General features: G+C 47.3%; 1 protein-coding gene across 1 annotated transcript; it reads right to left on the reverse strand.

The window, feature by feature from the left end:
* Positions 1 to 16,123: 16,123 nt before the first annotated feature.
* LOC141264645 (patched domain-containing protein 3-like) lies at positions 16,124 to 66,587 on the reverse strand. The gene is made up of 6 exons (XM_073676916.1): positions 65,693 to 66,587; positions 48,819 to 48,940; positions 47,676 to 47,821; positions 45,925 to 46,395; positions 44,355 to 44,569; positions 16,124 to 17,104 (listed from the first exon to the last, which is right to left on the reverse strand). Exons 1-6 carry the CDS (start codon positions 66,431 to 66,433, stop codon positions 16,124 to 16,126), a joined length of 2,676 nt encoding a protein of 891 aa, XP_073533017.1. The 5' UTR covers positions 66,434 to 66,587.
* Positions 66,588 to 144,179: the final 77,592 nt, after the last annotated feature.

Below are 144,179 nucleotides of genomic sequence, written 5' to 3' on the forward strand. Positions count from 1 at the left end.
CTCCGGGATGTGCCTGAATTTCCACCAGTAAAAGGTACTGAAGTGACTACCGTGTCAGTTCCTGTTCTTGCTGTGACCCAGCTGGGTCTCGCCTGTCCTGCATTCCCCCTGCATACGCTGCCCTGAGGCCTAGCTCCACCTGTGGGGAGCTATACCATCGAGCTGCCTTATCACCGGCCTCAGTGGACTGCTGCAGCGCTGGTGCTTCTCACCAGATACCACAGGTGGCGTCACAAACTCTTATAAAATTACCAATTATCCACCCTTTTAAAGAGTGACCCCAGGGTACGGGCCCGTGAGCCGACCACCGCGACATCCCAAAGGCCAGGCAAATGCCCGGGTACCGAGTCATCCCCATCCCCTGGGCTAGTCACATCCTCCTCCACCTCCTCTGCTGACCTCATCGACTGGCTGACTGTGGGTTGACAGTAAGTGGGATCTCCAACCTCGTCATCATCACCCTGTGTGTTCTCACACCCGTCGTCCTCAGAGCCAACCTCTTCCTGTCCTGACCGAAAAGTCAAGTTGTCGCTCCAATCAGGTATTTGAGTCTCATCATCGTCTTCATCATTGTCTCCACCAACAGGAGTTACAGTTTGGTAACGAGGGTCTACATTATGCTCAGAACCTTCTTCATCTGGTCCTGGATCCGACTCATAAAGATTCTGGGCATCAGTGCAGATCATTTCCTCGTCTGGATTAACAGAAGCTCTGGAGCAGACCTCCGTTTCCCAGGCTATAGTATGAGTAAACAGCTGTGCAGACTCAACCATCTGTGTTACCCCATACTCAGACGGGCAGCTGGAGATTTGGGAGCTGTGAGAAAGCAAGTGCGATTGGGGAGACACCTCTGAGGACTGGAGTATTTGTGATGTTGAAGTTGAAGTGGAGGAGAGCCCACTTGAAGGAGCACTTGATATCCGTTGAAGCACCTGCTGTTTTTGTGCCTCATCTAGAATTTGTAGCGATGGGCGTGTCCGTAAGAAAGGGATCGTATCACATTGTCCACGAAAAGAAGTAGACATCTTAGTTTGGCTGGGCTGGAAGATGGTCTTTCTTCTGCAGATGTTACTCCCCCCCACCGCGGGGGGGCTCGACCCACCAGCGGACAGGCACCAGTATTGGGAGAGGGGGGCTGGCCGTCAGGATCCACCGCGGCTCTGGCACAAACCCGGCGACACGGAGGTCACACGGGCAGGAACGGACTGGTGTGTCGGCTTCGCACTCCAGCGTAGTCCCTCTGCCCGCTCGCACCCGTAACCTCAAAGGGATGCGCAAGTGGCTTTTCTTCACAGGGCTGTTCCCCGCCCTGCCGGAACGTGGGGGAGCTCAGGTCGGCCTTCCACTGTACTCCCTTACCTCCCTCGCCCTCTTTCCTTCTTCTGTTCTCCATCTAACCCCTCGGCTCTGTGGTGTCCGCTCTCCCTCCAGCTCTCTGGTGGACTACCGCGTGTATTCACACTGTGGCGAATCTTTTGGGCCCAGGCATAAGACGTTGTTGAGGTAATGGATAATATGTGCCCACTTAGAAACGTTCATTACAACCCATTCGAGGAAGCAACTAAACGCCTCAAATAGTGAGCAGGATCTGGACCACCCCATGGGCAAACAGCGATCTATATAGTATGCTTCTTCCCAGAAGCAGCCCAATAGGTGGAAACTATTCGGAGGCACAGGTAGTAAGTAACCGGAACGCCGCATCAATGTCTGATTTGGCCATTACGGTGACCCTTCCCAACTTCTTGATCCACCTGATTGCCTTGTCAAAGGATGTACAGTATATACTATTGTACTTGGTTCCGCGTCGATGTTGTCGTTTACTGACCTGCCCCTTGGATATGACAAATGGTGGATTAGGTCGAATGTATTGGGTTCCGTTTTTGGCACAACTCACAACGGGGATACCACTACGTCTTGTAAGGAAAGTGTTCTGAATGGAACCGCCATTCTACCTAAAGATATTTCTTTTTTAATTTTCTTGTCACGACGTCTGGGTGTTGGTAGGCTGATTTTAGATTTTTACTCCAGCCTTTCTTGATTTTAGAAGGGCATGACATGCCTATATCTGTGTCTCCCCCTCCTTTTACTCCTCCACCTCTTTTCTTTTCGCATGACTATATGTACTTGTCACTTTTCCATGAGTTAGTTGTGTCTTCTGAGCAGTTTGTCAGCTTTTGGACACCTTTGAAGTGTTTTCTATGTGTTTTCTATGTGTTTTTATGTGTTTTTGTTTGCCTGCCATTGGTTTTAACGGTGATCGAAGGTGTTCGACGAACAGGTCGACGAACAGTTCGACGAACATACGGGTGTTCGACGAACCGAACTCGAACACTACGGGGATGGCTCAACACTAGTGGACACCTAAAAAGAATCTGCACCGCAGAATAATAGGCCAGACAGCTTCCACATTGCCTCCATCTGCCTTATTATAGGGAGGCTTCCGCCGGGGGTTCAGTCTGAATCACGTATTTCAGAGATTTACACTGAACCTTACTGCGATCTTTGGGAATGAAAAAGAACACAAGAGAATAACATAAGAGTATGACTTGTATGTAGAATATAACAATACAGAGGTGAATATGATAAAATAATTAGTTGTATCATACTGCAAACTATGTGGCATAGTAATAGCAAAACGCAGACAGTGGAAGAATCGACCATAAAGTCCAGAACATAAACTATTAGTACAAAGTATATGTTTATTTAATAAATCAGGTAAGTAACAAAAATATGCAACAATGCAGGGGCGCACATACAAGATATATAAAAAAATTATAAAATTATTTACAACATTGAATGCAAGAAGGAATAAGTTAATGCGAAACGCGAGTCAGGGGATCCTATGTGCATCTGGCCAATTATATTGACAGTTGGTAATTATTAAATGCTGACCTTACTACATTACATTTTATACAGTTAGGTCCATAAATATTTGGACAGAGACAACGTTTTTCTAATTTTGGTTCTAGACATTACCACAATGAATTTTAAGCAAAACAATTCAGATGCAGTTGAAGTTCAGACTTTCAGCTTTCATTTGAGGGCATCCACATTAAAATTGGATGAAGGTTTTAGGAGTTTCAGCTCCTTAACATGTGTCACCCTGTTTTTAAAGGGACCAAAAGTAATTGGACAGATTAAATAATTGTAAATAAAATGTTTATTTCTAGTACTCGGTTGAAAATCCTTTGTTGGCAATGACTGCCTGAAGTCTTGAACTCATGGACATCACCAGACGCTGTGTTTCCTCCTTTTTGATGCTCCGCCAGGCCTTCACTGTGGTGGTTTTCAGTTGCTGTTTGTTTGTGGGCCTTTCTGTCTGAAGTTTAGTCTTTAACAAGTGAAATGCATGCTCAATTGGGTTGAGATCAGGTGACTGACTTGGCCATTCAAGAATATTCCACTTCTTTGCTTTAATAAACTCCTGGGTTGCTCTGGCTTTATGTTTTGGGTCATTGTCCATCTGTAGTATGAAACGACGACCATCAGTTTGGCTGCATTTGGCTGGATCTGAGCACACAGTATGGCTCTGAATACATCAGAATTCATTCGGCTGCTTCTGGCCTGTGTCACATCATCAATAAACACTAGTGACCCAGTGCCACTGGCAGCCATACATGCCCAAGCCATCACACTGCCTCCGCCATGTTTTACAGATGATGTGGTATGCTTTGGATCATGAGCTGTACCACGCCTTCGCCATACTTTTCTCTTTCCATCATCCTGATAGAGGTTGATCTTGGTTTCATCTGTCCAAAGGATGTTCTTCCAGAACTGTGCTGGCTTTTTTAGATGTTTTTTAGCAAAGTCCAGTCTAGCCTTTTTATTCTTGATGCTTATGAGTGGCTTGCACCGTGCCGTGAACCCTCTGTATTTACTTTCATGCAGTCTTCTCTTTATGGTAGATTTGGATATTGATACGCCTACCTCCTGGAGAGTGTTGTTCCCTTGGTTGGCTGTTGTGAAGGGGTTTCTCTTCACCATGGAGATTATTCTGCGATCATCCACCACTGTTGTCTTCCGTGGGCGCCCAGGTCTTTTTGCATTGATGAGTTCACCAGTGCTTTCTTTCTTTCTCAGGATGTACCAAACTTTAGATTTTGCCACTCCTAATATTGTAGCAATTTCTCAGATGGTTTTTTTTCTGTTTTTGCAGCTTAAGGATGGCTTGTTTCACCTGCATGGAGAGCTCCTTTGACCTCATGTTTACTTCACATAAAAACCTTCTAAATGCAAGCACCACACCTCAAATCAACTCCAGGCCTTTTATCTGCTTAATTGAGAATGACATAATGAAGGGATTGCCCACATCTGTCCATGAAATAGCCTTGGAGTCAATTGTCCAATTACTTTTGGTCCCTTTAAAAACAGGGTGGCACATGTTAAGGAGCTGAAACTCCTAAACCCTTCATCCAATTTTAATGTGGATACCCTCAAATGAAAGTTGAAAGTCTGAACTTCAACTGCATCTGAATTGTTTTGTTTAAAATTCATTGTGGTAATGTCTAGAACCAAAATTAGAAAAACGTTGTCTCTGTCCAAGTATATATGGACCTAACTGTATATGCAGCATGCTCTGCAGTATATGGGATTATTGAAGTGTAATGGTTTTCACTCTGTATTTGTATTATTTAATGTAAGTGATTTGTTGATAAATATATTTATGTATGCTTACAAAAAATGTTGCACTTTATATGTAATTAGATGGTGGCCTGATTCTAACGCATCTGGTATTCTAGAATCCCCCCCATGTATCCCCCCGGGGCCCCTAATGAATTTCGTAAATACCTCATGTTGCCAATACTGCCTGTGTGCAGCGCTATCGCTGTCCGCACACAGGCAGCACGTGACCCCCAGCTGCAGCCGGCTCTTGCTTCCGCTTACCTCACGACTATATATATATATACACTGCTCAAAAAAATAAGGGAACACTCAAATAACACATCCTAAATCTGAATGAATGAAATATTCTCATTGAATACTTTGTTCTGTACAAAGTTGAATGTGCTGACAACAAAATCACACAAAAATCATCTATGGAAATCAAATTTATTAACCAATGGAGGCCTGGATTTGGAGTCACCCCCAAAATTAAAGTGGAAAAACACACTACAGGCTGATCCAACTTTGATGTAATGTCCTTAAAACAAGTCAAAATGAGGCTCAGTATTGTGTGTGGCCTCCACGTGCCTGTATGACCTCCCTACTGTAACGGGTCTGGGAGGCGGAACCTCTGGGCTACTATACAAGGGGGTGGTCCTTGTAAGGGAGCGGGTGGCGACCAGGCAGGCAGTCACAGCAGGTGACCGGGACAGTCTCTGGGTGTACGGGCAGGAGGTCACGGCAAGTGATCAGGGCAGTCTCTGGAAGAACGGGCTGGAGGTCACGGCAAGTGACCGGGGCAGTCTCTGGAAGAACGGGCTGGAGGTCACGGCAAGTGACCGGGGCAGTCTCTAGGTAAAGGGTAGGTACGACCTGTGATGGCTGAACCTCCAGGTAGGCTAGCAAGGCAGATGGAGGATGTGTGCTCCCAGGTGAGCAAGCGAGAGTCTCTGGAATAGCAGGTGGTCACAGCACGTGACGGCGGAGCCTCCAGGTAGGCAAGCAGGCAGGTAGCGGAGAAGCGCTCCCAGGTGAGCGGGCAAGAGTCTGGAATAGCTGGTGGTCACAGCACGTGACAGCGGAGCCTCCGGGCAGGCAAGCAGGCAGGTAGCGGAGAAGCGCTCCCAGGTGAGCGGGCAAGCTGGTCCATAGACAGACTGACCGGAGTTGTAAGGCAGACCGTCGGACCTCAGGCAAGCAGGCAGGTAGCTGATGTGCGCTCCCAGGTGAGCGGGCAAGTTGGTCCTTAGACAGACTGACCGGAGTTGTAAGGCAGACCGTCGGACCTCAGGCAGGCAGGCAGGTAACAGGAAATCAGGCAGGATTAGGACAGCAAGCTGGCAGGAATCTGGCAGGTAACTGGCAAGGGACCTGAGGGCTGAAGCAGAGTAGAACGGTGCAACAACATTGCTCGGGCACCTCCATTTTGGAGGAGGTGCCTTATATATGGTAAAGTCCTCCGGCTATTGGCCAGGGACTCCTTAGGACGGCGCGCGCGGCCCCTTTAAGAGGGAGGGAGGGCGCGCGCGCGCGCCCTAAGCACAGTGGCCGGGAAGGAGCGCGCGCTGCCAGCAGAGCGGGAGAGGGACGCCGGGCACGGAGCAGAGCGGTGAGGGGAACAGCGTCCCTGCCTAGCAGAGGGCAGGGACGCCGGCACTACAGTACCCCCCCCTTTAGGCCCCCCCTTTTTTAGGCCAGATAGAAATTTAGCTAGGATGAGAGGGGCATGGATGTTGTCCCGGGGCTCCCACGTTCTCTCCTCAGGACCAAACCCCTTCCAATCTACCAGAAAAAAGGTCTTTCCTCTTACCCTTTTGGTGGCAAGAATGTTCTCTACCTCAAACTCGTCCTCAGCAGAAACCGGAGCAGGAGGCGTACCTGTAGACTTGGAAAAAGAGTTAAGCACCACGGGTTTGAGGAGAGATACATGGAAGGAGTTAGGGATCCGTAAGTTGGCCGGGAGTTTCAATTTATAGGCCACCGGGTTGATCTGACTGATGACCTCCAGAGGACCGATGAACCGAGGTCCTAACTTGTAAGAAGGTATCTTGAGTCGAACATATTTAGATGAGAGACAGACTTTATCTCCTGGACGAAATTGTGGAGGATCCAGGCGTTTTTTGTCAGCGTGTCTTTTCATACGCTCGGATGACAGAAGGAGTGCGGACCGGGTACTCTCCCATATGGAGGAAAATTTGCTAACGAGAGATTCCGCAGCCGGGTTGTCCACAGAGGTGGAGACAGGAAAAGGAATCCGAGGATGCTGACCAAAGACTACAAAAAACGGGGATTTGGAGGAGGATTCGCTCTCGTGATTATTATAAGAGAACTCGGCCCATGGTAGGAGATCCACCCAGTCAGAATGGTGGGCATTAACGAAGTGCCGGAGGTAACTGGTCAGGTTCTGATTGATCCGCTACACTTGACCATTGGACTGTGGGTGGTAAGCGGAAGAGAAGTCCAGGGTGACGTCTAGTAGTTTACAAGTGGCTCTCCAGAAACGTGAGGTGAACTGTACCCCACGATCCTACACGATGTGGAGGGGCAGGCCATGAAGACGGAAGATGTGGCGGATAAAGTCTTTAGCCAGCTCGGGTGCAGACGGAAGGCCTGGCAGGGGAATAAAGTGAGCCATCTTGGAAAAGCGGTCAGCGACCACCCAAATGACCGTACAACCGGCAGAGACGGGGAGATCAGTTATAAAGTCCATTGCTATATGCTGCCAGGGGGCAGCAGGTACAGGAAGCGGAAGGAGGCGTCCGGCTGGCAGATGTCTCGGGACTTTGTTGCGGGCGCAGGAAACACAGGCAGAAACAAAGTCTATTATGTCCTTGTGCAGGGTAGGCCACCAATAGTGCCGGGCAATAAGCTGGAGGGTCTTTTTCTGACCGGCGTGGCCAGCTAGTTTAGACGAATGGCCCCAGTGTAGGATCTTCTCCCGATCAGGTACTGAAACAAACGTCTTACCGGGAGGGAGACGATTTAGACTCACGGGAGCCACCTGCATTACTCTGGCGGGATCGATGATATGTTTAGGTTCTTCCTCGAGATCGGACACCAGAAAGGATCGGGACAAGGCGTCTGCTTTGACGTTTTTGTCAGCCGGGCGAAAATGAAGAACAAAATCAAAGCGAGCAAAAAACAAGGACCACCGGGCTTGGCGCGGGTTAAGTCTCTGGGCATGCTGGAGGTAAGCCAAGTTCTTGTGGTCAGTGTAAATTATTACCGGATGAAGAGCCCCCTCGAGTAGGTAACGCCACTCCTCCAACGCCAGCTTGATGGCCAATAACTCTCGGTCTCCTATGGAATAGTTGCGCTCAGAAGAGGAGAAGAGTTTGGAGAAGAAGCCACAAGTTACCATTCTCCCGGAAGATGATTTTTGAGTAAGTACCGCTCCGGCTCCAGAGGAGGAGGCGTCAACTTCCAGGAAGAACTGCTTGTTGCCGTCCGGGCGATGCAGCACCGGGGCGGAAGAGAAGGCCTGTTTTAGGGAAAGAAAGGCCTCCTCTGCTTCGGGCGGCCACTCTTTGGGATTAGTACCCTTACGGGTGAGCGCGGAAATTGGGGCAGTCCGGGAAGAGAAGTGCGGGATGAAGAGGCGGTAATAGTTGGCGAAGCCCAGGAACCGTTGAATAGCCTTCAACCCCTCTGGTCGGGGCCATTTCTCGATGGCAGACAGTTTCTCAGGATCCATTTGTAGGCCGGTCTGAGAGATAATGTAGCCCAGAAACGGAAGCGAGGTCTGCTCAAAGAGGCACTTCTCATATTTAGCGTAGAGATGGTTCTGCCTGAGCCTGAGCAGGACCTGACGAACATCCCTCCGGTGAGTCTGGAGATCCGGAGAGAAGACCAAGATGTCGTCCAGGTACACCACTACGCAGGAGTAGAGAAGGTCCCGGAAGATGTCATTGACCAACTCTTGAAAGACGGCAGGAGCGTTACAGAGGCCAAAGGGCATTACCAGATATTCATAGTGGCCGTCCCGGGTGTTGAATGCCGTCTTCCATTCATCCCCCTGACGGATACGAACCAGGTTGTACGCCCCACGGAGGTCCAGTTTGGTGAAGATTCTAGCCCCCCTCAGACGATCAAATAACTCCGGAATGAGCGGAAGGGGGTACTTATTCTTCACCGTGATCTGGTTAAGGCCTCTATAGTCTATACAGGGACGGAGAGAGCCGTCCTTCTTTTTGACGAAAAAGAAGCCTGCTCCCGCCGGGGAGGTAGATTTCCGGATGAATCCCCTGGCCAGATTCTCCTCAATATATTCGGACATCGACCGGGTCTCAGCAGCGGATAATGGATAAATACGCCCACGGGGAGGAGAAGTACCAGGTAACAGGTCAATAGGGCAGTCGTATGGTGTATGAGGGGGTAGTGTCTCTGCCTCCTTTTTATTAAAGACATCAGCATAAGACCAATAAGGAATCGGAAGTCCAGGTAGATTAGCTGGGGTAGGAGAAGGACGGACGGGATGAACGGGAACCAGACAGGTCTTATGGCAGCCCTGTCCCCAGCGAAGGACTTCTCCGGTCTGCCAGTCAAGAACAGGTGCATGTTTCTGGAGCCAAGGTAGGCCTAGCAAGAGGGCGTGAGAGAGTCCAGGCAGAACATGGAAGGAGATACTTTCAGAATGCAGCATTCCCACCTGCAGAGTAATGGATTCGGTGATGAGTTGGATGGGGCGTGGTAAGAGCCCCCCATCCACGGCAGCAACAGACAAGAGTACAGCCAGAGGTTTGGTGGGGATGCGGTATTTCTCTACCAGGGACTGTGAAATAAGATTCCCGGCTGCTCCAGAGTCCAGTTGGGCTAGTTCGAAATAACGGTTCTCCCCGTAGACGATTGAAACTGACAACAGCAGGGATGGAGAGGATTTATTCTTGTCTAGGTGGACCTCTCTGAGCGAACCTAGACACAGGCGTTTCCCGACCTCTCCGGGCAGGCACGGATCCGGTGCTCCTTACTGCCACAGTAGAAGCAGGTCCCCTCGGCACGGCGTAAGTCCTGACGGGTCTTGACCATCTTGGTCTGGTCGACCTGCATAGGCTCAAGAGGGTGTACCTGGTTAGAGACAGAAGGAGTGACGGGTTTCTGAAAAGTAGGAGCTAGACGTGGTAACCTCCTCTCACGGGTGACCTCTCTGGCACGCTCCTGGAACCGTAGGTCAATCCGGGTGGCAAGAGTTATTAAGTCATCGAGAGTGGTAGGAATGTCCCGACCGGCAAGTTCATCTTTTATACGGCCGGACAGACCCTCCCAGAAGACGGAAACCAGAGCGTCGTTATCCCAGGCCAGCTCCGAGGCAAGGGTACGGAACCGTATGGCATATTGGCCAACGGTGAGACTTTCCTGACGGAGGCGTAGCAACGATGATGCGGATGAGGTCTTCCTTCCGGGTTCATCGAAGACTTTCCGGAAAGCCGTGAGAAAAGCAGGCAAGTTGGACACCAGGGGGTCTCCTCTCTCCCATAGAGGATTTAGCCAGGCCAGGGCCTCCCCGGTGAGATGGGACATGATGAATGCAATTTTGGCTCGGTCGGAGTTAAACTGGTGGGACAATAGTTCAAAGTGCAGGGTGCACTGATTTATGAAGCCCCGAGCCTGGGCTGAGTCGCCTCCGAAGCGAGGAGGTGCAGAAAGCCGAGGTCCGGGGTAGGATATCATGGTGTTAGTGGACAGCGGAGCTGCCGGATTGCGAGACATGGCACTGGCGGAGGTTGTTGGTGGAGCAGTCAGAGTGTCCAGGCGAGTATTGACATTCCGCAGGTGACCCAGGATGGACTCCTGTTGGGACCTCTGACGGGACAGTTCATGACACAGGTCCGAGAGCGAGGGAGCTTGGGTGCCACCGGGTTCCATGGCCCGAGCAAACTGTAACGGGTCTGGGAGGCGGAACCTCTGGGCTACTATACAAGGGAGCGGTCCTTGTAAGGGATCGGGTGGCGACCAGGCAGGCAGTCACAGCAGGTGACTGGGACAGTCTCTGGGTGTACGGGCAGGAGGTCACGGCAAGTGATCAGGGCAGTCTCTGGAAGAACGGGCTGGAGGTCACGGCAAGTGACCGGGGCAGTCTCTAGGTAAAGGGTAGGTACGACCTGTGATGGCTGAACCTCCAGGTAGGCTAGCAAGGCAGATGGAGGATGTGTGCTCCCAGGTGAGCAAGCGAGAGTCTCTGGAATAGCAGGTGGTCACAGCACGTGACGGCGGAGCCTCCAGGTAGGCAAGCAGGCAGGTAGCGGAGAAGCGCTCCCAGGTGAGCGGGCAAGAGTCTGGAATAGCTGGTGGTCACAGCACGTGACAGCGGAGCCTCCGGGCAGGCAAGCAGGCAGGTAGCGGAGAAGCGCTCCCAGGTGAGCGGGCAAGCTGGTCCATAGATAGACTGACCGGAGTTGTAAGGCAGACCGTCGGACCTCAGGCAAGCAGGCAGGTAGCTGATGTGCGCTCCCAGGTGAGCGGGCAAGTTGGTCCTTAGACAGACTGACCGGAGTTGTAAGGCAGACCGTCGGACCTCAGGCAAGCAGGCAGGTAGCTGATGTGCGCTCCCAGGTGAGCGGGCAAGTTGGTCCTTAGACAGACTGACCGGAGTTGTAAGGCAGACCGTCGGACCTCAGGCAGGCAGGCAGGTAACAGGAAATCAGGCAGGATTAGGACAGCAAGCTGGCAGGAATCTGGCAGGTAAATGGCAGGTAACTGGCAAGGGACCTGAGGGCTGAAGCAGAGTAGAACGGTGCAACAACATTGCTCGGGCACCTCCATTTTGGAGGAGGTGCCTTATATATGGTAAAGTCCTCCGGCCATTGGCCGGGGACTCCTTAGGACGGCGCGCGCGGCCCCTTTAAGAGGGAGGGAGGGCGCGCGCGCGCGCCCTAAGCACAGTGGCCGGGAAGGAGCGCGCGCTGCCAGCAGAGCGGGAGAGGGACGCCGGGCACGGAGCAGAGCGGTGAGGGGAACAGCGTCCCTGCCTAGCAGAGGGCAGGGACGCCGGCACTACACCTACAATGCCTGGGCATGCTCCTGATGAGGTTGCAGATGGTCTCCTCCCAGACCTGGACTAAAGTATCTGTAGCGCCCCGAGGGTTCGGCCGCTACAGGGGTATTGCACCTCAGACCGGAGGTGTGATATTCCACTCCCGGGTAAGGATGGAGTATGGACCAGGGCTCAGTTAGCTGCATACAGCACACACACCCCATTTCCGAGGGACAGCTCAATGGTGCTCCCACTAGACATAAGTGCAGGTACGACCGACCATGTCCCTGCTGGAGTGGGGAGGGAGGGGTGGAACACCCAGTGCTGTAGGGGCAGATAGGGGGCGGTTCCTGAGCGTAGGAAGGAGCCCATTGGTTGCTGGTCACCTGGGCTCATGGCTAGAGGGAGGTATAAAAGGTGGGCACCATCTTAGATCTAGGTTCAGTTCGTTCTGTGGAGAGGAGAAGACAGGGAGCAGCAGCTCAGGCTGAGTGCTGCTCCAGAGGCAGGCCTAGGGAAGAGGACGGGGCCTGAGAGGAGAAGGAGAAGTGGGCCTGGAGAAGAGGCCGAGAAGGAGGTGAAGGGGAGCTGAGATTCTGGCTCATCTCAGCTCCAAGAGAAAGGAACAGAAACAGAAAGGAACTGCAAAGAAGGAGAGACAGAGAAACAGAAGGGCTCAGGAACAAGAAGGTGGAAGGGACCCTAAGAACCCACGAGAATCCAGGGTGCAGGGTCAGGCAGATTAAGGGTACCGGATCCCAAGTTGGTGGAGGAGAAACAACCCTCAGCCAAAGACCGGTCGTCGTGATCATATATTGGTGCGACACCTCATCAAACCTGCTAGGAAGGCACCATATAGGACAGCGGAGGACGGGGCCCACGTTTAACCGCACAGGTCCGCGGCAGCTGGACAAAAGTGGGTCACTGGTGAGGCAGGCCAGAGAAAGGATAAAAGGGGGTCCTGTGCCATGCTCCTGAACTGCCTGGGAGTTGACCGAGCCCCTCATCTGGTGGACGCAACACGGCTCGGGCGGTCACTGCTGGCCGAAGTGACCTGGAACAAACGAACTGTGAGTAAAGACCCTGGACTGTAACTTGTTGTCTGTGTGCTCCTTCGCGCCTCCAGCACTATCAGCACCGGGACTCGCACTACCATCACTCCCAACATCCACTACACTGCCCTGGGGCTGCACTCTTCCCGTGGGGAGTCACATCACCTCAGCTGCACCCATCATCAGCCCCAGCAGACTGCCTTGCAGCGGCGGTTCCTAATAACCGCAATCCACGGGTGGCGTTGTCGGACATTATTTGGAGCGCATAGCAGACTACTATTGGCCTGACCACCCTGAGCCGCGGGACCGGGCCGCCACTACTACTACCCCCATCGTTCCCCTATCGCCCGGATCCGCGTGCCCCACGGCCCAGGGGGCGAGTCATATCCACAAACTCCTGGACAGTCTGTGGTGCAACGTGACGTTGGTGGATGGAGCGAGACATGATGTCCCAGATGTGCTCAATCTGATTCAGGTCTGGGGAACGGGCGGGCCAGTCTATAGTTTCAATGCCTTCAACTTGCAGGAACTGCTGACACACTCCAGCCACATTAGGTCTGGCATTGTCCTGCATTAGGAGGAACCCAGGGCCAACCACACCAGCATATGGTCTCACAAGGGGTCTGAGGATCTTATCTCGGTACATAATGGTAGTCAGGCTACCTCTGGCGAGCACATGGAGGGCTGTGCGGCCCTCTAAAGAAATGCCACCCCACATCATTACTGACCCACTGCCAAACCGTTCATGCTGAAAGATGTTGCTGGCAGCAGATCGCTCTCCACGGCATCTCCAGACTCTGTCACGTCTGTCACGTGCTCAGTGTGAACCTGCTTTCATCTGTGAAGAGCACAGGGCGCCAGTGGCGACTTTGCCAATCCTGGTGTTCTGTGGCAAATGCAAAGCATCCTGCACGGTGTTGGGCTGTGAGCACAACCCCCATCTGTGGACGTCGGGCCCTCATACCACACTCATGGAGTCGGTTTCTAACCGTTTGAGCAGACACATGCACATTTGTGACCGGCTGGAGGTCATTTTGCAGGCCTCTGGCAGTGCTCCTCCAGTTCCTCCTTGCACAAAGGCGGAGGTAGCGGTCCTGCTGCTGGGTTGTTGCCCTCCTACGGCCCCCTTCACGTCTCCTGGTGTACTGGCCTATCTCCTGATAGCGCCTCCAGGCTCTGGACACTACCCTGACAGACACAGCAAACCTTCTTGCCACAGCTCGCATTGATGTGCCATCCTGGATGAGCTGCACTACCTGAGCAATTTCTGTGAGTTGTAGAGTCCGTCTCATGCTGCCACAAGTGTGAAAGCACAACCAGCATTCAAAAGTAACCAAAACATCAGCCAGAAAGCATTGGTACTGAGATGTGGTCTGTGGTCCCCACCTCAGAACCACTCCTTTATTGAGTGTGTCTTGATAATTGCCAATAATTTCCATCTATTGTCTATTCCATTTGCACAACAGCATGTGAAATTGATTGTCAATCAGTGTTGCTTCCTAAGTGGACAGTTTGATTTCACAGAAGTTTGATGTACTTGGAGTTATATTCTGTTGTTTAAATGTTCCCTTTATTTTTTTGAGCAGTGTATATTATTTTTGTGATTTTAAATAAATATATATATTTTTAATTGTTTTTAAACTTTTTTACTCTATGGGACTTAAACTGTTAGCACTCTGATCGCTGGTATAATGCATTGCAATCCACTAGCATTGCAATGTTTTACACCTGTCAGTGCTACACTGACAGAAGCCTCTTAGACCATGATCTGAGCATGGTCTAACAGGCTTTCTGTAGCCTGGGGACTCGGATGTTGTCATGACGACCTAGAGTCACCATGGCAACGATCAGGCCCTTGCGATGACGTCATGGGGGCGCCTATCGGGTGGGAAATGGAGCCCCTTCCTTTCCCCAGCCTCCTAAATGTTGTGATCGAAATCAATTTAATCATTTAGGGGGCTAAACAGTCGGGGACGGTGCGGCACCTCTTCTGGCTTTGAGAACCTGGTGTCAGCTCTCATGTTAGCTGAGCACTTGGTGTCGATCACGAATCCACAGCTCCTATGCCTGCGCAATTGCCAGTACGTATCCGTATGTCCAAAATGGGGAACTCCTTCCCAGCCAGGACATAAGGATACATCCAAGGTCATGAAGGGGTTAAATCTTTAGCCTGCCTTGCAAAATTTATATTGGATGAACAGATCCACCCAATTCTGAGGAACTGACCAACCGGGACAGCCTTTATGGTAGAAATATTGTGAGCAGATGTAGCTTCCAACAAATAATTAACTGATGTCATTTTTCTATAAACATCAGTTTGTAAGAAATGTGCTTAATCAACCTCTAAACTAATGTCTAAAAATTTAATCTTCTTCACATCAAACCTGTATGTCAGTCTGATGTTTAGAGAATTATTGTTGAGTTTGTTCATGAACAGCTCCAGCCATACTGTTGTCCCTTGCCAAAATATCAAAATATCATCAATATATCTCAGCCAGCACTAGACATGGTCAACCACCTGCGCACCCCTGCTGCCAAAAACGTTCCTTTCCTAGTATCCCAGAAGAAGGTTGGCATACAAAGGTGTACAGGCAGCCCCCATCGCAGTGCCAAACTTCTGTAAATAAAAGCTATCTTTAAAAACTCAAAAATTATGTTTTAGGACAAACTGAAAACCAAATAGAGAACTCTACGGCACACCAATGATGATACTTTTATAATGCTTTATTGAAGAACCCCATATAGAGAAGCAGGGTATATACCAATGTTTCGACCTACTCGTCTTTTTCAAGGTAATTCACTTCTAGTATGCTGGAAAAAGGGCTTAGTGGAAATCAGGACGAGGGGACTAGTGGTCAGAAAGGGTCCTGTAATGCCCTCCTATGTGGGGTGCCTATGGGGTGGCTATGGAAACGAGCACCCAACCACATATTTAGAGAGCGATCCCTCATCTATACACATTAGTACAAACTGTAACAGCTCCAGAACCATCTCACACAATTGGCTGTCCCGGTTGCTGGTCGCCAGGAAGAAGTGGACCTCCACCAGTTTATCATCATGTTTAATAGAGATGTATATAGCAACTGAACATCAGCTGTCTATAATACCATATTAGATTCCACAAAGATCCCGTCGACCCTAGAGAGGACATCCATTGTGTCCTTGACATATGAGGGCAATGTTTCTACCAAAGGTTTTAAATAGTAGTTGATAATTTACATACAGGGTCAAACAATCCATAAATGCCTGACACAATCGGACAGCCTGGGGGGTCGATGAGATCTTTGTGGATTTTAAGAAGAAGGCAGAGCATAGGTAGTTTAGGGTATTTCACCAGTAGTTCATCAAACAACCTATTTGTTAAAGATACCTAAATCACATGCCTCACTGAGTATGGAATGGAGTTGAGCTGAAAAGAATGTTAGAGGGCTAGAATCCAACTTATGGTGAGTTTATTTTATTTCTTATTTCTATGTAAATACATTTTGTAAGAATAAAGCTAGAGGCAATCAGGATTATCATATGATGATTTCTTTGGAAACGTGGTTACTATGGTGTCATAAACAAATGTTGTCTCTTTTTGACCACTGTCTAACCTTTGCTCATCTGTATTAGCTTTAATCTTTGAAGCTTCATCATTCTTGATACAGTTTCCAAACAATGTTAAAAACACCGAGAGGAAAACCAGTCCATGTATCAATCCAAATGCAATAACCAGAAATATGATTTTAAAAAATGTTCTGAAGATGTAACTCTGAGCTGCAGATAGGGCTACCACCCCCAGGATGGTGGACACAGCACCCTGTACTATAGGATATCCAAGAGAATGTAAGGCATCAGTCACCTTGTCATTTATGTTGGCTTTTTGATTAGAGACGTAAGCATATGTAATGTGAGCAGAGAAGTCTACAGAGAATCCAATGCAGATGACGAGATTGATCATGGAGATGGAATCTAAGTTAACATCCCAGTGCGCCATGAAACCCGTAACACCTACTATAATTGACGCTATGGTGAATGTCACCCACAATGAGCAAAGAGGATTCGGAATTAGCAGAAGTGAGATCACAAACATGGCGGCGGCAGCAACAGCGACATTTTGGATGGTGTTATCTATGATTACGGCATATTGGTCAAAATATATAAATGCAGGATGATAGACAAGGACAGGAATCTCACAACTCTTTGCTGTATCTCGGACTTGGTTCAACATGTCTCTCTCATCCACTGCTGAAGTAACGTTTACAGTCTGGATGAAGAAACGAGATGCCATTATAGCCTCCGACTGAATGTCCACATCTTGTTTAAAGTCTGGAACTACATTGAATAATCTTGATAAATTACTGATAAAGTTGTTTTTATCACTGATGTTCAGGTTCATCTTTTTAGCCATGTCAATGTATACACTCATCCAAGACTCGGAGAGTGACCCACCAATAACATAGGAATTATTTATAAATGACTCCATACACCTGTCAATCTTACTCTGGACTAGAGATGAGCGTTGTTCTACTCGAACTGTTCGCCAATCTCAAATTCGAGCTGTTTTGGGCGGTGTTCGAGCCGTTCGGCGAACACGAACGATTTGAGAAAAATTCGGCTGTTCGAGGTTATGTTCGATAACTGTTCGTGCACCAAAATCATAACTGGATTTTTTCTCAGTAATGATGAAAATTAATGTTAATACGCAGTTTGAGTGTACAGCGGGGTGGGGGGAGGGGCAGGGGATGGATCTCTGCAGGAATAATGAAGATCTCCATTTTTTTTTCTCTTTCCCGCATTTACAGTGGGGAGGTGCAATCTGTCAGCCTATCAGCAGCGCACACACGGAGCGAAGTGCTTTTTTCACACAAGCAAGGGCATGTGTCATTGGCAGTGTATGTCACATGTCCTTGCCCTATAAGACCAAGCCATTTTCCCCGTCGCCACCATTTTCTCACTGCTGCAGCTGCGTGTTAAACGGCACCGCTGTTGCTGTGTGCGCTATACCTTGTTAATTTCAAGCCAATTTTTGCACAAATCTACAGATAGCTTGGGAGTAGGGAATAGTTGTGATTGCAGTCCTTTTAAGGACTAGGTTACAGCATTTCCTACGACTTTTATCAGGCAGGTCTGTGCTCTTAAATAGATAGATTGTGGGAGTAAAGACTAATTGTAATTGCAGTCCTTTTCAGGACTAGGTTACATCAGTTCCTATCAGTTTTTGCCAGGCAGGTCTGTGCCAGTGCTGTGCAAGTTTTTTTCACAGCATTTGGCTGAATCTAGCAAAGCTAATCCTTTTTGGCCTATTGCAGAGTGTGTTAGTCAGTGGAGTAGCCTATCTGTGTTGCAAGATATACCACCTGTGTATAGAATACCAATTTTTTTACTGCACCTAGTGAAGTAAAATCTTTTGGGCATAGCATCATTCTATTAGTCCATCTATACTGACCTCCATCAGGTTGCAAATTGAATATAATTTTTTTCTGCATCTAGCTCTGAAAAAATATTTGGGCTTCTAGCAGTGTGTGGGACTTGTTCTATTAGTCCATCTATACTGACCTCCATCAGGTTGCAAACTGAATATAATTTTTTTCTGCATCTAGCTCTGAAAAAATATTTGGCCTTCTAGCAGTGTGTGGGACTTGTTCTATTAGTCCATCTATACTGACCTCCATCAGGTTGCAAACTGAATATATTTTTTTTCTGCATCTACCTCTGAAAAAATATTGGGCTTCTAGATGTGTGTGGGACTTGTTCTATTAATCCATCTATACAGACCTCCATCAGGTTGCAAACTGAATATAATTTTTTTCTGCATGTACCTCTGAAAAAATATTTGGGCTTCTAGCAGTGTGTGGGACTTTCTCTATTAGTCTATCTATACTGACCTCCATCAGGTTGCAAATTAAAAATAATTTTTATCTGCATCTACCTCTGAAAAAATATTTGGGCTTCTAGCTGTGTGTGGGACTTGTTCTATTAGTCCATCTATACTGACCTCCATCAGGTTGCAAACTGAATATAATTTTTTTCTGCATCTAGCTCTGAAAAAATATTTGGCCTTCTAGCAGTGTGTGGGACTTTCTCTATTAGTCCATCAATACTGACCTCCATCAGGTTGCAAATTAAAAATAATTTTTATCTGCATCCAGCTCTGAAAAAATATTTGGCCTTCTAGCAGTGTGTGGGACTTTCTCTATTAGTCCATCTATACTGACCTCCATCAGGTTGCAAATTAAAAATAATTTTATCTGCATCCAGCTCTGAAAAAATATTTGGCCTTCTAGCAGTGTGTGGGACTTTCTCTATTAGTCCATCTATACTGACCTCCATCAGGTTGCAAATTAAAAATAATTTTTTGTCTGCATCTAGCTCTGAAAAAATATTTGGCCTTCTAGCAGTGTGTGGGACTTTCTCTATTAGTCCATCTATACTGACCTCTATCAGGTTGCAAACTGAATATATTTTTTTCTGCATCTACCTCTGAAAAAATATTGGGCTTCTAGCTGTGTGTGGGACTTGTTCTATTAATCCATCTATACAGACCTCCATCAGGTTGCAAACTGAATATAATTTTTTTCTGCATCTACCTCTGAAAAAATATTTGGGCTTCTAGCTGTGTGTGGGACTTGTTCTATTAGTCCATCTATACTGACCTCCATCAGGTTGCAAACTGAAAATAATTTTTTGTCTGCATCTAGCTCTGAAAAAATATTTGGCCTTCTAGCAGTGTGTGGGACTTTCTCTATTAGTCCATCTATACTGACCTCCATCAGGTTGCAAATTAAAAATAATTTTTATCTGCATCTACTTCTGAAAAAATATTTGGGCTTCTAGCTGGGTGTGGGACTTGTTCTATTAGTCCATCTATACTGACCTCCATCAGGTTGCAAACTGAATATAATTTTTTTCTGCATCTAGCTCCGAAAAAATATTTGGCCTTCTAGCAGTGTGTGGGACTTTCTCTATTAGTCCATCTATACTGACCTCCATCAGGTTGCAAATTAAAAATAATTTTTATCTGCATCCAGCTCTGAAAAAATATTTGGCCTTCTAGCAGTGTGTGGGACTTTCTCTATTAGTCCATCTATACTGACCTCCATCAGGTTGCAAATTAAAAATAATTTTTTGTCTGCATCTAGCTCTGAAAAAATATTTGGCCTTCTAGCTCCATCTATACTGACCTCCATCAGGTTGCAAACTGAATATATATTTTTTCTGCATCTACCTCTGAAAAAATATTTGGGCTTCTAGCTGTGTGTGGGACTTTCTCTATTAGTCCATCTATACTGACCTCCATCAGGTTGCAAATTGAATATAATTTTTTTCTGCATCTAACCCAGCCAATAGTTTTGGCCTAATACCACAGTTTGGCCACTCAGCTCTGCTCGGTTCCCATCCATTGTTTTTTTGTGCAAACAACTCCAGAGTTGTGAATTAGTTAACCACCAAAATGAGTGGAAAAAGGCCTGCTGCTGGTGGAAAGGGGAATAGGCGTGTTGGGAAGGGGAAAAATGGTTGTGTCCGTGGGGTAGGTGTTAAAGCAACAGTAACATCTGCAGAAGAAAGACCATCTTCCAGCCAAACTAAAATGTCTACTTCTTTTAGCGGACAATGTGATAAGATCCCTTTCTTACGGCCACGCCAATCGCTACAAATTCCAGATGAGGCACAAAAACAGCAGGTGCTTCAACGGATATCAAGTGCTCCTTTAAGTGGGCTCTCCTCCACATCAACTTCAACATCACAAATACTCCAGTCCTCAAAGGTGTCACCCCAATCGCACTTGCTTCCTCACAGCTCCCAAATCTCCAGCTGCCCGTCTGAGTATGAGGTAGAACAGATGGTTGAGTCTGCAGAGCTGTTTACTCATACTATAGCCTGGGAATCAGAGGTTGACTCCAGCGCTTCTGTGAATCCAGACGAGGAAATGATCTGCACTGATGCCCAGAATCTTTATGAATCGGATCCAGGACCAGACGCAGAAGGTTCTGACCATAATGTAGACCCTCATTCCCAAACTGTAATTCCTGTTGGTGGAGACAATGAGGAAGACGATGATGAGACTCAAATACCTGATTGGAGCGACAACTTTAGTTTTTTGTCAGGGCAGGAACAGTTTGGCTCTGAGGACGACGGGTGTGATAACGCACAGGGTGATGATGATGAGGTTGGAGATCCCACTTACTGTCAACCCACAGTCAGCCAAGAGATGAGGTCAGCAGAGGAGGTGGAGGAAGATGCTAGTGACGACGAGGTCAGGTTGCGCCTTCCTGGACAGAGACGTAGTACTGGAAGCATGTCAACAACTGCATCCTCAAACACAACTCTGCCTCTCACCACAAGTCGTGGTGGATCTTCAGGTCGCATGGGTGCTAAGCCTTGCATAGCCTGGGCATTTTTTCAGATCGATAAAGATGACCCAACTCGTGTTATCTGTAACATTTGTCAGCAAAAGCTAAGTAGAGGCCAAAAAATACATAGTTTGAGTACTTCATGCATGAACCGGCACATGGACATGAAGCATAAGTTGCAGTGGGAAGCTCAGTGTGCTACAATGCGGCCTAGCCGGCCGGGCCAACCACCGTCTGCCATATCTTGTGCATCCGCGGCCTCTTCATCCTCTGTGACTGGGGGGACAGCAGTCACACCTGTTTTGGGGCGCAGACCTGCCACCTCTTTACCCGCAACAGCCAGCGTGATTGGCAGGTCATCATTTTCTTTGGAGGTGGTAACACCAGCTGGTGTTGAGCGCTGTCCGACATCGATAGCACCACCTTTGGATCAAGGCAACCTAACATGTCCGCCTGCATCTTCCTCACAGACCGGCAGTTTGCCGGGGACACCCTTATCAACCCCGTCTAAGCACAATAGCCAGCCCTCGGTCCCTCACATGTGGACAAGTAAAAGACCATTTCCTCCTAGCCATGAGAAAGCTAAGAGGTTGAATTTCACCATCTGCAAGCTCTTGGCTACAGAAATGCTGCCTTTCCGCCTGGTGGACACAGAGGATTTTCGAGACCTTATGTCCGTCGCAGTGCCCCAGTACCAGATGCCCAGTCGGCACTACTTCTCAAAGAAAGGTGTGCCTGCACTCCACCAGCATGTCGCACACAACATCACCGCTTCTTTGAGAAACTCTGTGTGTGACAGGGTGCATTTCAACACAGACACTTGGACGAGTAGGCATGGACAGGGGCATTACATGTCGCTGACTGGGCACTGGGTAACTATGGTGACAGCAGGACAAGGGGCTGCTGTCCAAGTCTTGCCGTCCCCACGAGTTGTGCGTCAATCCTCTTTATGTCAAAGTTCCTCCACTGATTCTGCCTCCTCAACCTCCTCTCGGTCTTCCACCTGCACCCAAAGCCTGTCTGGTCATGCCACAAGCTTTCTAACTGCGCAGAAGGGATCCTGCACACCTCCTTACTATGCTGGCAGTAGGGCTCAACGTCATCAGGCGGTTTTTACTTTGAAATGTCTGGGAAATGTGAGTCACACAGCTGAGGAGTTGGGGTCAGCTCTGGAGAACCAATTTCATGAATGGTTGTCTCCACTGGACCTGAAACCAGGGAAGGCCGTGTGCGACAATGCTGCAAACCTGGGTGCGGCCCTTCGCCGGGGCAATGTCACACACGTGCCTTGTATGGCTCACGTGTTGAACCTGGTTGTCCAGCAATTTTTAGCCCACTATCCCAGACTAGATGGCCTTCTGCAGAGGGCACGGTCGCTGTGTGCTCACTTCCGCCGTTCGCATCCTGCAGCTCAGCGACTTACATCTCTACAGAAGTCGTTGGGCCTGCCACTTCACCGGCTAAAATGCGATGTGCCTACCCAGTGGAATTCAACTCTGCACATGTTGCAGCGACTGTGGCAGCACCGACAAGCCCTGGCGCAATACGTTCTGACGTATAGCCTGGGCCAACGAGATCCGGAGGTGGGGCAAATCACGCTGGAGGAGTGGTCTCAGATCAGGGACCTATGCACCCTTCTGCACAGTTTTGAAATGGCGACGAAGATGTTTAGTGCTGACGATGCCATTATCAGCATGACTATTCCGGTGATTTACATGCTGGAGCACATGTTAAACAGAATTCGGAGTCAGGTGGTGGCACAAGAGGAGGTGGAGGAAGTAGAGGAGGAGGAGTTGTATGCGGAAGGGCTAACATCTGCAAGGTCCAGACGGTCGGCAGCACCAAGGCGGCAGGCATGTGAGGGTGGAGGAGATGGTTTTACCAGGGCGCATGGTAGCAGCCAAACTAGTGAGGAAGGTGCAGGAGCCCAGGAAGAAGTGGAGGACGAACTGATGGAAGACTCATCAGATGAGGGAGACCTTGATCACATTTCTGTTGTGTGAGGTTGGGGGGAGAGGACAGAGGAAGGAAGCATGATTGTTACCTCGCCACCAACACAACAGGGACTTGGTGCTCCTGGATGCGCAACACACATGAGTGCCTTCTTGCTGCACTACCTGCGACATGACCCTCGAATTGTGAGAATTAGAAATAATCCTGACTACTGGGTTGCCACACTGTTAGATCCCCGGTACAAAAGTGTAGCACCCTGAGGATTCGGCTGCTACAGGGGTATTGCACCTCAACCCAGAGGTGTGATATTCCACTCCCGGGTAAGGATGGAGTGTGGAACTGAGCTCGGTAGGCTGCATGCACTACACACATCCCATTTCCGAGGAGCAGACCGACGGTACTCCCACTTAGAAATGTGCAGGTACGACCGAGTCTGTTCCTGGCTGGAGTGGGAGGGGGGTGGTACATCCCAAGTAGTGTAGGGGCAGATAGGGGGAGCAGCCTGGGTAAAGATAGGAGCTCTTTGGGTGCTGGTCACCTGAGCTCACACATAGAGGGTGTATATAAGGTGGGCACCAACTAAGAACAGGGTCAGTCTGTCAGTCTTTGCAGAGGAGTCAGTCAGTCTGCCACGGTCAGTCAGTCTGTCAGCCTTTGCAGAGAGGTAAGAAGCAGAGGAGCAGAGAAGCCCCAGAGAGTGAGAGAGGAGAAGCAAGAGAGACCCAGAGGGGGAAACAGAAGAAAGGACTCTAAGACCCCAAATCCAATCCACGGGTGAAGAGTCGGCATCAGGGTACCGGAACCCAAGCTGGTGGGGGCAAAAACACACCCCAGCCAGAGACCGGAGGCCGTGGGCAGCGTCTGCCACGGCCACCCACCACATCCACCCCGAAGGCATACCACGTGGAGGGTCAGGGAACCCAAGGCCAAGGGTGTCCCAACAGAAGGCCCGAGGGAGCTGGACCTGGGTGGATCACTAGTGGGGACGGCCAGAGAAAGGACAGAAGGAGAGCTCAGGGTCACGCTCCGGACTCGCTTGGGGGTTGGCTGGATCCAGGACCTGGTGGATGCAGCACGGCTCGGGAGGTCACTTGAAGCTGGAGTGACCGGAACATCAGCAGTGAGTAAACACCCTAAACTGCACAACCCGACTCTGTCTTCATTTAACACCTATGCTGCACCACCACAACCCCCATCCTCTGCACCTGACCCCCTGAGGCTATACCCCACCCGTTGGGGGTTATACCATCACAAGCTGCACCTACACCATCAGCCTCAGCGGACCCTGCTGCAGCGGCGGCCATAGTGACCGCAATACAACGGGTGGCGTAGTCGACATTAAGAACTTAATAACATCTGTAGGACTGCCACATACAACTGAGTTTGACACCCTGGGCACGGACCGGGTCACAGCCACTCGGAAGACTACAACTCCCATCTGATCCGGCTCCGGGTATTCCCCTAAAGAATATGGCCCAGGGGGCGCGTCAACTTTGGCGTAGTCGGCAGGATTACGTGCCCGCAACATCCGGGTACTGCGTGCCTGAAGAAAAGAACGAGTTTACCTCAAAAAGAAGTCTCCTGCCGGTTCCGGAGGGTCCCTGCCATCGGACTCCATCACAGGTCGATTCCCGCCGGTTGTCCGCCATTAACAGCGTTTTCCCGCCACTGGGAAGCGGTTCCCGCCATTTCCAAAGGTTTCCCGCCTTGGAAGAGCGGACGCCATTATGGGCGTGCCAGAGGGTGCCAGAGGGTGGCAAGAGGCCGACTCCCATCGTGGGCCAGGACCGAAAATGGCGCCAAAAGTGGAAACCGCCCCCACCAACAGAGACTGTGATGCTAGAGGTGTCTGTCAGCGTGAAAGAACTGCCCCTGGAGCTGACAGTCACCAAGTGGCCCCGGGACCGCCCTCGAAGGGGGAGGAGACGAAAGGAGAGAACAAAGATGGGTGTCGCTTGGAGCAGTCTGGAGCGAGCGCACCCGGAGACAAGACGTCTGGAGGGAGAGCCAGGCAGCACCGACCCAGTGGTCAGGAGCCTGATGCGGGCCGCCACTCCAGGCAGCACCGACCCAGTGGTCAGGAGCCTGTTGCCGGTCGCCACTCCAGAAGGCCTGCTGGAGACAACTGTAGGAGAGCAGAGCAGCACCGACCCGCTGGTCAGGAGCCTGCTGGAAACAACGACCCCACTAGGCCTAGTGGAGGTCCTAGCACAGCTCCCCCGAGACCGGGAGTGTGCACAGACCGCTCTGGAGGGCCTCGCAAGGAGGATGGCCCGGGTGCAGCGAGAGACGTTGGCGGAGTGGAGCCGTGAGATGGCCCAGCAGACCGAGACCTGTCAGCGGAGCACGCCACCCGAGACGAGGAGACAGACCGCCTCTGAGGATGGCGCGGGAGGACTGAAGGCCGGAGACGGCGCCGAGAAGGGAGCCGAACGAGTGGAGGCAGGTAAAGGGGACGTCTATACCCCAAACCGGGAAACCGCGTACCTGCCCCAGCTCCCCGTCGCAGAGCCCGAAGTCTATCCTGCCGTGCCCGTCGCTGCAACGTCACCGCCGCAGACTAGGCCTCAAACGGGAGCCGCGACCCCTGTGACGTCACACGCCTCGACCCCGAGCGTGACCAAGCAGGAAGTACCACCAGCCTGGTCGCAAGGCCTAGTACCCCCGGGCGCCGCAATACCAACAGCGCCCCCTACCTCCGCGGAGCCCCCGGCCTGGTCGCAGGGCCAAGTAGCCCAGGGCCCCGCTGTCCTTACGGTGCCCTTCACCTTCCAGATACCCCAGGCCTGGCCGCAAGGCCCGGGCAACCCGGGCGCTAACACCACTGCGCCCATAAAACCAAGAGTGCCGCATCTGGGAGAAGATCTGTTTGCCCAGCATACGTGCCCGAACGGGTCTGAAACTGAAACTGTCCACAAAGAAAGAGCAGGAGGACGCCGTCGTTAAGTACAGCAGAGTACAAGCTGTATATAGTTGCCCGTCAGGGCACTGTGAACTGAAATTGTTACTGTTGCTAATATAGTCCCCGTTGGGACCAGCAAGTGTGAACTGTTACCCGTTTTTCCCTTAATCCCACTGACCGAGGACTGAGAGCGGTCATTCCTCCCTTATACCTGGCCGAGGACTGAGAGCGGCCATAGTCCTTGTATATAGTTGCGCGTCCTAAAGCGCCCCCTACCGGTTTTATAGGAAAACCAGTTTTCCAGAGAGACTGTCGCACTTTACCCGGTCACACGTTGCACAGTGACCGGAGGAGGAGCCAGAGGCGACGAGAATGTTTTATATGAAAAGTTTTATGCTGATATATAATGTTTTATATGTTTTATATGTTTATGCAAAAATTTGTATGTTTTTGGTGTTATGTCTTACAGCCCGAGGACGTGCTGTGATTTACCAGGGGGGAATGTAGCACCCTGAGGATTCGGCTGCTACAGGGGTATTGCACCCCAACCCAGAGGTGTGATATTCCACTCCCGGGTAAGGATGAAGTGTGGAACTGAGCTCGGTAGGCTGCATGCACTACACACATCCCATTTCCGAGGAGCAGACCGACGGTACTCCCACTTAGAAATGTGCAGGTACGACCGAGTCTGTTCCTGGCTGGAGTGGGAGGGGGGTGGTACATCCCAAGTAGTGTAGGGGCAGATAGGGGGAGCAGCCTGGGTAAAGATAGGAGCTCATTGGGTGCTGGTCACCTGAGCTCACACATAGAGGGTGTATATAAGGTGGGCACCAACTAAGAACAGGGTCAGTCTGTCAGTCTTTGCAGAGGAGTCAGTCAGTCTGCCACGGTCAGTCAGTCTGTCAGCCTTTGCAGAGAGGTAAGAAGCAGAGGAGCAGAGAAGCCCCAGAGAGTGAGAGAGGAGAAGCAAGAGAGACCCAGAGGGGGAAACAGAAGAAAGGACTCTAAGACCCCAAATCCAATCCACGGGTGAAGAGTCGGCATCAGGGTACCGGAACCCAAGCTGGTGGGGGCAAAAACACACCCCAGCCAGAGACCGGAGGCCGTGGGCAGCGTCTGCCACGGCCACCCACCACATCCACCCCGAAGGCATACCACGTGGAGGGTCAGGGAACCCAAGGCCAAGGGTGTCCCAACAGAAGGCCCGAGGGAGCTGGACCTGGGTGGATCACTAGTGGGGACGGCCAGAGAAAGGACAGAAGGAGAGCTCAGGGTCACGCTCCGGACTCGCTTGGGGGTTGGCTGGATCCAGGACCTGGTGGATGCAGCACGGCTCGGGAGGTCACTTGAAGCTGGAGTGACCGGAACATCAGCAGTGAGTAAACACCCTAAACTGCACAACCCGACTCTGTCTTCATTTAACGCCTATGTTGCACCACCACAACCCCCATCCTCTGCACCTGACCCCCTGAGGCTATACCCCACCCGTTGGGGGTTATACCATCACAAGCTGCACCTACACCATCAGCCTCAGTGGACCCTGCTGCAGCGGCGGCCATAGTGACTGCAATACAACGGGTGGCGTAGTCGACATTAAGAACTTAATAACATCTGTAGGACTGCCACATACAACTGAGTTTGACACCCTGGGCACGGACCGGGTCACAGCCACTCGGAAGACTACAACTCCCATCTGATCCGGCTCCGGGTATTCCCCTAAAGAATATGGCCCAGGGGGCGCGTCAAAAGTAAATTTGCAGAAATTATTCCTGCCACAGAAAGGGATGCACGCATGCAGGAGTATCAGCAGAGACTGTTGCAGAATCTTACATGTGCTTTTCCACAAAACACCAGTGGTGCACGTAGTGAATCTCACAGTTCCAACTTGCCAACCGTGGGACCCTCAAGTGTTCAGCACTCAAACCGTAACAGAACCACAGTATCTGCTGGTAACATCAATTTTGCGGAATCATTTCACCACTTTTTTAGCCCATCCTTTGCAAGGCCACAGGAGACAAGAAGTCTGACACATAGTCAACGCCTAGAGACGATGGTACAGGAGTATCTCCAAGTAAACATTGAAGCCATGACTGTGTCACTGGACCCTTGCTCTTTTTGGGCTTCCAATCTGGATAAATGGCCGGAGCTAGCCACTTACGCCTTGGAGATCTTGTCATGCCCCGCAGCCAGCGTTCTGTCTGAACGTGTGTTCAGCGCTGCTGGTGGTGTGCTGACAGATAAGCGCACGCGGCTCTCCACTGATAATGTAGACAGACTCACGTTCATAAAGATGAACAAATCATGGATCCGAAACGACTTTTCTACCCCTGTGTCATCCTGGGGAGAGTAAAAGCTTGATGATTGGTTAAAATCACCCTACCAACCGTTTTAAGCTTTCAAATTACTAATCATGTTTATCTGTATCTTGACTGGAAAATAATTTGGGCTTTGTAGCAGTGTGCAGCACTGATCCTATTAGGCCATCTATACTAAGCTCCACCAGATTTAAAATTAATAATAATTTTTAGCTGCATCTAGCCCGGAAAATAATTTTGGGGCTCCGAGATGCGCAAGACACATAAGTGCCTTCTTGCTGCACTACCTGCAACATGACCCTCATATTGTCAGAATTCGAAGTAATCATGACTACTGGGTTGCCACACTCTTAGATCCCCCAAACTTTTCGATCAACCTTTTCATTTTAATAAAGACCAAAAAAATGGTCATTTTTGAAATGATAAGCATTAGCAGGTTATTAGAAACTGAAATCAAACAGTTTTCAACTCAAAACTTTATTCTAGGTGATGTTACATTTTCACATAGGACCCCTTGTTCGAAAGGAGCTTCTGAACTCTCTCGTCCATTGAATTTGTCAGGTTTTGGATGGTTTCTGCTTCAATTGTTTTGCATGAGGACAGAATACCCTCCCAGAGCTGTTGCTTAGATGTGAACTGCCTCCCGCCATCATAGACACTCCTTTTGATGATGCTCCAGAGGTTCTGAATGGGGTAGAGGTCAGGGGAGCATGGGGGTCACACCATAAGTTTGTCCCCTTTTATGCCCATATCAGCCAGAGATGCAGATGTTTTATGTGCAGCATGAGATGGTGCATTATCATGCAGAAAAATGATCTTGCTGTGAAATACATGGTTCTTCTTCTTGAACCATGGCAGGAAGTGCTGTTTGAGAAAATCCACATACATTATGGAGTTCATCTTTAGCGCCTTCAGGGATCCTAAAGGGGCCGACAATCTCTCTCCCCATGATTCCAGCCCAAAACATTACTCCACCTCCTCCTTGTTGGCGCTGTAGCCGTGTTTGCGTGGGGTGTCCATCAACCAGCCATCCACCACTCCATCCATCTGGACCATCGAGCGCTGCACGGCACTCATCCGTGAACAAAACAGTTTTGAAATCAGTCTTCATGTAATGTTTGGCCCACTGGAGCCCTTTCTGCTTGTGTGAAGTGGATAGAGGTGGTCGACAGGATGGCATATGCACAGCTGCAAACCTCTGAAGGACCCTGCATCTTGTTGTTCGGGGGACGTTGGAGGCACCAGCAGCTTCAAAAACTTGTCTGCTGCTATGACAAGGCTTTTTTGCCGCTGCTCTTTTAACCTGACGTAATTGCCTGTAGGAAAGAGTCCTCAATTTGCCCTTATCAGCACGCACACGTGTGTACTGTGAATCAGCTACATACTTCTTGATTGCCAAGACACTTCATCCTGATCATCGCACAATGTTGATTGCAGTCATGCCTTGACCTAAACACTCCACAATTTGTTGCTTCTCAGCAGCCGACACATCCTTTTTCTTTCCCATTTTGGCAGAAAATGTAGGCTGCTTAATAATGTGAGACAGCCTTCTTAAGTAGTCTTGCCTTTCATTGGACACACCTGCCAAACTAATTAGCACAGGTGTCTGCAATTGCTTACAGTGATATAAAGAGTAGAGATGAGCGTTGTTCTACTCGAACTGTTCGCCAATCTCAAATTCGAGCTGTTTTGGGCGGTGTTTGAGTCGTTCGGCGAACACGAACAATTTGAGAAAAATTCGGCTGTTCGAGGTTATGTTCGATAACTGTTCGTGCACCAAAATCATAACTGGATTTTTTCTCAGTAATGATGAAAATTAATGTTAATACGCAGTTTGAGTGTACAGCGGGGTGGGGGGAGGGGCAGGGGATGGATCTCTGCAGGAACAATGAAGATCTCCATTTTTTTTTCTCTTTCCCGCATTTACAGTGGGGAGGTGCAATCTGTCAGCCTATCAGCAGCGCACACACGGAGCGAAGTGCTTTTTTTCACACAAGCAAGGGCATGTGTCATTGGCAGTGTATGTCACATGTCCTTGCCCTATAAGACCAAGCCATTTTCCCCGTCGCCACCATTTTCTCACTGCTGCAGCTGCGTGTTAGACGGCACCGCTGTTGCTGTGTGCGCTATACCTTGTTAATTTCAAGCCAATTTTCGCACAAATATACAGATAGCTTGGGAGTAGGGAATAGTTGTGATTGCAGTCCTTGTAAGGACTAGGTTACAGCATTTCCTACGACTTTTATCAGGGAGGTCTGTGCTCTTAAATAGATAGGTTGTGGGAGTAAAGACTAATTGTAATTGGAGTCCTTTTCAGGACTAGGTTACATGAGTTCCTATCAGTTTTTGCCAGGCAGGTCTGTGCCAGTGCTGTGCAAGTTTTTTTCACAGCATTTGGCTGAATCTAGCAAAGCTAATCCTTTTTGGCCTATTGCAGAGTGTGTTAGTCAGTGGAGTAGCCTATCTGTGTTGCAAGATATACCACCTGTGTATAGAATACCAATTTTTTTACTGCACCTAGTGAAGTAAAATCTTTTGGGCATAGCATCATTCTATTAGTCCATCTATACTGACCTCCATCAGGTTGCAAACTGAATATATTTTTTTCTGCATCTACCTCTGAAAAAATATTTGGCCTTCTAGTAGTGTGTCGGACTTTCTCTATTAGTCCATCTATACTGACCTCCATCAGGTTGCAAACTGAATATAATTTTTTTCTGCATCTAGCTCTGAAAAAATATTTGGCCTTCTAGTAGTGTGTCGGACTTTCTCTATTAGTCCATCTATACTGACCTCCATCAGGTTGCAAATTAAAAATAATTTTTATCTGCATCTACAGTACCTCTGAAAAAATATTTGGGCTTCTAGCAGTGTGTGGGACTTGTTCTATTAGTCCATCTATACTGACCTCCATCAGGTTGCAAACTGAATATAGTTTTTTCTGCATCTACCTCTGAAAAAATATTGGGCTTCTAGCTGTGTGTGGGTCTTGTTCTATTAATCCATCTATACTGACCTCCATCAGGTTGCAAACTGAATATATTTTTTTCTGCATCTACCTCTGAAAAAATATTGGGCTTCTAGCTGTGTGTGGGTCTTGTTCTATTAATCCATCTATACTGACCTCCATCAGGTTGCAAACTGAATATATTTTTTTCTGCATCTACCTCTGAAAAAATATTTGGCCTTCTAGTAGTGTGTCGGACTTTCTCTATTAGTCCATCTATACTGACCTCCATCAGGTTGCAAATTAAAACTAATTTTTATCTGCATCTACAGTACCTCTGAAAAAATATTTGGGCTTCTAGCAGTGTGTGGGACTTGTTCTATTAGTCCATCTATACTGACCTCCATCAGGTTGCAAACTGAATATATTTTTTTCTGCATCTACCTCTGAAAAAATATTTGGCCTTCTAGTAGTGTGTCGGACTTTCTCTATTAGTCCATCTATACTGACCTCCATCAGGTTGCAAACTGAATATAATTTTTTTCTGCATCTAGCTCTGAAAAAATATTTGGCCTTCTAGTAGTGTGTCGGACTTTCTCTATTAGTCCATCTATACTGACCTCCATCAGGTTGCAAATTAAAACTAATTTTTATCTGCATCTACAGTACCTCTGAAAAAATATTTGGGCTTCTAGCAGTGTGTGGGACTTGTTCTATTAGTCCATCTATACTGACCTCCATCAGGTTGCAAACTGAATATAGTTTTTTCTGCATCTACCTCTGAAAAAATATTGGGCTTCTAGCTGTGTGTGGGTCTTGTTCTATTAATCCATCTATACTGACCTCCATCAGGTTGCAAACTGAATATATTTTTTTCTGCATCTACCTCTGAAAAAATATTTGGCCTTCTAGTAGTGTGTCGGACTTTCTCTATTAGTCCATCTATACTGACGTCCATCAGGTTGCAAACTGAATATATTTTTTTCTGCATCTACCTCTGAAAAAATATTGGGCTTCTAGCTGTGTGTGGGTCTTGTTCTATTAATCCATCTATACTGACCTCCATCAGGTTGCAAACTGAATATATTTTTTTCTGCATCTACCTCTGAAAAAATATTTGGCCTTCTAGTAGTGTGTCGGACTTTCTCTATTAGTCCATCTATACTGACCTCCATCAGGTTGCAAATTAAAACTAATTTTTATCTGCATCTACAGTACCTCTGAAAAAATATTTGGGCTTCTAGCAGTGTGTGGGACTTGTTCTATTAGTCCATCTATACTGACCTCCATCAGGTTGCAAACTGAATATATTTTTTTCTGCATCTACCTCTGAAAAAATATTTGGCCTTCTAGTAGTGTGTCGGACTTTCTCTATTAGTCCATCTATACTGACCTCCATCAGGTTGCAAACTGAATATAATTTTTTTCTGCATCTAGCTCTGAAAAAATATTTGGCCTTCTAGTAGTGTGTCGGACTTTCTCTATTAGTCCATCTATACTGACCTCCATCAGGTTGCAAATTAAAAATAATTTTTATCTGCATCTACAGTACCTCTGAAAAAATATTTGGGCTTCTAGCAGTGTGTGGGACTTGTTCTATTAGTCCATCTATACTGACCTCCATCAGGTTGCAAACTGAATATAGTTTTTTCTGCATCTACCTCTGAAAAAATATTGGGCTTCTAGCTGTGTGTGGGTCTTGTTCTATTAATCCATCTATACTGACCTCCATCAGGTTGCAAACTGAATATATTTTTTTCTGCATCTACCTCTGAAAAAATATTTGGCCTTCTAGTAGTGTGTCGGACTTTCTCTATTAGTCCATCTATACTGACCTCCATCAGGTTGCAAACTGAATATAATTTTTTTCTGCATCTAGCTCTGAAAAAATATTTGGCCTTCTAGTAGTGTGTCGGACTTTCTCTATTAGTCAATCTATACTGACCTCCATCAGGTTGCAAATTAAAACTAATTTTTATCTGCATCTACAGTACCTCTGAAAAAATATTTGGGCTTCTAGCTGTGTGTGGGACTTGTTGTATTAGTCCATCTATACTGACCTCCATCAGGTTGCAAATTCAAAATAATTTTTTTCTGCATCTAACCCAGCCAATAGTTTTGGCCTAATACCACAGTTTGGCCACTCAGCTCTGCTCGGTTACCATCCATTGTTTTTTTGTGCAAACAACTCCAGAGTTGTTAATTAGTTAACCACCAAAATGAGTGGAAAAAGGCCTGCTGCTGGTGGAAAGGGGAATAGGCGTGTTGGGAAGGGGAAAAAAGGTTGTGTCCGTGGGGTAGGTGTTAAAGCAACAGTAACATCTGCAGAAGAAAGACCATCTTCCAGCCAAACTAAAATGTCTACTTCTTTTAGCGGACAATGTGATAACATCCCTTTCTTACGGCCACGCCAATCGCTACAAATTCCAGATGAGGCACAAAAACAGCAGGTGCTTCAACGGATATCAAGTGCTCCTTTAAGTGGGCTCTCCTCCACATCAACTTCAACATCACAAATACTCCAGTCCTCAAAGGTGTCACCCAAATCGCACTTGCTTCCTCACAGCTCCCAAATCTCCAGCTGCCCGTCTGAGTATGAGGTAGAACAGATGGTTGAGTTTGCAGAGCTGTTTACTCATACTATAGCCTGGGAATCAGAGGTCGACTCCAGCGCTTCTGTGAATCCAGACGAGGAAATGATCTGCACTGATGCCCAGAATCTTTATGAGTCGGATCCAGGACCAGACGCAGAAGGTTCTGACCATAATGTAGACCCTCATTCCCAAACTGTAACTCCTGTTGGTGGAGACAATGAGGAAGACGATGATAAGACTCAAATACCTGATTGGAGCGACAACTTTAGTTTTTTGTCAGGGCAGGAACAGGTTGGCTTTGAGGACGACGGGTGTGATAACGCACAGGGTGATGATGATGAGGTCGGAGATCCCACTTACTGTCAACCCACAGTCAGCCAAGAGATGAGGTCAGCAGAGGAGGTGGAGGAAGATGCTAGTGACGACGAGGTCAGGTTGCGCCTTCCTGGACAGAGACGTAGTACTGGAAGCACGTCAACAACTGCATCCTCAAACACAACTCTGCCTCTCACCACAAGTCGTGGTGGCTCTTCAGGTCGCATGGGTGCTAAGCCTTGCATAGCCTGGGCATTTTTTCAGATCGATAAAGATGACCCAACTCGTGTTATCTGTAACATTTGTCAGCAAAAGCTAAGTAGAGGCCAAAAAATACATAGTTTGAGTACTTCATGCATGAACCGGCACATGGACATGAAGCATAAGTTGCAGTGGGAAGCTCAGTGTGCTACAATGCGGCCTAGCCGGCCGGGCCAACCACCGTCTGCCATATCTTGTGCATCCGCGGCCTCTTCATCCTCTGTGACTGGGGGGACAGCAGTCACACCTGTTTTGGGGCGCAGACCTGCCACCTCTTTACTCGCAACAGCCAGCGTGATTGGCAGGTCATCATTTTCTTTGGAGGTGGTAACACCAGCTGGTGTTGAGCGCTGTCCGACATCGATAGCACCACCTTTGGATGAAGGCAACCTAACATGTCCGCCTGCATCTTCCTCACAGACCTGCAGTTTGCCGGGGACACCCTTATCAACCCCGTCTAAGCACAATAGCCAGCCCTCGGTCCCTCAGATGTGGACAAGTAAAAGACCATTTCCTCCTAGCCATGAGAAAGCTAAGAGGTTGAATTTCACCATCTGCAAGCTCTTGGCTACAGAAATGCTGCCTTTCCGCCTGGTGGACACAGAGGATTTTCGAGACCTTATGTCCGTCGCAGTGCCCCAGTACCAGATGCCCAGTCGGCACTACTTCTCAAAGAAAGGTGTGCCTGCGCTCCACCAGCATGTCGCACACAACATCACCGCTTCTTTGAGAAACTCTGTGTGTGACAGGGTGCATTTCACCACAGACACTTGGACGAGTAGGCATGGACAGGGGCGTTACATGTCGCTGACTGGGCACTGGGTAACTATGGTGACAGCAGGACAAGGGGCTGCTGTCCAAGTCTTGCCGTCCCCACGAGTTGTGCGTCAATCCTCTTTATGTCAAAGTTCCTCCACTGCTTCTGCCTCCTCAACCTCCTCTCGGTCTTCCACCTGCACCCAAAGCCTGTCTGGTCATGCCACAAGCTTTCTAACTGCGCAGAAGGGATCCTGCACACCTCCTTACTATGCTGGCAGTAGGGCTCAACGTCATCAGGCGGTTTTTACACTGAAATGTCTGGGAAATGTGAGTCACACAGCTGAGGAGTTGTGGTCAGCTCTGGAGAACCAATTTCATGAATGGTTGTCTCCACTGGACCTGAAACCAGGGAAGGCCGTGTGCGACAATGCTGCAAACCTGGGTGCGGCCCTTCGCCGGGGCAATGTCACACACGTGCCTTGTATGGCTCACGTGTTGAACCTGGTTGTCCAGCAATTTTTAGCCCACTATCCCAGACTAGATGGCCTTCTGCAGAGGGCACGGTCGCTGTGTGCTCACTTCCGCCGTTCGCATCCCGCAGCTCAGCGACTTACATCTCTACAGAAGTCGTTGGGCCTGCCACTTCACCGGCTAAAATGCGATGTGCCTACCCGGTGGAATTCAACTCTGCACATGTTGCAGCGACTGTGGCAGCACCGACAAGCCCTGGTGCAATACGTTCTGACGTATAGCCTGGGCCAACGAGATTCAGAGGTGGGGCAAATCACGCTGGAGGAGTGGTCTCAGATCAGGGACCTATGCACCCTTCTGCACAGTTTTGAAATGGCGACGAAGATGTTTAGTGCTGACGATGCCATTATCAGCATAACTATTCCGGTGATTTACATGCTGGAGCACATGTTAAACAGAATTCGGAGTCAGGTGGTGGCACAAGAGGAGGTGGAGGAAGTAGAGGAGGAGGAGTTGTATGCGGAAGGGCTAACATCTGCAAGGTCCAGAAGGTCGGCAGCACCAAGGCGGCAGGCATGTGAGGGTGGGGGAGATGGTTTTACCAGGGCGCATGGTAGCAGCCAAACTAGTGAGGAAGGTGCAGGAGCCCAGGAAGAAGTGGAGGATGAACTGATGGAAGACTCATCAGATGAGGGAGACCTTGATCACATTTCTGTTGTGCGAGGTTGGGGGGAGAGGACAGAGGAAGGAAGCATGATTGTTACTTCGCCACCAACACAACAGGGACTTGGTGCTCCTGGATGCGCAACACACATGAGTGCCTTCTTGCTGCACTACCTGCAACATGACCCTCGAATTGTGAGAATTAGAAATAATCCTGACTACTGGGTTGCCACACTGTTAGATCCCCGGTACAAAAGTAAATTTGCAGAAATTATTCCTGCCATAGAAAGGGATGCACGCATGCAGGAGTATCAGCAGAGACTGTTGCAGAATCTTACATGTGCTTTTCCACAAAATACCAGTGGTGCACGTAGTGAATCTCACAGTTCCAACTTGCCAACCGTGGGACCGTCAAGTGTTCAGCACTCAAACCGTAACAGAACCACAGTATCTGCTGGTAACATCAATTTTGCGGAATCATTTCACCACTTTTTTAGCCCATCCTTTGCAAGGCCACAGGAGACAAGAAGTCTGACACATAGTCAACGCCTAGAGACGATGGTACAGGAGTATCTCCAAGTAAACATTGAAGCCACGACTGTGTCACTGGACCCTTGCTCTTTTTGGGCTTCCAATCTGGATAAATGGCCGGAGCTAGCCACTTACGCCTTGGAGATCTTGTCATGCCCCGCAGCCAGCGTTCTGTCTGAACGTGTGTTCAGCGCTGCTGGTGGTGTGCTGACAGATAAGCGCACGCGGCTCTCCACTGATAATGTAGACAGACTCACGTTCATAAAGATGAACAAATCATGGATCCGAAACGACTTTTCTACCCCTGTGTCATCCTGGGGAGAGTAAAAGCTTGATGATTGGTTAAAATCACCCTACCAAACGTTTTAAGCTTTCAAATTACTAATCATGTTTATCTGTATCTTGACTGGAAAATAATTTGGGCTTTGTAGCAGTGTGCAGCACTGATCCTATTAGGCCATCTATAATAAGCTCCACCAGATTTAAAATTAAAAATAATTTTTAGCTGCATCTAGCCCGGAAAATAATTTTGGGGCTCCGAGATGCGCAAGACACATAAGTGCCTTCTTGCTGCACTACCTGCAGCATGACCCTCATATTGTCAGAATTCGAAGTAATCATGACTACTGGGTTGCCACACTCTTAGATCCCCCAAACTTTTCGATCAACCTTTTCATTTTAATAAAGACCAAAAAAATGGTCATTTTTGAAATTATAAGCATTAGCAGGTTGTTAGAAACTGAAATCAAACAGTTTTCAACTCAAAACTTTATTCTAGGTGATGTTACATTTTCACATAGGACCCCTTGTTCGAAAGGAGCTTCTGAACTCTCTCGTCCATTGAATTTGTCAGGTTTTGGATGGTTTCTGCTTCAATTGTTTTGCATGAGGACAGAATACCCTCCCAGAGCTGTTGCTTAGATGTGAACTGCCTCCCGCCATCATAGACACTCCTTTTAATGATGCTCCAAAGGTTCTGAATGGGGTAGAGGTCAGGGGAGCATGGGGGTCACACCATAAGTTTGTCCCCTTTTATGCCCATATCAGCCAGAGATGCAGATGTTTTATGTGCAGCATGAGATGGTGCATTATCATGCAGAAAAATGATCTTGCTGTGAAATACACGGTTCTTCTTCTTGAACCATGGCAGGAAGTGCTGTTTGAGAAAATCCACATACATTATGGAGTTCATCTTTAGCGCCTTCAGGGATCCTAAAGTGGCCGACAATCTCTCTCCCCATGATTCCAGCCCAAAACATTACTCCACCTCCTCCTTGTTGGCGCTGTAGCCGTGTTTGCGTGGGGTGTCCATCAACCAGCCATCCTCCACTCCATCCATCTGGACCATCGAGCGCTGCACGGCACTCATCCGTGAACAAAACAGTTTTGAAATCAGTCTTCATGTAATGTTTGGCCCACTGGAGCCGTTTCTGCTTGTGTGAAGTGGATAGAGGAGGTCGACAGGATGGCGTATGCACAGCTGCAAACCTCTGAAGGACCCTGCATCTTGTTGTTCGGGGGACGTTGGAGGCACAAGCAGCTTCAAAAACTTGTCTGCTGCTGTGACAAGGCTTTTTTGACGCTGCTCTTTCAACCTGACGTAATTGACTGTAGGAAAGAGTCCTCAATTTGCCCTTATCAGCACGCACACGTGTGTACTGTGAATCAGCTACATACTTCTTGATTGCCAAGACACTTCATCCTGATCATCGCACAATGTTGATTGTAGTCATGCCTTCACCTAAACACTCCACAATTTGTTGCTTCTCAGCAGCCGACACATCCTTTTTCTTTCCCATTTTGGCAGAAAATGTAGGCTGCTTAATAATGTGAGAGAGCCTTCTTAAGTAGTCTTGCCTTTCATTGGACACACCTGCCAAACTAATTAGCACAGGTGTCTGCAATTGCTTACAGTGATATAAAGAGCCCTGACACACATCACCATCAATGAGTTTAACTGACAAACAAACAAATTCTTCCCTTATCACTCCTAAACACTTTTTGCATAATAATTTGGAACGCGGTGTACATGTGCTTTTCCACAAAACACCAGCGGTTCACGTAGTGAATCTTACAGTTCTAACTTGCCAACCGTGGTCTGTATGGAATTGTTCAATAAAGGGCCCAAAATTAAGATAACATAGATGGGAGAGGTCTCTATGAATAGGAATTCCTAAGTATTTGATACCCTGTGAGGGCCAGGCAAAGGGAAAGTTGGACTGGATGGAATCCTATATGGATTTGGGGAGGGAGACATCGAGGGCCTCAGACTTCGCTGCATTGATTTTAAAATTTTACCATGTAACAAAGTGATCTATTTCAGCCATAACAGCATGGATGGATATATGTGATTGAGTGATATATACTAGGACATCATCAGCAAATAGAGAGCACTTGTACTCGGTGCCTCCCACCTCAATCCACCTAATATTGGGGTTATGGCGAATTGATGAGAGCAGGTGCTCCGTCACTAGGATGTATAAGAGAGGGGACAGAGGACATCCCTGCCTTGTCCCATTGGTGATTGTGAAAGGTGATGAAAATGTTCTGACGCACCCCCTGGGCCTTGGGACACCCGGAGCCGGACCCTTTTTGGTGGATGCTGGTGGTTGTAGTCTTCGTGGCGGCGACCCGGTTCCGTGGCTCAGGGCGGTCAAACTAGTGGCGGAACTATTTATGTGGTTTTGATGTTTAAATGTCCGACTACGCCACCCGAGGATTGCGGTCAGAGTGAACCGCCGCTACAGGGCAGACCGCTGAGGCTGGTGTTGTGGGTGCAGCAGAGCGTAGCATAACTCCCCACGGGAGGAGTATAGCCTCAGGGCAGTGTATGCGGAGGATGGGGGTGATGGTGCAGGGCAGCAGCAGTAACGACACGGAGTCAGTGATGCAGTCCAGGGCCTTTACTCACAGTTCTTATTATCCAGACCACGTCTGCAGGTAACGGCTGCCCACGTTGTACTGTGCTCACCAGGTGAGGGGCTCAGACAACGCCCAGATAACTTTGGAGCACTTCACAGGACCCCCTTTGTGTGTCCTTTGTCTGGCCTTTCTTGCCAACACTTCTGTCCGGCTGCCTCGGGCCTCCTCTTGGTAAACTTGGCGCCAGTTTCCCTGACCCTATGTGGTGCCTTCCTAGCGGGTGTAGCGAGGGGCTGCGCCACATAAAATGTCAGAGCCTCCGGTTTCTAGCTGAGGGTCGTTTCCTGCCTCCACTAGTTCGGGGACCGGTCTCCCCCTTTGGCCTGACCCCTCCACGCAGGTGGATTCGGGCGTGCGGTGGCGACTCGCCCGTCCGCACCCCTGGGATCCCTTCATTCCTCGTTCCTGGAGCCTTCTCCGCTCCTCTTCCTTCCTTCTCCCTCTTCCAGGCCTGGGCCTCTGTTACTAGGCTCGCCTCCGGAGCAGAGCTCATGCAGAGCCCCTGCTCCCTGCCACTTCTGCTCAGACTTCTCTGCACTGAACTAAGATGGTGCCCACCTTTTATACTCCCTTCTCAATGCACCCAGGAACTGCTTCCTCCCTGCTCCTGCACTACAGGGTTCCCCTTCCTCAGTGTTCCCTCCCCCCACTCCAGCCAGGGACAGGGACTGTCGTGCCCATCTCAGGGGCATATTGGTCGCCCTGCCCCACGGCAATGTGGTGTAATGCATGCAGGTGTCGGGTCCTGATCCACACTCCATCCTTACCTGAGAGTGAGATATCACACCTCTGGGTGAGGTGCAATACGTCTGTAGCAACCGAGCCCTCAGGGTGCTACAGTTCCATTTATCTTCAGCCTAGGTGACGTATTGCGATACAGGGCCGTGATTTTGGCTATAAAAGGGTCCCCTAGACCCCTACCCCAAGCTTTTTAAGAGAATCATATATGGCGTGCCAGGAGACTCTATGGAATGCTTTCTCAGCATCCAACGAGAGTATCTAATTACAAATTTTTAACTGCATCTAGCCCAGGAAATACTTTGTGCCTAGTAGCAGTGTCTGCTAGTCAGCGGATTATCCCGGCTGTTAAGCAAGCTACACCACCTGTAGTTTAGACACTTAATTTTTTCAAAGGAAATGCTTCGGGACCATGGAATACTCAGTGAAGAGCATCAGGAGGCACCCCAAGGCATAGGGGCTGGGACTGGCAGTAGGATGCCTTGCGGTGGACAGCCGAGCTCGATCCTTATAAAAGCTTTTTAACTGCAGCAGCTTTAGTGGACGCTACTGGAGCTGGAATTACGCGGCTGCTGGCATGAGACTTGCCCTCCAATAGATCCTTGTAAATGGATTTAAAGTGTATTCATTCAAATTAGAGAGACAATTTAAATTAAAAAGCTTAGAGCTGCCTCCACCACAGGGGGGCTCGCTCGACCCACCAGCGGACAGGCACCAGTATTGGGAGAGGGGGGCTGGCCATCAGGGTTCACCGCGGCTCTGGCACAAACCCGGCGACACGGAGGTGGCACGGGCAGGAGCGGACTGGCCGTGTCGGCTTCTCACTTTTTGGATTTTAGAAGGGCATGACATGCCTATATCTGTGTCTCCCCCTCCTTTTACTCCTCCACCTCTTTTATTTTCGCATGACTATATGTACTTGTCACTTTTCCATGTGTTAGTTGTGTCTTCTGAGCAGTTTGTCAGCTTTTGGACACCTTTGAAGGTGTTTTCTATGTGTTTCTATGTGTTTTTGTTTGCCTGCCATTGGTTTTAACGGTGTTCGAAGGTGTTCGACGAACAGTTCGACGAACAGTTCGGCGAACACACGGGTGTTCGACGAACCGAACCAAACTCGAACACTACGGGGGTGGCTCAACACTAATAAAGAGCCCTGACACACATCACCATCAATGAGTTTAACTGACAAACAAACAAATTCTTCCCTTATCACTCCTAAACACTTTTTGCATAATAATTTGGAACACAGTGTACATGTGCTTTTCCACAAAACACCAGTGGTTCACGTAGTGAATCTTACAGTTCTAACTTGCCAACCGTGGTCTGTATGGAGTTGTTCAATAAAGGGCCCAAAATTAAGATAACATAGATGGGAGAGGTCTCTATGAATAGGAATTCCTAAGTATTTGATACCCTGTGAGGGCCAGGCAAAGGGAAAGTTGGACTGGATGGAATCCTATATGGATTTGGGGAGGGAGACATCGAGGGCCTCAGACTTCGCTGCATTGATTTTAAAATTTGACCATGTAACAAAGTGATCTATTTCAGCCATAACAGCATGGATGGATATATGTGATTGAGTGATATATACTAGTACATCATCAGCAAATAGAGAACTTGTACTTGGTGCCTCCCACCTCAATCCACCTAATATTGGGGTTATGGCGAATTGATGAGAGCAGGTGCTCCGTCACTAGGATGTATAAGAGAGGGGACAGAGGACATCCCTGCCTTGTCCCATTGGTGATTGTGAAAGGTGATGAAAATGTTCTGATGCACCCCCTGGGCCTTGGGACACCCGGAGCCGGACCCTTTTTGGTGGATGCTGGTGGTTGTAGTCTTCGTGGCGGCGACCCGGTTCCATGGCTCAGGGTGGTCAAACCAGTGGTGGAACTATTTATGTGGTTTTGATGTTTAAATGTCCGACTACGCCACCCGTGGATTGCGGTCAGAGTGAACCGCCGCTGCAGGGCAGACCGCTGAGGCTGGTGTTGTGGGTGCAGCAGAGCGTAGCATAACTCCCCACGGGAGGAGTATAGCCTCAGGGCAGTGTATGCGGAGGATGGGGGTGATGGTGCAGGGCAGCAGCAGTAACGACACGGAGTCAGTGATGCAGTCCAGGGCCTTTACTCACAGTTCTTATTATCCAGACCACGTCTGCAGGTAACGGCTGCCCACGTCATACTGTGCTCACCAGGTGAGGGGCTCAGACAACTCCCAGATAACTTTGGAGCGCTTCACAGGACCCCCTTTGTGTGTCCTTTGTCTGGCCTTTCTTACCAACCCTTCTGTCCGGCTGCCTCGGGCCTCCTCTTGGTAAACTTGGCGCCAGTTTCCCTGACCCTATGTGCTGCCCTCCTAGCGGGTGTAGCGAGGGGCTGCGCCACATAAAATGTCACAGCCTCCGGTTTCTAGCTGAGGGTCGTTTCCTGCCTCCACTAGTTTCGGGGACCGGTCTCCCCCTTTGGCCTAACCCCTCCATGCAGTTGGATTCGGGTGTGCGGTGGCGACTCGCCCGTCCGCACCCCTGGGATCCCTTCGTTCCTTGTTCCTGGAGCCTTCTCCGCTCCTCTTCCTTCCTTCTCCCTCTTCCAGGCCTGGGCCTCTGTTACTAGGCCCGCCTCCGGAGCAGAGCTCATGCAGAGCCCCTGCTCCCTGCCACTTCTGCTCAGACTTCTCTGCACTGAACTAAGATGGTGCCCACCTTTTATACTCCCTTCTCAATGCACCCAGGAACTGCTTCCTCCCTGCTCCTGCACTACAGGGTTCCCCTTCCTCAGTGTTCCCTCCCCCCACTCCAGCCAGGGACAGGGACTGTCGTGCCCATCTCAGGGGCATATTGGTCGCCCTGCCCCACGGTAATGTGGTGTAATGCATGCAGGTGTCGGGTCCTGATCCACACTCCATCCTTACCTGAGAGTGAGATATCACACCTCTGGGTGAGGTGCAATACCTCTGTAGCAACCGAGCCCTCAGGGTGCTACAGTTCCATTTATCTTCAGCCTAGGTGACGTATTGCGATACAGGACCGTGATTTTGGCTATAAAAGGGTCCCCTAGACCCCTACCCCAAGCTTTTTAAGAGAATCATATATGGCGTGCCAGGAGACTCTATGGAATGCTTTCTCAGCATCCAACGAGAGTATCTAATTACAAATTTTTAACTGCATCTAGCCCAGGAAATACTTTGTGCCTAGTAGCAGTGTCTGCTAGTCAGCGGATTATCCCGGCTGTTAAGCAAGCTACACCACCTGTAGTTTGGACACTTAATTTTTTCAAAGGAAATGCTTCGGGACCACGGGATACTCAGTGAAGAGCATCAGGAGGCACCCCAAGGCATAGGGGCTGGGACTGGCAGTAGGATGCCTTGCGGTGGACAGCCGAGCTCGATCCTTATAAAAGCTTTTTAACTGCAGCAGCTTTAGTGGACGCTACTGGAGCTGGAATTACGCGGCTGCTGGCATGAGACTTGCCCTCCAATAGATCCTTGTAAATGGATTTAAAGTGCATTCATTCAAATTAGAGAGACAATTTAAATTAAAAAGCTTAGAGCTGCCTCCACCACAGGGGGGCTCGCTCGACCCACCAGCGGACAGGCACCAGTATTGGGAGAGGGGGGCTGGCCGTCAGGGTTCACCGCGGCTCTGGCACAAACCCGGCGACACGGAGGTGGCACGGGCAGGAGCGGACTGAACGTGTCGGCTTCTCACTTTTTGGATTTTAGGAGGGCATGACATGCCTATATCTGTGTCTCCCCCTCCTTTTACTCCTCCACCTCTTTTCTTTTCTCATGACTATATGTACTTGTCACTTTTCCATGTGTTAGTTGTGTCTTCTGAGCAGTTTGTCAGCTTTTGGACACCTTTGAAGGTGTTTTCTATGTGTTTCTATGTGTTTTTGTTTGCCTGCCATTGGTTTTAACGGTGTTCGAAGGTGTTCGACGAACAGTTCGACGAACAGTTCGGCGAACACACGGGTGTTCGACGAACCGAACCAAACACGAACACTACGGGGGTGGCTCAACACTACTCTGGACATCTGAATCCCAGTATGAAACCTCCTCAGTCACCACAACCATAACTCTAGGACCATACTCTGAAAAATATAAATCATCATCGTCATAGAAGGAACGAATGTAAGAACCATCAGTAGCTAAATTTCGTAAGTCAATTCCTTCCTGAACCTGAAACCACCCGTATATACTGCTGGCCAGATATCCTCCATACAGAATTATTATTATTATTTATTATTATAGCGCCATTTATTCCATGGCGCTTTACATGTGATAGGGATATACATAACAAAAGCATTTACATAATCTTAACAAAACGAGTCAGCGACTGGTACAGGAGGAGCGAGGACCCTGCCCGCGAGGGCTCACAGTCTACAAGGGATGGGTGAGGATACAGTAGGTGAGGGTAGAGCTGGTCGTGCAGTGGTGTTTACTGCAGGTTGTAGGCTTGTCGGAAGAGGTGGGTCTTCAGGTTCCTTTTGAAGGTTTCCACGGTCGGCGAGAGTCTGATATGTTGGGGTAGAGAGTTCCAGAGTAGGGGGGAAGCACGGGAGAAATCTTGTATACGATTGTGGGAGGAGGAGATAAGAGGGGAGTAGAGAAGGAGATCTTGTGAGGATCGGAGGTTGCGTGCAGGTAAGTACTTGGAGACTAGGTCACAGATGTATGGGGGAGACAGGTTGTGGATGGCTTTGTATGCCATGGTTAGAGTTTTGAACTGAATTCTCTGGGCAATGGGGAGCCAGTGAAGGGATTGACAGAGAGGAGAGGCCGGGGAATAGCGGGGGGACAGGTGGATTAGTCGAGCAGCAGAGTTTAGGATAGATTGGAGAGGTGCAAGAGTGTTGGAAGGGAGGCCACGGAGCAGGAGGTTGCAGTAGTCGAGGCGGGATATGATGAGGGCATGCACTAGTGTTTTTGCAGAGTCTTTGCTGAGGAATGCACGGATCCGGGAGATGTTTTTGAGTTGGAGTCGGCAGGAGGTGGAAAGGGCTTGGATATGTGGCTTGAAGGAGAGATCAGAGTCCAGGGTTACCCCAAGGCAGCGAGTTTGTGGGACTGGGGAGAGTGAACAGCCATTGACGTTGATGGATAGGTCGGATGGGGGATGTGAATGAGAGGGTGGAAAGATGATGAACTCTGTTTTATCCATGTTGAGTTTTAGAAATCTGTCGGAGAAGAAGGATGAGATGGCGGACAGACATTGTGGGATTCTGGTTAGTAGGGAGGAGATATCGGGTCCAGAGAGGTAGATCTGTGTGTCGTCAGCATAGAGGTGATACTGAAAGCCGTGAGACTCTATGAGCTGTCCCAGGCCGAAGGTGTAGATGGAGAAGAGCAGAGGTCCTAGAACTGAACCTTGGGGGACACCGACAGATAGGGGGCGAGATGAGGAGGTGGTGCGTGAGTGGGAGACGCTGAAGGTCCTGTCTGTTAAGTATGAGGAGATCCAAGATAGAGCCAAGTCCGTGATGCCAAGAGATGAGAGAATCTGGAGTAAGAGGGAATGGTCCACTGTGTCAAAGGCAGATGACAGGTCCAGAAGGAGGAGGATGGAGTAGTGTTGCTTGGATAAGAACAAAGACCTTAGTCCAGATGTTTGTGAGGAATGGACCATAATGCTTACGAGAAAAACTAGTCATGGGATGGTCAGTCTCTTTACCAGTGATATGGCTGTATCCTCCTCCAACACAACACATGTTATATGCAGGCGAACGATGATCATCTTTGTTTTCTGCTACCTTCTTACAAATGAACCAGTGCCTGTTATTCTCCTCTCTTTTGCCATTGAGAGCTAAGAAAGCCCCAAAACACGTGACATTGTACAAGAAACAGAACAAGATGGCGGTCCCGGTGTAGATACAAAATGACTGCACTGACTCGAAAGAAGTCAAAATACCAATGTAGAAAGCGAGAACATCGGTGAAGGTCGTGATTGTTATGGAGACAGCAGCTTCCGCGTATGTCTCAGCCATTCTTTCTTCAACTTTATCCTTAACTTTAGTTTGTTGCCAGCTGGAAATCATGATGAACATGTCATCCACTCCGACACCTAGAAGTAATAGACTTTTGAGATAATTCAACAAAAAACAACATCAAATTGACTTATTTGCAATTAAAAGAATACAATTAATATTTAAAAAATTACATTTTTCTTCAGTACAAACTTACATTGGCTTTAAAATCTAAAAGTAGATTTAGATGAGACAGATCATATGCTTATGACTGAAAGAAAGTTAGAAGCAATTGTCTTTTTGAAATATAAATTACATTTGGTTTGCTGTTTGTTGGTTATGTGGACAGTATTGCAATGCCTGCATCCAAAGCGCTTATAAAAAGATGGGTATAGATTCATATTGATGGAGTATGGAAAAGTACTTAAACGGGTTATCAGGTTTTCGAAAACCCCTATTCCCCTACTCCAGTTTATTTTTTTTAACAAACTGCTTTACTCCCTCTCCATGAGTCCTGCGCTGAGTCTCCACCGCTTTTATGGTATGTGCGCACGCTCTCTTTTTCACGCTCCAAAACCTACCTAAAAGAGCATGCAGAAAATGTTCAAATGAATGAACATACACATTTTGTTGGGCAAATATTCTGGCTTTTGAGCGTCTTTTAACCATTTCAAAAGACACCAAGTGTCTAAAAGAGTTTAGCAGAAAATTCTTCAAGTGTCTTTCTCTCTGAAAACATTCTTTGCTTACAATATAAGTCAATGGGAAAGCCCAAAAGATGTCCACAAAACCCCCAGGCACTTTTAGAGTGTGTTCGCCTTAGAAACTGCTAGCAGATAACTGAAGAAGAAGAAAGAATTACCAAAAATGCCAGTACAAAGTACAACCCAAAAGCTCTTTAAAAGAAAAACACAAAAACACCACCTGTCAAAAATGTTGATTAAGCTCTCTGGAAATATCCAAAAAAGATTGAAAAAAATAAGACACTTCAGAGCAAAAAAAAATGCAGACATGTCCATAAGTGCACATAAAAGATGTTGTGTGCACATATCAATATTGTCTGCAGCACTAACGTCACAACAACTGCTCTGCAGCCAATAACGGAGGCCAGCGGCTCAGAACCGTTCATGCCATCAGACTGGAGCAGAGCTGCTAAGCTCAGTTATTGATTGCAGTGCTGTTGATGTGATGTCAGAGCTGCAGGCAATTACAGACACCGGGAGCAGCTGCAGAGATTCAGCGCTGTACGAGGAAGGGTGAGTAAAGCATAGTTTGTTTGTTTTTTCTTAAAATAAAGTATAGCCGGGGAAAAGAGGGGTTTTCCATAAGCAGGGAAACCCTCCTTAATAATCTTCTGTGTAGATATCTAGAAACTTACCAAGAATAAGGAATGGAGCATTTGCAACAGTAACAACAAAGGGCACCCCACATAGTAACAAAAGGCCAAAACTAGAAAGAACGGCCAATCCAGATGAAATGACTCCAAACCCAGCCACCCAGAATTTGTTCCTTACGCAATCAAATCTGTAAGATAACAAATACAGACATTTACTGTTGATGCTTGCAATGTGAAAATGATGTCTATTGGGATGTCTTGTCTATTCCCTAATGGCAGATATTGGGAGAATGAATTGTCGGACTTAAAGAAGCACTCTTCCGCCCATCAAAATTTTTATCCTCTTAATATTTGCAATCATATTATATAGCTGTGTATACTTACAATTGCTCATTTTAACCTTCTATCCAGATAATTCTTCTCTTTTCCATTAGGTCTATGACATCACATGATTAAAAACTGACTAGCTGAATCCTTCTAAGGTCTATGTAGAAAGAGGGGGTCGATTTTCCCTGCATGAGTCATAAGTCACAGCAAAAGTCCCTGGCAGGGGGGAGGAGGGAGCAGCTGGGTCAGAAGCTGAAGAGGGGCATGATAAATGCAGGGACAAGAAACTTTGTGTTTCTACATAGAGCAGAGAAAAAAGAAGAATTAACTGGTTAGAAAGACAAAATGAGCAATTGTAAGTACACAGTGCTATATAATATGATGACTGCGATATATTAAGAGGGAAAAAAAACTTTGATGGGAGGAGGAGGAGTGTTTCTTTAAATTTCAACATTCCCTATCCTTAGTAACCAAAGTAGAAAAGAAAGCATCAGAGGTGTCTGGCAGCAGTTTTTTTTTCTCTTTCTCCATTGAGAACACAAGCATGCTAAACTCAGATGAGCGTGAATGTGGTCCCTATAGTCAGAGAGTAATAACCTGCAGCGGATGATGGGGCTCCAGAGCAAAACCACTGATAACTGACAGTAGAAATAGTGTTACCATTGTCGATGGAAATGGTTTAACCTAGTTCTTAATTTATTCATACATTTTCAGGGAAGAATAACAGAGGAGCAGCACAACAGAGAGTTCTAGTACAAGATGCTTCATTAATGTCATTTTGTGAGAAATGTGTTAAACAAACATGTCACACGGCAGATAATTCATTCTAAATAAACACGTTCTGTTACATTATCTTACCTTATACACGACACAGTAGCAAAAAATATGGTGACAAAATATGTAATAGAAAACAATGGGATCACAGTTTTTGTTGTTCCATCAAATTCTTGCTGTCGTGATATCGCCGTGAAAAAAGATACCTATAATATAAAAAGAAGTTATAATAATTTATATTTTAATGAGCAAAAGATTTTCATTTGGAAATCTGGAAATCTTAAAAAAAAAAATTTTTCCCTAAATCACAGGGTGTCTTATTTTCCACAAGGTGGATATATACGACCCCTTTGGGGCCAGCTACATACTATTACGCGTGCAAGCGGTGCGGGGCGATCGCCGCCGGGCACAGCTGACGCCCAGTGCTATGTGCAGGGAGCGGTCCCGCACCACTTCCTGCACATTAACCCCCGCAATGCTGCGATCGAAGTAGATCGCAGCATTGCGGTGGCAAGGGGGGAGGTGATCGTTATACTCACCTCTCCTGCCGGCGATGTCTGCGGCGGCTTCCGGATTTGGCATGAAGACCCGATGTCGTCATGACAACATCCGGGTCACCAGGAGGCAGGACATTACTTTGGTCATGCGCTGTGCATGACCAAAGTAATGTCTCCCCTGTGTGCAGTGCAGACAGGCTGCATGACAAAGGGAGCTGCTGCTCTCTATGCTATGCAGCCGATCAGGCTGCAAAAAGTGAAAGTCTCATAGTGGGACAATGTGTAAGAGTTAAAAAAAAAGTAGAAAAGTGAACAAAAAAAAATGTAAAAATATATAAAAAAAATGAAAAAAAGAATCCCCAAAAAATAAAAATACATTGAACCCATAATATTTATTTAAATAATAAACCAATAAAAGTACACATATTTGGAATCGCCGCGTCCAGAACGACCTGACCTATAAAACTGTCCCACTAGTTAACCCCTTTAGTGAACACGGTAAAAAATAAATAAATAAATAAATTCTGAGCCCTGCTGTGCACCCAAACAGTGTTTTTTCCCCATGTATGGGGTATCTGAGTGCTCAGGGTAAATTGCACAACAAATTTTGGGGTCCATTTTTCCTGTTACCCTTGACAAATAAAAAAATTGGGGTAATTTTTGTGAAAAAAGTTAAATAATCATTTTTTTCTTCCCCATTTCAAAAATTCCTGTGAAGCACATGAAGGGTTAATAAACTTCTTGAATGTGGTTTTGAGCACCTTGAGGGGTGCAGTTTTTAGAACGGTGTCACTTTTGGGCATTTTCTGTCATAAAGGCTCCTCAAAGTCACTTCAAATGTGATGTGGTCCCTAAAAAAATTATTTTGTAAATTTTGTTGGAAAAATGAGAAATTGCTGATCAACTTTTAACCCTTATGTAGCGCCGGCGTCCCTGCCCTCTGCTAGGCAGGGACGCTGTTCCCCTCACCCCTCTGCTCCGAGCCCGGCGTCCTCCTCCCGCTCTGCTGGCAGCGTGCGCTCCTTCCCGGCCACTGTGCTTAGGGCGCGCGCGCGCGTGCTCCTTCCCTCTTAAAGGGGCCGCGCGCGCCGTCCTAAGGAGTCCCCGGCCAATGGGGACGGAGGACTTCACCATATATAAGGCACCTCCTCCAAAATGGAGGTGCCCGAGCAATGTTGTTGCACTGTTCACTACTCTGCTTCAGCCCTCAGGTCCCGTTGCCAGTTACCTGCCAGATTCCTGCCACTTGCTGTCTGATTCCTGCCTGATATTCCGCTTACCTGCCTGCTAGCCTGAGGTCCGACGGTCTGCCTACCGACTCCTGTCAGTCTGTCTAAGGACCAGCTTGCCCGCTCACCTGGGAGCGCTCTTCTGCTACCTGCCTGCTAGCCTGAGGTCCGACGGTCTGCCCCCCAACTCCTGTCAGTCTGTCTATGGACCAGCTTGCCCGCTCACCTGGGAGCGCACATCTGCTACCTGCTTGCTAGCCTACCTGGAGGCTCCGCCGTCACGTGCTGTGACCACCTGCCATTCCAGAGACTCCTGCCCGCTCACCTGGGAGCGCACACCTGCTACCTGCCTGCTAGCCTAACTGGAGGCTCTGCCGTCACATGCTGTGACCACCTGCCATTCCAGAGACTCCTGCCCGCTCACCTGGGAGCGCACACCTGTTACCTGCCTGCTTGCCTACCTGGAGGCTCCGCCGTCACGTGCTGTGACCACCTGCCATTCCAGAGACTCTCGCTTGCTCACCTGGGAGCACACATCTACCATCTGCCTGCTAGCCTACCTGGAGGCTCTGCCATCACAGGTCGTACATACCCTTTACCCAGAGACTGCCCCGGTCACTTGCCGTGACCTCCTGCCCGTTCATCCAGAGACTGCCCCGGTCACTTGCCGTGACCTCCTGCCCGTTCATCCAGAGACTGCCCCGATCACTTGCCGTGACCTCCTGCCCGTTCATCCAGAGACTGCCCCGGTCACTTGCCGTGACCTCCTGCCCGTTCATCCAGAGACTGCCCCGGTCACTTGCCGTGACCTCCTGTCCGTTCACCCAGAGACTGTCCCGGTCACCTGCTGTGACTGCCTGCCCGCCTTCCCCGGTCGCCACCCGCTCCCTTACAAGGACCACCCCCTTGTATAGTAGCTCAGAGGTTCCGCCTCCCAGACCCGTTACAGTTTGCTTGGGCCATGGAACCCGGTGGCACCCAAGCTCCCTCACTCTCGGACCTGTGTCATGAACTGTCCCGTCAGCGGTCCCAACAGGAGTCCATCCTGGGTCACCTGCAGAATGTCAATTCTCGCCTGGACACTCTGACTGCTCCACCAGCAACCACCGCCAGGGCCATGACTCGTAATCCGGCAGCTCCGCTGCCCACCAATACTATGGTATCCTACCCCGGACCCCGGCTTTCTGCACCTCCTCGCTTCGGAGGCGACTCCGCTCAGGCTCGGGGCTTTATAAATCAGTGCACCCTGCACTTTGAACTCCTGTCCCACCAGTTTAACTCCGACCGGGCCAAAATTGCCTTCATCATGTCCCATCTCACCGGGGAGGCCCTGGCCTGGCTAAATCCTCTATGGGAGAGAGGAGACCCCCTGGTGTCCGACTTGCCTGCCTTTCTCACAGCTTTCCGGAAAGTCTTCGATGAACCTGGACGGAAGACCTCATCCGCATCATCTCTGCTACGCCTCCGTCAGGGAAGTCTCACCATGGGCCAATATGCCATACGGTTCCGTACCCTTGCCTCGGAGCTGGCCTGGGATAACGACGCTCTGGTATCTGTCTTCTGGGAGGGTCTGTCCGGCCGTATTAAAGATGAACTTGCCGGTCGAGACATTCCTACCACTCTCGATGACCTAATAACTCTTGCCACCCGGATTGACCTACGGTTTCAGGAGCATGCCAAAGAAGTCACCCGTGAGAGGAGGTTTCCACGTCTAGCTCCTACTTTTCAGAAATCCGTCACTCCCTCCGTTTCTCCCCAGGTACACTCTCCTGAGCCTATGCAGGTCGACCAGACCAAGATGGTCAAAACCCGTCAGGACTTACGCCGTGCCGAGGGGAGCTGCTTCTACTGTGGCAGTAAGGAGCACCGGATCCGTACCTGCCCGGAGAGGTCGGGAAACGCCTGTGTCTAGGTTCGCTCAGAGAGGTCGACCTAGACAAGAATAAATCCTCTCCATCTCTGCTGCTGTCAGTCTCAATTATCTGCGGGGAGAATCGTTTTTTCGAACTAGCCCAACTTGACTCTGGAGCGGCCGGGAATCTTATTTCACAGGCCCTGGTAGAAAAATACCGCATTCCCACCAAACCTCTGGCTATACCATTATCTGTCGCTGCTGTGGATGGGGGCCTCTTACCACGTCCCATCCAACTCATCACCGAATCCGTAACTCTGCAGGTGGGAATGCTGCATTCTGAGAGCATCTCTTTTCATGTTCTGCCTGGACTCTCTCACGCCCTCTTACTAGGTCTACCTTGGCTCCAGAGACATGCACCCGTGCTTGACTGGCAGACCGGAGAAGTCCTTCGCTGGGGACAGGACTGTCATAAGACTTGTTTGGTTCCTGTTCATCCCGCCCGTCCTTCTCCTACCCCAACTAATCTACCTGGACTTCCGATTCCCTATTGGTCATTTGCTGATGTCTTTAATAAAAAGGAGGCAGAGACATTACCCCCTCATAGACCATACGACTGTCCTATCGACCTGTTACCCGGTGCTACGCCTCCCCGTGGGTGTATTTACCCATTGTCCGCTGCTGAGACCCGGTCGATGTCCGAATATATTGAGGAGAATTTGGCCAGGGGATTCATCCGGAAATCTACCTCCCCGGCGGGAGCAGGCTTCTTTTTCGTAAAAAAGAAGGACGGCTCTCTCCGTCCCTGTATAGACTATAGAGGCCTAAACTAGATCACGGTGAAGAATAAATACCCCCTTCCGCTCATTCCAGAATTATTTGATCATCTGAGGGGGGCTAGAATCTTCACCAAACTGGACCTTCGTGGGGCGTACAACCTGGTCCGTATCCGTCAAGGGGATGAATGGAAGACTGCATTCAACACCCGGGACGGCCACTATGAATATCTGGTAATGCCCTTTGGTCTCTGTAACGCTCCTGCCGTCTTTCAAGAGTTGGTCAATGACATCTTCCGGGACCTTCTCTACTCCTGCGTAGTGGTGTACCTGGACGACATCTTGGTCTTCTCTCCGGATCTCCAGACTCACCGGAGAGACGTTCGTCAGGTCCTGCTCAGGCTCAGGCAGAATCACCTCTTCGCTAAATATGAGAAGTGCCTCTTTGAGCAGACCTCGCTTCCGTTTTTGGGCTACATTATTTCTCAGACCGGCCTACGAATGGATCCAGAGAAACTGTCTGCCCCGACCGGAGGGGTTGAAGGCTATTCAGCGTTTCCTGGGCTTCGCCAACTACTACCGCCTCTTCATACCGCACTTCTCTTCCCAGACTGCCCCAATTTCCGCGCTCACCCGTAAGGGCACTAATCCCAGAGAGTGGCCGCCCGAAGCAGAGGAGGCCTTTCTTTCCTTAAAACAGGCCTTCTCTTCCGCCCCGGTGCTGCATCGCCCAGATGGCAACAAGCAGTTCTTCCTGGAGGTTGACGCCTCCTCCTCTGGAGCCGGAGCGGTACTTACCCAAAAATCATCTTCCGGGAGAATGGTAACTTGTGGCTTCTTCTCCAAACTCTTCTCCTCTTCTGAGCGCAACTATTCCATTGGAGATCGAGAGTTATTGGCCATCAAGCTGGCATTGGAGGAGTGGCGTTACCTGCTCGAAGGGGCTCTTCACCCGGTAATAATTTACACTGACCACAAGAACTTGGCTTACCTTCAGTATGCCCAGAGACTTAACCCGCGCCAAGCTCGGTGGTCCTTGTTTTTTGCTCGCTTTGATTTTATTCTTCATTTTCGCCCGGCTGACAAAAACATCAAGGCGGACGCCTTATCCCGATCCTTTCTGGTGTCTGATCTCGAGGAAGAACCGAAACACATCATCGATCCCGCCAGAGTAATGCAGGTGGCTCCCGTGAGTCTAAATCGTCTCCCTCCCGGTAAGACGTTCGTATCAGTACCTGATCGGGAGAAGATCCTACACTGGGGTCACTCGTCTAAACTCTCTGGCCTAAAAAAGGGGGGGCCTAAAGGGGGGGGTACTGTAGCGCCGGCGTCCCTGCCCTCTGCTAGGCAGGGACGCTGTTCCCCTCACCCCTCTGCTCCGAGCCCGGCGTCCTCCTCCCGCTCTGCTGGCAGCGCGCGCTCCTTCCCGGCCACTGTGCTTAGGGCGCGCGCGCGCTCCCTCTTAAAGGGGCCGCGCGCGCCGTCCTAAGGAGTCCCCGGCCAATGGCCGGAGGACTTCACCATATATAAGGCACCTCCTCCAAAATGGAGGTGCCCGAGCAATGTTGTTGCACTGTTCACTACTCTGCTTCAGCCCTCAGGTCCCGTTGCCAGTTACCTGCCAGATTCCTGCCACTTGCTGTCTGATTCCTGCCTGATATTCCGCTTACCTGCCTGCTAGCCTGAGGTCCGACGGTCTGCCTACCGACTCCTGTCAGTCTGTCTAAGGACCAGCTTGCCCGCTCACCTGGGAGCGCTCTTCTGCTACCTGCCTGCTAGCCTGAGGTCCGACGGTCTGCCCCCCAACTCCTGTCAGTCTGTCTATGGACCAGCTTGCCTGCTCACCTGGGAGCGCACATCTGCTACCTGCTTGCTAGCCTACCTGGAGGCTCCGCCGTCACGTGCTGTGACCACCTGCCATTCCAGAGACTCCTGCCCGCTCACCTGGGAGCGCACACCTGCTACCTGCCTGCTAGCGTACCTGGAGGCTCCGCCGTCACGTGCTGTGACCACCTGCCATTCCAGAGACTCCTGCCCGCTCACCTGGGAGCACACATCTGCTACTCGCCTGCTAGCCTACCTGGAGGCTCCGCCGTCACGTGCTGTGACCACCTGCCATTCCAGAGACGCTCGCTTGCTCACCTGGGAGCACACATCTACCATCTGCCTGCTAGCCTACCTGGAGGCTCTGCCATCACAGGTCGTACCTACCCTTTACCCACTTGCCGTGACCTCCTGCCCGTTCATCCAGAGACTGCCCCGGTCACTTGCCGTGACCTCCTGCCCGTTCATCCACAGACTGCCCCGGTCACTTGCCGTGACCTCCTGCCCGTTCATCCAGAGACTGCCCCGGTCACTTGCCGTGACCTCCTGCCCGTTCATCCAGAGACTGCCCCGGTCACTTGCCGTGACCTCCTGTCCGTTCACCCAGAGACTGTCCCGGTCACCTGCTGTGACTGCCTGCCCGCCTTCCTCGGTCGCCACCCGCTCCCTTACAAGGACCGCCCCCTTGTATAGTAGCTCAGAGGTTCCGCCTCCCAGACCCGTTACACCTTATAGCGTACTAATAAAAATAATTTTTGGTTTCAAAATTGTGCTGATGTAAAGTAGACATGTGGGAAATGTTATTTATTAACTATTTTGTGTAACATATCTCTATGATTTAACGGAATAAAAATTCAAATTTTAAAAATTGTGAAATTTTCTAAATTTTCGCCAAATTTCCATTTTTTTCACAAATAAACGCAAATGATATCAATGAAATTTTACCACTATCATGAAGTACAATATGTCACGAAAAAACATTCTCAGAATCAGTGGGATCCGTTGAAGCGTTCCAGAGGTATTACCGCATAAAGTGACAGTGGTCAGAATTGTAAAAATTGGCCTGGTCATTAACTTGCAAACCACCCTGGGGGATAAAGGGGTTAATACAGAATTGTTTTTGTTTTTCTATGTAAACAAATGTATCAAATGACAATCTAAAATTATGCTAAAGTTGGAACAACAATTTTGTTTTCACCACAATTTATGGTGCAGATTTATGTCATATCACAGCAAAGAAAAAGTAATTTTACCATTAAAAAATAATAAAAAATGTGGACGATAACAATACAGCACAAATCAAATTATATGATTATTGCTTAATAAATCATAAATAAACACAGTTTATAGTTTCTGATACATAGTATATTCTACCATATGTGTTAGAACATTGTTCCTAAAAGCTCATACATGCAGCAGTATTGCAATTATGTGCTCATTATTAGTATTATGGTTTAAATTTGATTTTTGTCTCTGATTTCAAATAAATGAAAAAATGTTAGCCCCCAGAAAAATATATATGTTTTTTAAATCCAAGTCATTAAAAAAATGAAAACTAGAATATATGTAAATGATTATCATCATTTGTAAATGACCTGATTCCCCATAACCATTTTCTCCCCAGGCCTCACATCTATATTGTAGAGTACTTATGAGTAGTGTTGAGCGATACCTTCCGATATCGGGAAATATCGGATCGGATTGGATCGGACCGATACCGAAAAAGTATCGGATATCGCCAATTCCGATACCAGAAACCAATGCAAGTCAATGGGACAGAAATATCGGAATGAAAATAAACCCTTTCTTTCCTTGTAGGTTAATTCTACATGAAGGAAAACAACTAAGAATAATGTAGAATGTATTGGGGGAGGTGGGGGAGACAATAAAGGCATAGAGGTTTAGCCCAATCAAATGGAATAGCAGGAATTAATATATTTTTTAAGACGTTCTGAGTTACGGAAATATTGACTATGTTAAGTATTTTTATATTTTGTCAGATATTTATGTTTCACTACTTCCATGCTCTTCACCTTCTTTTTTACTTCTCCCACACTTTCTCCTTCATCATCCTCAGCATCTTTTTCATCCACTTCTTCTTCACCTTCTTCATCTTCTTCTTCTTCACCTTCTTCGTATTATTCTTTTTTTTTACATTCTTCATATTCTACTTCTTCATCTTCTTCATATTCCTCTTCTTCATCATATTCTTATTTGTGACAGGCATTCCTGTAGTTGTTATCTATAAAAGGTTGGACATTACACCTTTCGTTCTGCCCGTCACAAAAGATTTACAACAGGATTTGTCCGTGTTCAGTTTGGCCTGCAGCAGCAGGTCTTTTCCAGGGGCACCACGAGGAGGAACGGACTCACCCCCATACACTGCTTAGTCATCTTCTGCTTATAATTTAGATATTATCTTTTGCTCTGATTTTTAGTCTTATGCTTAATGTTCTTCCGCTTTTTGTTCTGCAGCTTCTTGTATTTCTGCTTCTTGGTTTTCTGTCTCTTGTTCTTCTGTATCTTGGTGCTTGTCTTCTCTTCTTTGTCCTCTTTGTCAACTTCTTCAGGGTCATCTTCTTAGTCTTCTTCGGGGTGGTCTTCAGGGTCGTCGTCATCGGGGGTCCTCGTCTTCGGGGTCCTCGTCTTCTTCGGGTTGGTCTTCTGGGTCCTCGTCTTCGGGGTCCTCGTCTTCTTCGGGGTGGTCTTCAGGGTCCTCGTCTTCTTCGGGGTGGTCTTCAGGGTCCTCGTCTTCTTCGGGGTGGTCTTCAGGGTCCTCGTCTTCAGGGTCGTCGTCTTCGGGGTCCTCGTCTTCTTCGGGTTGGTCTTCAGGGTCCTCATCTTCAGGGTCCTCGTCAGGGAGATCCAGAGTGATTACCAAGAACCATTTCAAAACGCTTGAACTTGGAAATGTAGCAGAAGGTACAAGAAGGCTGAGGAACTACCGAGGACCAGCTGACGGTACTGGAACCCGGATGGGTAGCAGAAGGTACAAGAGCCAATGGAACTAGGAGGCACCTAATCCAAAGGCACTGCCGAGAACCAGCTGACGGTTCTGGAACCCGGATGGGTAGCAGAAGGTACCCATGTAAAAAAAAGTTTCAAGGCCGCGAGCCGGCCGCAGTTACCAAAACCCACAGTCCTACAGGGGGTGCTTGTCCTATTGGCACTATGGAAGCAGCCTTCATTGCCAGATCCCGCAGCCCACATAGGAGTCACCTAAACTGCAGGCACCATAGAGTCGGCTAACCCGACCGCAACACGACAGGACAACGCATTGGAGGCAAAGTGACGTTGACACTACCCAGAAACAGCTGGCGTGCTGGAACCAGGCTGGGCAGGAGGGAGTACCCGTGCCAAAGACACTGCCGAGAACCAGCTGACGGTACTGGAACCCGGATGGGTAGTAGAAGGCACAAGAGCAAATGGAACTACCGAGGACCAGCTGACGGTACTGGAACCCGGATGGGTAGCAGAAGGTACAAGAGCCAATGGAACTGCCGAAGACCAGCTGACGGTACTGGAACTCGGTTACTAAGAAGGAGATACCTGTGCCAGAAAGCACTACCAAGGACCAGCAGACGTTGGTGGAACTTGGATACCGAGAAGGAGGCACCTAATCCAAAGGCACTGCCGAGAACCAGCTGACGGTACTGGAACCCGGATGGGTAGCAGAAGGTACCCATGTAAAAAAAAGTTTCAAGGCCGCCATCCGGCCGCAGTTACCAAAACCCACAGTCCTACAGGGGGTGCTTGTCCTATTGGCACTATGGAACCAGCCTTCATTGCCAGATCCCGCAGCCCACATAGGAGTCACCTAAACTGCAGGCACCATAGAGTCGTCTAACCCGACCGCAACACGACAGGACAACGCATTGGAGGCAAAGTGACGTTGACACTACCCGGAAACAGCTGGCGTGCTGGAACCAGGCTGGGCAGGAGGGAGTAACCGTGCCAAAGACAAGGCGGGGAAACAGCTGGCGGTGCTGGAACCCAGGGTAAATACTAAAAACAGAGTGGAGCCAGAGGCGTAATTGGAGCAACTTTAAAATCTGTAGTAGTGTGAATGTGGACAGAGCAGGAGAATTTGCCGGACACACAGCAGGGGAACAGCTGACGTTACTGAAACCCAATAACACTGGAGCAAGCGTTGACTGTGCAGACGGCACTTCTGAGCAGCAACTAGCGGTATTGGAGCCCAGGGTAAATACTAAAAACAGAGGAGCCAGAGGTGTATTTGGAGGCGGTTTTAAATCAGTAGTACAGTGGATGTGGACAAAGCAGGAGAATTTGCCGGACACACAGCTGGGGATCAGCTGACGTTACTGAACCCCAATAACACTGGAGCAAGCATTGACTGTGCAGACGGCACTTCTGAGCAGCAACTAGCGGTGTTGGAGCCCAGGGTAAATACTAAAAGAAGAGGAGCCAGAGGTGTAATTGGAGCAAGTTTTAAATCTGTAGTACAGTGGATGTGGACAGAGCAGGAGAATTTGTCGGACACACAGCAGGGGAACAGCTGACGTTACTGAACCCCAATAACACTGGAGCAAGCGTTGACTGTGCAGACGGCACTTCTGAGCAGCAACTAGCGGTATTGGAGCCCAGGGTAAATACTGAAAACAGAGGAGCCAGAGGTGTATTTGGAGGAGGTTTTAAATCAGTAGTACAGTGGATGTGGACAAAGCAGGAGAATTTGCCGGACACACAGCTGGGGATCAGCTGACATTACTGAACCCCAGTAACACTGGAGCAAGCATTGACTGTGCAGACGGCACTTCTGAGCAGCAACTAGCGGTGTTGGAACCCAGGGTAAATACTAAAAGAAGAGGAGCCAGAGGTGTAATTGGAGCAAGTTTTAAATCTGTAGTACAGTGGATGTGGACAGAGCAGGAGAAATTGCCATCCGCACAGCAGGGGAACAGCTGACGTTACTGAACCCCAATAACACGGCAGCAAGTGTTGACTGTGCAGACGGCACTTCCGAGCGCCAACTGGCGGTGTTGGAGCTCAGGGATAATATTGAAAACAGAGGAGCCAGAGGTGTAATTGGAGCAACTTTAAAATCTGTAGTAGTGAGAATGTGGACAGAGCAGGAGAAATTGCCGTCCGCACAGCAGGGGAACAGCTGACGTTACTGAACCCCAATAACACGGCAGCAAGTGTTGACTGTGCAGACGGCACTTCCGAGCGCCAACTGGCGGTGTTGGAGCTCAGGGATAATACTGAAAACAGAGGAGCCAGAGGTGTAATTGGAGCAACTTTAAAATCTGGAGTAGTGAGAATGTGGACAGAGCAGGAGAAATTGCCGTCCGCACAGCAGGGGAACAGCTGACGTTACTGAACCCCAATAACACGGCAGCAAGTGTTGACTGTGCAGACGGCACTTCCGAGCGCCAACTGGCGATGTTGGAGCTCAGGGATAATACTGAAAACAGAGGAGCCAGAGGTGTAATTGGAGCAACTTTAAAATCTGGAGTAGTGAGAATGTGGACAGAGCAGGAGAAATTGCCGTCCGCACAGCAGGGGAACAGCTGACGTTACTGAACCCCAATAACACGGCAGCAAGTGTTGACTGTGCAGACGGCACTTCCGAGTGCCAACTGGCGGTGTTGGAGCTCAGGGATAATACTGAAAACAGAGGAGCCAGAGGTGTAATTGGAGCAACTTTAAAATCTGTAGTAGTGAGAATGTGGACAGAGCAGGAGAAATTGTCGTCCGCACAGCAGGGGAACAGCTGACGTTACTGAACCCCAATAACACGGCAGCAAGTGTTGACTGTGCAGACGGCACTTTCGAGCGCCAGCTGGCAGTGTTGGAGCTCAGGGATTACAGTTCAGGTGGTAGAAACATGAACACAACAGGAGACCTGGATACTGTTGCCAACCAATTATTTATTCTGTAAGAGGACTGACAAATTCATGAGAGATCCAGGCCTTGTTCATTTTGAGAAAAGTAAGCCGGTCAACGTTATCGGAGGATAGTCACATGCGACGGTCTGTTAGTACACCACCTGCGGCACTAAAGATGCGTTCCGATAATACACTAGCAGCAGGGCAAGCTAGCACCTCCAATGCATACTGACTAAGCTCTGGCCATATATCCAGCTTACAGACCCAAAACTTGAAGGGAGAAGAGCAGTCTGGGAGTACACTAAGAGGGCAAGACATGTAGTCTGTCACCATCTGACGGAAACGTTGCCTCCTGCTGACTGGAGCCGTCTGTGATGGTGTAGACATTTGTGGCGGCGGGGACACAAAACTTTGCCACATTTCGGCCATACTGGTCTTGCCTTGTGCTGAGGCGCTGCTTCTGCTCCCTCTTTGTGCAGAGCTTCCTCCACTGCCTCGACGCACTGAGCTGCTTTGTAAAGCACTAGCAGCACTGCTCTCGGTTGGAATGGAGAACATGATGGAATGCACCAGTGCGTCTTGCTACTCCCGCATTTTACGCTCCCGGTTCAACGGTGTTATGAGGCTTTGTAAGTTGCCCCGGTAGCGAGGATCTAGGAGGGTGGACACCCAATAATCAGCCGTGTTGAGAATGTGGGCGATGCGGCGGTCGTTTCTCAGGCACTGCAGCATGAAATCAACCATGTGCTGCAGACTGCCAACTGGCCAAGAAACGCTGTCCCCTGCTTGAGGCGTGATCTCTGCCTGCTCTGCATCACCCCACCCTCGCTCTAGATACTGACTACTAGAGCATTGTGTACCTCCCTCCTCTGGACAGATGTCTTCCTCATCCATTGACTCCTCCTCATCCTCCTCACAAAGTGTCCCCTGCCTAGGCCTTTGTGAGGAACCACGTTGCGCAGACTGTAGAGAAGCAGATGGTATTTGTGACTCCTCATCCTCCACCTCTTCCAAAACCTCGTCCCTTAATGCTTGCAGTGTTTTTTCAAGCAGGCAGATAAGGGGGATAGTCATGCTGACTAGTGCATCATCTGCACTCACCATCCGCGTGGAATAATCGAAGGCACGCAAAACGTGGCAAATGTCCTTCATAGAGGCCCACTCAGTGGTGGTGAAGTGTGAACGGCGCGCACTGCGACTTGTTTGCGCCTGCTGCAGCTGGTACTCCATTACTGCTGCCTGCTGCTCACACAACCTCTCCAACATATGTAACGTTGAATTCCACCTGGTGGGTAGGTCACATACGATGCGATGTTCCGGAAGACGTAATCGGCGCTGCAGAGCTGCAATGCGTGATCTTGCGTTGCTGGAACGCCGCAAGTGAGCGCACTCTATGCGGACCTTGTGAAGCAGTGCATCAAGATCCGGATAGTCCCTCAAAAAACTCTGCACGACCAAGTTGAGCACATGTGCCAGACATGGGATGTGAGTGAGGTTGCCTAGGCCCAGAGCAGCCACCAGATTTCGGCCATTGTCACACACTACCATGCCTGGCTGGAGATTCGCTGGCACAAACCACACGTCGCTCTGCTGCTTGATGGCATTCCAGAGCTCCTGCGCTGTGTGGCTTCGATTCCCCAAAGAAATTAATTTTAATACGGCCTGTTGACGTTTGGCCACAGCTGTGCTCATATCGGTCATCATAACAGGTAACCGTTCACGGGTCGATGTGGAGGTAGACCGTGACGGCTCCTGCAGCGCTGATTCAGAGGAACTGGAGTATGAGGAGGAGTCAATGTGTACAGACTGGATTCCTGCAATCCTTGGAGTTGGCAGAACACGTACAGTGCCACTCTCAAGATCTGTACCCGGCTCCACAACATTTCCCAATGGGCAGTGAGGGAAAGGTATCGTCCCTGTCCATGCTTACTGGTCTACGCATCGGTGGTCAGGTGGACCTTGCTACTGACGGCGTTTTGTAGCGCATGTTTAATTTTTCCCTCCACATGATGTTGCAGGGCCAGGACGGCTTGCCTGCTGAAATAAAAGCAGCTGGGAACGTTGTATTGTGGGACTGCCAATGCCATAAAGTTACGGAATGTGTCAGTCTCCACCAGCCTGAATGATGGCATTTCAAGGGCCAGTAGTTTAGCAATGCCAGCATTCAGAGCCTGTGCTCGGGAGTGGTTTGCCGAGTATGAGCGCCTTTTCTCCCATGCCTGTGCTAACGGTGGCTTTTGACTGGCCTGGGAGTGTGAGGATGACTGGGAAAGTGGTGCTGTGGGTGGAATTACACTGTGTCTCTGTACAACAGTGCCAGAGATTCTTCCATGGCGATCCTGTGAGGAAGCCGAACCAGCTGTGTGTGAGCTGGAGGAAGAGGCTACAACACGAGCTGAAAAGGTGGTAGGTGGCGCTGTAGGTTGGCCTAGGTCTTCAGTGTGTTTTTGTAACTCCACCACGTGCTTGGTCCGCACATGTTTCCACATATCTGTGGTATTGAGGTTACTGACACTTTTCCCTCTTTTCACCTTCTGATTACACAGCTTGCATTTGACAAAGCAAATGTCATCTGCAACTGTGTCAAAAAAGGACCAGGCACTGCAAGTCTTGGGAGCGCCCGCTTTGGATTTTGGAAGAGCCATGCTCCTAATGGGTGCCGAAGTGGAGGCTACAGGCAACCAAGTCTGCCCCCTCCCTCTCCCTCCGTTTTGGGCTTTTCGGGGAATCTCTTCCTCAGAGCTGCTCCCACCACCTTCCTGTCCCTCACGCCATGATGGGTCAAGGACCTCATCATCTACACCACCCTCTTCAAACAACTGCTTCTCCTGGGTAGTCTCGACAGCACAGTACGCACCAGAAAGTGGCACCTGAGTCTCATCATCAGATGCGTACTGAGGTGTGCTGCTGACCATAGGCACTGGCCCACCCGCCTCTTCAGATTCAGAGAGACAAAATGGTTGCGCATCACTGCATACTACCTCTTCTTCAAATTCTCGAATTCTGCTTGGCTGGCCCCCTCTTTCCAAGCCAAGAGATTCAGAGAACAGAAGTAGAGATGGCTCCTGTCCAGGGCTCTCTGGCTGCCTGGGCAATTTGGCAGGTGGTGAAGAGACAGATGGGTGCTCTTCAGTGCTCAGGACCTGAGAGGATCTGGAACTAATTGAAGTCGATGCGTTAGCTGCCATCCATCCGACAACGGCTTCAATTTGGTCCTCCCGCAGCAGTGGGGTACGGCTAGCTCCTACAAAGCTGCGCATAAAGGACTGTTCCCTGGTAAAACTGGGGGATGCTGAGTCACTGGTGCCCGCAGCAGGCACAGAATCCTCACATCCTCACCCTGCAGAAACTCCACGCCCACGACCACATGCCTTACTCCCTGCCTTCTTCATCTTGATAGACTGATAAAGATAGGCAGAAAAGTACTAAGGGCTTAGTGTGCTTATTCCTGAACAGCTGCTAACAGGTATAAGAAACACTAATTTTATAAAGTGTGGACTAGACTTTAATATGAGCTAATGTGGCCTACACAACTGTAAAGTGGAGTGCTTGGTGAACTTTATTTAGGTTTTTTTTGTCACAAAAAGACACTGGATGTGCCTAAAGATGTAATACCGATAGTATCACAAACTTTTTGTAGCTATTACAATGTAGGAAGGTAACCTACAATGCAATAGATGAGGCTGCAAAAAATAGGCTAATACTAATCTGGCTGGGGCTGCAGGGCCCAATGCTGCAGAAAGGCTCCTCTAACTACTCCTATATAGTGTGTTTGGAACCAATTTAGCTGAATACGGATGGAACCACCACACTAATAGGAGAAATCAGGAAAAATTATGAATTGGCAAAAAAGGACAATGTATGAGGCAGTGACACACACTGAGTGCACTACAACCAGACGTGGCTGAAGCACACACTACAGGGTGAGCTGCACTCACACACACAGACCTTGCAGAAAGCGGTGAACAGCACAGAGAACTGTGCACTAGCACTGCAAGGCACAGCGATTTATAAAGAGCTTGGGTAAAGCAGAATAGACCAAATAGGTAGCTAAAACTGTCCCTCAGAACAACAGCGTCCTATCCCTAACTGAATTCATAGCAGAGTGAGCTCAAAATGGCGGCGGCGGCTTTTATAGTGCATCATGACATCATTTCAGCAGCCAATCACAGCCATGCCATTAGTTAAGATGCCTACATGCCTAACAGGATGTGCCCACACTTCTTAGGATCCTCATTGGCTGAATAAAATGAAAATGGCTCATTGTATTATGGGAACTTCCGATTCCGGTATACGATATTGCAAAAGTATCGGAATTAAGTATCGGAATTCCGATACCGCGAATATCGGCCGATACCCGATATTTCAGTATCGGAATGCTCAACACTACTTATGAGTATATAGCAGTTATTTGTGTGTGAATATATACGGTAGCTAGCAAGATCTCATGGCTTCACATACCAGAAGTTTAGACCTTACATATAACACTGGCATATGAAGCATTTTTTTTACAATTTTTTTTAAAGCAATATATTTGGAAAATTATTTTTTTTTGCAGTGCTTATAGTTTATGAAGTCAAAAAGATGTGACCCTGATGATAAGTCCTCTATAACAATGCTTCTACAGGAAAATATGGCTTCTCATAGACGTAATATACAGTGGCACACAATATGTCTATAGGTCCATAAAATAGTTTTTTTCCCACTCTTCATGGTGCAAGCAGCTATTCTGAAAATTATACTACAGTTACATATATATTTCATAGTGTTCACTACAAAATGCACATTGTTATATTACAGTCCCATAGTAACTGCTTATATTCATGCATCAAGACATTGCAATACAACAAAAATACATGTGCTTATTATTGGATATTAAATTGATTTTAGACTTATGAATGTGTCACAGATCATGATAAAATCCTTACCTTTATGTCAGCTAGTTGTAGACTATTCTTGAAGAATTTAATAAATTGATTGATCCACTGCAGGCTTCTTTCTCTGTCGCTCTCGCTGTCTTCTCTCAGATAATATACTAATTTGATTGCTTTGGCTTTTTGCACATCATTGTCTGAATTTAGCATCACTCCACCCAGGTATGTTCCCAGGAATATTTTATCTTGAAACATGGGGTAACTTATTGGTATTGTCTCTATCAGACTCACATTACCTTGTACTGCAGAGAGGAGAGGATTAGCTGTCATACATGTTTTTCCTTGGATCTCTGTGCATAGTTTCTGAAATGTGAGGTTTTCGTTAGCAGAGGGAACCATCACTGCAAAGTTCTGCACCATCTCATCCAGCTTCATAAGCTCTTCAAAGGTCTTAACATTTATGACATTATCAGATGTACTTACGGCTATGAGCGAAACAAACAAACCTTCTGTATATAATCGTTGGGGAGAAAACTGCCCGGAGTCATTGGTGGGAAAACTTGTCCTTACAAATTCTCTCTCACTTTTAGCCGGGCCACCGATTGGTGTGAACTGTTCTTCTATGTCATTTGCTTGTCTCTGGGGTAAAAAGTAAAAGCCAGCTCCCAAGCCAGCAGATAAAGCAAAAGGAATTAGTAGGAACCACCAGGGGTACCTTCCCACCAGCTTACCAAGCCGACTGAAGGCACGAGAGAGCGGTTTCTGTATACAGTCTGTGTGACACCTTGCCATCATCAGTCCTCTAATATCTATAAAGAATGAAGAACAGATATGTTTCTACTGGTAATCCTCATTAGAAAAGCAAAACCCAGCGATGCCAGCACAAATGCCCATAAAGAAGTTCCAAGGGAGAAGGAAGTTTTCCCATATTTGGTTTACATGGCAACTAATGCACAACCGACCTTTGCACGAGGAGATGTGTTCTTCGCAATACGACAGCTAAATCTCCAGTCATTATTATTAATACAAATTAATCAGAAGTAAGGTCTCCAGGAAAAATTTGTCCAGGCTGCCTGCCAAATAAAATGCATGACATGATAAGGACAATGAACTAGGGACAGTTTATAAAGCGCTACGTGCTGGAACTGAAAGCTATTTAGCTAAGTACAAAAAAAGTATATACCTCACCATGAGAATTTAACCACCCAGCCTGTTTTCACCTTCCTGACTTTGCCAATTTTTCAATTCTGACCAATGTCACTTTATGTGATTATAACTCTGGAACACTTAAACATATCTCAGTGATTCTGACACAGTTTTTTCATGACATGATGCACTTCACATTAATGTTCAATTTTGGTCACTATAATTTGCGTTTCTTTATGAAAATATCAAAAATTTGACAAAAAAAAAAAGAAAATTTGACAATTTTCAAACTTTGAATTTTTATGCCCTCAAACCAGATAGTTATATCACACAAAATAGTTCATAAATAACATTTACCACATTTATCATTTTTTAAAATATTTTTTTTTTTGTTAGGAAGTTCGAAGGGTTAAAAGTTTTTCAGAAATTTTCTTTTTTTTTCCAACAAAATTTAGAAAACCATTTTTTCATTGAGCGTTTTCTATGAGGACTTCCCCTGGAGGAACGTGCAGGAAGCATGGCCGACAACACTCACCTGCTTCTGCAGACATCACTGCCAGGGGCATCAGATCCGTAATGCAGCGGAGCTCCCGCAACAGAGGTAGCGTGTGGGGGATCGGGGAGAACTCCAGGGGTCTCCCAGGGGCCGGTGAATGTACCCAGGGATGCGTCCTCCTTGATGCAGAAGCAAGATGGAGCTAAGTAGTGATGAGCGAGTGTATTCGTTACTATTCCCACGGAGAGTACAGTATTCGGGTTACTCATTAATCTGCGAGTATTTCTGTACTCACCTCGCTATATTCAGATGTCCGCAGTTTTGGTGCCTTCTTTGCAGCCACTAAACATGCTGGGCTTCTTAAGCAATCACAGTAATGCCACAGACATTTTGGTTGTGGCATTACTGTGAATGGCTGGCCACCCAGCGTCATAGGGTCTATTTGAGCTCTGCCACCGCCATTTTGTGCACATTGCATCTGGAGCCTGCGTTGTAATAGCCTAGGGAGAGATCACTGAGCTGCTAGGGAGTGTTTAGGCCTCTTGATAAAACAAAAGCCCTTTTAAGGGCTGCCTGCAGTATATACTAGTTCTGGGTTTAAAGGAGCTGCTCAATAGCTCCATAATACCACCAAAAAATAGCTCTTTTCAGAGATGAAGACACACAACAAAGTCAGAGTACAGGGAGGGAGAGATTGTGTATTAGGTAGGGAGCTCTTCCAGTGTCCATCTTAAAACAGCTCTTGTCAGAGGCAAAGCAATATTTTTCCAGCACACACAGAAGTAGCATTTTGTGCTGCCTTTTTATTTTTAGCAACGGTCTATTTTCCCTGCTGTTTTAGGGCTCAGAGCCTGACTTCTGCTGTCCACATTAGTCCACTTAAAAAAGCGTGTTGTGCCCTACACAAAGCAGTAGTCCAAACATTTCCTACTGCCTGCTACAAAGCACACACCAGCCCATTTTAACCACTATTTTGGGGTGTCAGCCTGCCTTCTGTCCATATTAGTCCACTTAAAAAATCATTGAGTGCCCTGCACAAAGCAGTGGTCCAAACATTTCTTACTGCCTGCTACAAAGCACACACCAGCCCATTTTAACCACTATTTTGGGGTGTCAGCCTGCCTTCTGTCCACATTAGTCGACTTAGAAAAGCGTTTTGTGCCCTACACAAAGCAGTAGTCCAAACATTTCCTACTGCCTGCTACAAAGTACACACCAGGCCTTTTTAACCACTATTTTGGAAGCCACCATCCCAAGGGCCACCATTTACAAATAGTAGTTAGGCTAGAGTAGGAATACTGTCCTGATTAGTCCACTGCACAATCTGCATAGGGTTTGTAAAAATTAGCCCTATGGGCTGAGTCATGGTTGACGCAAGAAGCCACCATCCTAAGGGCCTCTAATCACAAATAGTAGTTAGGCTGGATTAGGAATACTGTACTGGTTTGTCCACTACACAACCTGCATAGGGTTTGTATAAATTAGCCCTATGGGCTGAGTCATGGTTGACGAAGGAACGAAAAGGGTTCTTATGCGAAGGGGGTGACGTTAACAGCAGTAGAATGAATCTGCATTTTTGGTGAATTTAGGTTGGCTTGCTGTCATCTGGAGGAATTACAAACTGTGGAGATATCCAGTCCTTGTTGAATTTAATCAGAGTAAGTCTGTCTGCATTTTCCGTGGAGAGGCGAGTGCGCCTATCAGTGATGATTGCCCCAGCGGAACTGAAAACATGCTCTGACACCATACTAGCAGCTGGACAGGCCAGCACCTCCAAGGCATATAAGGAGAGGTTGGGCCAAGCGTTCAGCTTAGACACCCAATAATTAAAGGGAACTTAAGTGTCAGAAAGGATGCACATATAGTCACTTAAGTACCCCTTGACCATGTTCTGCAACTTATCCCTCCTTGGCATTGTTACAGGCACAGATAGCCTTTACTGTTGTGCTGATTTATTGAAAATTGCCCAATTTGTGCACATTTTCCCCCCACTTCTGTTGGATCTGGTGTTTGTGTCTCTCCCCATTATCCCTTGGTGTTGAAAAGAGCCGGTACCTCTGCCATCAGCATTGTCTGAGGGTGATGTTTTCAGCAACTGATCTACAACGGCCCTCTTGATCAATTCAATTGTAAAACTCTTTATTGACTCCAAAAGGAGAGAAGGAAATTTCTCCTTGTACCGTGGATCAAGAAAGGTGGCCAACCAGTATACGTCGCTCTTGTCACCTACACCTTAAAAACATCTCCAGAATTCGACCTTTTCTCACCTTTGAAACTACTAAAACTCTTACTGTCGGTCTTATTCACTCTCGTCTGGACTACTGCAACTCTCTTCTGATCAGTCTCCCTCTTACCAAACTTTCTTCACTTCAATCCGTCCTGAATGCGGCAGCCAGGATCGTATTTCTGTCCAGCCGCTTCACCGATGCCTCCATCTTGTGCCAGTCATTACACTGGTTACCCATTTGCTACAGGGTCCAATATAAACTCATCACTCTCACCCACAAAGCTCTCCAAAGTTCTGCACCACCTTATATCTCTTCTCTCATCTCTGTCTTTCGCCCTACACGTGCCCTCCGTTCTACAAATGACCTAAGACTAACATCCCCCATAATCCGAACCTCGCACCTCTGTCTGCAAAACTTCTCTCTCGTGCTGCACCAGTTCTCTGGAATGCTCTACCCCAGACGATCCGACTGATGCCTAGCCTCCACGTCTTCAAGCATGTTTTAAAAACCCATCTCTTTAAACAAGCCTACCACCTCAACTACTCAGTAAACTAACTTTCCCTTGTTCCCTCCTTCTAAATATTATTCTGAATCTGCACCCTACTATTCATCTGTCTCCACACCCTCCATGCACATGATAACTACACTCGATACTTGATTATTGCACTTAAACATACTGCCTGATGACCGGATCATGCAGTGTTATATGAAAATCCCTACTTATTATAATTGCCTGACCTGAAATAACAAGCACTTTTCACCTATTGTGTCCACCCATTTCCTTATTGAATGTAAGCTTGTGAGCAGGGACCTCACTCCTAATGTAACTGTTTAAACTGTCTTACCTTGTATTGAATTTATTGTATGTACATGTCTCCGCTTAATTGTAAAGTGCTGCAGAATATGTTGGCACTACATAAATAAAAATTATTATTATTATTACTGTTGGATAAAATGTGTATCAGGCGAGGGTCTTGCCACACACACTTACCCATGAATGGTGCCATGTGGGTCAAGCTGCAAAAAGGCAAATGTTCTGTGTCCCCAACAGTAGAAACAGTATCCATCCTCTCCTCACGCTGACTCGCCTCCTCCTTCTCCTCCTCCACCTCCTCCTTTTAAGCCCATCCAGGCTGGACAGACATGAGGCTTGGGTTGGGTGTCCCCTCTGTAGCATTACAAGTCCCCTTGGTAGCACAGAAAAACAAATCCTCTCCCTCCTCATCTTCCTCCTCATCACCCAATGTTGCCTCAGAATATTGGCTGGGCTGGGTAGTATCACCCATTGGGAAATCTGGCTCCATATCAACATGCTCGGCACTCAAAGCTTCCTCTTTGAGATTATGCAGTGATTGTTTCAAGAGACACAGCAGCAGGATGGTTACGCTGATAATAGCCTGATCACCTCTCACGAGGTTGGTGCAGTACCCAAAATTCTCAAGAACCTCACAAATGTCAGCGATCCACACTCACTCGACAGTTGTTATTTGTGGTGGCTGACTCTCAGTCTGACCGGCATGCTGAAGCTGGTATTCAGCTACTGCCCTCTGCTGTTTACAAATCCTCGCCAACATATGATAGGTGGAGTTCCACCACGTGGGCAGGTCGCAAATGAGTTGGTGACTTGGCAAATTCAAGCGCTTTTGCAGCACTGTAAAAGCACCAAAAGCAGTAGAGGAATGGCGGAAATAGGCGCTAATACAGCGCATCTTCTCAAGTAGGTACGGCAAGTCACGGAAAGTTGTCAGAAATTTCTGAACAACTAGGTTCAGCACGTGAGCCATGCATGGCACGTGTACCAGCTTGCCAATCTTTAAAGACGCCACCAGGTTACACCCATTATCGCAGACGACCAGACCAGGTTGGAGGTGCAGCGGGGAGAGCCACTGACTGGTCTGTTGTTTTAAAGCTTGCCACAGCCCTGTTGCACTGTGTGCTTTCTGACCTAAACAGATCAGCTTCAACAGAGCGTCTTGCCACTTTGCCGATGCGCTGATGCACAGGTCCCAGCTTGGCAGTGATAAGGAGGGTAATTCAGCAGAGGATGAGGAGCAAGAGAAGGGGAGAGCGGAAGTGGAATATGAACAGGTGGAAACCCTGACAGAAGTTGGACCTGCTATTCTTAGCGTTGGTGGGATGTGTGATGTTCCAGTTTGGACCTTTGTCCCACCCTCCACCAGGTTCCCCGAGTGTGCCATTACAGAAATGTATCGTCCCTGTACACAACAATTTGTCCAGGTATCTGTTGTTAGGTAGACCTTCTGGGTTACGGCGTTGGTGAGAGCACGGTTCAGATTGTTTAACACGTGCTTGTGTAACGCAGGGACGGCACACCGGGCAAAATAGTGGTGGCTGGGAACACTGTATCGTGAGGCAGCCACAGCCAAGAGATCACGGAAGACTGTGTTCCCATAAGCCTAAATGGCAACATCTCCATAGCTAGCAATTTGGCTATCTGCGGGTTTAGTATTTGTGCCTGTGGGTGCGTGGCTGCCTATTCACGCATTCTTTCCAAGCTCTCAAGCACGGACAATTGGACGCTTTGCTGGCACAAGGAAGTGGATGTGGTTGATGTTTGTAGTATGTGAGCAACCGCAGCTTGTGGGCAGTAGGTATGAGCTCCTGCTTCTTGAACCTCAGATTCTGAAGGACATAGCCTAGGCGACATGGCATAAGTCTCCACCGAACCCAAAAGCTTTACTGATACTGGCTGGTGATGAGCTCATGCAGCCTTTATCTATCCCTCATCCCCTCAAGATGGCTGGACCATCATTGTAAATAAGACCCTGTACTTTGTGTCACCCCCACCTAACTGTAGATTGTAAGCTCTTACGAGCAGGGTCGTTTTGCTTTAATTATTGTATTATCTTTAGCTATGTTACTTATGACTGTTGAATATGAACCTCTGAATTGTAAAGCTCTGCGGAATAGGTTGGCGCTATATAAATAAAGAGTATTATTACACTGCTTAAAAAAATAAAGGGAACACTTAAACAACAGAATATAACTCCAAGTAGATCAAACTTCTGTGAAATCAAACTGTCCACTTAGGAAGCAACACTGATTGACAATCAATTTCACATGCTGTTGTGCAAATGGAATAGACAATAGATGGAAATTATTGGCAATTATCAAGACCCACTCAATAAAGGAGTGGTTCTGCAGGTGGGGACCACAGACCACATCTCAGTACCAATGATTTCTGGCTGATGTTTTGGTCACCTTTGAATGTTGGTTGTGCTTTCACACTCGTGGTAGCATGAGATGGACTCTACAACCCACAGAAGTTGCTCAGGTAGTGTAGCTCATCCAGTATGGCACATCAATGCGAGCTGTGGCAAGAAGGTTTGCTGTGTTTGCTGTGCACCCTCCAGATGCCCAGTACGATGACCCTACGGTACACACTTGGCAAAGTATGGTGACCCCAACCCAGTACGATGCTCTAACTCTGACTCCAACACAGCCCTCCATACAATATGATGACCCAACACAGTATGATGGACCCTACACAAACCTCCACACTGTATAATGGCCTCCACTAATCCTCATAAACAGTATAAGACATAGCTCTCTAAAGACTATAATTGCCCTCACATAGCCCTCTAAACATCATAATGGCCCCACATAGCCCTCCAAACATTATAATAGCCCCCATATAACCCTCCCAATAATAAAATAGCTACCATATAGCCCTAATAACAGTATAATGGCCCCATGTATCCCACCAAACTGTTTAATGTCCCCAATATAGCCCTCTAAACAGTATAATGACCCCACATAGCCTTCCATATAATATAATGAGTCCTACATAACCTTCCATAAAATATAATGAGTCCCACATAGCCCTCCATAAAATGCAATGGCCCGCACATAGCCATCTATGTGATATAATGGCCCTATATTGCCTTCCATATATTATAATGGCCCCCCCATTGCCCTCCATATAATATAATGGGCCCCACATAGCCTTCCATATAATATAATGGCCACACATAGCCCTCCATAAAACCATAAAATGTAATGACCCGCACATAGCCATCCATGTGATATAATGGCCCTATATTGCCTTCCATATATTATAATGGGCCCCCCATTGCCCTCCATATAATATAATGACTCCACGTGTACTCATTGATTAAAATAAATAAATACTCACTAATAAATACTCTGCACTGCTCGGCACAGTGGATACATTGTAGTGACATCATCGCACCTGCTGCACTGAGATGTCAGCTGATGCTCTCTCCTAAATTATTGCTTTCAACCGTATTGGCATTCAGGATGCCAATACAGTTGAAAGTGCGATGCCAGGTGGGGGGCTGATGCCACCGCTGGCACTAGCCTCCCTGACTCATGGGCCGCATAGCATTCTGGAGACTTGCCACCATTAGTGGTACGCCACTGGTAGCAAGCTGACACGTTCAATGGTAACATTTTGGGAAAATTAAAATTTTATGCTAACTTTCAATTGCAATTTTTAAGGAGTTTTTGAGTTCCACATTTTTTCAAGTTTTTTTTCATTTCTCATTATGACATTTACTGTTTTAGTTTAATAATTCTATATTTTGATCATGCTTTTTCCAGATGCAGAAATATCAAAAATTCTTATTTTTTTATTTTTTATTTCTGAATTATTATCGGAAGAAAAGGGGTGATTTAGAATTTTCATATTTTATTTTTTAGACATTTTTATTAGCTTTATGTGATGCAATTGAAAATGTGGTACCACAGATATACAGAATGTTTATAAAAACAACAGAATTGGATAATAGTACACTCAAAGATGTTGCAATTTGTAGTTCAACGGCTGGATACATTTGGCTGGATATAGTATTCATCAAACGCGTTTCAGAGGGTAACTTCACTTTTTCCTCAATGCCAAATAAGAAAAAAAAAGTCACAAAAGAACATGGCAAAATAAGATTAAATTATAGACAAAATGATGCAATGCAATGATAAAAACATAAATAAAGTAAAATGGTCTGTCTCTTTAAGGCTAAAACCAGTTGTGACCATAAGGGGTTAGAAGACCATTCCATGTACAGTGCATTGGTTGTAGGTGATTGTCGGTTATGAGGTCACGGAATGTTGTGACGCTGATATATAAGCAACTGCCGGACGGAACTCCTCCGAGGGTTTACAGTTAGTGGAGTGTAAGTAGCTTCATATTATCTGCTGATTTATCTCCTATCATATACCTTGTGTCTTTCACTTTCACTCCTCATTTCCTTCATTCTTTAATAGTATTTGATTTTAATGAGCAAAATGTGTCATCTATCCCACCGGCCTGCTGTCTTTGAATCCGCCATCCATACATGGGTACAATACATCATTATGTATATGAGTAGTGTAGCAGTGCTATCTTTCGTCAAACTCAATTTGACAGGTGCCACGCCCCCTATCAAAGTGTATCAAAGTGAGTAGCCACACCCCTCCTCCCCCTCCCCTATCAGGCCCTGTGTTGTATCTTATTCAGCATTTTATATGAATTTTATATGAGTTTGATGTTGCTATCAGATTATTTACTCTTATTTGATAGTGTAATTCTCATTTTATATGAATTTTATAGTTCCAGCAGAGTATTTACTCTAATTTGATAGAGTGATTCTTAGGTCATATATTTTATACGTTTGTACAAACCAGCAGTGCTAATCACCAAGCACTGATCACATTTCAGCGATGAAGACATGTAATGCATTCTGAAAGTACAGATTGTAGCACATTCATGCAATTTCTGCCAGAGTACTTATACTTATATAAAATTCATATAAAATGCTGAATAAGATACAACACAGGGCCTGATAGGGGAGGGGGAGGAGGGGTGTGGCTACACACTTTGATACACTTTGATAGGGGGCGTGGCACCTGTCAAATTGATTTTAACGAAAGATAGCACTGCTACACTACTTATATGGATGAAGTGTAATTAGGAACATAGAAATAACTGTCATAAATCTTTATCTATTACCATTTTAATCACAATTACATAATATTTAAATGGTCTAAGGGGTAAAGTGTTTCCTTGAAGGGAGTGCCAAGTTGATGTAAGGAGACTTATAGGCCATAAAATGCTTCCCTAGGAATTTAAAAATGCAAGTGGTTTGTTCAGAGGAAGAGGACAGTAGCTCTAGCATTTTGCACTGATGAGAAGCAAAAAGCTGAAAACACTTGTCTGCAAATAAAGTTTCTGTTTTTGTTTTTCTAAGTCATTTAACGAGGCCCTTTAAAGGGTCGATATTGACTTTTACAATTGCTACCCCCAATGGGTGGCTCTTGAGCTCCTATCCTCTTCCTCTCTAAAAAAGCTATTTGCTTGATATTTTAATAATTACATTGGTATCTATTGTATAAGGTTTTGGTATAAGGGAAGGAACCAATGGGAGTTGTACAAGATTTTAAATATTCTGTCTCGTTTCTTTCAAAAACACAAACTGTCGGTTGTGTCCGGTGTTACAGGTCAGATCTATTCACTTCTATGGAGCTGAGTTACAGTACCACAAACAACCTGTGGACAGGTGTGGTGCTGTTTTAGGAAGAAAGCGGTTATATTTTTCTAATCCTGTACAGTCCCTTAAAGGACCATTTGATGTGAACTGGATTGGTTGCAGATTTTTGTCACTTCCGACAGCTACTGTTGTTACTGGTGATTGGTAATTCTTGGAATGAGGTGACATCACACAGTGACATCACGGTAACTGCCGACGGGACACTCACTAGAGGGCTGCTGTTAGCAGAGAAGTTTAAGCAAACTTTGTATTAACCTCTTTTTATGTTCTTTATTATGTTGTGTTACTTTCTCCTCTGTCTATAGTTATTAACCCTGTAATGTCAGGATGTCTCTTCCTCCCTTATAGATTTTTATTCCCTTATTTAAAAGTGAACATTTAGTTAATGAGCTGAGGTGTCGGTAACCGACTGTTCCCCCGTCACTCCTTCATAAATCTCAAAACAGGAATGAAATTTGATGTCTACAATAATTCTTTTTTTTTCCTATCATTTTAGGGTTTAATTATTTGTGAGAGTTGTTTGTGAGAGAAAAATAAGGTAAATGCTTACATATCCTAAATCTACAATTTCTCTGATAGACTGGGGCCACTTGATGGTGGAGAGTCACCTTCCATGTCACCCATAATCTCCTGCAACTTCTCCTCTCATAGAGATACATTGAAGCTCCATGTGAGTAAGAAGAATGACAGCTGATTCCGCGTTACCATCGAGCATTAGCCTTAAGGAAGAGTCAGACAACCGTGTAACTCAGACAAAGATCTCAACACAATGCTCGGACTGGCCATCATCTCTCTTGACCCGAGCGTGACTGCAGCATAGAAATACTCGCTGCCCTGCTCCAGTCAGGAAAGCTGTCGGCCAGTCCCAGCATTGTGTTGAGATCTTTGTCTGAGTTACACGGTTGTCTGACTCTTTCTTAAGGTCAAGATCAGACATGGCAGATTTATAGTATCCAAATTTTCATTCATAGGGGGAATTCATCTAACACTATGTCACAAAAGTTGTACATTTTTATGTAACACAAGCTTCCAAATACAATTTAGAGCTTTTTGTTTGTTTTTTTACACCAGCCCTGACACTTTTCAAAAACATGTGTACGGCCTAGTCGAAGGACAGGGAAAAGGCAAGGCCCAACAGAATAGTTATAATATGCACCAGAAAGTGTTGTAAAAGGGGCAAACTCCATCCAAAGTCCGGTGTTTGGGGTTATGTTTGGAGGGCTTGCCATGCCGGTTTGTGGAGACATTACTGGCTTAAGTGTCCCAGTGTTGGGAGTATTGATAATTATGTTATAAATTGGAGTCTCTATTCTACAAGGTGGGCCATTTATATGGATACACATAAATTAAATGGGAATGGTTGGTGATATCAACTTTCTTCTGCGGTGTTGCTATCAGTGTGTCAAGAGTGGGAGAAGAGGGTTGCATTGACAAACCAACACAATGGGCAGCACTTTGAAAACATTTTTTAAGTGGTCATAAACTTGTAAAAAACTCATGAAAGAATAAAGTTACATTAAAACCAAGCACACCATTGTTTTTCTTATGAAATTCTCAATAAGTTTGATGTGTCACATGACTCTCTTCCCATTGAAAAAAATAAAGTTGGATCCAAAATGGCCGACTTCAAAATGGCCGCCATGGTCACCACCCATCTGGAAAAGTTTTCCCCTCCCATATACTAATGTGCCACAAACAGGAAGTTGATATCACCAACCATTCCCATTTAATTTAGGTGTATCCATATAAATGGCCTACTCTGCATAACTACTGTCTATATCTGATTATAAAAACCCTCTAGTAACTATTGATGATCTCCTGTTATCAGCTATGGAGCAGATACCAACAATTCTCATTGTCTTGCTTAATCTTTAATAGGATGAAACCAGCAGTGGAGGAGGAGGAATATCCGGATGGGATGTATGTATCTGATATTACTGGGATTATTGATTCTCCCTGTAATAATACACTGGTTATATTAAGGCTCAATAGTGTCATTTATCTTCCTACCATTTTGGTAAATGTGTGTTTGTAATATTATTCATTGTTTTTTTCTTGGCTTTTTCCATAACAGATTCATAGAGAACACACAGCGAATATTCGGGTGTTTATCTTATTACATCTTCCTACCACATATCTATAGGAGTAGTATGTGTGCCAATAAGGGGGGGACTCCATAGTGATGGTATCATGGTATTACCACTCTCACTCATGGGCATTTACAATGTTTCCATAGGAAGGATACAATTGCTTTCAATAATAAAGAATTTAGACCCCATTGAATTCTTCATACTGTTCCTCATCTATTTCCCCCATAGGAAAACAATGAGGTCATGAGCAAATTACGGTAAAGCCAAAAATTTACCCGAACTGCTGACCGACCAAATATTGTCTTGGAGCCCTAGATTAAAGGATAATCATACTGTGTAGTACAATCTATGTGAACATAGAGCTATATAGATTCTGGAGGTGATGTGTTATCTGAGAGACAGGTTATATAGATAATATTTCTTTATTCTTTATATTAGCCAAAGTGTTAAAGGGGTGGTCCGAAATAAAAAGTGATTTTCAATCTAAATCCCTATCTATTTAATGCCATAATCGAAGCTATTTTCTAATATACTTTAATTTAAACAATTTCTTATTCTTCACTAACAACACTATTTAACTGCTTTTCTTTCTTTTTCCTACTTCCTTTTTGATGACGCTTCATTTGAAAATCCCAGGGCATGCTGGGATTCTCAAACAAAGCATCATCAGGGGGCAGAAGCTGAGGTCACTGCCCCAGCCTCTGCCCACTCCCTGAAACGAAGTGACAGCATTGACCTTAATTTCAAGGGCTGGGCTAGTCCCTGCGCGATGTGCACTGTGCGCTGTGCATAAAGACAGTGCGCTTTCTTGCTGGCTCATATCAGTAGTAATGAGCCTGGAAACAGAGCAGAGCGACTGTCAGTTTGCCTTGTAAGACGAATACCCTTCTTGCAGAGGTGAGCACTGGCCCCCACAAGCTACGTCAATTGCAGAGGCGGTGCTGGTCTTTGCATGCTGGGAATCCATCTTACAATGCACACTGACAGTGCGCTCTGTTTTGTTGCCGGCAAGAGAGTGCACTGCCTTTGTGAACATCACGGAAGATATCTTTATCCATAGGCTTCCTAAGCAACAATTCTTGTAACCAGAGCTGTATTTTTTTCATTTCAGGCACTTTAAGTCCCAAAGAAACATCGTAGGGCCTAATGAAGAGTCACTGCCGTAAGTAATTGGTGCAATCATGGTCTACGACTTTCAATGTTTCTAGTCTCAATTTCTTTTCAATATGAGACATAGATGCAATCAGAGGTGTAACTTGAACTTATTGGACCCCAATACAAAATATGTAACAGGACCCCTCAACTACCATAAACCATTTGTAACAGTGATGAATATATATGTGACAGATGAGGGTGTCCCAATGCGACTGCTCGGTCTACACTCCCTATAGCTATATGTAAATGTTTATCTCAGATACGATAAAACTATTTTTTTCCTAATTACTCCATATAGTTATGCCTTTGAATGCTATCATTTGTTATTGCATTATAGATACACTATATAAATGATATTTTCTGTATCACTGTTTCTAACAAAAGCTACATCTTTATAGGCCAATTACACCAAAAAAAGCCTGGGCGAGCATGGAAAACATCAAGTAAGTTATCAGAACTTTTTTTGCTACATTTGTATTAATGGAACCCATACACAAGGAGTGGGGAAATCTTGAAATAAATTTAAAAATATTTTTTAATCTGTGTGCGTCAGAAAGGAGGTAGAAGAGAATGACATAAAAGGAAAATGGCCATTGAATTTAATGTCTCCTAAGTGCCCTTTTCCCCTTTAGTATCATTCTGTTCAGTGTCCACTGGATGCCAATTTCAAATTTATTGCTCCTATAGCACCCAAATGGGACAATGGGCACATACCAGATCCCTTGGACTAGGGAAACTCTAGGTTGTTCCTCTCTCCTGGATTACCTCGGATGGTGGAAACGCCTGGGTCTCATACCTTGCTATGTTCCCATATTAACCCTTATCCTGCTCCCACCCCCGCCTAGGAAGGTGTGGGATAAAAGTAAATAGGAAAATAGTAACCAGATAGACAAGGGTAAACAGACAGGGATAAAAGAAAACTACAATCATACAAATACACTCACAAAACAACCGAGAGGGAATCAGGGGAGGACTAGGTGGGAGAGGATAAGGATAAACATGCAAACCAACTCCACGCAGAAATCTCCTGAAAAACTCTCCAACCACCAACTCCAAACTCTGAACTTCGTCAAATCCAAACCAGGAAGTCAAAAACTATCACTGACAACTCCCAAGTGCCAGTGAAAATATATATACCAGAGGGGAGTAGCCAACACAGAACAGCTGAGACAATTCAGGATGGAGAGCTCCAGGGGATCAACAGAACTATTAGCCCTTGCAATGACAGAGCAATGAAAACCTGCACTGTTAATAGGAAGGTGAAGCAGTTCTAAACAGTGCAGGAGTTTGTGGAACTAGACACCGCAATCTTCTGGCACACCTCTATCGCAGTATCCCTGTGACATTTACATCCTATCTCCTGATTGCAGATACTGACCGGCTTGATGTTATAATTGCACTTATCTGTACTGCTCTTTACAATACAAGCTGCAGTGTTTTGGGCTTAGGAGCGCCACTCGCTGGAGCTGTGCAGAACTGTGTGCTCGCCTGTAAAATTCTAAATTCATCAATAACATCTCACCTGTTCATGAATGGTCCTCTTAACTACGGTGCGTTAATGGCTTAGATCACAGTATATTTCTTACCAGGTTTTTCTAAAATCACAGTAAAAACAGTGCAGTTTTGCAAGGATTTTGTGAAACCATTGCAAAAAATGCCCCATGATTGCAATGCTTGGACTCCCTTTAACCCTAACTTATAATGGGTTATGTTATGTGTTCAGTAGAGAGGAAGAGAAAGAATATAACATCATTAATACAGTGGAAGAGGTAAAAGCGAATAACAGCAGCGAGGATAACATCGTAATGTAAGTAGAGAGATAGTGAGATAGATACATATTATTGGCTGTATATGATTCTAGATGTTTAATAGTAATGATGAATGACTTGTTATGGGTACAGACTGAAGAAGATTCAGGCTGGGCTTTGTAGGAGATCACATATGGTAGAAGTGGAGGCCTCCAGTAGACCCCTAGCTGCAATGTCAACCAATCGGCACTCTATGATTGTCTTGTGTGGGGAGCGGACGGGCATACAAAGTGACAGCCGACAAGTTAAAGCCCCTTTTTAATGCTGCTGTCATACTTCACAGCAGCATTTAAAGGGTTAAACTAATGCGATCACGGCTAGCTCCAATTACATCAATTACTGTTGGATGCCAGTAATGTAACAGAGCCATCACCGGCGCTGCAGGGAGCAGACTCAACTCTTGAGCTTGCTCCATACAGAGATAGTGCGCCCTCAAAAAGTAGTTAACCGGGACTCTTCATTCAGGATATACTACCCCAGTCTTCATATAACTCTGTGTTATCTGGATCTCAATGTAGATTATATATGATCTATATGACTTATTTTATGTGTCCAATAGTGAGGAAGATGAGAGTGAGGAAGAACAACTGGAAAAATCTATGGAGAGTGAGAATTGGAGTGTTAGTAGGTAAGTGGAGAGTTTGAGACTAAATATATAATAGGTAATAAACACATGCAACATAGAACATTATACACTTATAGTTATGGTATTTTCAGTCACATGGTATAAAACTTCAGATCCTGTATCCATGAGCATTTCTGTACCGTCTATAAAGTTGTTCTCCCTTTCTATACTTCCATTCTATAAAATTCCTTGCAGGCATGTGACATTTTTTTTCTTACTTCTTTTTTGATAATGCTTAGTTTGAAAATCCCAGTGCATGCTGGGACACTCAAACAAGACATCATCAGGGGGCAGAAGCTGCGGTCACTGCCTCTGCCCTCTCCCTGAAATGAAGCATCAACAGTGACCTTCATTTCAGGGGCTGGGCTAGTAATAAGCCGGTAACCGAGCAGAGCGCACTGTCAGTTCACCTTGTAAGATGAATATCTGGCTTGCAGAAACAAGCACCGGCCCCCACAAGTTACGTTAATTGCAGAGATGGTGCTGGTCTCTGCACGCTGGGAAATCATCTTACAATGCGCACTGACAGTGCTCTCTATTTTGTTGCCGGCGAGAGAGCGCACAGTCTTTGTGCACATCATGGCAGATAACTTTATCCATAGGCTTCCTAAGTATCAATTCTACTAACCAGTACTTTGTACTTTATGTTTTTCATTTCTGTTGCTTTGGATCGAATGAAACGATCGCATCATCTAATGAAGAGTCACAGCAATAAGTAATTGGTGCAATCATGGTCTACGACTTTTAATGTTTGTAGTCCTCAGTTACTTTTCACTATGAGACATAGATGCAATATAGCTATGCCCCTGAATGCTCTCATTTGTTATTTCATTATAGATACACTATATAGATGATATTTTCTGTAGGTTTCTTAAGTATCCCTGTTTCTAACAAAAGCTACATCTTTATAGGCCAAAAAAGATAAAAACAGCCTGGGCGAGCACAGAATCCATCAAGCAAGTTCTTAGAACTTTCATTGCTGCATTTGCATTAATGGAACCCATAGACCAGGACTGGGGAAATCCTGGAAAAAAACAGTATATATTTTTAAATCTGTGTGAGAAGCTAACTTTGAAAGAATTTCTAACACTTTTTCTGTTCAGAAAAGAGGCGGAGAATTATCAAGTTACAAGGGTTAATCCATTGCTCATTTAATGCCTCTCTGTGATGCAACACATTGGTTTCCATTACACAATTACTGCCCCACGTCCTGCAGTTGTCTGTCTAAAGGGGTAAAAATATATGTCAGAAAGGAGATAATAAAGAGAATGCCATAAAAGGAACCAGAAAAGGAAAATGGCCATTGAATTCAATGTCTCCTAAGTCCACGTTTGCCCATTTAGTATCATTCTGCTCAGTGTCTACTGGATGCCCATTTCCAATTTATTGATCTTTTAGCACCCAAATGGCATAGAAGAGCGCTAAGAAATGAACAAGTAACAAGTGGACACTAAGGAGGCCATTTATTCTCTGTCCAGGTGCCACCATATAATCACCTAAGGTTCACAATGACTGACTTAGTGTAACAATATCACTGTTCAGTATATTTTGAACCCCGTGATTGACAGCTCAGTCGTCCAATCTAGTGCAGTGGCGTGCTGAGCTGTCTGTGCAGTGATTGACAATTTGTTCATCCAGTCTGATGCGGGGGCCATCTGAGCTGTCTATGCAATGCTTTACAGCTCCGTTGACCAGTCTGGTGCAGGGGCGTGCTGAGCTGTCTGTGCAGTGATTGACAATTCGTTCGTCCAGTCTGATGCAGGGATGAGTTCAGCTCTCTATGCAATGCTTTACAGCTCCGTTGACCAGTCTGGTGCAGGGGGGTGCTAAGTTGTCTGTGTTTTTGTTGACAGCTCGGCCATTGAATCTGAGTCTGGGAGGTGCTGAGCTCCCTTCAGGTGTTCCAGTGATTACTTAGTTACTTAACTGAGCTGTCTGGCCCAGCTAGCTGCCATTCATAGCATTCTGCTCTGCGTAGCTTGTTCCTCTGTGCCTTGTTCTCAACATTCTGACTTTCTGATATTTTGTTGACAGACCCTGGACTTTCCTATTGACTACCAGTTTGTATTACCCCTTTTGCTTTGATCCGCTATCTTTCCGGTATTCTGACCTCGGGCCATTACCAGACTGTGTCTTCATCTCTTCCCTCTGTTTATGATGTACCCTCCTGGTTCTAGACCTTGGACTCCTTGGCTACCCTGACTCATGGCTTGTCCGTGAGAAAGGAATCAGCATCAGACTTAGGTTTTGGTTTCATGCAGCCCTTTTGCCCCACTGCCATAAAAGGAGAAGGCTGCTGTAGTTTTCCATTTTATGTCTTACGTCACAGCAGCATTTAAAGGGTTATACTAATGCAATCCCGGCTGGCTCCGATTGCATCAGTTACTGTTGGGTGGCAGCAATGTAACAGAGCCATCACCGACACTGCAGGGAGCAGACTCAACTCTTGAGACTGCGCCATACAGAGATAGTGCGCCCTCAATAAGGGGTTAACTATACTACCCCAGTCTTCATATAACCCTGTGTCCTAAGTATGTCAAAGTAGATTATATATGATTTATATGACTTATTTTATGTGTTTGATAGTGAGGAAAATGAGACCGAGGAAGAAGAGAAAACATCTGTGAAGAGTGAGAATTGTAGTGTGATTAGGTAAGTGGAGAATGTGAGACTACATATATAATGGGTGATATATACATAAAATATAGAACATTGTTTACTTATAGTTATGGTACTTTCAGTCACTTGGTATAAAACATGGCTGCAAATACATAATGAAAACTGATGGAGGAGCCAAAACAAAAAAACATTGAGGTCAGATTCTTTATTCAAGAGCATTTTTCTACTGTCTATAAAGTTGTGACCCATTTCTATTCCTCCATTCTATAAAATTCAAGTAAATGACATCAGGGAGGGGCCTAGTGCTGATTAGGGCCTTTACAGGTAACCACCAGCTTTCTGTCCTGCACAGATCATTGTCGAGCAGGAGAGAGAGAGTTGTGCAGCTCTCTTCCTGCACATGTCTCTCTCTTCCTCCTCATCCTCTCAGGCAAACTTGCTTTCTTTATTGCAGTCCCTATGGCTGACACGGCTGTAGTTCTGTGAAAAAGATAATGAATGTCAATTGGTGAGAATAGAGATAGTGAACGGAAGGTCACAAAAGAAGCAATAAGCTATTTACTATTCAAGATGCAGTGTTCCGGGGATGAGATGGGACATGGGACATCTACTACTACTGCATATTGTTTTTTTTGCTTTGTTTTATGAATTCAATTATAAAAGCACTGCAGATAAAAAAACACCTGAATTTGGTCTATGTTATGTGTCCAATAGTGAGATAGAAGAGGGAGAAGTAATTATAGAACGTGTAACATCAGAGAAAGGAGAGGAAAAAGGCGGAAAAGAGAACATCGGACTGTAAGTAGAGAGACAGGGACATAAACCTTTATCATGGATTGTATATGATTGTAGATATTTAATAGTGAATGGGGAATGACTTGTTACAGTGCTGGCCAAAAGTTTTGGCACCCCTGCCATTCTGTCAGATAATACTCAGTTTCTTCCTGAAAATGATTGCAATCACAAATTCTTTGGTATTATTCTCTTCATTTAATTTGTCTTCAATGAAAAAAACACAAAAAGAATTGTCCTAAAGCCAAATTGGATATAATTCCACACCAAACCTAAAAAAGGGGGTGGACAAAAGTATTGGCACCCTTTGAAAAATCATGTGATGCTTCTCTAATTTATGTAATTAACAGCACCTGTAACTTACCTGTGGCACCTAACAGGTGTTGGCAATAACTAAATCACACTTGCAGCCAGTTAACATGGATTAAAGTTGACTCAACCTCTGTCCTGTGTCCTTCTGTATACCACATTGAGCATGGAGAAAAGAAAGAAGACCAAAGAACTGTCTGAGGACTTGAGAAACCAAATTGTGAGGAAGCATGAGCAATCTCAAGGCTACAAGTCCATCTCCAAAGACCTGAATGTTCCTGTGTCTTCCGTGCGCAGTGTCATCAAGAAGTTTAAAGCCCATGGCACTGTGGCTAACCTCCCTAGATGTGGACGGAAAAGAAAAATTGACGAGAGATTTCAACGCAAGATTGTGCGGATGGTGGATAAAGAACCTCGACTAACATCCAAACAAGTTCAAGCTGCCCTGCAGTCCGAGGGTACAACAGTGTCAACCCATACTATCCGTCGGCATCTGAATGAAAAGGGACTGTATGGTAGAATACCCAGGAAGACCCCATTTCTTACCCCGAGAGATAAAAAAGCCAGGCTGGAGTTTTCCAAAACTTATCTGAGAAAGCCTAAAGCATTTTGGAAGAATGTTCTCTGGTCAGATGAGACAAAAGTAGAGCTTTTTGGGAAAAAGCATCAACATAGAGTGTACAGGAAAAAAAAAGAGGCATTCAAAGAAAAGAACACGGTCCCTACAGTCAAACATAGCGGAGGTTCCCTGATGTTTTGGGGTTGCTTTGCTGCCTCTGGCACTGGACTGCTTGACCGTGTGCATGGCATTATGAAGTCTGAAGACTACCAACAAATTTTGCAGCATAATGTAGGGCCCAGTGTGAGAAAGCTGGGTCTCCCTCAGAGGTCATGGGTCTTCCAGCAGGACAATGACCCAAAACACACTTCCAAAAGCACTATAAAATGGTTTTAGAGAAAGCACCGGAGACTTCTAAGGTGGCCAGCAATGAGTCCAGACCTGAATCCCATAGAACACCTGTGGAGAGATCTCAAAATGGCAGTTTGGAGAAGGCACCCTTCAAATATCAGGGACCTGGAGCAGTTTGCCAAAGAAGAATGGTCTACAATTCCAGCAGAGCATTGTAAGAAACTCATTGATGGTTACCGGAAGTGGTTGTTCGCAGTTATTTTGGCTAAAGGTTGTGCAACCAAGTATTAGGCTGAGGGTGCCAAAACTTTTGTCCGGCCCTTTTTTGGAGTTTGGTGTGAAATGATCAATGATTTGATTTTTGCTTCATTCTCTTTTGTGTTTTTTCCTTGCAAGCAAATTAAATGAAGAGAATAATACCAAAGAATTTGTGATTGAAATCATTTTCAGGAAGAAACTGAGTATTATCTGACAGAATTGCAGGGGTGCCAATACTTTTGGCCAGGACTGTATAATTGAGAAGGATATAAAACATGGCTGAACATATATATGAGCATCAGAGGCCGATTGGGGGCTAATAATTTATGGGCCCCTACACCAGGGTTGTAGTAAACAATGTTCTGAGCCCCTGGTCTTGACTGAACAGTGATGCCACAATTTGGCTATGGGACATTGAGAACAGTTGAAATGATGGCCACTGTGACTAATAAAGATGAAGGTAGAGGCGCTGGTAGGTGGTGCAGGGAAACGGAGGTCTTCCAACTGCTGCAATGAAACCTAACTGGTAGACAACCTGAGAAACCGGTGAGAACGGTCTCTGTCAGCTTCCTCGCCTCTTCTGATCAGTGTTGGGCTCGGGGGTCTCTTACTGCACAAGTCTCTCTCTCCCTACCCGGCTTCTCTGACCCTGTAGCGGTCGCTAGAGTTGACACAATTATAGCCCTGCCCCTCTAAATGGGTCAGTGAATGTCACTTGTAAAGGGGATAATGGACAAAAGGTCAGAAAAGGAGCAATAAATGGCAAATGGTCACAGAAATCACTGCCTCCTAAGTGCCACCTGCCCCTTTAGTGCCCTTCTGGATTCCCATTTCCAATTTATTGCTCACATATCGCCCTACAGAAAAGCACTAAAAATGGAGAATGAATGGCAAGTGGGCACTAAAGTAGGCGCTGAATTCTGTGCCAGTTTGCCATTTATTGCCCCTTTAGTTATGCCATGTATTTCTAGTTAGGGCCCGGTTGCCCTCATCTAGGCACCTAAAGCTAAAATGAATGACTAGAGATTTGGACTTGTGCAGCCTCTCTGCCCTGATGCCGGAGAAGGAGAAGGCTGACGTAGTCTTACGCCCTGACTCCAGTCACCAGATACAGACCGGCGTGATGTCATCATTGTGTTCTCATGGGGCACTAAGTTTTTCCAAATTTATTTATTAAATGCTTTGGTTCTGCAATTTTGGAAAGTAACTGCAAGAAATTCCCATCATTACATTGTATGAACTTACTCTATCACTCGCTTATGAAGGAGTAATTACTATAATGGTCATTTATGGGACAGTTACTACATATATTCTATGTTATGTGTCCAGTAGTGAGGAAGAGGACGGAGAAGGGAACGTGGATCATATAATAGTGATAGGAGAGGAGGATGAAACCGGATATAACACCAGACTGTAAGTAGAGAGATAGTGAGTAGTGATATATACAGTTATTATGGGATGTATACAATTTTAGATGTTTATTAGTAACTGATGAACGACTGATTATGACTGGGTAAAGATGGAGGAACATCATATACTCAGCTCTAGTTCTACCCATGTAAAGGGCTCAATGTATGTTATTTGGGGAGAAATAGGGGCATGAACAAAAATTCACAGAGGGATCAATAAACGAAATATGGTCACAGAAATCATCACCTCCTACGTGCCCCGTTTAGCCCTTTAGTGCCCTCTTGGTAAAGATAATTCCCAGTTTATTGCTCATATAGCACCCAAATGGCGCAGAAGAGTATTACAGGGAATCTGTCAGTAGTATCAACCTTCCTAAGCCGTCTATATGGGCATACAGGTCAAAGAAAGTTTTCTCTGGAATAAAGGAAGAGTCAGATAGCCGTATAATTTGGACGAGGATCGCAACACAATGGTCGGACTGGCCGACGGCTTTCCCACCCGAGCTTGACGTCATGTACTTCTATACTGCTGTTACACTCAGGTTGGGAGAGCCGCTGGTTAGTCTGAGCATTGCGTTGCGATCCTCGTCAGAGTTATACGGCCATCTTACTCTTGCCAAAGACATCGGATCGCAGATATCAAGGTATAATTTTATTCAGCGTCCTATGACCTACATGCCCATATAGACGGCTTAGGAGGGTTAATTCTGCTGATAGATTCCCTTTAAAAAAGCAAGAATGAATGGCATGTGGGCACTAAGGAAGCAATGATTTTTGTGCCAGTTTGGCTGTTATACCCCCCCATTAATTATCCCATTTATTTCTATTCGGTGCCCGAATGTCCTCATTTAATCACCTGAAGCTCACGATGACTGACTTAGGCATTGTACTTGTGCAGCCCTCTTTGGACTAAGAAGGAGACAGCTGCTGTAGTGCTTTGTCTTACGCCAGGAGTCACCAACCTGTTGTCACGGGTGTGTCGCCACGAAGATCGTCACGATTACACAGCCTGACTTCTCGCAGCTGACTTTTTGGTGCTTTGTGTTTTTCGGCAGTGAGGGAGTTAATTCTCTCTCTCTCTGTGCTAGACGAGGTCCAGCCTCGCCCAGCTGCAATCAATGCTGCTGTAGTGAGACTCCTTCAAATGCCTGCTGGTCTGTTAGGGAAGTGTCGGTGAAAGCATTTCATGCAGACTAACAGAGCGGATCGTGGTATTTGGAGTTTCAGAGATAAGTGTATTCGGAGAGTTTTTTCCCTTCCTCGCTTTATCATTTATCTCCTTTCCCGTTGGTGTTCCCTCTGTTGTAGTTGTGTAGTTTTTGTATGCAAGGTGGTTTTGGTTTTTCCCTTGTACTGTCTCGTTCGTCTAAGTACTGTGTGTGGGCATATTATTACTTGTCCCCTTTTGTTGTGATCGGGGTCCTTCTCAGGACTAGATTACTTAGGTGCAGGGATCCTCAGGAGGTAGGGGTTACGCTGGCGGCCTGGACCTCTGTACCTTTAACAGTACCTCCAGGTTGAGGGATTAGTCAGGGCCCCAGCTTAGGGTCAGCTTAGGCCCCCTACCTCCAGTATACAGAGACAGCGTGACATTTTCACCGACCACTTAGTTTTTCTCCAGCCACCATGGATCCAGTAGTCAGTCTAGCTCGGCAGTTGCAGAGTTTGTCCATGGAGCTGGCGAACGTTAGGTCCAAGGTTTTGTATCCTCAGGAGCAAGCCGGACCAGAACCTAAAGTAGCTCTCCCTGACAGGTTCACTGGGGGGCGGGACAAGTTTTTTGTTTTCCGGGAGGCATGCAAGTTGTACTTTCGGCTGCGGCCTCAGTCATCGGGGAGTGAAGAACAAAGGGTGGGAATTGTCATCTCGCTCCTACAAGGGGACCCACAATCTTGGGCGTTCTCTCTTCCCCCGGGCTCCCCGGCTCTCCAGTCAGTGGATAGGTTTTTCGCTGCTCTGGGACTCGTATATGATGACCCAGATTGGATCACCCTTGCTGAGTCTAAGTTACGTAGGATCCAGCATGGAGATCGTCCGGCGGAGGAATTCTGTTCGGAGTTCCGTAGGTGGGCCACGGACACCCAGTGGAATGACCCGGCTCTTAGGAGCCAGTTTTGTCAAGGTTTATCCGACAAATTACAGGATGTGTTGGCACAGTATGACTCTCCCGCGTCACTGGAAGCCGCTATGGCCCTTGCTATTCGCGTTGACAGACGGCTTCGGGAGAGGTGCGGGATAACTCTACCCCCTGTGATGACTCCACCTCCTACAGGGTCCCCTCATATGGTGGTTCCCCTGGTCAGTCCAGAGGAGCCTATGCAATTAGGAGGGACATCATTTCGGGGGAGGGGACCGGTGGTGCGCCATAAGACAGGAAGGTGTTTCTTCTGCGGGAGAAAGGGACATTTTATTGGGGGGTGTCCATCCCGTCCCTTGCAGAGTGAAGAGTCGTTGGAAAACTGTTGATCCCAGGTTGTGTGGTGGACGGCAATCTGGGAGTAGGTATTTCGTCCCTAGGTTCGTCTCAGTTTCTCGTACCGGCGGAGGTGGTGGTGGGTACGAGAACTGAGAGGATATCTGTTCTTCTGGATAGTGGGGCCGGGGCTAATCTGGTTGATGCTCAGTTTGCCCGGGTTCAAGGTATGCGATTGAGTGAGTTGGCTAAACCCATCCCCATATTCTCGATCGATGCCAGGCCTCTCGGTCAGGGAAGTTTTTTGCAAGCTGTGCATGACGTAAAACTTCAAGTGGGGGCGATACATAAAGAACTGTTGTCTTGCTACGTGTTGGAGGGTCTTCCCACTCCTATAGTGTTGGGCCTTCCTTGGTTAACTAAGCATAACCCGGTTATTAATTGGCAAACCAGAGAGATAAGCCAATGGAGTAAATTCTGTAATAAAAACTGCATGAACACGGTCATCGGTGCGGTTACTCCTTGGGTCTTACCTCCATTTCTGGCGGACTTTGAGGATGTATTCTCGGAGAAAGGGTGTCAGGAACTACCTCCTCATCGCGAGTATGACTGTTCTGTAAAACTGCTCCCTGAGGCCAAGTTACCTAAAGCTAGGTTGTATAACCTTTCTGGTCCTGAGAGGCAGGCCATGAAGGATTATATTTCAGAAAGTCTGGCTAAGGGGCATATTAGACCTTCATCTTCACCGGTGGCTGCAGGGTTCTTCTTTGTTAAGAAGAAAGATGGAGGCCTACGCCCTTGCCTGGATTTCCGTGAACTTAATCGGATTACGGTCCGAGATCCGTATCCGCTCCCACTTATTCCCGATCTCTTTAATCAGATCGTGGGCGCCAAATGGTTCTCTAAGTTGGATCTCAGGGGGGCGTACAATCTGATTAGGATGAAGGAGGGGGATGAGTGGAAGACGGCGTTTAACACTCCGGAGGGGCATTATGAGAACCTTGTCATGCCATTCGGTCTGACTAATGCCCCGGCGGTGTTCCAACACTTTGTTAATGACATTTTTCGCCACCTGGTGGGACAGTTTGTTGTCATATATCTGGATGATATCTTAATTTACTCGCCGGATCTGGTGTCTCATCAGGAGCACGTTAGGCAGGTGTTACAGATCTTGCGGGATAATAAACTGTATGCCAAATGGAAAAAGTGTGTGTTCGCCGTACAGGAACTCCAGTTTTTAGGCTTCCTGGTTTCAGCGTCCGGTTTTCGTATGGACCCTGGGAAAGTGCGGGCAGTTCTTGAGTGGGATCGGCCAGAGAATCTTAAGGCACTACAACGTTTCCTGGGGTTTGCTAATTATTACCGGAAGTTCATTCGTAATTTCTCGTCCATGGTTAAGCCTCTCACAGACATGACTAAAAAGGGGACGGATTTTTCTAGGTGGTCTGACAAGGCTTGTCAAGCATTCTCCTCCTTGAAAAAATGTTTTGCCTCGGCACCCATACTCATTCAACCGGATGCGTCACAGCCATTCATTGTAGAGGTAGACGCTTCCGAGGTAGGGGTGGGAGCAGTATTGTCACAAGGTTCGTCCCCTGGTAAGTGGCATCCGTTCGCCTTTTTCTCTAAAAAATTGTCGTCCGCTGAGAGGAATTACGATGTCGGCAATAGGGAACTCTTGGCCATTAAGTTAGCTTTTGAGGAGTGGCGCCATTTTTTGGAGGGGGCAGTCCATCCGGTCACCGTCATCACCGATCACAAGAACCTGCTATATCTGGAGTCCGCGAAACGTCTGAATCCCAGACAAGCTAGGTGGTCATTGTTTTTTACCAGGTTTAATTTTGTCGTTACATATCGTCCTGGGTCAAAAAATGTAAAGGCGGATGCTTTATCTCGTAGTTTCCCTGGGGCCGGGAATACGGACGACCCGATTCCTATCCTTCAGGTTGGGGTGGTGGTTTCGGCAGTATGCTCTGAGCTGGAGGAGGAGGTTTTGGAGCTCTCAGGGGGACGCCCCTGTTGGACCTCCGGGGAGACTGTTTGTTCCAGATCAGTTGCGACAAAAGGTGATCGAGGCACACCATAACTCAGTTTTTGCAGGACACCCGGGGAGTAGAGCAACTGTGGATCTCCTCTCGCGTCGGTTTTGGTGGCCTAACTTACATAAGGAGGTGGTAACTTTTGTCGCGTCCTGTGGGGTTTGTGCGCGCTCTAAGACCTCACATACCCGTCCGTCTGGGGCCCTCTTACCTTTGAAGATCCCGGAGCGTCCTTGGACTCATCTGTCTATGGACTTTATTACGGACCTCCCTCCGTCTTCGGGTAAAACGGTCATACTCGTTGTAGTGGACAGGTTCAGCAAGATGGCACATTTTATCGCTCTTCCGGCTCTCCCTAATGCTAAAACTCTTGCGCAGGTGTTCATTGGGGAGATTGTGAGGCTTCACGGGGTACCCTCCGAGGTGGTGTCTGATCGGGGGTCTCAGTTTGTGTCCAAGTTCTGGAAGGCGTTTTGTGCACGGCGGGGTATGCATTTGTCGTTCTCATCGGCTTTTCATCCTCAGACCAATGGTCAGACGGAACGTATGAACCAGAGCTTGGAGACATATCTCCGGTGTTTTGTGTCAGAGAACCAGGAGGACTGGGCTTCTTTCTTACCTCTGGCAGAGTTTGCTCTTAATAATAGGCGGAGCGAGTCCACTGGTAAGTCCCCGTTTTTTGGGGCATATGGTTTTCACCCCCAGTTTTGTACTTTCAGTAGGGGGGGCTCTTCGGGGGTTCCTGAGGAGGAACGATTTTCCTCATCACTCGCTTCAGTATGGAGAGGGGTGCTGAAGAATCTGAATACTATGGGGAACCGATACAAACGTATGGCTGATAGGAGGAGAGTGTCTGGTCCGGACCTAAGTGTGAACGATCGGGTATGGTTGTCTACCAGGAATATAAAACTTAAGGTTCCCTCCTGGAAACTGGGTCCCAGGTTCATCGGGCCGTACAGAATCAGTTCTATTATTAATCCGGTGGCATTCCGTCTTGACCTCCCCCCTACGTTTAAAATTCACAACGTGTTCCACAGATCATTGCTTAAGAGGTATGTGGCGCCGGTGGTACCGTCACCTTTACCTCCCCCTCCAGTGGTGGTCAAGGGTAACTTGGAGTTCCAGGTATCGAGGGTCATCGATTCACGCTTTAATCGCCGGTCCCTTCAGTACCTGGTTCATTGGAAAGGGTGTGGTCCTGAGGAGAGGATGTGGGTTCCTGCGTCGGATATTAACGCAGACCGATTAGTTCGGGCCTTCCACACGACTCACCCGGATAAACCTGGCCCTGAGGGTCCGGAGGCCCCTCGTAGAAGGAGGGGTACTGTCACGGGTGTGTCGCCACGAAGATCGTCACGATTACACAGCCTGACTTCTCGCAGCTGACTTTTTGGTGCTTTGTGTTTTTCGGCAGTGAGGGAGTTAATTCTCTCTCTCTCTGTGCTAGACGAGGTCCAGCCTCGCCCAGCTGCAATCAATGCTGCTGTAGTGAGACTCCTTCAAATGCCTGCTGGTCTGTTAGGGAAGTGTCGGTGAAAGCATTTCATGCAGACTAACAGAGCGGATCGTAGTATTTGGAGTTTCAGAGATAAGTGTATTCGGAGAGTTTTTTCCCTTCCTCGCTTTATCATTTATCTCCTTTCCCGTTGGTGTTCCCTCTGTTGTAGTTGTGTAGTTTTTGTATGCAAGGTGGTTTTGGTTTTTCCCTTGTACTGTCTCGTTCGTCTAAGTACTGTGTGTGGGCATATTATTACTTGTCCCCTTTTGTTGTGATCGGGGTCCTTCTCAGGACTAGATTACTTAGGTGCAGGGATCCTCAGGAGGTAGGGGTTACACTGGCGGCCTGGACCTCTGTACCTTTAACAGTACCTCCAGGTTGAGGGGTTAGTCAGGGCCCCAGCTTAGGGTCAGCTTAGGCCCCCTACCTCCAGTATACAGAGACAGCGTGACACCTGTAGGTCGAGAGCCACATGTGGCTCGCAGGCCATAATGTGTGGCTCGCGGTTGTCTGCAGGAGCTGGATGTGGCTCACGACCCTCTCTCATAGCTGAAAGTGGCTCTCAAAGTCAGAAAGGGGACCTCTGTCTTACGTCCTAAGTCCTACTACCTGCAGACACAGACCGGTGTGATGTCATCATTGCGCTGACCTGTATCACTATTTACTATGCAACACACAGTCCTCTTACTCTTAAAAGCGCCACCTGCTGGAGCTGTGCAGTATTTCGGAATTTGTCAAAAAAATCTTACACATATTCATGAACGGTGGATTTATCCGAAAAAATGTACCATGATTGCATTGCATGAACCCACTCTAACACTCCCCATAAAAGAGCAATTACAACAGTGGTCATTTATGAGAGTGTTACTACATATAGTCTATGTTATGTGTCCAGTAGTGAGGAAGAGGAGGAAGACGAATATATAATGTTTGCGATAAGAGAAGAAGAAGACCACAGCACAGAGACCACCACAATGTAAGTAGAGAGATAGTGACATATACAGATATTATAGGCTGCATATGGTTTAGTAGCTAATGAATGACTTGTTATCACTGGGCAGAGACTGAGTAGGATATAAAATATGGATGTACATATTGGGGGGGTTATTGACTTAGGCATCCCCTACACCAGGGTTATAGTAAGAACAATTTTCTGAGCTCTTTGTTTTGCCTGATTAACAATGCCGCTTCAATATGGCCATGGGGCACTGAATACAGACACTGGCCCCTCTACCTTCAACCTTGGTAGCCACAGTGGCCATCAGCAAAACCTTTTCCAGTGCTCCATGGCCACTTCGGAGAGGCAAGAAAAACGTGGATTTCTCTGGAATAAGACATCGGATCGCAGATATCAAGGTATCATTATATTCAACCTCCAGTGACCTACACACCCATATAGACGGCTTAGGAGGGACGATCCTGCTGACAGATTTTTTTTAAGTCATTGCATTTATTTAGGAGACACACTACCTCTGTTTCTAATGAAAATTTCATTTATTTTACAGGCCAAATGTAATGACAGCGTGGGCCGACACAGAGCCAATCCCGTAAGTAATAAGAGCAACCATGGCGGCATTTTGTCCAATGAGACCTTGGACTTTTGAACGATGACGTCATATTGTGATATAAGCGCCGGACATTAGACAGGACAATATCACTGTATATATCCTCATAGACTGATCAGGATGATAATGTGATCTGTCTGTATCTCAATTTGTTTGTTTGGATTTTTTTAAGACGAAAACGTAAATGGTGGAAGCCAAAATTCTTCACCAGAATGAGCAGCAGCAAAGTAAAAAACATGTAGGTACTTTAACCTCTTCCCACAAATGGACGTGTCCTTATCTCCTAATTTCTGTCTTCTAGATGCAAAAGTATTCAATGATTCATCCTAGCAGAAGATCAGTCCCCATGCATGTGAATGTGATATTTATACAATGAGCTAATATTTAGTAATGACATCTATCCATGTATCTATATCATGTAGAAATGTACAGTATAGGAGAGACTTTTTGCTTATTGTCTGTGTCCTTTTGAGACTAAGATTTGTTCCCGATAATTATTTTACAATGTTGATTTGTAATCATTTCTTCTATTTCAGGAGAGATGACGAAAAAGTGCAACGTCTCCCAAAGTAAGGAAAAGTTCCCCCATTGTTGTATGTGATGTGTTGTTACACTGAGGCTCAAAATATTGTGTCTTCCCTTTATATCTTTATACTGTATTGTATATTTTAATGGAAGAAACCAATATTTAAATGTCAAACAGTGGGCCCAAAGAATCACTGTTACTGGTGGGCCTTTGCCAATCCAGTTCAATACTCTACATTTCCCACAGTGAGCGAAAAGCATTTCCCTTTTCAGCGCCGGACTTGTAAACTTACTGACCCTCCCGTCCTTTGTTCTCCATTTTAAATACTATTTAACAATTTTTTTGGGCTTCTTCTTAGGCTCCTCAGAGCGTTTGTATGCTGCTGCTGCAGCAGTATGGCGGCAAAGTAAAGAAATAAAAGTAAGTGTTTTTTTTTAATAATAATTTTTTATTGAATGATATTAAGATTTACAAAATCTATTCAGTATCATCTTAAGTTTTCAATAATTATTATATAAACAGTCTTGTGGTGACAAAAGAGTTTTATTATTTTGAAAAAACGCACAATCATGCGCTGCATAACCCCTTATCATTTATTAAAATATTAATATTATCACATTTATAGAACTATAGCCACAGACGTAGTAATGACAATTATGTCATTCATTATTGTGTGAGAAAATCTGCTTTATGACCATAAGGCTCATTTTACAAGATCAGATCCTGTTCTGTAAAATCAAGAGAAGATCAAGACTTTTGATGGAACAAAAGTTTCAAATTTTAGAGGGCAGGATTCGCTCCTTTCATTAGCTTTAAACTTATGACTAGGGATGAGCAGACCCTTTGAAGTTCAGGTTCGTTGGGTTCGACCGAACTTTAGTCCAAAGTTTAATTCGGGTACCAGAACTGAACCCAAACTCCATAGAAATCATTGGGGACCCAAATCTCTCTCTCCCCTCCCCACCCCTTCTCCCCGGACTCTCGAACTTTAAAGCAGACTTTTGCGAGAAGTCTGTGTTCAGCACCAGACACTAGGTGTCAGATACAAACCTCGAACTTTGCAGCTCGGGTTCACTCATCTCTACTCATGACTCGTGCATGTAGCCATGATATGCTCATGTGAGATGAGCCTCTGTAATTATAGTTATACTTATGTTTGCACTAGCACAGACCAGTTTACTGTCACTATGGTAAGTAGAGCTCATTCCTTTGAATTAGGACCCAACGTCCAATAATCTGCAGATATGACCGGCCATATATATTGTGGTTCCGTCCTATATTCACAAAGTCTGAGTTGACGAAAGATAAGGAGAAAAATCACCTTGCCTATGTATTGTTACTGAGGCCAGTATAGACATGTGTAGGCAAGTGGACCTGACAATGTTTATTTTTTTATCAGAATAACCTCGGCACTCAGGTTTTGATTAAGGAAGTGAAATTTTGAATGCAGTCCATTCATTTACAAAAAACGTTTCGGTCAAACAGACCTTCATCAGTAAACTAATTTGCAGATTTGGTATGTGTAGCGCCTTAACGCGGTGTCCACCGCAACACAGCAACAAGCGGTGGACACCGCGTTAAGGCGCTACACATACCAAATCTGCAAATTAGTTTATTGACGAAGGTCTATTTGACCGAAACATTTTTTGTAAATGAATGGACTGCATTAAAAATGTCACTTCCTTGATCAAAACCTGAGTGCCGAGGTTATTCTGATATGTTAATGGGTTCGGCCCTTACTCGTGCACCAAAATCCAGCAGTGCAGCGATTTTATTCATAATGTTTATTTTTCTGACAGGACCGACTCCGTATCTGGACTAAGTCTGTGGAGAGAAATGACCAGACTTCAATATCCAGAAAGGCACAGTATACAGAAACAGGCACCAAGATACAGACAGAGGGAACCTACCCCAAGTCGTGGATGTGATGGAATACTATAGGCAAGAGATGTGGTATCCACCGCTCATCATGTAGGCTACCATGATGGGGGTGGTGGAGGAGTGTCCACTAAGTAGCCTGGGGGCAGGATCACCATACTGCCATGAGCCTATCACTGCTCAGAATAGGACAGGCTGGCAGTATCTTGGCCGTGGCCGGACGGTGAGGGGGGAGTGTCCCTACAAGTGTGGTGTCACAGGATGTGATGTCGGAGGAGGCGGCGCCGAGCGGTAGTCCCGGATGTGCAACGTCACAAGAAGTGAGGTTGCATGAAACCGCTCTATGTAGAAGACAGAGCGTCAGCGTGGGGCGTGTCTTAGGAGGTGTGGGCCGTGTCTGCAGTCCACAGTGATATGAAAGCCAGTGATTGCGTTCCAGGACCAGGAAGTGGGTGGAGCAGAGGGATCCAGGCTTCCTACGGTGGTGGTGGCAGCAATCCGGACAGAGTGACAGAGAGTGTGTCCATATGGAAGCAAGAAAAGGATGGATAAGGAAGGGGGATCATTCTGGAAGGAAGGAAAATAAGAGTTAATAAACAGTGGGCAAGAATGGCATAATGTTGACCTGTGGATATACACCTTGTTAGTATAATGAACATATAGACATTTGCATATGTCCCATGATTATTTCACAACCGCATTATAAAAAAGGCAATAAATCATATTTCTGTTTAGACCCTTAGGAGTAAGGGTCTGCAGTTCATGGATCCAGAATGCTTCTCTCTTTTTCAGCATGCTCAGAAGTGTAGGAGTCAGTTGCGGTCTGTGGGTTTCTTGTATAAATCTAAAAAGATAGTCTTTTCTGCAAAACCGACAAAGGCGCAACGATTAGAGATTTGGAGGAAATATTTACCACTAATGATGCGGTTGGGTTTGGGAGCGGTTCACCCTGTTGAAGTCCGTGCTTTTTCCTGCTGCCTCGTCGGGTCTTCTGCGGCGAGGCTGCCTTTTTCAGTAACCTAAAAAACGAGAAGAGGTGGTGAAGTTGTCCCGCCGGTCTGTATCCGAACTGGAGATGGATTGGTTGGTAGTAGATCTGGCATGTCTGGCTGAGGGATTCCTTGAGGTGCATTTGGCCTGCCATCTGTACACTCTATGGTGGTCGTATTACTCCGTGTCAAGTGCAAATTTAGTGCGTTTCCTGGTTTTTGTGTCGCAACGGTTTTCGTCAATCAATCACCTTCCTTTGTGATTGTCCCCAGAGCCCAGTTACATGGAGGGTGGACCCAAATTTTCTGTCCCTCTGACTACTGAGAGACTGATTTATATGTTGCATTGCGATATCTCTACAGTAGTGGTTCCGCTCTAATGTATTATAGTGTTTTAACACAGCTAGGCAGCACAGCGTTGGAGGGCAGAATGGGAGATTAAGTTTTAGGAGGTGCCAAATCTATGTCCCAGATGTTTGAGATCCCATTATATTTCTCTGTTTTGAGCTATTTCTAACCCTTTTAAATCAGAATATAGGGCAATAATAGCAAGCAACAGACTCCAGTGTAGGGGAAATTACTTTGATACCTTCACCAGACCAGCAGACAAAACGTTTGAATAGGGACAAACTAGCACCTACAGCTTTTCAGGTGCCTAGAACTTTTTGGTACTTACTGGGGTTGGTGCAGGTTTATATTTGTTTGTTCTGGACACTGTCAATTGAGTATTTGTCATAAATAAAAAAAAAAGTTATGTTTTATCAAACGTACTATGTTCAGTCCAATTATTTCATGATATTTTGGGGGAGATGAAAGGAAAGTGATGCAAGAAAATTGAATGAACACATAGTAGTCATAGTATTGAACGTTATACAAAAACTGGTTAACGAAGCAATATAATAAATTTCTCATTTAATTAATTAAAGAAAGTTTTAACAAATCTGTCTGATTTTAAATCAGCAAATACAGAAATAAAACAGTTTTTACTTGCAGCCAAATTGGTAATATGCAGATAAATACTATTTAAAACATTGTTGCATAAATTGCATAATTGAATACAAGGGCATTGTGAGTTCAGCACTATATGTGCATTTACTTTCCCTAAAAGGGTAAAAGAGTTACAGCAGAGCAGGCATACAAAGTTACTGTTTCTCACCAGTATAAGTCAGATACCTACAGACGGTGCAGCCTGGCTGTAGGAGGATACGGTGCAGCAGAGAATCACCTGTACCATAGTCAGGTAGCAAGTGAGGGGAGTAACAATTGCTATAGAAAAAGTGCTACACATGGGCTTTAGATAATGCTATGAAGAAATATGCAAGAAGATTTAGCTTTACATCATCCCAGATAATCTTCATGAAATTACCACCTTTACTGGTAGAGAATGCAAGGATTGGCACTATAGAGGGGTTCAGAGAGGGTTACTGCAATGAGTGAAGAGTGCATCGCTAAAAAGATGACATCCAGCCACCCACAAGATACAAGTGAAATAGCCACAACACAGAGAGTATATATGCTGAGCGGGTGTGTAAGGAAACTTGCCATCATAGAGACGCCGAACAGACTCATGCCTGATTGTGAGCAGCTGATATGCATTAACAGATAGGCAGCAGGGCCCATGAGTGCACAAAATGGCCAAACAAGATGCAACAGTGCATTGCTGCTAGACAGAGGTATCAGATAGTGGGGCGATAACAAATACTGAGAGAATATAGTGTGCTGCATTCAGAGAGCACCAGAAAAACCACAGAACTTCAGCAGAGAATGCCAGCAAGCTCTGTACAGGATTGCAGGTACAAGCCAACTGCTGGTGACTTGCAATTCCAAGCTGGAACCAGAAAGCGTGTTGCCCCTTTGTGAGTAACATTTCTATCGTCAGTCTATGACGCGTCCCCAGGGCAATGGGGTACTCGGCATCCGGGCCTATGGATGCTGGTGGGGGATAGGTCACAGTGGCTGGCCCGGTCCGTGGCCCAGGGCGGTCAACCAAAAAGGAGGATTGGAACTTGGATAGAGATAAAAATAAAATAAATAGTTTGTGACGCCACCTGGGGTACCTGGTAAGGATTACCAGCGCTGCTGCAGACCTCCGGGAGGTGATGGGTTGGCAGCTGGGATGTTTCTGCTCCCCACAGGTGGAGCGGGCCCCCGGGGCAGTGTGGAGTTTGATGGTGGTGATGCTGGGACTTATAGTGCAGGCGGGATGGCGCAGCAGGAGTAACTGACAGAGACAGGGGATTCGCTTCAATACTTTTACTGGTGCGGATGTCAGGTACGTTCCAGGGTACTCAGTAGGATCTGTGCACTTCAGGACTTTTCCCCAGTGAGCGGGTATACGGCCTCCTGGTCCGTGTCTGCCTCTCTGTATGCTCCTGGCCAGCCTGCAACTGGGCCTAGCTTATGTGTCGTGCTGTTCCTTCACCTGTTGCTCGGTAGTAGGACCTTGTGTTGGCAACCACTCTCCCTGGACGCTGGGGCCTTGTGGTTCCTAGTCCTGTAATGGCTTCAGGTCAGCCAGGGACTTGTAGTCCTCCTGGGATGACGGTGATCCCTACTGGGTATAAAGGGACCCCGTAGGCGCGGACCCGGTGTCCGGTTTGTATATCGGGGTGAGCCTATGATGCTCCTCTGCCCTCTAAACTCCTCTCTCCTTTCTCCTCTTTGCCGTCGGCCACACTCTGGGCCCTCAGAACTAAGCAGCAGACGTGCTGCATCTTCGCTGCTCTCAGCGTCAGCACGCTCTCAGACTCTCTCTCAGTCTGACTGACTAAACTAACTGAGCTGCCTGGTTCCACCCTCCATATATATATCCCTAACGGGCTCCCTCTGGTGGTATGAGGTGGAAGGGTGGAGGTGTTTATATGTAATGAGGGCCTCTTGTGGAGAAGTCCGTCCATGCACCCTGGGTCCTGTGGTACCTCTGCACAGCAAGGTGCCCCATCTACATCTTCATTCCTTGAATAAGAAACTCTCTACCGCCAAAGGCCCACTACGTTTTCTAATTACATATTATGTATCTATTTTCTATTCATCATCTTAGGTACACACAAATATAAAAATCACCCTAATCAAGAGTAGAGACTTAATGGAGAATTCACAAAAACTGGCATTTCAGATGCCTGCCGTAAACAAAAACCTGCTGGAATAAGATAAATTTAGTATTTCCTCTCTTAGATCACTGTATGAATTCATAGGGGCCTGAGGCAGTGTTACATTCACACAGACCTGTAGATGGCATTTGTTTAACACCATTTCTAAGAACGTGTCACTGTTAAGCAAGGACTCACTGTCATGTCCCACGACTTGGGAATCATACAGACATGTATTTGTAATGCCAATGCCAGCGTGCCTGCATGGTCCCTCTCACTCTTCCCGGTACAGACGCCGACATATCCACCGCCACCGCCACTTGGCTGTGTCCTTGTTCCCTGCTGTGGCTTCCTGCTTCTCTAGGCCTGCTCATGTTGAACCGGTCTCCGCTCCGCGCTTTGCGATTCTTAAAGGGGCAGCACACACACTTTAGAAATTCCCCCAGCCAGTGGCTGGGATTCATCAAGCGTTTAAGGCACCCTCCCCAGTAGGAAGGTGTCTGAGTAACCCCTGTAGTTTCTCTACTTATTGTGTGTGCAACTAGTATGTTGCCAGGTCCCTGTCCTTGAGTCCCATGTTGCCTGAACCAGAACCTGTTTCTGAAACCCATGTTGTCTGAACTAGAAACTGTTCCTGAAACTGTGCTGTCTGAACTAGCATCAGTATTCATCCTGGCTAATGTTCCAGAATACCGTCTATACCAGCTCCAATATCTGTTATACCAGAATCCAAATCTTGTTCTGCCCATGACTCAGAGTCTGTGTCCAAGACTGCAATCTTGACTGTTGGGATCAGCTGCTGCGGGGACTGCCCAGGAGTGACTACCTGCAGCACAACCTTAACTCCATCATCAGGAGCTCTAGCGAAGACCAGGTAGAAATCCCTCACTTCTTCCTTCATCCCCAGTCAGTTTTTGTCATCCATCTTGTTTGCATCACATCTGTACAGTTCTGCTTTATAATAGTATTTTTTCCTACTGCTACTGCAGCTTCTGCAACTGTTGCAGCTACTGCTTCCTGTGTATAATACAAGAATTCAGCTTGAAAATAAACCTTCTTCTGGAATCTTCATACGTGCCTCTGCAGTCGAGTTAAGCTATAGTGGGTAAAATAAGTATTTGATACACTGCCGATTTTGCAAGTTTTCCCACCTACAAAGAATGGAGAGGTCTGTAATTTTTATTGTAGGTACATGTTACACGCACACCGCTAGGTTCAGATAGGGGTGAGACAGGTTACATGAATTCTTTGGAATCCTGGGGGAACCGTTACTCAGGGCGACCATAGACCATGTGCTGCAGCTTCTATCAGACACATAGGGGTATTGACCCTCAGGCACAGACACGTAGGTTGTTTCACTTGCTGACCAGACACACTTGACAAGAGTCCTCATAAACGGTAGAACAGTAGCATTTAATAAGAAGCCGCACAGCCAGTGCAAGTTAAGTCTTATGAGCAACAGGCTTCAGTGACAAACAGTACAGTTTCCTTAGCAGCACAACAGTTCACAGTCTTTACAGTAGTACAGGACAGCACAGTTCTAATGCAAAAGCACTTTAATGAACACAGCATTCTTTACAGCACAGTGAGATGGAGGAGGGGGGAGGCTTTGCTGAGGGAGATGATCCCTGTGACACCATTTCTTCCAGTCCTTATCTTGCTGCCAGACAACACTCTGCACTGCTAGTTCAGGAACTCTACCTGACCAGTGCTTAGCTTCACTCCTTGAATCCTTTTCACTTGCAGGGGCACTTCTGTGAGATACAGAACACACACACAACCTTTCTCTTTGGCTCCAGCAAGACAGTAAACAACTTCCCCACAATCCCCCTCGGGCTCTTCTAAAACACTCCCCTTCTCCTGTGACTGTGTTAACCCCTCTAGTTGCTGGATGCTTCTGGTCAACAACACTTCCTGTCTCATGTGCTTGTGTTACTTCTAATAGTTGCTTAATGCTTTTAAAGCAACAGCGCTACTTCTGCATGTCACACTCTGCAACAGCACTACTTCTGCATGTCACACTCTTCCCTCCTTTTTGAATGTCGTCCTCGACATTCGTCTTAATTGGTCAATCTGACCAATTCTGAGACAGTGGTGAAAGTTGGATTGTTAGAACCCTCCTGTTAGTTTTTGCTATCTTGGGTTTTGCGGTCACGTGACCAGCTGCCTATATATTCCAGCTCCGCCCTTCTGGCTTTGCTGGACTTCAGTGTTTTTTGCCTGTCTCTCTAGCCAGGTGCTTCGGTGCCTATCTCTGTCTAGTTTGCTTGGTCCTCTGGGACCTCTAATACTTTTTGTCAGTTTGTCTTTTTGCTCTGCAACAACTTCTGTTAGGAGGTGTCCCATTTTTGTCCCAGTCCTTAGTTCTTTTAGGGACCCGTCCCTTTATTCTATAGGTCTCCGTTCAGACTAGCCGAGGACGAAGGCGGGTTGGTTCACAAGGAACAGGCTGCCCGCTACATCGTAGGGATTCAGCTTAGTCTTACTGTAGGGACAGCTTTTCCCATTCTTTCCTTAGTTTATGTTGCAGATCACAACAGTAAGTCCAGCCCAAAAAAAAAACCTAAAAGGAAAGAAATTCGGGAATCAATATGGTTTCCGTCCAGGAGTTGGCTCAACGCCTACAGGGATTGTCTCTGGAGGTGGCCGAGCTTCAGCAACACATGAGTAGCTGTCCTGGAGCGCATTTGAACCGAAGGTAGGACTGCCTGATATTTTTTATGGTAAACAGCAAGATTTTTTTTCCTTTAAAAATGCTTGTTTGTTATATTTTCGTTTGAGACTGATGTCCTCTGGGAATGAATCACAGCGCATTGGTTTTATTATGTCACTTTTGCGCAAAGAACCACAAGGGTGGGCCTTTTCTCTCCAACCTAATGATCCGTGTTTAAGTTCTGTTGAGGAATTTTTTTCTGCTATGGGGCTATTATATGACGATCCTGATCGAATCTCATCTGCTGAATCAGAACTTAGAAGTTTGAATCAGGGGTCAGATGATGTTGAAATTTATTGCACACACTTCAGGAGATGGGCTTCAGAAGTTAAGTGGAATGATTCGGCGTTGAAAAGTTTATATCTTGCTGGTCTGAGTGAAAGGGTTAAGGATTTGCTAATTGCATTCCCTGCACCTGAGACTCTGCAGGAAGCTATGCAGTTAGCTGTTCGTGTGGACAGGAGACTGAGGTCCACGGTGAATGATGTAAAAACTCCTGTAACGTCAGGTCCTAGTTCCCAGAAAATCTGCTCTGACAGCGGAGAACCAATGGAGGTTGGGGCGATGTCACTCCGCTCTCAAGAAAGAGATTGGAGATTCGCCGAAGGTTTGTGTCTTTATTGTGGTAAAGATGATCATTTGATTAAGTATTGTGAGCGTCGTTTAAGTAAAGAAAAAAAAAAGGTCAGTTACGCCCGTATAGCTTGTTTACGCTCTGCAGGAGTGTTCCTTTCTGGGTATACTACTCTGCAGGGAGATTTGATTGAATTTCAGGTATTTGTGGATTGTGGTTCAACACTTAATGTGATTGATAAAGGGTTTTTGGAAAAACTTAAATTGAAATCCAAACCTTTGTCATCTCCTATTTCTGTGGTTGCAATTGATAACACTCCTTTGAAATGTATTACTCACAAGACTGCTGCATTTCCTCTCACTATCAATGGTGTTCACCAAGAAATTTTGGACTTGGTTGTTTTGGATAATTTGCCCTCTTCAGTTATTCTAGGATTGCCTTGGTTAAAACTGCACAATCCTTTGTTGGACTGGTCTACTAATGTGATTAAGCCTTGGAGTCCGAAGTGCTATGATAAATGTTGTAATGGTCGCATTGCGGCTGTGGAAAAAGGGGAATTACCAGTACCTATTCAAGATTTTTGGAGGGTTTTTTCGGAGGAGGAGTCGCAAGTTTTACCTCCTCATAGGGATTATGATTGCGCCATTGAGTTTGTTCCAGGTGCTACTCTTCCCAAAAGTCGCTTGTTTAATCTTACTATCCCTGAAAGAAAGGCCTTGGAGGAGTACATAGAGACTAGCCTGGCTGCTGGTCACATTAGACCTTCTAAGTCGCCTGTGGCAGTAGGATTCTTCTTTGTTAAAAAAAAGGACGGCGGTTTACGTCGATGTCTGGATTTTCGTGAAATTAATAAGATTACCGTACGCAATTCCTACCCATTGCCGTTAATTCCTGACTTGCTTAACCAGTTAATGGGAGCCAAGTGGTTCTCAAAAATTGATCTCCGAGGGGCATACAATTTGGTACGTGTGAAGGAGGGTGATGAATGGAAAACTGCTTTTAACACTCCGGTAGGTCATTTTGAGAATCTGGTGATGCCCTTCGGTCTTACCAATGCACCTGCATTTTTTCAGAACCTTATTAATGACATCCTGAGACCTTTGATTGGTAAGAATGTGATTGTGTATTTGGATGACATTTTGATTTATTCACCAGATTTAGAGTCCCATTGGCAGAGTGTACGTGAAGTTTTGCAGTTATTGAGTGATAATTCACTCTTTGCTAAGCTGGAGAAATGTGAGTTCGCTGTGCAGAAAATTAGTTTTTTGGGCTACATTGTCTCCAGTGACGGCTTTGAGATGGACCCTGTGAAGGTTCAGGCTGTGCAGGAATGGCCTAGGCCTATTGGTTTGAAATCTATACAGAGGTTTTTGGGTTTTGCCAATTATTACAGGAAATTCATTAAGAATTTTTCTGTAATTGTTAAACCTCTAACCGATCTCACCAGGAAAGGTGCAAATACGACCCAGTGGACTACTGAAGCCATTGAAGCGTTTGAGTATCTCAAAGAGAGGTTCAGCTCTGCCCCTATCCTTATACAGCCTGATGAGACCAAACCTTTTTTGGTCGAGGTCGATGCTTCATTGGTGGGGGTCGAGCAGTTTTGTCTCAGGAGAACAAGGGTGGAGGACATCCTTGCGCCTTCTTTTCGAAAAATTTTTCGGAAACCGAACTGAATTATGATGTTGGAAATCGGGAGTTGCTGGCTATTAAACTTGCGATTGAACACTGGCGTCATTTTTTGGAAGGCGCTAGATTTCCTATTCAGGTTTTCACAGATCATAAGAATTTGATCTATCTGGATGCTGCCAAGCGCTTGAATGCCCGTCAAGCTAGGTGGGCACTTTTTTTTTCTCGGTTTCATTTTTCTGTTACCTATATCCCTGGTATTAAGAATGTTAAAGCCGATGCTTTATCTCGCAGCTTCTCTCCTACGGTCGGTACCGAGGGGGAGGAGAGCATTTTGCAGAAAGGAGTTGTGGTGGCAGCATTGGACTCCGATTTGGAGAATGGGATTCTGAATGCTCAAGATGATGCTCCATCTAACACTCCCCATGGGAGGTTGTTCGTGCCTAGAGCCTTTAGGAGAGATTTGTTTGTGGAGTGTCATGAGTCTCGGTTGGCAGGTCATCCAGGAGTTTCGGAGACTAAGAGACTTATAAGTCGCAGTTTTTGGTGGCCTGGATGGCAGAAGGAAGTCATCAAGTGGGTGCGTCAGTGTACTGTGTGTGCTAGGTCAAAGCCTTCACATACTCCTGCTGCGGGGTTGCTTTGCCCTCTGGAGGTTTCTAGTGCTCCTTGGACGCATCTCTCTATGGATTTTATTACTGATCGTCCTGTGTCTGAGGGTTTTACTGTCATCTGGGTGGTCGTAGACCGTTTTAGCAAGATGTGTCATTTGGTTCCATTCATTAAGTTGCCCTGCGCCAAGACACTCGCTAAGGCATTTGATAAGGAGATTGTCAAGCTCCATGGCGTTCCCACTAGTGTTGAGCCACCCCCGTAGTGTTCGAGTTCGGTTCGGTTCGTCGAACACCCGTGTGTTCGCCGAACTGTTCGTCGAACTGTTCGTCGAACACCTTCGAACACCGTTAAAACCAATGGCAGGCAAACAAAAACACATAGAAACACATAGAAAACACCTTCAAAGGTGTCCAAAAGCTGACAAACTGCTCAGAAGACACTACTAACACATGGAAAAGTGACAAGTACATATAGTCATGCGAAAAGAAAAGAGGTGGAGGAGTAAAAGGAGGGGGAGACACAGATATAGGCATGTCATGCCCTTCTAAAATCCAAAAAGTGAGAAGCCGACACGTTCAGTCCGCTCCTGCCCGTGCCACCTCCGCATCGCCGGGTTTGTGCCAGAGCCGCGGTGAACCCTGACGGCCAGCCCCCCTCTCCCAATACTGGTGCCTGTCCGCTGGTGGGTCGAGCGAGCCCCCCTGTGGTGGAGGCAGCTCTAAGCTTTTTAATTTAAATTGTCTCTCTAATTTGAATGAATACACTTTAAATCCATTTACAAGGATCTATTGGAGGGCAAGTCTCATGCCAGCAGCCGCGTAATTCCAGCTCCAGTAGCGTCTACTAAAGCTGCTGCAGTTAAAAAGCTTTTATAAGGATCGAGCTCGGCTGTCCACCGCAAGGTATCCTACTGCCAGTCCCAGCCCCTATGCCTTGGGGTGCCTCCTGATGCTCTTCACTGAGTATCCCGTGGTCCCGAAGCATTTCCTTTGAAAAAATTAAGTGTCCAAACTACAGGTGGTGTAGCTTGCTTAACAGCCGGGATAATCCGCTGACTAGCAGACACTGCTACTAGGCACAAAGTATTTCCTGGGCTAGATGCAGTTAAAAATTTGTAATTAGATACTCTCGTTGGATGCTGAGAAAGCATTCCATAGAGTCTCCTGGCACGCCATATATGATTCTCTTAAAAAGCTTGGGGTAGGGGTCTAGGGGACCCTTTTATAGCCAAAATCACGGCCCTGTATCGCAATACGTCACCTAGGCTGAAGATAAATGGAACTGTAGCACCCTGAGGGCTCGGTTGCTACAGAGGTATTGCACATCACCCAGAGGTGTGATATCTCACTCTCAGGTAAGGATGTAGTGTGGATCAGGACCCGACACCTGCATGCATTACACCACATTGCCGTGGGGCAGGGCGACCAATATGCCCCTGAGATGGGCACGACAGTCCCTGTCCCTGGCTGGAGTGGGGGGGAGGGAACACTGAGGAAGGGGAACCCTGTAGTGCAGGAGCAGGGAGGAAGCAGTTCCTGGGTGCATTGAGAAGGGAGTATAAAAGGTGGGCACCATCTTAGTTCAGTGCAGAGAAGTCTGAGCAGAAGTGGCAGGGAGCAGGGGCTCTGCATGAGCTCTGCTCCGGAGGCGGGCCTAGTAACAGAGGCCCAGGCCTGGAAGAGGGAGAAGAAAGGAAGAGGAGCGGAGAAGGCTCCAGGAACGAGGAACGAAGGGATCCCAGGGGTGCGGACGGGCGAGTCGCCACCGTATGCCCGAATCCACCTGCGTGGAGGGGTCAGACCAAAGGGGGAGACCGGTCCCCGAAACTAGTGGAGGCAGGAAATGACCCTCAGCTAGAAACAGGAGGCTGTGACATTTTATGTGGCGCAGCCCCTCGCTACACCCGCTAGGAAGGCACCACATAGGGTCAGGGAAACTGGCGCCAAGTTTAACAAGAGGAGCCCCGAGGCAGCCGGACAGAAGGGTTGGTAAGAAAGGCCAGACAAAGGACACACAAAGGGGGTCCTGTGAAGTGCTCCAAAGTTATCTGGGAGTTGTCTGAGCCCCTCACCTGGTGAGCACAGTACGACGTGGACAGCCGTTACCTGCAGACGTGGTCTGGATAATAAGAACTATGAGTAAAGGCCCTGGACTGCATCACTAACTCCGTGTCGTTACTGCTGCTGCCCTGCACCATCACCCCCATCCTCCGCATACACTGCCCTGAGGCTATACTCCTCCCGTGGGGAGTTATGCTACGCTCTGCTGCACCCACAACACCAGCCTCAGCGGTCTGCCCTGGAGCGGCGGTTCACTCTGACCGCAATCCACGGGTGGCGTAGTCGGACATTTAAACATCAAAATTACATAAATAGTTCCGCCACTGGTTTGACCGCCCTGAGCCACGGAACCGGGTCGCCGCCACGAAGACTACAACCACCAGCATCCACCAAAAAGGGTCCGGCTCCGGGTGTCCCAAGGCCCAGGGGGTGCGTCAGAACATTTTCATCACCTTTCACAATCACCAATGGGACAAGGCAGTGATGTCCTCTGTCCCCTCTCTTATACATCCTAGTGACGGAGCACCTGCTCTCATCAATTCGCCATAATCCCAATATTAGGTGGATTGAGGTGGGAGGCACCGAGTACAAGTGCTCTCTATTTGCTGATGATGTCCTAGTATATATCACTCAATCACATATATCCATCCATGCTGTTATGGCTGAAATAGATCACTTTGTTACATGGTCAAATTTTAAAATCAATGCAGCGAAGTCTGAGGCCCTCGATGTCTCCCTCCCCAAATCCATATAGGATTCCATCCAGTCCAACTTTCCCTTTGCCTGGCTCTCACAGGGTATCAAATACTTAGGAATTCCTATTCATAGAGACCTCTCCCATCTATGTTATCTTAATTTTGGGCCCTTTATTGAACAACTCCATACAGACCACGGTTGGCAAGTTAGAACTGTAAGATTCACTACATGAACCACTGGTGTTTTGTGGAAAAGCACATGTACACTGTGTTCCAAATTATTATGCAAAAAGTGTTTAGGAGTGATAAGGGAAGAATTTGTTTGTTTGTCAGTTAAACTCATTGATGGTGATGTGTGTCAGGGCTCTTTATATCACTGTAAGCAATTGCAGACACCTGTGCTAATTAGTTTGGCAGGTGTGTCCAATGAAAGGCAAGACTACTTAAGAAGGCTGTCTCACATTATTAAGCAGCCTACATTTTCTGCCAAAATGGGAAAGAAAAAGGATGTGTCGGCTGCTGAGAAGCAACAAATTGTGGAGTGTTTAGGTCAAGGCATGACTACAATCAACATTGTGCGATGATCAGGATGAAGTGTCTTGGCAATCAAGAAGTATGTAGCTGATTCACAGTACACACGTGTGCGTGCTGATAAGGGCAAATTGAGGACTCTTTCCTACAGGCAATTATGTCAGGTTGAAAGAGCAGCGGCAAAAAAGCCTTGTCATAGCAGCAGACAAGTTTTTGAAGCTGCTTGTGCCTCCAACGTCCCCCGAACAACAAGATGCAGGGTCCTTCAGAGGTTTGCAGCTGTGCATACGCCATCCTGTCGACCTCCTCTATCCACTTCACACAAGCAGAAACGGCCCCAGTGGGCCAAACATTACATGAAGACTGATTTCAAAACTGTTTTGTTCACGGATGAGTGCCGTGCAGCGCTCGATGGTCCAGATGAATGGAGTGGAGGATGGCTGGTTGATGGACACCCCACGCAAACACGGCTACAGCGCCAACAAGGAGGAGGTGGAGTAATGTTTTGGGCTGGAATCATGGGGAGAGAGATTGTCGGCCCCTTTAGGATCCCTGAAGGCGCTAAAGATGAACTCCATAATGTATGTGGATTTTCTCAAACAGCACTTCCTGCCATGGTTCAAGAAGAAGAACCGTGTATTTCACAGCAAGATCATTTTTCTGCATGATAATGCACCATCTCATGCTGCACATAAAACATCTGCATCTCTGGCTGATATGGGCATAAAAGGGGACAAACTTATGGTGTGACCCCCATGCTCCCCTGACCTCTACCCCATTCAGAACCTTTGGAGCATCATTAAAAGGAGTGTCTATGATGGCGGGAGGCAGTTCACATCTAAGCAACAGCTCTGGGAGGGTATTCTGTCCTCATGCAAAACAATTGAAGCAGAAACCATCCAAAACCTGACAAATTCAATGGACGAGAGAGTTCAGAAGCTCCTTTCGAACAAGGGGTCCTATGTGAAAATGTAACATCACCTAGAATAAAGTTTTGAGTTGAAAACTGTTTGATTTCAGTTTCTAACAACCTGCTAATGCTTATAATTTCAAAAATGACCATTTTTTTGGTCTTTATTAAAATGAAAAGGTTGATCGAAAAGTTTGGGGGATCTAAGAGTGTGGCAACCCAGTAGTCATGATTACTTCGAATTCTGACAATATGAGGGTCATGCTGCAGGTAGTGCAGCAAGAAGGCACTTATGTGTCTTGCGCATCTCGGAGCCCCAAAATTATTTTCCGGGCTAGATGCAGCTAAAAATTATTTTTAATTTTAAATCTGGTGAAGCTTATTATAGATGGCCTAATAGGATCAGTGCTGCACACTGCTACAAAGCCCAAATTATTTTCCAGTCAAGATACAGATAAACATGATTAGTAATTTGAAAGCTTAAAACGGTTGGTAGGGTGATTTTAACCAATCATCAAGCTTTTACTCTCCCCAGGATGACACAGGGGTAGAAAAGTCGTTTCGGATCCATGATTTGTTCATCTTTATGAACGTGAGTCTGTCTACATTATCAGTGGAGAGCCGCGTGCGCTTATCTGTCAGCACACCACCAGCAGCGCTGAACACACGTTCAGACAGAACGCTGTCTGCGGGGCATGACAAGATCTCCAAGGCGTAAGTGGCTAGCTCCGGCCATTTATCCAGATTGGAAGCCCAAAAAGAGCAAGGGTCCAGTGACACAGTCGTGGCTTCAATGTTTACTTGGAGATACTCCTGTACCATCGTCTCTAGGCGTTGACTATGTGTCAGACTTCTTGTCTCCTGTGGCCTTGCAAAGGATGGGCTAAAAAAGTGGTGAAATGATTCCGCAAAATTGATGTTACCAGCAGATACTGTGGTTCTGTTACGGTTTGAGTGCTGAACACTTGACGGTCCCACGGTTGGCAAGTTGGAACTGTGAGATTCACTACGTGCACCACTGGTATTTTGTGGAAAAGCACATGTAAGATTCTGCAACAGTCTCTGCTGATACTCCTGCATGCGTGCATCCCTTTCTATGGCAGGAATAATTTCTGCAAATTTACTTTTGTACCGGGGATCTAACAGTGTGGCAACCCAGTAGTCAGGATTATTTCTAATTCTCACAATTCGAGGGTCATGTTGCAGGTAGTGCAGCAAGAAGGCACTCATGTGTGTTGCGCATCCAGGAGCACCAAGTCCCTGTTGTGTTGGTGGCGAGGTAACAATCATGCTTCCTTCCTCTGTCCTCTCCCCCCAACCTCGCACAACAGAAATGTGATCAAGGTCTCCCTCATCTGATGAGTCTTCCATCAGTTCGTCCTCCACTTCTTCCTGGGCTCCTGCACCTTCCTCACTAGTTTGGCTGCTACCATGCGCCCTGGTAAAATCATCTCCCCCACCCTCACATGCCTGCCGCCCTGGTGCTGCCGACCGTCTGGACCTTGCAGATGTTAGCCCTTCCGCATACAACTCCTCCTCCTCTACTTCCTCCACCTCCTCTTGTGCCACCACCTGACTCCGAATTCTGTTTAACATGTGCTCCAGCATGTAAATCACCGGAATAGTCATGCTGATAATGGCATCATTAGCACTAAACATCTTCGTCGCCATTTCAAAACTGTGCAGAAGGGTGCATAGGTCCCTGATCTGAGACCACTCCTCCAGCGTGATTTGCCCCACCTCTGAATCTCGTTGGCCCAGGCTATACGTCAGAACGTATTGCACCAGGGCTTGTCGGTGCTGCCACAGTCGCTGCAACATGTGCAGAGTTGAATTCCACCGGGTAGGCACATCGCATTTTAGCCGGTGAAGTGGCAGGCCCAACGACTTCTGTAGAGATGTAAGTCGCTGAGCTGCGGGATGCGAACGGCGGAAGTGAGCACACAGCGACCGTGCCCTCTGCAGAAGGCCATCTAGTCTGGGATAGTGGGCTAAAAATTGCTGGACAACCAGGTTCAACACGTGAGCCATACAAGGCACGTGTGTGACATTGCCCCGGCGAAGGGCCGCACCCAGGTTTGCAGCATTGTCGCACACGGCCTTCCCTGGTTTCAGGTCCAGTGGAGACAACCATTCATGAAATTGGTTCTCCAGAGCTGACCACAACTCCTCAGCTGTGTGACTCACATTTCCCAGACATTTCAATGTAAAAACCGCCTGATGACGTTGAGCCCTACTGCCAGCATAGTAAGGAGGTGTACAGGATCCCTTCTGCGCAGTTAGAAAGCTTGTGGCATGACCAGACAGGCTTTGGGTGCAGGTGGAAGACCGAGAGGAGGTTGAGGAGGCAGAAGCAGTGGAGGAAAAATGACATAAAGAGGATTGACGCACAACTCGTGGGGACGGCAAGACTTGGACAGCAGCCCCTTGTCCTGCTGTCACCATAGTTACCCAGTGCCCAGTCAGCGACATGTAACGCCCCTGTCCATGCCTACTCGTCCAAGTGTCTGTGGTGAAATGCACCCTGTTACACACAGAGTTTCTCAAAGAAGCGGTGATGTTGTGTGCGACATGCTGGTGGAGCGCAGGCACACCTTTCTTTGAGAAGTAGTGCCGACTGGGCATCTGGTACTGGGGCACTGCGACGGACATAAGGTCTCGAAAATCCTCTGTGTCCACCAGGCGGAAAGGCAGCATTTCTGTAGCCAAGAGCTTGCAGATGGTGAAATTCAACCTCTTAGCTTTCTCATGGCTAGGAGGAAATGGTCTTTTACTTGTCCACATCTGAGGGACCGAGGGCTGGCTATTGTGCTTAGACGGGGTTGATAAGGGTGTCCCCGGCAAACTGCCGGTCTGTGAGGAAGATGCAGGCGGACATGTTAGGTTGCCTTGATCCAAAGGTGGTGCTATCGATGTCGGACAGCGCTCAAGACCAGCTGGTGTTACCACCTCCAAAGAAAATGATGACCTGCCAATCACGCTGGCTGTTGCGGGTAAAGAGGTGGCAGGTCTGCGCCCCAAAACAGGTGTGACTGCTGTCCCCCCAGTCACAGAGGATGAAGAGGCCGCGGATGCACAAGATATGGCAGACGGTGGTTGGCCCGGCCGGCTAGACCGCATTGTAGCACACTGAGCTTCCCACTGCAACTTATGCTTCATGTCCATGTGCCGGTTCATGCATGAAGTACTCAAACTATGTATTTTTTGGCCTCTACTTAGCTTTTGCTGACAAATGTTACAGATAACACGAGTTGGGTCATCTTTATCGATCTGAAAAAATGCCCAGGCTATGCAAGGCTTAGCACCCATGCGACCTGAAGAGCCACCACGACTTGTGGTGAGAGGCAGAGTTGTGTTTGAGGATGCAGTTGTTGACGTGCTTCCAGTACTACGTCTCTGTCCAGGAAGGCGCAACCTGACCTCGTCGTCACTAGCATCTTCCTCCACCTCCTCTGCTGACCTCATCTCTTGGCTGACTGTGGGTTGACAGTAAGTGGGATCTCCGACCTCATCATCATCACCCTGTGCGTTATCACACCCGTCGTCCTCAGAGCCAACCTGTTCCTGCCCTGACAAAAAACTAAAGTTGTCGCTCCAATCAGGTATTTGAGTCTTATCATCGTCTTCCTCATTGTCTCCACCAACAGGAGTTACAGTTTGGGAATGAGGGTCTACATTATGGTCAGAACCTTCTGCGTCTGGTCCTGGATCCGACTCATAAAGATTCTGGGCATCAGTGCAGATCATTTCCTCGTCTGGATTCACAGAAGCGCTGGAGTCGACCTCTGATTCCCAGGCTATAGTATGAGTAAACAGCTCTGCAGACTCAACCATCTGTTCTACCTCATACTCAGACGGGCAGCTGGAGATTTGGGAGCTGTGAGGAAGCAAGTGCGATTTGGGTGACACCTTTGAGGACTGGAGTATTTGTGATGTTGAAGTTGATGTGGAGGAGAGCCCACTTAAAGGAGCACTTGATATCCGTTGAAGCACCTGCTGTTTTTGTGCCTCATCTGGAATTTGTAGCGATTGGCGTGGCCGTAAGAAAGGGATCTTATCACATTGTCCGCTAAAAGAAGTAGACATTTTAGTTTGGCTGGAAGATGGTCTTTCTTCTGCACCTACCCCACGGACACAACCTTTTTTCCCCTTCCCAACACGCCTATTCCCCTTTCCACCAGCAGCAGGCCTTTTTCCACTCATTTTGGTGGTTAACTAATTCACAACTCTGGAGTTGTTTGCACAAAAAAACAATGGATGGTAACCGAGCAGAGCTGAGTGGCCAAACTGTGGTATTAGGCCAAAACTATTGGCTGGGTTAGATGCAGAAAAAAAATATTTTTAATTTGCAACCTGATGGAGGTCAGTATAGATGGACTAATAGACCAAGTCCCACACACCGCTAGAAGCCCAAATATTTTTTCAGAGCTAGATGCAGAAAAAAATTATTTTTAATTTGCAACCTGATGGAGGTCAGTATAGATGGACTAATAGACCAAGTCCCACACACCGCTAGAAGCCCAAATATTTTTTCAGAGCTAGATGCAGAAAAAAATTATATTCAATTTGCAACCTGCTGGACGTCAGTATAGAAGGACTAATAGAACAAGTCCCACACACTGCTAGAAGCCCAAATATTTTTTCAGAGCTAAATGAAGAAAAAAATTATTTTTAATTTGCAACCTGATGGAGGTCAGTATAAATGGACTAATAGACCAAGTCCCACACACTGCTAGAAGCCCAAATATTTATTCAGAGCTAGATGCAGAAAAAAATTATTTTTAATTTGCAACCTGATGGAGGTCAGTATAGATGGACTAATAGACCAAGTCCCACACACCGCTAGAAGTCCAAATATTTTTTCAGAGCTAGATGCAGAAATTTTTTTTATTCAATTTGCAACCTGATGGAGGTCAGTATAGATGGACTAATAGACCAAGTCCCACACACTGCTAGAAGCCCAAATATTTTTTCAGAGCTAGATGCAGAAAAAAAATATTTTTAATTTGCAACCTGATGGAGGTCAGTATAGATGGACTAATAGACCAAGTCCCACACACTGCTAAAAGCCCAAATATTTTTTCAGAGCTAGATGCAGAAAAAAATTATTTTTAATTTGCAACCTGATGGAGGTCAGTATAGAAGGACTAATAGAACAAGTCCCACACACTGCTAGAAGCCCAAATATTTTTTCAGAGCTAAATGAAGAAAAAAATTATTTTTAATTTGCAACCTGATGGAGGTCAGTATAGATGGACTAATAGACCAAGTCCCACACACTGCTAGAAGCCCAAATATTTTTTCAGAGCTAGATGCAGAAAAAAATTATATTCAGTTTGCAACCTGATGGAGGTCAGTATAGATGGACTAATAGAATGATGCTATGCCCAAAAGATTTTACTTCACTAGGTGCAGTAAAAAAATTGGTATTCTATACACAGGTGGTATATCTTGCAACACAGATAGGCTACTCCACTGACTAACACACTCTGCAATAGGCCAAAAAGGATTAGCTTTGCTAGATTCAGCCAAATGCTGTGAAAAAAACTTGCACAGCACTGGCACAGACCTGCCTGGCAAAAACTGATAGGAACTGATGTAACCTAGTCCTGAAAAGGACTCCAATTACAATTAGTCTTTATTCCCACAATCTATCTATTTAAGAGCACAGACCTGCCTGATAAAAGTCGTAGGAAATGCTGTAACCTAGTCCTTAAAAGGACTGCAATCACAACTATTCCCTACTCCCAAGCTATCTGTATATTTGTGCGAAAATTGGCTTGAAATTAACAAGGTATAGCGCACACAGCAACAGCGGTGCCGTCTAACACGCAGCTGCAGCAGTGAGAAAATGGTGGCGACGGGGAAAATGGCTTGGTCTTATAGGGCAAGGACATGTGACATACACTGCCAATCACACATGCCCTTGCTTGTGTGAAAAAAAGCACTTCGCTCCGTGTGTGCGCTGCTGATAGGCTGACAGATTGCACCTCCCCACTGCAAATGCGGGAAAGAGAAAAAAAAATGGAGATCTTCATTGTTCCTGCAGAGATCCATCCCCTGCCCCTCCCCCCGCCCCGCTGTACACTCAAACTGCGTATTAACATTAATTTTCATCATTACTGAGAAAAAATCCAGTTATGATTTTGGTGCACGAACAGTTATCGAACATAACCTCGAACAGCCGAATTTTTCTCAAATTGTTCGTGTTCGCCGACCGGCTCGAACACCGCCCAAAACAGCTTGAATTTGAGATTGGCGAACAGTTCGAGTAGAACAACGCTCATCTCTAGTTCCCACGGATATTGTTTCTGATAGAGGACCTCAGTTTGTGGCTCGCTTTTGTATCAGGTTGGGAGTTCATTTGTCATTTTCGTCTGGTTATTATCCTGAGTCTAATGGACAGACTGAAAGAAAGAACCAGGATGTTGAACAGTTTTTGCGTTGTTTTGTGGCGGACAATCAAGAGGTGTGGTCTGAGTTTCTGCCTCTCGCAGAATTTGCTCTTAACAATCATACATCCTCCTCTGCTGGGTGTTCTCCTTTTTTTTGTTGCGCTGGGAGAAATCCGTCTTTTGGTTCGTTCTCCAAATTGGGGTCGGCGGTGCCGGAGGAGGAGGATTTTTCCGGTGATTTGGAGAGAGTTTGGACTAATGTACGTTGTAACCTGCAAGAGGCTAACAAGAAGTCCAAGAAGTATTTTGACAGGAAACGTAAAGAGGTTTTGTTTACTGTGGGTGACATGGTTTGGTTGTCCTCGAAGAACCTGCGGTTGAGGATTCCCTCTAAAAAACTGGGTCCTAAGTTTGTGGGTCCATTTAAAGTGCTTCAGGTTGTTAACCCATCTGCTGTCAGGTTGGATGTCCCTACTTCCTGGAAGATTAATTCTGTGTTTCATGTTTCCTTGTTGAAAAAGGCTGACGTTTCTAATAGGGATGCCACTGTCACAGTTCCTCCTGTGGTGGAAGACGGTGAATATGAAATTTCTCGTATTTTGAATTCAAGATGGCATAGAGGGATATTACAGTATCTTGTCTCCTGGAAGGGTTTCGGCTCCGAAGACAACTCCTGGGTAAGGACGGATGATATCTCTGCTCCTAGGCTTGATAAAGCTTTCCACAGGAGGTTTCCTGATAGGCCTGGGCCTGGAGGATCCAGAGGATCCTCATAGAAGAGGGGGTACTGTTAGAACCCTCCTGTTAGTTTTTGCTATCTTGTGTTTTGCGGTCAAGTGACCAGCTGCCTATATATTCCAGCTCCGCCCTTCTGGCTTTGCTGGACTTCAGTGTTTTTTGCCTGTCTCTCTAGCCAGGTGCTTCGGTGCCTATCTCTGTCTAGTTTGCTTGGTCCTCTGGGACCTCTAGTACTTTTTGTCAGTTTGTCTTTTTGCTCTGCAACAACTTCTGTTAGGAGGTGTCCCATTTTTGTCCCAGTCCTTAGTTCTTTTAGGGACCCTTCCCTTTATTCTATAGGTCTCCGTTCAGACTAGCCGAGGACGAAGGCGGGTCTGTTCACAAGGAAGAGGCTGCCCGCTACATCGTAGGGATTCAGCTTAGTCTTACTGTAGGGACAGCTTTTTCCATTCTTTCCTTAGTTTATGTTGCAGATCACAACATGGATAACTTTATATACAAATTGGCATTGTGAAATTGGTATAACGTTCATAAACATTGATAACAACCTAATCTTATGACCTTTTTCTTGTAGGATGCCTGTAAGAAATAAACAATTAATACAATTAAAACAATCAGCATCTCTTCAGCTGGAGCTTTTCATACGTCTTCAACCAGCTCTCTCTCTCTATGCTTTAACAGTTCTTTGTTTCTACAAAGTCTTTTAAGGAAAATCAAAGGAAAATAAGTCTTTCCACCAGGCAACATCTTCCATACTGCTTCTCGGTGGTGAATACCACTCAAGTGGGCTTACCTGGTCCACAGGCAGAGATACCTGTTTCCACTCGAAAGTCCTTGGCACTTGACTCGGTTCACCAAGTGTCTCATACGTCAGCATCACGGGCCTTCTCACTTCTCGAGTCGACATCCTCTTGGTGGGTTGTTCCTCAGAGACCATGGGTTCTTCGGTCATAGAAGTTTCCTCCACTGCACTCATTTCCCGTGCTTCCTCAGATGCTCTTGGAGCTGCCTCTGTAAGTTCCTGTACTTCTCCTGAGTCACTTGTTCCCGCACGGTCTGGTAATTCTGCTCCTAATGAGTGTCGATCAGTCTCTTCAGGGGCCGGTGTCGTAAAAAAATGATTGCGTTGCCAGTAAATTATTTTTCATCACTTTGGCTAGGGTAGTGGTGGTGTATGATGGGCAAAGGGGACATGTTTGATGAGTGGAGGGCAGGGGCGTACATAGGAATCATGGGGCCCCATAGCAGAAGTCTAATTCGGCCATCACCCCCCAAAAAATAAATTAAATAATTGTTGGGGTCACAGAAGAGCAGATATCACAACTTTCCAGCCTTTACATAGTAATTTTTCTCCTGTTGAAATCTTAGATTCCCCTTTCATTGCCCCCATAATGTATTATGAAAACAAAAGTGCCCCCCAAACACAGTATGATACCCCCATGGTGAATTCCTCCACATGCACAGTATAATGACCCTACTGTATCCCACCTCAACTCCCAGGGCAAAGTATGATGACCCCAACACGGTGTGATCCTCCAACTGTGACCCCCACACAGCCCTCCATGCCGTATATTGGGCCTACATACAGTATAATGACCTGCACTAGCCCTCCAAACAGTATAATGGCCCCCACACTGTATGAAGGACCCCACACAAACCTTCACACTGTATAATTGCTTGCATACAGTATAATGGACCCCACATAGTGTAATGGCCCCACATAGCCTTCCATATAGTATAATGCATCCCCATAATCTTCCATATAGTATAATGCACTCCCCATGGTCATCTATAGAATATAGTGCACGCTCTATGGTTCTCCACACAATATAATGCAACCCCCATTGTCCTCCACACAGTATAATGTGCCCACCATGATCCTCCATATAGTATAATGCACCCCCATGGTCCTCCATGCAGTATAATGCACTCCCTTTGGTCCTCCACACAGTATAATGCACTCCCTATGGTCTTTCACACAGTATAATGAACTCCCTATGGTCCTCCACACAGTATAATGCACTCCCTATGGTCCTCCACACAGTATAATGCACTCCCTATGGTCCTCCATACAGTATAATGCACCCCCTATGGTCCTCCATACAATATAATGCACCCCCCATGGTCCTCCACACAGTATAATGCACTCCCCATGGTCATCCATACAGTATAATGCACCCCCCATGGTCCTCCATACAATATAATGCACCCCACATGGTCCTCCATACAATATAATGCACCCCCCATGGTCTTCCATACAATATTATACACTCCCATGGTCCTCCACACAGTATAATGCACTCCCTATGGTCCTCCATACAGTATAATGCACCCTCCATGGTCCTTCATACAATATAGTGCACCCCCATGGTTCTCCACACAGTATAATGCACTCCTCATACTGTATTATGGCCACTGGTCACGGATTTAAAAAAAATAAATACAATGCTCACCTCTCCTGGTTCCACCCGATACGCTAGTCCACTCAGCGTGCGGTGTGAAGCACTGGACATCTCAGATCAGTGAGCGCCCTGTAATGACATCATATGTCAAGGAATCATGATGAGTATGGAAATGTCTTCTGAAGCTCCCTCCTCCATCATCATTGCTCGCACTGGCCCCCCCCTCTGACCATCAGCGCGAGCAATGATAATGGAGGTGGAAGAGTCAGAAGACGTTTCCATTCCCATCATTTTGTGCGGGCAAGCGGCAGGGAAGTGCGGGTGCTAACGGGTGGAAGCGGGGCCCAGTGAGGTGCCATATGCACAAACACACATATATACACACACACACATATATGCACACATACACACATATATATACACACACATATGCATACACAAACACACATATATGCACACACATGCATGCATACACACACACACATATATGCACACACACACATTACACATGGACTTACCCTCTCTGCAGATGATTCCACATGATGGATTTCTCTCTGGTGCACCCTCCTATCTCCCAGGGCCCGACTGCAGAGCTTTCTTGCAAATTGCAGGGCTGAAGGCAGGCAGGGGATAGCAAGGCAGGAGGGGGAGAGCGGATTTGCGGAGGCAGAGAGAGCAGGGGAGGCAGAGAGAGCAGGGGCCATGCTGGGAGCAGCCCCTCTGCTGGAGCTGCAGGCCGGAGCTGGTGGGCGGAGCCTCATCTTACAGAGCAGACACTGGCATCCTCTGCTTGCCAGACACAGTGTAGGCAGAGGAACAGAGGTGGGTCCTTCTGACTCCAGGCCCACCGAATCCTCTGGAGGTCCTGACGGAGATGCGGATCCTAAGATGCAGATACTGTTGAGATTGTGATGTGGGATGGAGGGATCCGATTTTGTTTCACATTGGGCCCCCCCTGTCTCAGGGGCCCTATATCAGCTGCGTGGGCTGCCGCTATGGACGGTACGCCCCTGGGGGAGGGAATGGGGAGAGCTCAGAGGAGCGGTGTACTTGTAATCTGTTTTTTTCCCCCCTAACTTTATGTGTGCAAATTGTGGCTAGCCAATCAGGGAACAGAAAGCATCCACAATGTCCAGACACAAGGGCTTGTGCCATTGGCTGCTGAAATCACAAGTTCATCTCTATATAAAGAGCGGACATGTTCTTTTAGTGCCATTTTGTGACTATAAGGGATCAGAGAGGATACTCCTGGTTTGCTCCTGGATTAATTAGAGATTTTAGGTAGTTAGCTAGACGGTTGCTTCCAAGTCAGATAGTATAGATATCTAGCTTCCTGTGTGGCTGTGAAATCGATCTTCCAGCAGATTTTTTTTTCTTGCTCCATTAGTGAGGTCCAGACCAAGACAGCAGGGCACATTTCATAGAAGTCGGTTGTGCACTGCTTCTATTGTGCTCCATGCATAAGTACACCTTTACAAATCTATTTTTTTTTCAGTTGCTAATGTGATACAGTGAGCCATATCTCACCAACCCAAGCTGTTTAGTAGTTTTGCTCTCCAACCCCTGTTGTCTAGTAGTTTAGTTCTCCATCTTCTGGTGGGTAGTGGTTAAGTTCTCCATCCCCAAGCACCTTGCAAGCCTTGTGGGTTCCAAGACTTGTGGAGCAGCCCATTCCCCGCCTGCCCCAACAGCCACCAGAGTCACCCAGTGCCCAGTCAGTGAGATGTCACGCCCCTGGCCATGCTTACTTGTCCAGGTGTCAGTGGTGAAATTCACCCTGTCAGACCTAGATTTTTTCAAGGAACGGGTGATGTTGTCTGCAACATGCTGGTGTAGCGCAGGTACAGCTTTCTTAGAGAAGTAATGCCGACTGGGTAACAGGTACTGGGTGACTGCGATGGCCATCAGCTTTTGGAAACCGTCTGTGTCCACCAGGCAGAAAGGCAGCATTTCCAGGGCCAACTGATTGGAGATGGTGAAGTTCAAGCTCTTTACTTTGGCATCTATTGGAGGAAACAATCTTTTACATGACCACAACTGTGGGATTGAGGGCTGTGTTGAAAGAGGGTGGAATAGAAAGTACACGACAAGCTGCTGGACTGTGAGAGGGGTGCAGGTGGAGATGTTATGGAGAATTGAGAAAGATGGGTTGTCTGAGATCAGTCAAAATTAGCAGGCATGTCCACTTCCATAACAGCTTATGGGCTCTCACTCACCCCTACTGTAGCGGGTAAACAAATGGAGGCCCTGCGGCCGGAGACCTGTGTGAGAACACTTGCCACGGTGACAGAGGAGAAAGAAGTAGAAGATGCGGTTGATGGGGCCGCGGGTGGTTGGCGAGGCCAGCTAGTCTGCATTTTAGCACAGTGAGATTTCCAGATTAGCACATGTTGATCGCGCATGTGCCAGTTCATGCATGTAGTAGTCAAAAGGTGCATGCCTCTGTGTTTACACCAAATGGGATCTACAACCTCATCATCATCCTCTCTGTTCTCACACTTCTCGCCCTGAGAGTCACCCTCCTCCTCTTCCTGCCCTGATAGCACAGTACAGTCCACGTGTGCCTCAAGTATCTGAGTCTCATCAGGATCACCTCCACCCCCAGGAGTTAACGTCTAGTGACGAGGGTTTGGCTTCTGCTCAGAGCCTACTTTGTCTGGCCATAGATCAGACTGAAAAAAAAATTGGGCATCGCTACACATGCTTTCCCCCTCTTGAGTCTGTGAAGCTTTGGATCAGACTTCTGATGCCCCTGAACAGAATGTGTGAACAGCCCTGCAGACTCATCCATCTGTGGTTCCCCACAGTCAGTTGGGCGGTTGGAGAGTTGTGACGAGGGGGAAAACAAGGGTAATTGGGCTGCCACCTCTGACGACTGTACTTTGTGTGATGTTTAGGTGGAGGAAGAGGAGCAGAGGCCACTTGATGCAACGCTTGCCATCTACTGGAGCACATGTTCTTTCTGGCCCTCACCTACAAAGCGTACTGCTGTGAGGCTGCAAAGAAAGGGAGTGGAGTAGCATGTCCAGTAACATAAGATGTCAAAATGCCGCGCAATTGCTCACTGCAGCAAAACATACCTACTGCATACAGAAGCCCTGCCAATCTTATAAACATTCATTGCTTGCCTTCCACTGTCTCTTTTAACTGTGCTCTTTGGAACTCGTGCTCAGCCTGCAATATATTCCTTTATATCCAAGATGTCTTCCTTTCAAATTCCCTTAACCTTCTGGCTCTCACTGAAACCTGGATCCAGCAGTCTGACACAACCGCCGCAGCTGCTCTCTCATATGACAGCCTACAATTTTCACATACCCTCAGACCTGAGAGCAGACAAGGTGGAGGTGTTGGTTTGCTCCTTTCACCACAATGTGCTTTCCAGGTCATCGACCCAGTTCACTCACTTATGTTTCCTTCCTTCGAAGTTCATACCATTAGACTCTTCAAACCCTTCTCCCTGCAAGTGGCGGTTGTATATCGCCCTCCAGGCCCTCCCATCAGTTTCGGGATCACTTTACCACCTGGCTTCCACACTTGCTATCCTGTGAAATTCCCACTTTCATCATGGAGGACTTTAACATACCCATAGATAAGCCGCTTTCCCCATCTGCCTCTCATCTTCTTTCTCTAACCTCCTCATTTGGCCTCTCACAGCTTACTAACTCTCCTACACATGAAGACGGGAATACTCTGGACTTGGTATTCTCACAACTCTGCATGACTTTACTAACTCCCCTCTACCACTCTCTGACCTTCTTTCCTTCGCTGTCAAGAATTGTCTCCTCACCCGAAACACCCCCATTTACCATACACTCAGAAATCTACGTGTCATTAATACCCAGCAACTTATGAACAATCTACAGTCATCTTTAGCCCCCATCCTCTCCCTCTCCTGTCCAGACTCAGCATTGTCACACTATAATAAAACATTGTGGAGTGCCCTGGATGAAGCAGCACCTGCTACACGCAGAATGACCTGGCAGAGACGGCAGCCCTGGCACACAATGCAAACATGTTTTCTCCAGCGCTGCTCAAGGTGTGCAGAGCGTTTGTGGAGAAAATCACTTTCGGCAGAAGACTTCATCCACTATAAGTTAATGCTTAAAACTTATAACTCTGCTCTCCATCTGGCTAAACAAGTCTACTTTACCACTCTTATCACAACTCCAGTCAACAATCCTAAACGACTCTTTGAAACCTTCCACTCCCTCCTGAGCCCTAAAGACAGACCCCGTCACCAACCTAAGCGCTGATGATCTGGCCACTTATTTCCTACAAGAAATCAATCATATCCATCAAGACATTCTTGCACAAGCCCCTCAGAGTCTGGATCCCCTTCCCTCCTGTACCTCAAGTTCACTTTCCATCTTCGAGCCAGTCACAGAAGAAGAAGTGACCAGACTCCTCGCTTCTTCTCGCCCTACAACCTGCAACAGTGACCCTATTCCCTCACATCTCCTTCAGTCCCTTTCCCCAGCTGTCACTACCCACCTAACTAAAATATTTAACCTCTCTCTTTCTTCGGGTATCTTTCCCTCTTCATTCAAACATGCCATCATGCCAGCTCCTCCCCACTATGCTTCGCTCTATAGGCCTCAAGGACACAGCTCTCTCCTGGCTCTCCTCCTATCTCTCTGACCTCTCCTTCACGGTATCTTTTGCCAGCTCTTCTTCCTATAATCTTCCCCTTACTATCGGGGTTACACAAGGATCAGTCCTAGGCCCCCTACTATTCTCCTTGTATACTGCCCCTATTGGGCAAACCATCAGCAGATTTGGGTTCCAGTATCATCTCTATGCTGATGACACCCATCTATACACCTCTTCACCTGACATCACCCTCACTCTAATACAAAACGACAGTGATTGTCTATCCGCTGTCTCTAACATCATGTCCTACCTCTATCTGAAACGGAATCTCTCCAAAACTGAACTCCTTGTTTTTCTTCCCTCTACTAATCTACTTATACCTGACTTTTCAATTTCCTTGGTTGGCGCCACTATAACTCCCAAGCGGCAAGCTCGCTGTCTTGTAGTCATATTTGACACACAACTTTCCTTTATTCCCCATATTCAATCATTCACTCGCTCATGTCACCTGCATCTTAAAAACATCTCCAGAATCCGACCTTTTCTCACCTTTGATACGTCAAAATCACTTACTGTCACTCTTATTCATTCTCATCTGGACTACTGCAACTCTCTTCTGATAGGCCTCCCTCTAAACAAACTCTCTCCTCTCCAATCCATTCTGAATGCAGCAGCCAGGGTCGTATTTCTATCAGGCCGCTTCACCGATGCCTCTACCCTGTGCCAGTCATTGCACTGGTTACCCATTCACCACAGAATACAATACAAACTCATCTCTCTCACCCACAAAGCTCTCCACAATTCTGCACCTCTCTATATCTCATCCCTCATTTCTGTCTATCGCCCCTCCCGTGCCCTCCGTTCTACAACTGATATAAAACTAACATCCTGCTTAATCCGAACCTCACACCTCTGTCTCCAAGACTTCTCTCATGCCGCGCCAGTTTTCTGGAATGCACTGCCCCAAACGATCCGACTGATATCTATCCCCCATATCTTCAAATGTGCTTTAAAAACACATCTGTTTAGACAAGCCTATCACCTCAACTCACCAACCTAACTCTCCCCTGTTCCCTCCTAAATATTAATCTTAATCTGCCCCTGTGTATTCATCTGTCTCCACATCCTCCATGCACCAAATACAACGCGGTAACTGCCCTTAGACAGATACTGGCTGATGACCATGTTCCTCCTATTGTGTCCTCCCATTTCCATATAGATTGTAAACTTGCGAGCAGGGCCTTCAATCTTCTTGTAACTGTTGAAATATGATACATTGTATTGTTTATATTGTCTGTATATGTCCCTACTTAATTGTAAAGTGCTGCAGAATATGTTATTATTCCGCTATATAAATAAAAAATATTATTATTACTTCTCATCTCTCATATCATACCTGTCTCACAACCCTAAACAGCTATTCAGTACTTTCAATTCTCTCCTCCGTCCACCAGCTCCTCCTCCCTCTCCTCTCATCTCAGCTGAAGACTTTGACTCATTCTTCAAGCAGAAGATTGCCAACATAAGGCAAAGTTTTTGCTTAAAGTCCCCACAGCCCCTCCTCATAACTACTTAACTCTCCTCCTTCAAAACCAGCTTCTCAGCCATCACAGAAAATCATCTTTACTCTCCAAATCAAATCTCACCACCTGTAAACTTGACCCAATACCATCCCACCTCATTCCAAACCTTACCACAGTCTTCATGCCAAGCCTAACCCACCTCTTCAACCTGTCACTAACAACTGGTGTCTTCCCCTCATGATTCAAACATACCTCGATCACATCCATCCCCAAAAAGCCCTCCCTTGACCCATCCTCTGTGTCTAGCTATCATTCCATCTCACTTCTCCCCAGTACCTCCAATCTACTGGAACAACACGTCCATTTTGAACTGTCCTCCCACCTCTCCTTCTGTTCCCTCTTTGACCACTTACAATCTGGCTTCCGATGGCACCATTCCACTGAAACTGTCCTGATTAAAGTCACCAACAACCTACTAACCTCCAAATCAAAGCGACGTTAGTTTGTCCTCTTCCTCCTGGACCTGGCATCAACCACTCTCCCCATTCGCGCAAGCTTAACTCTGATCCCTCCTTCAAATGTCAGATCCAAGCCCTTTCCACTTTCTGCCGACTACAACTTCAAAATATCTCCGGGATCCGCACATTCCTCAACCATGAATCTACAAAAACACCAGTGCACGCCCTCATCATTTCCCGCCTCGACTACTGCAAGCTTGTGCTCTGTGGCCTCCCTTCTACCACTCTCGCACAACTCCAATCTATCCTAAACTCTGTTGGTGGACTAATCCACCTGTCACCCCGCTATTCCCTGGCTTCTCCCCTCTTTCAATCCCTGCGCTGGCTCCCCTTTGCCCAGAGACTCCAGTTGAAAAGCGTCAACTTTGGCATACGGAACCATCGAAAAATCTCCACCATACATCTGTGACCTAGTCTTCGTGTACTTACCTGCGCGCAAACTCCCATCCTTACAAGATCTCGTTCTCTACTTTCCTCTTATCACTCTTGCCACAATCGCATACAAGATTTCTCCTGTGCATCTCCCATACTGTAGAACTCTCTACCCCATCAAATCAGACTCTCGCCTACCGTGGAACCCTTCAAAAGGAAGCTAAAGATCCACTTCTTTCGACAAGCGTACAACCTGCAGTAACCCTTGCTGCACCATACAGCTGCATGACCTGCTGTACCCTCACCTACTGTATCCTCTCTCATCCCATGTAGATTGTTTGTGCACCTTCGTGGGCATGGTCCTCTCTCCTCTTGTACCAGTCGATGACCCCTTTTCACATGTAAAGCACCATGCAATAATAATAAATAATAATAATAATAATAATAATAATAATTATACTACTTGTAATCTGGGTCAATTGATGGCACTTTCCTGGTGTCTGCCCCTAATTTGATCTGTTTTGGCAGCGTTTGATCCCGGTTTAAGGTGTTGTGTATGTGTTTGGTTTTTCCTTCCATTGAATCAAATGGTATTAGGCTATGTTCGGCGAATATTCGACGAATAAATTGGCGAATATTGCAAAATCAGCGATTGTAATCCGAGCCCAACTTTGAAATATTCTGTCATCTCTAATCTTGTTTTTCTTACATTTTCTAATAAGTGTGCAAACAGTTGTTGCCTTCTCACCAAGCTGCTTGTCTATTGTCCTGTAGCCCATCCCAGCCTTGTGCAGGTCTACAATTTTGTCCCTGGTCTCCTTAGTCAGCTCTTTGGTCTTGGCCATGATGGCGAGGTTGGAGTGTGATTGATTGAGTGCGTGGACAGTTGTCTTTTATACAGGTAATGAGTGCAAAGTAGGAAAAACTAACAGGTCTATGAGTGTGGAAGTGGGAGACGCTAAATGTGCAGTTGGAAAGGTATGAGGAGATCCAGGATAGGGCAATGTCTTTGACACCAAAGGAAGAGAGGATCTGTAGTAGGAGGTGGTGGTCAACTGTGTCGAAGGCAGAGGACAGATCAAGAAGAAGGAGTATAGAGAATTGTCTGTTAGCTTTGGCTGTAAGTTATTCGTAATTTCAGTCAGGGCAGTTTCAGTGGAATGGTGGTGACGGAAGCCAGATTGTCGCTTGTCAAAGAGAGAGTTAGATGAGAGGTGAGCAGAAAGTTTAGCGTGAACATGGTGCTCAAGGAGTTTGGAGACAAATGGGAGCAGCGATATTGGGCGAAAACTGGACAAAGAGGTTGGGTAGAGGGATAGCTTATTGAGTATGAGCGTGATTGTGGCATGTTTGAAAGCAGAGGAGGATACCAGAAGTTAGTGATATGTTAAAGAGATAGGTTATGGATGGGATGAGTGTGGGGGTGAAGTTTGGGAGGAGGTGGGATGGGGTCAAGTGCACAAGTGGTAAGGTTTGATTTGGAGAGGAGACAAGTAAGCTCTCCTTCAGTGATGTTCAGGGCCGCCATTAGGGCATTACTGCCCTTACTGGCGTTTGGGGCCCGGTGAGCAGTGGGGGGGACCAGACCGGGCTTCTGCTCACCTGAAGCTGTAATACCCGGCACGCTTTAATGCCGAGTATCCGCGCAGCCACGCGCACTCGTTTTCTTCTCCCTCACTTTGCATAGTGAGGAGCAGAGCACGGGCGGTGCGCACGGCCATGAAGAGAATTGCCGGCATCAATGGAGCAGGGATGCGCAATACTCACTCCCCAGTGCCTACTGTCAGCAGCAGTAGCCGAGCAGTTGATCCCTCCCCTCCTGCAGCGTCACAGCTATCAGGCTATAGAGTGACATGGAGGGGTGGGGCTAAATGGTGTGGGGTGGAGCCACAAACAACCAGGAAATAGGAGACAAGGAAATCAAGAAAAGAGCGGGAGAGAAAAAATTCGAAAAGAATTGAGATGAGAGAGACAGGAAACACGACAGAGAGAGGCAAGAGACACAAGTGAGACCATTGAGAAGGCTATATATAAGACACTGGCTGCAGTGGTGGGATTAAGGGGGCTCTCCCCGATTCGGTGGAACCGCTTCTTAAAATAACAGGTGGTTGCCTGAACCGGCAAGAAGCAGCACCTTAATTCGTTTCCCTGGCCCCCCAATTTTCAAATGAATGTGTATAAGAGATCGCACATTAAGTTGAAATATATTGCAGTACAGAAAGCCAATAGAGTCCGCCAGACAATCACAGGCAGGCAGCTGACATCCACACGCATGTCGCCGGCATATGATGCCACTGTCATACACCAGCGCATCTGCGCCTCAAATAAATTAGGGAGAGGACGTCGGTGGACCGTGGTGAGGTAAGGAGAAACTTTTTTTTTTACTTTTTTTTGTACTGAAAGCTGCAATATGGGGACAGGATGGAGACACAAATGGGCAGAATGGGAGATACATGGGGCAGGATGGGAAATCATATGGGGACAGGATGAGAAATTACATGGGGGCACGATGGAGACACATGGGGCAGGAAGGGAAACACATGGGGCAGGATGCGAGACACATAGGGGCAGGATGGGAGACACATGGGGGCAGGATGGAGACACATGGGGCAGGATGGTAAACACATGGGGCAGGATGCGAGACACATAGGGGCAGGATGGGAGACACATGGGGCAGGATGAGAGACACATGGGGGCAGGATGAGAGACACATGGGGCAGGATGGGAGACACATGGGGCAGGATGGGAGACACATAGGGGCAGGATGAGAGACACATAGGGGCAGGATGAGAGACACATGGAGGCAGGATGGAGACACATGGGGCAGGATGGGAGATCATATGGGGCAGGATGTAGACCCATGGGGCAGGATGGAAGAACATATGGGGCCAGGAATGAGACACAAGGAGACCAGCATGTGGGACATTATTACTGTAGGAGCTAAGGGATATTATTACTGGTGTGATGTATTTTATTTTTGGGGATACTGTTTTCAGTGAGGGGGTCCTGTTACTGTGCAGGGCGACACTATGTAGCTCTTTTTTCTTCATCTAGTGTAGTGTAGAAGTTGGGGAAAAATTGGGGAATGTGCTCTGGAAGCGGTGCTCTAGATAACTGTGTTATTTTCTTAAGAGTTGTGTCCTGGCTGGAAGAAGAGATGGCGGTTTACACTGGATGAAAAAAGAGAAACGAAGATGAAGGACTTCAACTAGAGATGTCACTGGTGAGTCAGTGTGTTACCTGTACTCTGACACTATACACTGTATACTATGTACAGAGTGTTATGCACACGCCCGGACTGACTGGCGTGTGCGTGTTTATGTAGTGATTCCACTGTGCCATGAACCGGAGAGTGCCTGGAGGGGCGTAACTAAGTATCTGCCCGATCCGACCAAGGTGGCACGACGGCATACGACGCCAGTGCACCAAGGAGGAACCGAGCAGAGAGACCAGGTGCTACTCCAGGACAGACCCCGGACACGGCTGTTGACTCACACAGGGGAATACAGGAACAGACTGGTAGGCTGGCACACAGACTGGTGGGTATAGGCAGGCACAACTGGTATGCAGGCAGGCGGGTATGCAGGCAGGGGGGTACAGGCAAGCACAGCTAGAGTGCAGACAGGGAGGCACTAGCAGGTAGGAACACAGGCGTGATAGGACCCAGTAGACACTGGGACTCAGGAACAATACAGGCAGAGGGGTACAGGCAAGCACAGCTAGAGTGCAGACAGGGAGGCACTAGCAGGTAGGGACACTGGCGGGATAGGACCCAGTACACACTGGGACTCAGGAACAGAACCACAGATGTGGCGGACAAACACAGCAGAGTGAGGCCGCCCAGAGAGGTGAGCGAGAACAGGGCAGGACAAAGCCGCCTGGAGCGGTGAGCAAGAGTAGAGCAGGACAAGGCCGCCAGGAGCGGTGAGCAAAGGGTCAGAGCTGAGCGAGACTGCCGGAGCAGTGAGCAAGAGTGGAGCAAGACGAGACCGCCTGGAGCGGTGAGCAAGAGTGGAGCAAGACTGCCGGAGCAGTGAGCAAAAGGATAAGAGCGGAGCGAGACTGCCGGAGCAGTGAGCAAAAGGGTCAGAGCGGAGCAAGGCTGCCGGAGCAGCGAGCAAAGGAGTCAGAGCAGGCTAGAACCGCCGGAGCGGTAAGCAAAGGAGTCAGAGCAGGCTAGAACCGCCGGAGCGGTGAGCAAAGGAGTCAGAGCAGGCTAGAACCGCCGGAGCGGTGAGCAAAGGAGTCAGAGCAGGCTAGAACCGCCGGAGCGGTGAGCAAAGGAGTCAGAGCAGGCAAGGCTGAGCAGGGGGGACAGGGCTCTGTTCACACGGAACAGACAGGAAGGGTAGGGCAGAGCCAGATACCCACAGGGTACTTGCAGTGAAGTAGCGAGTGGACCACAAACTCACAAACGGGAGTACAGAGACAACAAGCAGGAGTTAGGTACGAGTTCAGACTCTGCAGAAAAAGGAAGGGAACGGACATAGAGGCAAAACAGGTAAAGGATAGGAGAGAGTTCAGACTGGAACTGAGTGTATGGAGGAGACCGACACTGCAGCAGAATACAGGAGCGGGTCTGGGAATACGGCCCCCGGAGAGGCAGGATGAACAGGCAAGGAGCGTGTTCAGACAGGACAGACAAGATACAGGAGCGGGTCTAGGTAATCGGCCCCTAGAAGGCAGGAGGAACAGGCTAGGAGCGTGTTCAGACAGGACAGACAAGATACCGGAGCGGGTCTAGGTAATCGGCCCCTAGAAGGCGGGAGGAACAGGCTAGGAGCGTGTTCAGACAGGACAGACAAGATACCGGAGCGGGTCTAGATAATCGGCCCCTAGAAGGCGGGAGGAACAGGCTAGGAGCGTGTTCAGACAGGCCTGGAAATACAGCCTCCAGGATAGGCAGACAAGAGAACACAGACAGGACTCAGTTCAGACACGGGAACTGATACCGCAAGGCAGGAGACATAGACAGGACTCAGTTCAGACACGGGAACTGAAACCGCAAGGCAGGAGACAGACAGGACTCAGTTCAGACACGGGAACAGATACCGCAAAGCAGGAGACAAAGAACGGGACCTGGCACCTTCAGAGTGCAAGCACACACTGAAAGAAACACTATGCTCAGGCAGGGATAGATGGGAGCAGCTGAGCTATATACCAGGTGACAGACAGCAATAGGCTGAGGACGCACAAGGGGTGTGACCCACAGCAGGTACAAAAAGCAGGAAGTGATCGGGCACCGCCCTTAAGCAGCAGAAGCAGACACAAACAGACAGCATGGAGGGAAGCTAGAGAGACATTCTGGACTGGAGATCAAGTGCGCGCTCTTGCACAGTGGGAGATGGACCACCATGCAAGGACGCCGCCAGGTATGTTACACAGAGCTCCTGTATATAATGATACTTATGGTAATATTAGTATTGTGTTTTTTTTATTAATGATCAGTATTGTAGTATTCAGTCACTATTTGGTGGTAATGGGTAATATGTGATCTGGTCATAGTGTGGCGGTATTTCTCTCTTGTATGCGGTACTATTCAGTCACTATCTGGTGACAATATGTGGTCTGGTCATAAAGTTGCGGTATTTGTTCCTTGTATGTGGCATTATTCATTCACTATGTGTGTTAATATGTGATCTGGTCATGGTGTGGTGGTATTTCTCTCTTGCATGTGGTATATTATTCGGTCACTATGTGGTGGTAATATGTCGTTCGGCCATGGTGTGGTGGTGTTTGTCCCTTGATATATGGTATTGGTCTTTTTAAAAAATGTATGTGACACATTCCCTTAAAGAAAAATAAATAAAAACAGGCCTAAAATTGGATATTTTAAGAAATGTTTACTAGGTTAGAGTAGAGTAGGGCGCTGCCAAAAGAGTCTACTTTGTTTTGGTGGCGGCTTAAAAAAATCTTGTCGCCAAAAGAAAAGCTGCTAGCTATGTATGTGATATGGTGTTTGATGGGAACTGTTAATGTGTGATTGGTGAGGGCATGGTGTAGAAGTGGAGTTTTTCCCAGAGTGGGAGGTGGGGCTGTGGAAGGTTTGAGGGGTGGAGGTGGAGCTGGGGTGGAAGCAGAGCTAGGGTGAAGCCTGGGCGTAGTCTCAAGGGGACCCGAAAATTTTGCCAGTATGAGGCCCTGAAACTCCTGGTGGCAGCCCTGGTGATGTTGAAGAGGGAGGTTATGAGGGAATGACATTGGTCTGGTAAAAAATGGGGTTGTGGTGGTCGAACAATAAAGACTTGCCTTGTTTGGTCGATGATCTTGGTTTTGAAGTGTGTGGCAAAGTCCTTAGCAGAGATAATGGAGGTCAAAGGGGGCAGTGGAGGAGGGATTTAAAAGTGTTTAACAACTGTTTGGGGTTGTAGGATAAGGAAGATATGAGGGTTGTGAATTAGGCCTGTTTAGCAAAGGGTGAGGGCTGACTTGAATGAGAGTGTTGCTTTTTTGAATGTAGTGAAGTCATCTTGTGAATGTGTTTTCTTCCAACACCGCTCCGTAACCTCGGATGCTTGTGTGACGCCTCCTCGCTCTCTAGTCCACCCTGAGAGATGGGGGTACTCGTAACCGGGTCAGATGTTGGGGGTTGCAGTCGTGGCCTAGGCCCGGCCCGTGCCCAGGGTCATCACATCAAAATAAGGGCTAGGAGGGACGGTGGTAATCGAGTGGATTCAATGACTACGCCACCTGTGGTGCCTGGTGATTCGCCACCAGCGCTGTGGCAGTCCTCTGAGGTGGGATGTCGTGGCAGCAGCAGATGGTACTACTCCCCACAGGTGGAGCAGGGCCTCATGGCAGAGAAGGCAGATCAGGGGAGTCGTAGTGGGTGGTGTGGTGTCGCGCTGAAATAAAGGGACCAGAGGCATGGATGCAGTCTTCCAAGCTTTACTCACGTTGTTAGGCATCAGCTGCAAGGCTTCTCCTCGCTCCTCACGGCGCGCTGCGGCCATCAGGAAAGGGGTTCAACACACTCCGGGTAGTTCGGGTGCAAGAATCAGGACTCCCGCACCAGAGTGTTCCTAGACTTTCCCACTAGGTCCTCTCCTGTCCATATGTAGTGCGTGTGATAGGCTGGGTCTCCCTCTGGCTATACACAGAACAAGGGTACGGGTGGCGATTCCACTTCTTCCGTTACCCGGTGGGATCCCCTAAGCCTCCAGAGCTTCTCCGACTAAGACGTGAAGTAGCGAAGTCAGATATCGTGGGGCCGGTCCCCTCTTGCAGCTGGAGTGGTTTGGCCAGAATAAGGAGTACAGGTGGCGTATGCCGCTCTGTCTGTATCCCCCTGGGTTCCTTTTGCCTGTGGAGCTTGTCTCCTCTGCTCCCCTCCAGGCCTTCTTAGGTAGGGACCTTGACCTGGTAGAGACAGCCGTTAACTCTAGCCCGCTCCTCGCCTCAAGGCCAGAGTACGAGGACCGTGTATCTTCAATAGGCTGCAGGTTCTTAACAGAAAGCCACGTTCAGCGATGAAGACCAGAATCAAAGACCTTGAACCTAAGATGGCCGTTGATTAAATATGAATGAATAAGTGTAACCTAAAAGTGCGTCCTCCACCCTCACCCACTACATGGTTCCCCCTATCTTTGGTTCCCCCCATCTCCTCTATCCCGGCCTGGGGCAGCACCCTGGTGCATATAGGCCCCCTACAGGACAGGAGTGGTGTAGTGTTGAGTGATGAGGTGGGGTCCTGAGAGGTGCGCCATCCTTACCTCGGAGAGGAGATACCACACCTCAATCTGAGGTGCAGTACCCCTGTGGTGACTGAACCCTCAGGGGCGCCACACTTGCCTAACCTTTTTGTAGCGCCGGCGTCCCTGCCCTCTGCTAGGCAGGGACGCTGTTCCCCTCACCTCTCTGCTCCGTGCCCGGCGTCCTCCTCCCGCTCTGCTGGCAGCGCGCGCTCCTTCCCGGCCACTGTGCTTAGGGCGCGCGCGCTCTCCCTCCCTCTTAAAGGGGCCGCGCGCGCCGTCCTAAGGAGTCCCCGGCCAATGGCCGGAGGACTTCACCATATATAAGGCACCTCCTCCAAAATGGAGGTGCCCAAGCAATGTTGTTGCACTGTTCACTACTCTGCTTCAGCCCTCAGGTCCCGTTGCCAGTTACCTGCCAGATACCTGCCAGATTCCTGTCAGCTTGCTGTCTTATTCCTGCCTGATATTCTGCTACCTGCCTGCTAGCCTGAGGTCCGACGGTCTGCCTTACAACTCCTGTCAGTCTGTCTAAGGACCAGCTTGCCCGCTCACCTGGGAGCGCACATCAGCTACCTGCCTGCTTGCCTGAGGTCCGACGGTCTGCCTTCCAACTCCTGTCAGTCTGTCTATGGACCAGCTTGCCCGCTCACCTGGGAGCGCACATCTGCTACCTGCCTGCTAGCCTACCTGGAGGCTCCGCCGTCACGTGCTGTGACCACCTGCCTGTCCAGTGACTCCTGCCCGCTCACCTGGGAGCGCTCATCTGCTGCCTGTCTCCTAGCCTACCTGGAGGGTCTGCCGTCACGTGCTGTGACCACCCGCCTGTCCAGAGACTTCTGCCCGCTCACCTGGGAGCGCTCATCTGCCGCCTGTCTGTTGGTCTTCCTGGAGGCTCCGCCGTCACATGCCGTGACCACCCGTTTATCCAGAGACTCTCGCCTGCTCACCTGGGAGCTCACGTCTACCATCAGCCGCCACAGGTCGTACCAACCCTTTACCCAGAGACTGCCCCGGTCACTTGCCGTGACCATCTGCCCGTTCATCCAGAGACTGCCCCGGTCACTTGCCGTGACCATCTGCCCGTTCATCCAGAGACTGCCCCGGTCACTTGCCGTGACCATCTGCCCGTTCATCCAGAGACTGCCCCGGTCACTTGCTGTGACCTCCTGCCCGTTCTTCCAGAGACTGTCCCGGTCATCTGCTGTGACTGCCTGCCTGGTCGCCACCCGCTCCCTTACAAGGACCTCCCCCTTGTATAGTAGCTCAGAGGTTCCGCCTCCCAGACCCGTTACACTTTTTAGTGATGTGATTGTGCCAGAGTTGTCTATTGATTAGTCGCACTCTGCCATGCACAATAGGGCCACCGAGTCAATAGCTGATGGGAGAGTGGCATCGTAGAAAGTAGTGGCGCTGTCTATGTTGTGGAGTGAGGATATGTATGACAGTGTTAGAATAGAGTCATAGAGTGTGTTTGTGTCACGATGTGCTAGGTTTCTGGGGGTGCTTTAGTTGCTCGACATGGGTGGCAGGTGAGGAGGACAGGGATGAGAACATGAGTAGATGTTGGTAAGATAGGGGGGAGAGGGGAGGTTGTTAGGTTAGATAGGGAGCAGAGTCGGGTGAAGATAAGGTCCAATGTATGTCCATCAGTGTGGATGGCTGAGGTGGACCACTGAGTAATTCCAAAAGATGAGGTAAGTGACAGGAGTTTGGAGGCTGCTGACTGGTGGGTGTCAGTGAGGACATTGAAGTCTCCCATGATGATGGTGGGAATGTCAGCAGAGAGAAAGTGGAGAAGCCAGGTGGAGAATTGGTCATTAAAGGCAGTGACAGGGCCAGTAGGTTGGTGTTCAGAGGCTGGAGGCGCTACCAGGAGACAGGCCAGTACACCAGGAGACGTGGAGGGGGCCGTAGTAGGGCAACAATCCAACAGCAGGACCGCTACCTCCGCCTTTGTGCAAGGAGGAACAGGAGGAGCACTGCCAAAGCCCTGCAAAATGACCTGCAGCAGGCCACAAATGTGCATGTGTCTGCACAAACGGTTATAAACCGACTCCATGAGGGTGGTATGAGGGCCCGAAATCCACAGATGGGGGTTGTGCTCACAGTTCAACACCGTGCAGAACGCTTGGCATTTGCCACAGAACACCAGGATTGGCAAAGTTGTCACTGACGCCCTGTGCTCTTCACAGATGAAAGCAGGTTCACACTGAGCACATGTGATAGACGTGACAGAGTCTGGAGACACCGTGGAAAATGATCTGCTGCCTGCAACATCCTTCCGCATGACCGGTTTGGCAGTGGGTCAGTAATGGTGAGGGGTGGAATTTCTTTGGAGGGCCCCTCAGCCCTCCATGTGCTCGCCAGAAGTAGCCTGACTGCCATTAGGTGCCGAGATGAGATCCTCAGACCCCTTGCGAGACCATATGCTGGTGCGGTTGGCCATGGGTTCCTCCTAATGCAGGACAATGACAGACCTCATGTGGCTGGAGTGTGTCAGCAGTTCCTGCAAGATGAAGGCATTGAAGCTATGGACTGGCCTGCCCGTTCCCCAGACCTGAATCCGATTGAGCACATCTGGGACATCATGTCTCGCACCATCCACCAACGTCACGTTGCACCACAGACAGTCCAGAAGTTGGCGGATGCTTTAGTCCAGATCTGGGAGGAGATCCCACAGGGGACCATCTGCAACCTCATCAGGAGCCTGACCAGGCGTTGTAGGGAGGTCATACAGGCATGTGGAGGCCACACACAATACTGAGCCTCATTTTGACTTTTTTTAAGTTCATTACATCAAAGTTGGATCAGCCTGTAGTGTGTTTTTCCACTTTAATTTTGGAGGTGACTCCAAATCCAGGCCTCCATTGGTTAATAAATTTGATTTCCATTGATGATTTTTGTGTGATTTTGTTGTCAGCACATTCAACTTTGTACAGAACAAAGTATTCAATGAGAATATTTAATTCATTCAGATCTAGGATGTGTTATTTGAGTGCTCCCTTTATTTTTTTGAGCAGTGTATTATTATTATTATTATTGGTTTGACCTGCAGATGCAGATTTGGTATCGTGGTGTTCCGCCCACCTACTGGGCTGCTTGGCTGCCATGTGGTTTCTCATACTGGTGGTGCTCAGGTTGCCTTTGTCTTGGCCTCTGCTCAACTTGGTATGGCAGATGCTACAGACAACAATGTTTTTCTCTGAAGGACTTTCAGAAAAAAAAATTCCACACAGCAGATGAACACCCCCTAGCCCTGACTTAGCGCACAGTGGTGTCTGTGTTGGTGCTGCATATCCATCTTCCTCTGTGTTGCTGCCATGGGTATGCGTGCCAACGGTCCTGGTCGAATCAGTGGACTCATCATCGACCACCTAGTCTTCTATCTCATCCTCCTTCCCAGTTGACATTGTAGGCTGACCTGATGGCAACTGTGTCTCATCATCATCAGCCTCCACCTGTGGAGACAGTAAATGACGTTCCTCCAAGTGGCTTTCTTCTGGTCGTAGGTCCTCAAATACTTGAGCATCAACGCACACCACCTCCTCTTGTCCTTCTTCAATGCTGCACAGTGATAGGCCACAGCCAACCAAAGGATATGTACCAAACAGATCCTCGGAGTGGCCAAGCTTGGGGTCATATGTCTTCTGTGACTGATAATGGCGGGAGGAAGGAGAACCAGCTTCAGGACTAAAAGGGCCCGCCTTCTGTGTATCCACAGTAGACTGTGTGGTCTTGTAATATTTGTTGCTGCTTGATAAATGCGTAGAGGACTTGTCTGCTATCCAAGACAGAATCTGCTCTCGCTCTTCTGGCTTCCACACACGTTTACGTTCCAGACGGGAACTTTTTCCAGTAACATAGTGGATGCATCAAGCTTCTTCTGACCTGACACAAACTGAGTGCCTTCTCACACACCACTGACAACACCACGTCCACGACCCTTAACAACAGGCTTTTTTGGCATTTTGGGTTTTGTTGACAGATTTTCAGATGTTGATAGCACAAGCCAAGCTAGCTGTCACAGACACAGCCAAAATAGTGATTCAACCATGACACAGCCCATAGGGCTATTTTTTACGAATCCTATGCACATTGTGCAGTGGACAAACCAGGACAGTATTCCTACTCCAGTCTAACTACTATTTGTGATTGGAGGCCCTTGGGATGGGGGCTTCCTGCGTCAACCATGACTCAGCCCATAGGGCTAATTTTCACAAACCCTATGCACATTGTGCAGTGGACAAATCTGGAATGTACAGTAGTCCTACCAAACTAATATTTGTCATTGGAGGCCCTTGTCACAGGTTGTGCCACATTGTGACTGAGATAGGGAATACATATTCAATAGAAATTTACACTGACTGTTGTTGACCGACTGATGGCCCTCTGAAAACTTGAATTGAGGGCTACAACTACTACAGTACTCCATCGTAGATAATGTTTGTCAAGGGAGGCCCTTGTCATGGAGTCTTCCTGCACCTTTGAAACAGCCCCCAGCCCCAGGAGTAATTTTGGGAAATACGATGCACATTCTGCACTGGGCCAAGTAGTACATTATCAAGAAGTCTTTTCTTGCTATATAATCTGGGGAATATTGACAATCAAAATCCCTAAGCCATTTGGAAAAGCTTCTCCAACCCATCCTGGAAGGGGAGCACCATATATCCTTTGTCCATTGACTTGCACAAGTGATATATTTGAGCTCGTCATCCAGTTGACTAGTGCAGCTTTATTTTTCCAGTTCACAGAGTTCAGCCATACCTGAGGATCGTAGGCCGCACTCACTGCTACCTTCTAGTACTCCATGTCTCTTGGCCATTTTCTCTGTAGTCTCTGCCCTTAAATTAGTTAAATAATAGTGAGGGCCCTACAATATGAATAAGTGAGGGCACTCTCAAATGTACACAAGAGGCACCTCCAAAATTTCTAGAGGAGGGCACTTCAAAATGTATGTTACAGGGCCACATGAGGGCTCTCACACAACTCAGCTTTCCTGCCTACTGCAGGCCCTCTGAACATTTGAATTTAGAGCCACAGTATCACATGGTGGTGGAGGAGAAGGAGGAGGAGGAGGAGGGGGTCAAGCCCAACGCTACAATGGGCACATTGTAAACTGCTATGGAATATGTATTACACTATCTGAGTGTCAATGATGGAGGGATCACCCAAATGTCTAAGTAACAGCTGTCCCTCCAAAATGCATGTTACAGAGCCACGTGAGGCCTCTCCGGTCAAAGATCAACATACCTACTAGTACGTTCTAGCTATGTTTGTAAAGTGCTGGGGAATAGCGAACTAAAAATGATGTAAGACAGAGGGACCTACAAAATGTATAAGTTAGGGCCCTCCCAATTGTAAAAGGCGAAAAAAGCCACAACAGTATGTGTGAACAAACGCTAAAAGGGATACTTTTTTATTACTCTGGTTTATTTAGCCTTATAAACAAGTGATTATGCAGGAAAAACTGTTTCTTAACTTTTTTGGCCTGTTAAATGCACTTTAGGTTAGGTTTGGTAGTTTTTCTTGTTTGTCTGTAAAAGTGGCGTAACACTGCGACAAACTTATTCCCAGAAATGTGGGAATATGTGAGTCAGAAATGTGATGCGCCCCCAGCGCCGTGGGGCACTCGGCACCCGGGCCTCTATGGATGCCGGTGGGGGATATCACGGTGGCCGGCCCGGTCCGTGGCCCAGGGCGGTCAATAAAAAGGGGGAATTATATTTATAGGGGATTTGTAAAGTGTTCGTGATGCCACCTGTGGAATGCGGCCAAAGGGAGCCGCCGCTGCGGAGCAGTCCTCTGGAGCTGGTGTTACGGCAACAGGGATGGTGTGGCTCTCCACAGGTAGAGCTAGCTCCAGGGCAGTGTAGGATGCAGTGGTTGTGCTGGGCGTTGTAGTGCCGGGAGGCAAGAGGACGCAGATCAAGAATGGACGGAGGCAGTACGGTGCAGTCATCCGAGTTTTTACTCACAGTTCTTATGACAGTTCCACTGGTGCACTGTACGGGTGTCAGCCTCCCACATCGCGCTGCGTTCACCAGACCGGGGTTCAACACTTCCTCAGGCAGATTAGGAGCTCCTGACAGAACCCCGCTTTCTTGTGTTCCTAGCTAGACCGTCTTCACGCTGGGTCTTTCTCCCTCCTGCCCTGCGCTTCCCCACTCTCAATCCCGCTCGGGTGCTCTGAAGTCCCTCCTGTCTTGTTGGAGTTCCCGGACCTGCTTGACCCTCACGGGGATTAGAATGAGGCTTCGGCAACTGACTATATAAGTCAGAGCCTCCGGTTTTCCCAGCCGAGACTTACAGTAACACGGCTAGACCAGGGGCCGGTCCCCTTCTTGCGGCCTACGATCCCTCTGTCTTCTGACAGATTCGGGGCGTACGGGTGCCGTCCTACACTCGCCGTACTCCCTGGGATCCCTTCTACTAGAACGGAGCCTACTTCTCTGCTCCCCACCTGGGCCTCTAGGACTGGGACCTACTTGTGGAGCACAGCTCCTAAAGAGACTCTGCTCCCTGGCTGACTTCTCTCACTCACTGAACTTCTGTTCTGCCACCCTAAGATGGCTTCCCTTTATATACCTCCTTCTATGGTGCTCCCCTAAACTACTTCCTCCACCCACACCCACTACTGGTTCCCCTACCTCTAGGTTCCCCCCACTCCAGCCAGGGACAGGTCTCAGCAGAAAAACACATTGCCTGTTGCCCTTCCAGCCGGCCTGGAGTAGTGTAGTGTTGGATTCAGGTGTTGGGGTTCCGGGCAGCACTCCCTCCTTACCTGAGAGAAGGAGATACCACACCTCTGGGTGAGGTGCAGTACCTCTGTGGCGACTGAACCCTCAGGGGTGCCACAAATGCATGCAGGCACATTTTCCCGGCTCTTCCCATTCTGTTCCATCACTTTCCCATCCATTTCAGCCTTTTCATCAGGCCTCCAGACCCCTTTGTAGGGTCCAGCAGAAAATTACTCGCATTTCCCATTGATTTACATTGTACTCGCTATTCGGAACGAATACGCGATTATTACTAAATACTCGTTACGAGTATAACGATTATGAATATTAAGGTGCTCGGTCATCACTAGCGCTGAGATGCAGGATCCCCAGAGCTGCTTCGCAATTGCAGCACAATTACTGAAAGGGAAAGTGAAACTAACAACACAGGGCCTGCCAGAGACACTAGAAAGAGAGGGGATTGTGGCTTTTCTCCTTCAATCCCAATCCCTCCAAACACCAGAGACTATTTCTATGGCAGATGTTGATTCCCCTCATATAACCACAAGTGCTGGGTACTCAGAGTCTACAGTTAACTCTCATACAGGACAAATGCCTTCTTTACCTTCTTAGGAAACCATTCGTCAACAGTTACAGATATCCAATATAAACCCACTAATGATAGACTTTGGAGAATTAAATGCTAGGATTAAAGACATTCCGACCAGGAAAGATATGGATCAGTATGTCTCAAGATTGGAAAATTCATACAGAGCAGAATTATCTACTTTAAGGGATGAAGTACAACACTAGGGTGGACTCTCAAGACTCTGCCTTACTTGCTCATTCATATCAGATGCAAATGCTTACTGACATGCTAGATGATGCAGAGAATAGGGGCAGAAGAAATAACATAAGGATCAGAGACTTACCTGAAACAATTGAACCAAAAGACCTGAATATAACACTTCGCCATTCAATTCCATTTTAAATGTTCCTATGGATTCTCCTGTAGAACTGGACAGGGCTCATAGAGCTCTTGGTCCCAAACTTGTGGACCCTGACTATCCGAGGGACGTTATTGGTAGAATCCATAGGTACTAAATTAAAGATACCATAATGTCTCAGGCTCGGCTGAAAAGCAATATACAACACTGCCGGAAGACGATTCAGATTTTTGCCAGATCTCTTTGCAGAAAAGAAGAGCTTTGAAACCTCTCCTGCGAAGGCACAATGTTACTTATACTTGGGAATTCCCGTTCCATTTAAGGTTCCGTCAAGGTGGTAGAGTCCACGTGCTAAGCCACCCAAGTGGCATTTCGGCATTTACTGAGGCCCTACACATCCCTAAAGTGAACATTCTAGACTTAGCCTACCCTCTGTATAGGAGCAGGAGATGAGGGGTTACACCAACTCCCTCCACTTAGACAAAGGGAGCATAGAAGAAGGAATGACAGATTTCGAGTCAGAAGAGAAGATGCTCCATAGACCCTAGCTCAATATATCTGCTGTTAACTG

This window comes from Phyllobates terribilis, unplaced genomic scaffold, assembly GCF_046119375.1.
Source record: "Phyllobates terribilis strain yellow unplaced genomic scaffold, ASM4611937v1 Scaffold_4__5_contigs__length_816908805, whole genome shotgun sequence".
Lineage (NCBI taxonomy): Eukaryota > Metazoa > Chordata > Amphibia > Anura > Dendrobatidae > Phyllobates > Phyllobates terribilis.

Excerpts from the sequence above, each read along its gene's own strand:
- LOC141264645 (XM_073676916.1), bottom strand. The coding sequence starts at position 66,433 with ATGATGGCAAGGTGTCACACAGACTGTATACAGAAACCGCTCTCTCGT. Across the intron at positions 47,822-48,818 it reads GCTACTGTGTCGTGTATAAG|ATTTGATTGCGTAAGGAACA; the intron begins GTAAGATAATGT and ends GTTATCTTACAG. Across the intron at positions 17,105-44,354 it reads ATTCAGATGTCCAGAGTAGT|ATTGACAGGTGTATGGAGTC; the intron begins GTTGAGCCACCC and ends GTCCAGAGTAAG.